The sequence below is a fragment of the Lathyrus oleraceus genome, chromosome 7 (assembly GCF_024323335.1).
Source record: "Lathyrus oleraceus cultivar Zhongwan6 chromosome 7, CAAS_Psat_ZW6_1.0, whole genome shotgun sequence".
NCBI classification, from domain to species: Eukaryota; Viridiplantae; Streptophyta; class Magnoliopsida; order Fabales; family Fabaceae; genus Lathyrus; species Lathyrus oleraceus.
Window position 1 is genome coordinate 269,189,842 of NC_066585.1, and position 144,179 is coordinate 269,334,020.

General features: G+C 38.3%; 9 protein-coding genes across 9 annotated transcripts; 2 read left to right on the forward strand and 7 right to left on the reverse strand.

Moving 5' to 3' along the window:
* Positions 1-2,131: 2,131 nt before the first annotated feature.
* Positions 2,132-3,103, reverse strand: LOC127103373 (uncharacterized). The gene has a single exon (XM_051040639.1). The coding sequence runs from the start codon at positions 3,101-3,103 to the stop codon at positions 2,132-2,134; it is 972 nt and encodes a 323-aa protein (XP_050896596.1).
* Positions 3,104-12,368: 9,265 nt separating this feature from the next.
* Positions 12,369-15,308, forward strand: LOC127100692 (putative disease resistance RPP13-like protein 3). Its single transcript, XM_051037947.1, has one exon. The coding sequence runs from the start codon at positions 12,488-12,490 to the stop codon at positions 15,233-15,235; it is 2,748 nt and encodes a 915-aa protein (XP_050893904.1). The 5' UTR covers positions 12,369-12,487; the 3' UTR covers positions 15,236-15,308.
* Positions 15,309-26,488: 11,180 nt separating this feature from the next.
* LOC127103374 (uncharacterized) lies at positions 26,489-26,863 on the forward strand. Its single transcript, XM_051040640.1, has one exon. It carries the CDS (start codon positions 26,489-26,491, stop codon positions 26,861-26,863), a length of 375 nt encoding a protein of 124 aa, XP_050896597.1.
* A 9,033-nt stretch (positions 26,864-35,896) lies between these two features.
* Positions 35,897-39,029, reverse strand: LOC127100693 (putative disease resistance RPP13-like protein 3). Its single transcript, XM_051037948.1, has one exon. It carries the CDS (start codon positions 38,911-38,913, stop codon positions 36,145-36,147), a length of 2,769 nt encoding a protein of 922 aa, XP_050893905.1. The 5' UTR covers positions 38,914-39,029; the 3' UTR covers positions 35,897-36,144.
* Positions 39,030-39,229: 200 nt separating this feature from the next.
* LOC127103375 (uncharacterized) lies at positions 39,230-40,619 on the reverse strand. The gene is made up of 2 exons (XM_051040641.1): positions 40,496-40,619; positions 39,230-40,034 (listed from the first exon to the last, which is right to left on the reverse strand). Exons 1-2 carry the CDS (start codon positions 40,617-40,619, stop codon positions 39,505-39,507), a joined length of 654 nt encoding a protein of 217 aa, XP_050896598.1. The 3' UTR covers positions 39,230-39,504.
* Positions 40,620-57,011: 16,392 nt separating this feature from the next.
* LOC127100694 (putative disease resistance RPP13-like protein 3) lies at positions 57,012-60,286 on the reverse strand. Its single transcript, XM_051037949.1, has one exon. It carries the CDS (start codon positions 59,879-59,881, stop codon positions 57,080-57,082), a length of 2,802 nt encoding a protein of 933 aa, XP_050893906.1. The 5' UTR covers positions 59,882-60,286; the 3' UTR covers positions 57,012-57,079.
* Positions 60,287-60,353: 67 nt separating this feature from the next.
* On the reverse strand, positions 60,354-61,596 carry LOC127100695 (uncharacterized). The gene has a single exon (XM_051037950.1). The coding sequence runs from the start codon at positions 61,423-61,425 to the stop codon at positions 60,472-60,474; it is 954 nt and encodes a 317-aa protein (XP_050893907.1). The 5' UTR covers positions 61,426-61,596; the 3' UTR covers positions 60,354-60,471.
* Positions 61,597-62,223: 627 nt separating this feature from the next.
* Positions 62,224-65,085, reverse strand: LOC127100696 (pentatricopeptide repeat-containing protein At2g21090). Its single transcript, XM_051037951.1, has one exon. The coding sequence runs from the start codon at positions 64,863-64,865 to the stop codon at positions 63,057-63,059; it is 1,809 nt and encodes a 602-aa protein (XP_050893908.1). The 5' UTR covers positions 64,866-65,085; the 3' UTR covers positions 62,224-63,056.
* Positions 65,086-138,505: 73,420 nt separating this feature from the next.
* On the reverse strand, positions 138,506-139,837 carry LOC127103376 (uncharacterized). Its single transcript, XM_051040642.1, has 2 exons — positions 139,309-139,837; positions 138,506-139,230 (listed from the first exon to the last, which is right to left on the reverse strand). Exons 1-2 carry the CDS (start codon positions 139,835-139,837, stop codon positions 138,506-138,508), a joined length of 1,254 nt encoding a protein of 417 aa, XP_050896599.1.
* Positions 139,838-144,179: the final 4,342 nt, after the last annotated feature.

The window sequence follows — 144,179 nt, forward strand, 5'->3', positions numbered from 1 at the left end:
ATACTATTATATAATTAAATAATTTTATTAAAATTATTATTAAATAGTTTTTTAATTAATTCTATATTTAAATAATAAAATTGATTTTTTTTTAAAATAATAGTAATATTTTTGTAAAATACTAATAATAGTTTTCTAATATTGTTTTTTTTTAAATATTAATAATAAAAATGATTATTTTTTATAATATTAATAATAAAAATGATTTTTTTTAATTATTAATAAAAATGAATTTGTTTTTTAAATATTAATAATAAAAATGATATGTTTTCCCCCAAAATTTCAATAATTTTTTTGGAATGATATGTTTCCTTCCAAAAAATTTCGAATGATATGTTTCCCTCCAAAATTTCAATGACCGAACAATTGCTTTGTGTTTGTACTGTCTCGCCCAATGATTGGCCGAATATTCAAGTATTAATTTTCTATAAATAACAGGACTTGTAGAAAATTAACTCAGAGCATAAAATCCTTTATTTTGGTAAAAATGTCTATTTGGGGTCTTGTATTTTATGGACATGGTGAAAAAATCAGTGTTTGCCTTGATCCGCAATGGAATTTTTAGAACACTGATTTCAGCCATCCACATTGGCTTCCGACAGTTGGGCGGGCGTCGTATGAAGGTGAGGAAAGTAGATTATCGTTGTCCACACATAACGTTGATTGATGCAAGCCCTGATGGTATGTACATGTATTACCTGGATTGTATAGAAAATGATGAAGATGTTCAGTGTATATTTTCGGCACATAGTGGTGAAGTTAATAGAGGCGTTGAAGGTCCACTTGTGTTGGTTGTTGTTGTTGATTAGTTTTTTAATTACCACTTATGTTGGTTGTTGTTGTTGTTTAGTTGATGTGGTCGTACTTTGTAACCAGAAGCCTTTGATTATCAAATGTATTTCATAATTGTTTGTTTCCAAAAGACATTAGAAATACACAATGATTTATATATAGTACGTGCATAGTAGTTAATAATTAAAAAAACATAATCATCTGGACGGATAATTAAAATAACAACATAATCATCTCGATGGTCGCAGGGACGGTCCTGCAACATTAGGACATTTCCTACGCATGTGTCCTATTTCACGGCAAATTTCACACCTTCTCTTTTCCTTCTCAACGACGTCCATCTCGGTTCTAATCTTGGTGTTGTTTAGGCGCCCTTTCTTCCTCCTTCTCATAGAGTCATTGTGGCAAAGAGTAAATCCTTCATATTATGGCCAATTCTCCTTATGGGGAAGTCCTAGGAAACTCTCCTTATAGACCTTGAACACGTTAAAAAATTTGAAGACATTTGGAATGTGAATGGAGTAGTCCTGGCGTATGCTGCGATTACATGGGAGCAAGGTAAGTGAAATGCCTGAAATTTCCCACAATCACAGTGTTGTTTCCTCAGATCAACGTTGAATGTTCTGGTTGGTCGACCGTCGTTATGATTAATCTTCTCTTGGACCATGAAATAGAATCTCTCGCGATCAAACTGCATGAAGTTATGCGTGTTAGTTTTCATGACTTCCTCAGCCATCCCCTTGTTGCAGTTATCAGTGAAAACCTGCCTAAAGGCTAACATTTTTGTCCATTGATGGCCTCTTCTACCAAATAGTGATCCTAATCGATAGTACGTAGATTTGACCAATGCAGTGATTGGAAGGTTTCGGGTTTCTTTTAGCACCGAGTTTATTGCTTCTGCTATGTTAGTTGTCATGTGACCCCAGTGTTGCCCTCCGTCAAATGCCATTGCCCACTTCTCCCGAGGGATGTTGTCTATCCATGATAAAACATCGTTGTTTGTTCTTCGGATTTCCCCCCGATAGTAGTTAAATTTTACCTTTATTAACGCATAACCCATGTTAACAACTATTTTGTGCAGATCCTTGTCTTTAATCTCGCGCATGAAGTTTTGTGCGATGTGTCTAATGCAATAGACGTGTGATGTTGGAGGATACTGCCATCCATTTTCCGGATTGTTATATGCACTCTTTATAGATTCATGCTTGTCTGATATTAGACACAGATTTGCTTGGGGAGTAACGTGTATTCTTAAATTCTTAAGAAAGAAACTCCAAGCTTCCTTTGTCTCACTTTCAACCAATGCGAACGCTATCGGAAAAATGTTCCCGTTCCCATCCTATGCCACAGCCATCAACAGATTCCCTCTGTACTTGCCATACAACCATGTTCCATCAACCTGCACAATAGGTTTACAATACGCGAAACCACGTATACATGGTCGAAACGCCCAAAACAGACGATGAAATGTCCTTTGGTCACCTAAGTGTGAACCATCATTTGAAATCACAAGTAAGGATTGCAATTCTATAATGGTACCTGGTAGATATGTTTTCATTACCAGTATCCACTGCGGCAGATCGTTGTAAGATGTCTCCCAATTTCCATACAGCGACTCAATTGCCTTACACTTTGCAATCCATGCTTTTTTGTAGGATATGATATACCTGTATTTCTCAGCAACATGAGTGATGATAACCTTCACCTTAAGAGAAGCGTCCCGATTTACAAGCTCCATTATGCTCTTACTAATCATTTCTGAACTGAGTTTTGTATGGTCTTGTGACATGGAAGTGGTTGTGCACGTATGAGGCCCACCAGACTTACCAACTCTCCACCTTGAGTTGCCCTTACGCAAAGAGACCCTGCATTTGAAATTGCATGTTGAATTTCTACATTTGATGACATAACATACATTGTCAGATTTAACCATAGAAAAATCTAGACTACGTTTTATATGCCATTGTTGAAACGCCAGAACACACTCTTCCTTATTTTCATACTCGATGCCCTCCTCTATTTCGTCAGCATTGTGAGTTGGTATGAAACTTCCGAAAACGGAGATTGGTTCAGCATCATCCAAACTTATGTTTTGCATGTGCGCAGGTGGGTTGTACAAACTAATTGGTTGTGCTCTTAGTGCAACGGTCGGTGTGTCGAAGATGTCTTCATTACCATCGTCATCGCTAACACCAAATAGATATTCAAATCGAACCTCCTCAATATCATCCTCACTATTCTCGCCTACCTCTTCATTTGGTATGAAAGGTTCATTATTTTGAGTTGGTTCTTCGTCAATGGCTTGACTCATTCCGTACTCGTGTGACTGTATAGATTATGTTGGATAACTGAGATTTTCATTGTGAGTCGGTTGTTCTTCAAGATTTTCATTATGACTCGGTTGATCTTCAAGATTTTCGACTAGACAAACATATAGCTCAATGGTGGGTAATTGAGAAAATGTTATATGACATTGAAACATCGACTTAACATCTTCGTCAGTCTCAATTGGTGTCATTATGTAAAAGACGGTATTATCATCTCCATTAATTAATGGATGGCGATAAATGATGTCTTCAACACAACTTTGTAACTTTTTTTCAATACGGTCTTTTAAATGATGGAAGTCGGAGTTGATGTGGATTTTGAACATATGCAAATTCGTATTGCAAAATGAGAATCCCTCATTTGCATCTGTGAAAAGGGACCCTTTGGAATGGATAGACACAATTAAATTTCTTTGAGCCATGAATGTGGGATATTTGGTTTGATGAAGGAGATATGAATGTAGGATATTTGGTTTGATGAAGGAGATATGATTGTAGAATATTTGATTTGATGAAAATAAGTAAAGATATAAATGTAGTAGATTTGGTTTGATGAGAATGAATAAAGATATGAATAATATTTGGTTTGATGAAGGAGATATGAATGTAGAATATTTGGTTTGATGAAAATAAGTAAAGATATAAATGTAGTAGATTTGGTTTGATGAGAACGAATGAAGATATGAATGCAATTTATAGTAAACAAAACAAAATCCTAGTAAACCAAACCCTGAAGAAATATTACATGCAGCTCGTCCTTCAATTAGAAGAGAGAGAAAACGTGAAAACCCTAGATGAATAAGCTCTCCCATTCATTGGATGAGTCATAACCCTGGAAGAACAAGCTCGCCCATTCATTGGACGAGGCAACATGTCACATGGCTAAGCTCGTCATTCCATTGGACGAAGCAACACAATACAAGGGTTAACTCGGCCATCAAAGGGACGAGTCTGCACACATGCTTTTTTGCAGTGTAATTTCCAATCAGCATGGGAATCGTTCTTGCAGGGATTCCTTGTAAAAAAAAAATCATGCATTCCCTTACTAGTCCAATCAACCTATACAATTCTCACCTATATATTTAATATTTTTTATCACTATAAATAAACCTTTCCTCTACAATTCTTTCTCATCATCTTCCTTCAATTTCTATTTCACAAATATTTAGTCTCTTCAAATATTCACTATCTTCTATTCCAAAATGTCTTTGTTGTGGATGGGCGAATCACACCGTGGGACGGCGACAAACATTGCCGAATACGTAAGTCTCTTTCAAATATATTTCACAAATTCAATATGTAAGTATCACATCAAATATTTATTACCATTTTTATTTGAATTTCAGGAAGACGGTAGGTTCCGGGTCCATTCACATACATACATTCAACCAAGTGCGGTTATAATACCGTATTTGGAACTAGCCGGTTTTGCAAATGTGGCCAAGATTGCAAGTCTAAAAGTAGATTTTAAATTAATTGTTGCATTGTTAGAGAGATGGAGACCCGAGACACATACCTTTCATTTACCAACGGGTGAATGTACTATCACACTAGAGGATGTGAGTATGTTACTCGGTCTCCGAATTAATGGTAAAGTTGTTAATGGCCCAACAAACGTAACCAATGATGTTTACATGGAGAATTTGGGCATCAAACCAACAACTTCAGATAAAAATGGGGCTTCTGTCAAAATTGTTTGGTTAGAAGCCGTATTAACACAACTGAAAAATAACCCTAACCCGACCGAGGCGGAAAATATTCTTCATTCAAAAGTTTATATTTTACTTTTAATTGCTACTTTTTTAATGCTAGATAAGAGTCACAATTTATTGCATTCTTCTTGGTTACCTTTAGTAGGAGACCTAGAAAAATGTAACACATACAATTGGGGTTCTGCTTGTCTGGCGACACTATATAGACATATGTGCAAGGCAGTCCATAAAGGAGTCAAGAGCATAGGAGGTTGTGTTGTATTACTAACTGTATGGGCATTCACACGCATACCCTTGTTAGCCCCGGTTAGTAATGAGTTTCCATCACATCCTTATCCATTAAGGTAACGATTTTCATTTAAATGCAATTTATATTTCTCAAAATTATTTATACGTCGCTTTAAGGTATTTTTTTTTAATCTGCAAGATGGTGCAAACGAGGTATGAATTACGGAAATAATCCTCGTCATCATCTACGAGGGTACCGTGTTGCAATAGAACACATGGAAGAAAACGATGTAAGAATGATTAATTATAATATTCAACTTATTTAAATTTATTTTATACATTCTAATAGTTATATTTCTTTTAACAGTTTATTTGGATGTCGTACATACAATATCCAGTGCCTGATTATAGTGACAACCGAGTTTGGAGTGCAACAACATATATGGTATGTTTCTTTACCATTGAGATGCATCAGACGGATCGGGTCAAACTCCAGTTTGGATTTGAACAACAAATACCGTCTCAGCCAAGATGTCTAAGTGAACACCATAACATGACTATGGTCCAAGCTTGGGACACACATTGGCAAGATTTAAACAAAGAAGAGCTAAAAGAATGGAAAAGAATAAGGCATTTGGTGTTACAGCCGGGTAGAGAATACATGAATTGGTTTTTATCAATTCCTTTTATGCACGTTGCTCCAACACAATTTTTGATTGATCCCTGTCAACGTGTAGCTTTTTCAACCCAACAAACAACATCACCCCCACATCAAGACATTCCCCCCACATACACATACACATTTGGGGTCCAACCATCATCCTCAGCTCAACAAACTTACCAACACACCCATACCACAGAGCAACACACAATTTATTCCACCTCAACCTAACACCATAATCCCCACACTCCATTCCCTCAAACAAACTATTATTACAACCAACAATATCAACAGCAAACCAACCTACGCCCACCCATACAATACACTCCAATTCCTCAACCCAACTTTGAATACTCAAACCCTCATTCTCAACCCCAAACATCTAACACCACATTCGCACAACCCACTCCTACATACAACCCTGATGATGTCTACTATCCTCCTATCCAACACACCTAACCCAACACCTACACACAACTCCCACATTCACTACTCAACTTTGACCTCACTGATGACCATCTAATGAATATCCCTTCTTTTCGCATTCAAGATCTCGACAGTATGGATATGTCTCCAAACACATCACAACAACATCAAAGTCAACAACAACATCAACAACAAGACGCCCATGATTAATTGTCTTCCGACTCATCTCTGTCTCCTCCCGCAAGACAAAGACAAGAAGACTTGGGCAAGGGAAAACGCAAAAAAGTTGACACAAAATGTGGAACAGGCGGTCACTATAAATAAAATGTATTTCTTTCATTAGATCAATAAAATCATTATTAATCATTACAATTCATTATATGCCTCATTATAATTTTATAGTTGTATAATAAGTATTTAAAAAAATAAATCATTTCTATTATTAATATTTAAAAAAATCATTTTATTATTAATATTTTAAAAAAAACAATATTAGAAAACTATTATTAGTATTTTATAAAAATATTATTATTATTTTTAAAAAAATCATTTTTATTATTTAATTGTAGAATTAATTAGAAAACTATTTAATTATAATCTTAATAAGGTTATTTAATTATATAATAGTATTTTTTATAAAAAAAACCTCATTCATTAGCTCGGCCAACCAATGGCCGAGCCTAGTCATCATTGTCAGTGCTTCATGCTCTCGCCCATTCATTGGACGAGGCCCAATGAGAAAGTGGGGCATTCTGGGATTTTTTTTCCAGAAAGGGGCATTGTGGGAAAAAGATTTCAGTTTTGGGGCAATGTGGGAAATTAGTCTTAAAACCCCTGACATGAAAGTATAAGAAGACATCTGTGACATAAATGTATGATATCACACTTGGAACGACGGATACGTTTGGCGAACCCCTACCCCTGATATTGAAGGATAAAAAGTTACGTGTGACATTGATGTCTGATGCTAACTTGGAACAACATGTTAGACAGTTGAAAAAATCCTTAGATCAAACGACAAAGAATAATTATTAAAAATAATCACATTATTCTTTAAGATGAAAATAAAATTATAAAAAAAAAAGAAACAATTGTATATGACAAAGATCTCATTACATATGGCAATTCATTTTTTATGGGTCTACAATTTGAAAATCTTAATAATAATAAAATCTGAAATGTACAATCTACGATCATATAAGAAGAAAATATGTTGGGATATTACTCAATTACCCTTCTGCTTCTTAAGCCCTCCATGTCTTCGTTTTTTAATTCAGAATGTCTCAACTTTCTTTCTATTTCCAATGCTTGCACGACTGCCCATTTTGATTTTCTCTGTCACTTCACATTCTTCTTCAACCAAAATCTCTTTCTCATATCAAACTCTCTCTCTCTCTCTTTCTTTCTTCTTTCTTTTTGTCATCACCGCTTCTTCTCTTTTACCATCCTTTTATCACCCAATGTTTTCTTATTTTTTATGCTCCCTCTTTCTCATCTTCAACTCTTTTTTTTTCTGATTTGTTATATTATATTTTATATTTTTGTAGATCTATTAAAAATGGTTCATCTTCATAAAAATAAACAAAATTAGGTGTATAAAGAATCAAACTCACAAACAAACACTCTCATGTATAACATAAAATACAAAATAGATCTATAAAACCTGTCAAAATAGTTTACCTGAAAATACTAAATTATAAATTATCCCTTCTTTATTTTTTTGCCACATCTTTACAATAAAGTTATTTATTGTCTAAATAATACTTTATTGTAACTAAATTTGTTATCGGGTTGCAACAACTTCTTTTGATTAGTTAAATTTACTTTTTACTATCCATTTTATTCATTAAAAATGGTGTTGTGGTGTTGTTAATTGTAACTAGATTATTTTCTACAATAATAAAGTACAATTAGTTGAATGGCTCAATGTAGACAAATTTGTGAAATTTTTACTCAAATATCCCAATTTTTAAATTTTTTTTCAAAATAATACAGTTTTCAAAATAATTCCCAAACTATTCCAATTTCAAAAATAAAATAAAAATGTAGGGCATAGACGCTAGACCAATTGGCGCCTGCCCTTAAACATTAAGTGGAGGTGCCAATTGGATTGGCTACAACACATGGTGCTGCCAATCCAACTGGCGCCCATGTGTTATTTGGAAGAGGAGACGTCAATTGGTCTGGCGCCTCAGTGTAATGTGAAATTTTTTATGTTATAAATAGTATGTTGTGTGAATCATTTTTTCACATCTAATTTCATCATATTGCAAACATGTTTGGTGTTCGTCGTCGCTATGGAAAAGTGATTTATTCGATAGACAAACCTCTGAGATTGATGCTCTTCTGGAACATTTGTAGTTTTGATCAACTGAAGAGGGAGTTGATTCGTTGGTTAGATGGAAAAATACCAGAAGGGAAAAAATTAGAAGTATTGAGAGACTCGATAGTATATTTGGTTGGGTGCGAGTCAAAACTGATAAGGATGCTAGGGAAATGATGTTTGGACGAGATGACATCAGTTTGATTGTTGTAATCAGTTAGAAATATTGTGTTTTAAGTTTGCTTATGTTGTAGTGATGTTTGTTGTTAACATTGTTGTAACAAAAAGATAATGATATATAAAAATCCAAGGTTACAAAAATTAAAAGGAGATACTATCTTATGATGCAGTTGTTGCTCCTAGGTTGAGACAATTGTTCTTATTGTGTTCTGGTTGACGACATATACTACATAATCTTATCATTTTATCAGTCGTATCCATTTCTGTTCTAATACACGTGTTGTTTGACCGTCATTTTTTCTTTCTTCGCATCTCATCCTTGTGCCAAACTATGTCACCTTCATATGAAGGCCAGTATTCCTCCATTGGTAGCACTGAGAAGCTTTTGTTATACACATTCATGATGGTAATGGTATTGTAAACATCAGATAGATGGTTGTAAGTGTCCTGGCGAGTATATGTGCATGCCGCAATGACATGGGAGCAAGGAATACAGAAGGCCTGAAACTTTCCACAATCGCACCAACTTCTGTGTAGTTTGACAACATAGGATAAATTTGGCCTCCCCTCATTATGACCCATTATTTCCTGTACACTGAAATTTTGCCTATGACTGTCTAAGACTGTAACCGCGTGTGTGCTAGCTTTGATACTTTCCTCTTTCATCACTTTCATACAACATTCACTGAATATTTGACCCGACATTAACACTGTACTCCATCTTTCACCTCTGGTTGCGAAGGTAGAAGCCAACCTATAATAGGTTGTTCTGACCAAAGTGGTTATTGGTAGATTTCTAATGCCTTTGAATACGCCGTTCATGCATTCCATAAGATTTGTTGTCATGTGGCCCCATCGACAGCCTCTGTCAAATGCCCTTGTCCACTGCTCTACTGGTATGCTATCCACCCATCTTCCTGCATCTGCATTAGACAATCTAACTTCATCACGGTAATATTGAAATGACGGTTGAGTTAGAGAATACCCAACATTCACTACTTTTTTGCGAAGGTTCTTATCTTTGATTGCACGCATGAAGTTTTGTGCGATATGTCCAATGCAATAGACATGGGTAGAAGAAGGATCATGTCATCCGTTACCATGGTTATTGTAAGCACTCTCAATGACAGCATGTCTATCTGAAATCAAACAGAGATTGACTTGTGGAGCGACATGTGTTCTGAGATGTCGAAGAAAGAAACCCCAACCACCATCGGTTTCACCTTCAACCAGAGCAAAGGCAATGGGAAAGACATTGTTGTTTCCATCTTGTGCAACAACATAAGCAAAGTACCCTTGTATTTTCCGTATAACCATGTTCCATCCATTTGAATAATAAGTTTGCAGAATGTAAAACCTTTGATGCACGGTCCAAACACCCAAAAGAGGCGGTGAAAGATTTTATTTCTAGCAACACAGGTTCCGTCTGGCGTAAATGATGGCAATGTCTCCATAATTGCAACAGTTCCTGGTACGTATGTTTTTAGGGCCCATTCTTCACACGCTTCGTTTGGAATGTCGATTTTTGGTAATCCTGAAATCATATTTATTCTCTTCAAATCTCTGATGTCTTTGAAATTGAGATGTCCAAGTTTATAATGCCATATCCATTCATCTCTGTTGGCTTCTATTGCAAGGCACTTATGCTTCATCACATTTAGCTCAATCTTGAAGGTTCTGTTCTGAGACATTGGTGCCTTCAAGGTCAACCTTTCATTTGAGTCGAGAAAGCTCATCGTCTTGTCTTCGATCGACACCTTGTAGTTCTTTTCGACTAATTTCCCTATGCTGATCAAATTGCTCTTCATGCCTGGTATGTACAACACATTTGAAATTATTGACCTCTTGTCATCTTTCCTCTTAATCAAAGCATCACCAACACCTTCAGCTGCTAGAGTGTTGTCATTTGCAAATTTCACAATGTTCTTCATTGAGGGCTTTATGTTAACAAACCAATCTTTCCTTCCAGACATGTGTGATGAGCATCCTGAGTCCAAGTACCACTGATCCTCGAATCTCTCTTCATTTCTTGTTGTAACCATCAACAGTGTCTCTTCTTCTTCATCCTTCGCCAGTTTCACATAAGTTTCTTAATTCTTCTGATTTTCTGGACAATCACTAGAATAGTGACACATAATTCTAGCAATTGTAACACTGAATGTGACTCTTGTCTGCCTTTTGACCATTACATTTTCCTCTACCTGCAACACCACCTCTTTAGTTGCCTTGGTTCCAGGATTTTCTCTTATTCGACCAGTTTCCTTCTTGCTGATTTCGACCAGTTGAATTATTGTAACCTCCTCTGCCTTTGTTTCCATTCCAACTTCCTTTGCCTTTTATTTCTTTTGTTGATTGCGCCTGCAAAGTCATATCACTTTTCGATTTTCCTGCAGCTCTTTCACCCATTCTTTTTTCATGAGATTCAAGCGTCCATTGAAGCTCTTTCTTTGTCAGTTTTGACAAATCTTTTGACTCTTCTATGGCTACTACCACGTGGTCGAACTTTGGAGTCAACGACCTCAAGATCTTTCTAACAACAGATCTTGATGTCAACATTTCTCCACATACCTTCATTTGATTCACCAGTTTTGTAACCTTGGTGAAGAAATTAGTTACGCTTTCATTGTCTTCCATCTGAAGCAATTCATACGTTCTTTTGAGAGTTTGTAACCTCACCTTCTCTACGCCTCCATACGATTTCATCAGAATTTCCCATGCTTCTTTCGCTGACTCTACATCACTAACCCTTTCAAAGTTATTTGCATCAACACATTAATGGACTATAAGAAGAGTTTTATAATCTTTCTTCTTCGATTCTTTATGTGCAGTCTTTTCTTGATCTGTCGCGTCTTCTACAAGCGTTGCTACTCTTTTCTTCACAAGATCTTGATAACAGAACACAACATTTATCTGCTTGCACCAATTCTCATAATTGTTGTTCTTGAGAATCGAAAGATTTGCTAGAAAATGCCTGTTTGGATGATTCGTTGTCATGGTGATTTTCTTCCCACAAATCGATTAAATCGGAGCTCTTGATACCAGATGTTGGAAATCTCTCCCACAACCTATGGAGAACTTCAACCAATCTTGATGAACAAGATTGTTATCACCCACACAATAATAATGAAAAGAGAAGAACAATGGAGAAAGAAAGAAAGTAAAGAACGATGAGGGAGAAAAACAATTAAAATTCTGCAGAGTTTCTCTCTGCCAAAAAACTATAGAAACTTCTTATTCACTTTGCAACGGTAAAATATTATGAATACAATGTTATGAATGCTCTATTCACTTCATTACAAGAATAAGGGTTACTCTCTCTATTTATAGATTTAGGTTAACTTGGACCTCAAGTCAAAATCCAAAACTATAAAAACCCAAAATAGTTAAAACTACTAAAATAGGTCTAAGTCGAAATCATGTGTGAAGCAACATGCTTCGACACTTCGACACACTAACACAATTCAACGCATTAGATGGTTTGACACTTCATTATTCCTGTCGAACAACCTACTTCGACATAAAGAATTACAATTCAACAGTCACATGTATCCATCATAAAACAAAGGAAACTCCACTCGCAATTAAAAACTAAAAAGTATCAATGAGGTAAATACATGGATGGTGCATTTCAACTTTATTGTTGTTTCCTAGAAAGCAGAAAACATCATAGGTTATATTATATTAAGACTATGTACCTGTTACTTATAATATTAATACCGCGTGAGAAAGTCTCATAGGTTATATTATATAACAACTCTGTCATCCTTAATCTTTTGATAAAATAGTTGTACCAATCACCCAAAACCATAAGTTTCCTTTTACACACTATACTACATACATGGCAGATAACGTGGTTGCATTCCTTTTGGAACACTTATCCCAATTGCTGCAACGCGAAGCTAATTTGCTGTGTGGAGTGGAAGACAAAATCATATCCCTTCGTAACGAACTTGAAATCATAAACATATATCTCAAAACTTCTTCCGAAGGGAAGATCAACAGCAACAACAGAGAAATAGAACAAAAGGTTCTGAGTCAGATCAGAGATGTCTCCTACTTAGCCGAGGATGTCATCGACACATTCATCACCAATGTCGCCTTCTACAAGAAGAGAAACGTGATGGGAAGAATGCTTCACAGCGTTGATCACGCAAAGTTGCTCCACGACTTAGCAGAGAAAATTGACAAGATCAAAACCGCACTCAGCGAGATACACGAAAACAAGATCAAATACTGTCAAGAAAGCAGTGATCAATCAAGATCAGCAAGAGAAGAGGAGGAGAGAGCGCAATCACTTCACAGATTAAGAAGAAACGTGGAGGAGGAAAATGTAGTGGGCTTTGTCCATGAATCTGAAGTAGTCATCAATAGACTCGTCCTGGATGGTTCGTCACCATTCAATGTCGTTTCAATCATTGGTATGGGTGGATTGGGCAAAACCACCCTGGCACGAAAAGTCTATAACAGTCATAAGGTGAAGAATCACTTCAATTGCCGCGCATGGGTTTGTGTGTCAAACGAATGTAGGGCCAGAGAGCTTTTGCTTGGTCTTTTTCAAAATTTGATGCCAAACAATGATTACGAAGGTAGAAGCTTAAGTGATGCTGAGCTGAAGAAAAGAGTGTGGGAATGCTTAAAGTGGAAAAAGTATCTGTTGGTTCTTGATGACTTGTGGAAAATACGAGATTGGGATGAACTAAAAGATGCTTTTCCCGATGGAAATAGAGGAAGCAGAATATTGATAACAAGTCGTTTGAAAGAAGTTGCCTCGCATACCGGTCGAGATCCTCCTTTCTTTCTTCAATTTCTCAGTGAAGAACAAAGTTGGGAGCTCTTTTCTAAAAAAGTGTTTAGAGGAGAAGAGTACCCTTGTGATCTTGAGTCTCTAGGTAAACAAATAGTTAAAAGTTGCGGCGGTTTGCCACTCTCAATTGTGGTTCTTGCAGGACTTCTGGCAAATAAGGAAAAGTCACACAGAGAATGGTCCAAAGTGTTGGGTCATGTTAACTGGTATCTTACCCGAGACGAGACTCAAGTAAAGGATGTTGTTCTTAAACTCAGTTTCGACAACTTACCTTCAAGATTGAAACCATGTTTTCTGTATTTAGGGATGTTCCCTGAAGATTGCGAAATACATGTAAAGAAGTTGTTGCAACTATGGATGGCTGAAGGATTTATACAAGAAACCGGAAGTAGAGATGCATGTGATGTTGCTGAAGACTACTTGTACGAGCTCATTGATCGTAGTTTGATCCAAGTAGCACGAGTGAAATATAACAGAGGCGTGAGAACATGCCGCATCCATGATCTTCTCAGAGATCTCTGCATATTAGAGAGCAAAGAGGATAATATTTTTCAAGTTTGCACTGACAACAACATTTTAATCCCTACAAAACCTCGTAGATTGTCTGTCCATTCTGTTATGGATGTCTATATTTTTTCAAACACTAATGATCATTCAAGTGTTCGTTCTTTGCTTGGTTCAAACCGGGATTGTGTCCTTTCTCACCGCCAGTGGAAATGGCTTACCAAAGGCTTCAAATTGGTCCGAGTGTTAGATCTTGAGGGGATATGTTGTTTTAAGATTCCGGCTTACTTAGAGAACTTCATTCACTTGAGGTACTTAAGAGTAAAGTCACCATGTATTACAAGTGTTCCAGATTCTATATGTAACCTTCAGAATCTACAAACAGTAGACTTTGGACGTTCATCAGAGAAGAACATGTCAGTTTCTTTCCCCATTGGAATATCACAGCTCAAGCATTTAGGGCACGTGTATACTTATTGTCCTATCATGCTACGTGGTCGTTGTTCAGAATCAAATGGCAATGTTATGTGGAATCTTCATACAATCTCTTCCATAGTACTGAACAAAAAAACAACATATCTGATAGAGAAAAAAAGTTTCCCAAAACTAAGAAAATTAGGATTGTTTATCTCCTCAAAGTTCAATGGTGATGTACCCAAAATGCTGCTGAGCCTACAACAACTGAAACATTTGAATAAGCTAGAAATCAAGTTCGGCCTGAAAGATTATCTAGATCTGCGATGGGATATCAATTGTAAGCCCGCGGAAGTTTTAGAAAGTTTGAAGCAGTTGAGCCATCTGAGTATACTGAAAATTATGAATGCATGTGAGGTTGTAAAATGTGTAACCATGTTTCCTCCCAACATTACCAAGTTAACATTGAGAGGTCTTACTTGTTTGAATGACACTGGAATAAAGACTATTGGAAATCTCACCAAACTCCAAAAGTTGATCTTATCTGGAAAATACAAACGGAGTGTTAACTTTTGGTCTTCAGATTCAGTTTATGATCTTAATTGTGTTGAAGATGGGTTCCCACAGCTGCAGGAGTTTCATATGAAAGATTTACATATCCGAAGCTGGAAATTAGGTAATGGTTCAATGCCACACCTTCAAATCCTTGATATTCAAAGATGTAGTAAGTTGGATAGCCTCCCAAGTGAATTATGGTCTTTGACTACCTTAAAAAAAGTATGTGTTTGGAGACCCTCCAATGCTATGGCTGCAATGCTACACAATTTGGAAGTTAGGAAAGGATGTGAACTTATTGTAGAGTAATTAGAATTAATGCTTGTTTGCTTTGAATTTATAAGTTTTTTTTATGGTATATTTTAAACACCTTATTTATTAATTTTATGTTTCTTTCTTCTTCATTTATCTATTTCTATTTTAGTTAACTATTGTATTTGAGGCTGAGTGATTTACAATCTTATCAATAGGACTGAAAAGAACCAAATCAATTAAAAAACATTTTATTTGATTATTGAATAAGTTGCATTTAAGCTTAAAATTAATTTCCTAAAGTAATTTAATTTATTTGGTTTATGAATCAACTTTTTCTATCAATGGACCCAGTAATAGGACCCTTAGATAAAGTTCGTAATGAATTCGAGTAAAGTTTTAAATTAATTTAATCATTTTCAAATTTAACTGAGTTAAATCAAATTCAATTATTCTAATTTTCAACTATTATTAATCATTGTTATGCATCTACAAATATAATGGAGCAGTGAATTGAAGTGACAAAATAAGACATAGATGTGGGATTAGATTTGAGAATTTTTTTATATATATATATATATATATATATATATATATATATATATATATATATATATATATATATATATATATATATTAGTGTATCACGTAAAAATATTAAAATATTTTTATATTTTAGAGATACATGTATCTTTGGAGGCACCAAACTCAAATAATATATGTCTATTTTGAGTGACGTTTTATGAGTTGGTTTTTTAAACCTGAATATGCATCTTCGAAATCTATCCGTAGATGTATCTCCGTAATATATGTGCAACAATTACATAAGCAAAAAATCAGAAAGTTGTATTTTGATTTAAAAAAATTATCATTCATAACATAAAATCAACATTACATAGGATGTCTCTTGAGAATGTATCAAGTGTGAGTAGTGTGGATAATAGTCTCACATTGGTTGGAAATGAGGAGACTTGAGCATTTATAAGTGAGAGAATTCACCCACCTATCACCTTAAGATTTTGGGTGAATATGTGGTGTGTCTCTCACAAAGGTGTTGCTCTAAAAAGAAGAAGTCTCACAATGTTCAATGCTCCCTAGTAAAAAACTCCCCCAACAATGTCAACATAAAATGAAACATTACATTTCAATATTCAAGTAGATGATTCAGCATCTTTACAATATCTTCAATCGATCTTGAAATCTTCGTTTCCGACTCGAGCGGTGGAAAAATGTATTCCACATAGCCCTTACGTATGCAAACGTCTTGAGCTCATAGTTGTTGAATTTAGTCTTGCCTTCATTGTTAATTGACGGTGAATTATACTCGAATTTCACAATTTTTTGATTATCTCCGTAAGGTAGGAGATTATGCACTTTGTATTGCAGATCTGCAAAAGAGATGTACTCATTGAGCTTAAACTTTCACTCGGATGTCGCTCCCGAGAAGGAGACATTTGCGACATAGCAGGTGATCTTTATTTGTGACATTTTATGTTTGTATGAAATAAAAAACAAGAGCCCCTAATTTATAAAAGTTGTAGACAAATGTGGACCTAAGAAATTCTATCATGTATTAGTGCTGGTTTCAGAGATACATTTCAGGCACCACCCTTATATCTTATTACAAAGATACATCTCTGAAACCTCTGCTGAACTAGGAAGAAAATTGAACATGTGTGTTTTGTTTGACAAATGCATAACTTTTTTTGGCAAACATCAAAATATATGAAAATATATGAAATTGTATATATTACACTTCATTAATATTAATACACAATTACATAAACTTAATTGATGATATAAAAAAATTCGTCGGTTAAATCTATAAGTATGGGTGGTACCCCCTTTGTCTTTTGTGCATTTGATTCTCTTTCAATGTTACTCAATTTATCAAACTCTTGCATCCTTTCCACAAATTAGTCCGCCCAAGTCTAGAATTTTGTTGAATGAGTCATCCACTCCATTGATGTAAAGTGGTATAGGGCATATCGGTTTTAAATAAACTTGAACAAAGTGTCGTGATTTTGAAAGTCATTCATTACACATAACATAATCATTTGGTTTTTGAGGTGGGCGGTGCACAGTGGAAAAAAAGCTTCTGAAAAATCATATCTTGTAAGATCAATACACACTCAATCATATGCACTTGCTATGAGATGACTCACTTCAGGGAAGCGCGTTCATTTTCTCTCCGGTGACGGTCCATTAATGCAAAGAACAAGAGACTCACAAATTGTATCAAAGTTTTCTTCCTTTCCGTAAAGTCGTGTGTATGATTCTTTAGGGGTCATCAACTTATGGATAAGTTGATGGTGGACAAGTGTGTGATTATCTTCTCCTTTACCAAGTAAAGCCAAAATAGCTCGATAACTGCAATTATAATCACTTTCAACATTGACAACCCGCTAGATGTATTTGTGCATAAAAACTGACATCTCGTCAATGAATGAAATTTTTGGTGGAGGTGGTTTGCTAAAGAGAACTCCTTTAAAAATATTTTTTTGAGATTTTGGAGTTGGTGAGTCCGATTTTTTTTTGTCAACATGTTCAAAATAAGAAGGAGATTGCACCGTTGAATTGTCACTCCATGTAGGCTTGAGCTTCTTCGGAGCATATTTTGTTTTTACTAGTTGAAATGGTGGTTTCAAGTCAGTGATTTCCGGATAAGCAATTTTACTCAATTGTTCTTTGATGTGGAGTTTCATACTGTCATCGGTTTTCAAAAATCTCTCTTGTGTCACTTTCTATTCGGTCAAGATAGAGATATTTGATTTACCGTCTTTCATGACACCATCATCATCATCATTATCAATCTATGTCTTTTCCACTGACTGCAAACTTCTTCGATTCTTATCGGGCTACTAAGTTTCTCCTTCTTTGCTATAAGACAAACACATGGTAGACCATAGGTTTTCACAATTGTGCAACCATACTTTGCGTTGTCGGAGTCTACATTATCAGCTTGTTTTGCTTCGTGAAAAATATAATTCAAATCTTCTCGAAATATGTTGTCGACCAACTGAAAATAAAGATTGTTGTCTTTAAATATGTGTTCCAACATTATAATGCTCCGACCAAATAATATTTATAATGCTCTTATAAAATCTCTCGCCAAAAACATGTTTCAAGACTTTAAAGTCAAGTTCAAAATAGAGTATATTATACTTAGTAACCACTTTAAGTAGTTTTGATTATTAGAAGTAGTTAGAAGAGTTAATTAGAATAACTAACTCATAGCTTGTGTAACTAATTATCAAACTTACAGGACTTGTATTACTTTCGGTCCTATTTATAAGAAAAAATTTATTTTTTATATTTATTGAATAATTAATGTATTTGAACTATATCATGGATCAAATGTATGTCCATGTAACTTAAAATATAGTACACATAGAAAAGTATATTTGGAGATAATGTTTTTGACATAACACATAAATAACATACATATACAAATCAAGAATCAAGCATTAGTAAACATAAAACCTCACCTGACATTATTTTTCATGGTCATGTCCTTCCATTAAATTTCCACCTTCCGTCAATAAATAGTTTCTTTTAATTGCACCATTCCATCCAATAAATTGTAGTTTATGAAGTTTGTGGGATTTCTTCCATCACTAAAATTAGTGGTGCATTCGTCCGAGTAGTGAACCTCCTGCTTCACATTAATACCGTAGATGAAGCTCTTGTTGAGATTGATCCTTTAAACCGAAAACTAATTTAAAATCCCGCAAGACGGCCTCGATGCTCTAAAGATTGTCCTAATGGACGTCACAAATGATGATTGTATCATCTATAAACTGAAGCAAATCAAAACTCACATTGTCATTCAACCTAATGTGTCTGAACTCCCCTAAGTTGCTAGCATTCTTCATTAATCATGTTAAACCTTCCACCACCATTAAAAAGAGAAAAGGGGATAAAGGGTTCATTTGCCTCAAACCTCTCTCAACTTTAAAGTCTCTATTTGGGCTACCATTCACAAGGACCAACATAGAACTAGTAAAAATTAAAGCATTCATCTGATTCATCCACGTAGGTCCAAACCTCATTCTTCTCATGACGTATCTAAGGAAATCCCAAGAAACATTATCATAAGCCTTAGCAAAATTCACCTTCACTAACAAACACTCATTCTTAAATCTCTTCGTGAAATCCACTAATTCATTCATCACTAAAATTCCATCAATCATTTTCCTTCCTACTAGAAAAGCAGATTTCTCTTTAGAGATTAAACCACCCAACACCTTTTTAACTCTAGAAGCAAGCAATTTTGCGATAACTCTATAAAGGCTATCAATTAAGCTAATCGGGCGAAACTCATCTAAAGTTTGAGGATTATCTACTTTAGGGATCAAAGTTAAAAAAGTTGCAGTAACAACTTTCAGTAATTTCGCATAAAGATAAAATTCATTACAAACCTAACGAGATCAATCTTTACTACCTCACAACATGTTTTGAAAAATATCAAATTGAATTCGTCTGGACCCAGACTCTTATCACTATCCGCATTGCAAATAACCTCTTTGATTTCTTCTACTTGAAAAGGAGGCTCCAAAAAATCTCTATCAGAGAAACTCAAACTGTTAAAAGCAACCCCTTCAAGCAAAGGTCTGTAGAAATTTGATTCCTTGAATAACTGCTCAAAATATTTTTTACTTCCATCTTGACTTCCTTTACCTCTGAAATTATTCCCCTAGTTGAATCTAAATCAACTAGACAATTTCTTTTATATCTTTGCTTCAAAGCTTTATGATAAAACTTCAAATTTGAATCTCCCTCTTTTAATCAACATATTCTGCATTTCTGTCTTAATATACTTACTTTGAGATTCATCAACTCTCGCACTTTCTTAGAAACCTCCATTCTATTGTTGACCACTTCAATTGGAATATTGATTCAAGGTTCATCAGCAACCAACCAATCCAGATCATTGAGATTCTTAATTGCTTCCTGTAAGACCCCAATTTTTGCCCTAAGATCCCTCATGGCCCATAACATATCATATCATGGCCTCAAGGATCATTGCATACCCTAGCTTCCCTCTTAATGGGTGGGATACCTTGTGAGTGTGGTTATTGATCACCAAGCATGTATTGCATTTGTATATCATTGCTTTTCATATATTTACTAACCAAAAGTACAAAAATATTGTCATCTAACCTTGTTTCTTGCAGCTGAAGCAATCATCAGTCAATCAATCAAAATCAGACCTTGAGCTATATGGTGGCCATTCTTGAAGAATTTGGACACCATAATCATTCATAAAGAGCTCATATAACTTGTGATATCATTTGGAATCAAGATCTCAATTGAAAGAGGCTTGGAATTCATCAGAACATGGCCCAGTCATCCAAAACCCTAGAAAAGTCAACAAAAGTCAATTGTGGTCAACTGTGCATTTAATCAGGGATTGGAGGGTGTGAGATGGTTAGAAAGACCTCATTCATGTCCATACAAGTCTCATTTGGCATTTCAAAGACCAAGGTTGAAGGATTTGAAGTCAGACAAAAAGTTTCCAAAAATGGAAATGACCTGTAATTCTCACCTGCCAAAAATGGAAAGTTTTTCTCTCCAAAATTACTTCATCATACAAGCTTTAAATGAAATTTTGTCCAACATGAAAGTTGAAGATCTTGTTCTCACCATTCCAAAAAGTCCAAGAACACTCAATTCCCATGTATGGTTGACAAGTTATGGTCAGATCAATTTCAGAAAATGCCCGAATTCAAAGTGGCATAACTTGCACATGGAATGTCCAAATTGGATGGTTCTTCTTTGAGAAAACCACATTTGATATGTACTTTCATAATCTATCATCACATTTTGCCAAAAACCTTCACATAAAAAGGTCATTTTTTAAGTGAACCAATTAAAAACCAAGGGCAAAATGGTCCAAAACTCAAAGTACATGGAATTTTGACATGAGACCAATTCCAATAACTTCTAAATGAAAATTATGACTTGTCCAAAGTGAAAAATCACTGTTACATTGCATGGAACTCTCCAAGGGCAAAAATGCCAAATTGCCATAATGTGCTCATTTTGCTAATTCTCAAATTTGACTAATCATGATTAAAGTTTGGATTAGGCAATGATATATAAGGTTAATTATAACAGAAACTCACATCAATAATCACAATTTTCAGATCTAAGATCAAAATCCTCCAATTCTCTCACTTTTTCTCCATTTTCACATAAGCATTTTTTCATCATTTCATCAAAATCCACCATTGTTCTTGCAAGTTTTTGTTTGAATCTTCATGTGTAGGTACTGTTGAAGCTCTGTTTGAAGGAATTGAAGCAAGAAACCGCACCATTTCCAACTGTTGGAAGCTTGAGCTCTCACATGGCAGCTGCGAAAATCCATTGATTCAAGCATTGTTGAGCTAGGAGATCATCACCAATCATCTTCTTGAGCAACATTCTGCATCTGTTTTCAAGAATTAAAGCCAAAAACACACTGAATCTCCAACTGCACTCCAAGAAGGTGAAATTTCGAACTCGTTAATTCACGCAATTGTTATATGTTTTTGGTAGTGCGTTGAACGTAGAGTAGTTTTCCATTCGAATCATGCGATTTCATTGAGTATTCATGGAGATATTCGGATTTAAAGATTGTGCATCAAACCTTTTCTTGCTTGGATCTTTATACATGTTAACCTTTAGCCAAAATCATGGACATATTTGTGATCTACACTGAAAGAGGAAGAGAATGGTATGCGGTTCGTTCAATTTGGTGAAGAAAAGTTCATCGCCGAATCTGAAGGTGATGAAGACGCATGAACGCGGATGAACGCTGGATTTCTGGAAATATTCCCGTGTTCAATCCATCTCCAGACCGGGCCAATCGCGTGCTGCCATGCAGTTTAGTAAAACCGCGCGTTTTTACCCTGGATCCCTCATAATTACGATTGTGCCATCCGCTGTAATTAAATTCAATTAGTCCATTAATTAAATTAAATAATATTTCAATAAACATTACAAATCTTTAAAAATTCATATAAAATCCAATTTTAATCCAAATTAGATGGGAGTTTTTTTGTTGGATCCCAATTTTTCTCTAGAATTTTTCAGGCATAATAGTTCATGTTGTGCTTGGTAGAATTTTAGAATGGCATATTGATTTTTGACATGTGTGCAATAATTGTATGTTTTACCATTTTAATCACCAAATAATCATGCTAGCTCCAAATTTAATGAAATTTCATCTAATGATTCTTGACACATTCCTGGAGATTTTGATATATCATTTGTAATTTTTGGACCTCTGGTTTGTTAGATATGACATATTCTTTTTGAGTGTGACAAAATGTGTCACACTATGCCATGCTGACTTCATGAATTATTTTTCCATGCTTCCCCTAGGCCTATGGCCCTGATTTTTTGCATGAGATACAATGTATATGTTAGGTTTCACCATGTTTTTTTGTGGATTTAATTGATCCATTTTCTAATTGATTTGGATTTTTGATTTCTGTTTAGCAATTTTGGGTTGTTTCTTGAGTAGCAAATTTATATGTCTTGTAAAATGTTCATCCCTTATCCTATGAATATGAAATTTGGTGGAGTGCTTCCTAATATGTATATCTTTAATTTGGCTTTGGTCCCACCCATTTCTAATGTGATATCATTGTTTTACAATTAATTGAAGTTGGTACTCATTTGGTGACTTGATTTGATTGTGTTTTTGCATGCCTCAACATGTTGATTTAATTGACATATTTCCTTTTGTCCAAATGGCATGAAAATTGACATGTAACTCATTGAATGTCTTCTGTTTAGGATATAATTTTTGTGGGATTTATTGAGCTGTTTTGATATTTTTTTGATTGAAATCATTCTGGTTGTTCATATGTGGTTCAACTTTGCTCACTTTGTCTTAATTTGTGCATAAAATGGAATTAGTGCATAGTTTGGATATGAGACCAATTGGGATCTCTTCTTATTTGAATTATCTTGGCTTTGATCATGATTCACTTGCTGTTTTACATTTTTTCCATCCTTTGGACCCTAGGCTTGGCCTAGTGGTCTTGTTACTTATGTTTGAGCTTGACTTTGACTTTTCAGGTTAAAAAGCTAATGTCTTAAGGAAGTTGATTCATATTTGAGTTGAATTCATTTGACTAACTCTTTGTTTTGTAGGATGCTTAGCTCATTTGAGCTTTGAGCCTTGTGCTTTGCACATGTTTGATTGTGATTGACTATTGGTTTATTACCTTGTCTGTTTTGTTTATGTTGGGATGCTGATTATATTTGATTGATTTCAGGTACCCTTAGTTGCTCAGTTCTCTTAAGAACTTGCATTGCTTTGCTTGTATAGCATTTGCATTGAGGTATAGCACCTTCTTCTTCATGTAGTCTGGAAGACCTGGCTTGTTATTTAGCCAGACAACTGTCTGAAGTCCTCCTTAAGAGGCAATGTTTGTGATTGTTTATGTTTGTCCCCAAGCAGGTAAAGTCCTTTTAAAGGCAATTGGTGGATATAAGAGATATGTAGCCTATCTCCCACTATTCTATGAGTCTTCTCCTTGCTCCCATTACATGGTTGTAGCATTGAGATCCAAACCCAAGATCTATCGAGTCAATAAAATGTGGAGAGAGTTCCTACTTTCTGAACTCCCACACCTTCTGATATTCAATACTCTCTCTGACTAGAGATAAGAGTGATGAGGCACACCCCTCATATCCTTTCATCTGCTTCACCTTAGCCCCTCAATGGCAAGGTTAAGAGCAACTTTAACCCTATTCCAGTTGGCTTTAATGCCCCACCCTTTTGCTTGAGCCTCATTGAATGGTTATAGTGTGTGCTACTTGAATTTATGTGATTGATTACTTGATTCATTTATACATGATTACTTGATTTGCCATTGTGCATGTACTATCATTGATTGCCATGGTGCATTTATCATCTTTGTTTGCCATTAGTGCATGATCATTTCATTTGTCCTTGTGACATTGTTGTTTTCCCATTGAGGACAATTGTAAGTCCATATTGATTGGCTTTTGTTCCTATGACATGGAAGGGATAGAGTGTAAGACCACTTCATTGGTCACTCATATCCTCTTTGCTCTTTGATTGAGCTTGTTGTTGTATGTGAGGATTCATTGTAAGTCCATGTAATTTGGCATCTGTTTTCCTATGATCATATGTGGAGGTTAACCTAAGTCCAGATAGATTGGCAGTTGACTTCCATGTTTTGTTTTTGTTTTGCTTTGTGAGATTGGAGTAAGACCATTTATTGGCATCCGGTATCATTATTCATTTTAGGAGATTGGTGTAAATCCATATATTGGTATCCGGTATCCGCTTTTGTGTGAGATTGGAGTAAGACCATTGAGTGGCATCCGGTATCACCTTGTCTTTTTTATTACTAACTTGCCTTGTTCTTCATTCCAAAGGACACACTTGAATCATTTTCTATATGATTTCAAGAGGTGAATCTCTAGGAAGTTTTACACTCCACCTTTCACCCATTTTTGTTTCGAATCCTTTTCACATTGTTGACTTTTCAAACTTGTATATACATGTTGTGCAAACATTCTCACTTCTTTTCAAATTAGAAACTTGGACCTTAAGTCCATGATTTTCCAAACTTCATTTTTGTAAATACTTCATTTTGAATTGACTTTAATCATACTTTGACCTTTTTGTAAATAATCCAAATAACTTCACCCATTCAAATGATTTTGTGGCTTTGTCCATGTTTGTTAAGTTTTCATACATTAGCTATAGGTTTGATTTATCCTAGTTGGTTGATATTAATCTCACCTATTTGTCCTTAGTTGATTGAATTGTAAGTCTTCCTTGCTTATTATAGGGTTAACCCCTCCCTAGCAAGTTGAAGCTTTTCTCACATGGTGGACTTGTTGTTTCTTAAGGTTGAGTTTTCTCCCGTGGGTAACGTAAAACCTTAGAGCTTGTGTTTTAAAATTGAATTCACTAACTTTTGGAAGTTTTTAGCCGAACTACGGCGTTTTGATCCTTACCTTTGATGGAAGGTACGTAGGCAACGGGTTCATCCGTTCGAACACAAAAATAATTAACATGTACATTCTTTTCTCATCATCCCACTCATGTTTGCACAATATGTCAAAAACAGATAAATATTTTCTTATACAACAATTGTGAAAAAGGTTCCCTAGGAGTACCTAGGACGTGATGGGTGCCTAACACCTTCCCATTGCGTAATTTACCCCTTACCCCGATCTCTGATCTTTTCATTGGTTTTCTATGTGTAAAACTTCTTAGGTTTTTTTTCGCTTTTTAACCAGTCCTTAGGATAAATAAAAGTGCGGTGGCGACTCGATTCATTGTATACTTTGCTTATGATTTAATCAATAAATCATATAGTAACGAATACACCGCTACACTTCCTTGATCACTAAATCCATAACGCCAAAGACTTCCTTGTTCCAACTTTAAATATTACCCTTAAAGGACTTTGAGTTTTTCTTTCAAAAAAAATCGGTCTTGTCTTGAATGAGATTCGAATTCCAAATCTTCTCAACAAACGGTAGAAAATTCTCGTGCTTATCCAACAATTAAACATCTTGAAGGGTTTAGGTCCTCAATTCTCCGACCCGCCTTTGATCCATATTGGAGAATGGTCAGAGAGGTCTATGTCACCCACTTGATCTAGATTGGAGAATGGTCATAGAGGTCTATATCACCCATTGTTTGACAAGTGATTTTCCATCTCCTAGTTAACCTTTATGTGCAAAGAAGTTTATCCAATCTCGACATAATGCTACCATCCGCGAGCGTTTATGAAATTTCCAAATTTAAGCAAATCTGCTTTGTTAGGAATCAAAAGCTCCCATTTCCTCTTTATTTTATGATGGGTTTTCCTCTTTATGTGGAGAGAGAAAGAAGGAGAAACATTAACATTTATAGAAAATGTAATTGAAAGTACGTGAGTATTTCTTGGTGAACTTATGAAAGAGAAATTTTCTCTTTACACTATAGCCCCCAATTTGTTACATGGTTTGGCTATATAAGCTTCCGTTGTTTCATTTCTATAGATATCAAAAACAGTGAAATCCTTTTGAGAGACAAATTCAAAAGAGAGGTTATCCACCATATTTATTGGTGAGAGTTATAATAATCAGTTTGTATTATTATTCATTTAAAGAGAAGAAGTTGTTGTTGTTCCAATGTTATTGTTATTATTATTATAGTGGGAAAAGTTTGATCAAGGGATAATTAATAATCCGGTGACCTTGTATTAGGTGTGTTTAATGCTATCTTTCTCAACAAGTGGTATCAGAGCTTCGGCTCACCACACATTTTAACTTCTATTATTAACAATGGACGAGTCAACTTCGACAGGATCATCGACGATGATTAAGTTAACCTCTTCAAATTACTCCATTTGGAAGCCAAGAATGGAAGACATACTTTATTGCAAGGATTTGTATCAACCTTTGCAAGATAAAGGGACGAAGCCAACCGACAAGTCAGATGATGATTGGAATGTGATGAATAGGAAAACAGTTGGACAAATTCGACAATGGATAGATCAAAGTGTCTTCCATCATGTTGCGCAAGAAACGGTTACGTACACATTATGGACGAAACTAGAAACATTGTACGAGAGAAAAACAGCCCAGAATAAAGTTTCTACTATTCGGCGATTGGTGAACCTCAAGTATAGAGAAAACCGGAGTGTTCCGAACACTTGAGTGATTTTCAAAGATTGATAAATCAACTCACCAATATGAAGATGGTGCTTGAAGATGAATTGCAAGCATTATTATTATTAAGTTCCTTGCCAGACAATTGGGGCACACTTGTGGTTTCATTGAGTAACTCGGCACCAAAAGGTGTTCTAACTTTGGACATAGTAAAAGATAGCATGTTCAATGAAAAATCCAGACGGAAGGAACAAGGAATACCGTCAGAGTCTGATGCGCTTGTCACAGAGTATCGTGGAAGAAGTATCCACAAGAAGTTCAATAATAGAGACAAGTCAAGAGGCAAGTCTAGAGACAAGTTCAATGGAAGATCGTGGGCAAGAAAAGATGTTGAATGTTTTTATTGTCACGAGAAAGGTCACATGAAGAGAGAATGTAGAAAACTCAAAAGAGAGCAACAAGAAAATGGTGATGCGAGTAATATAGCCGCTACCATTTTTCAAGGCAGTGAGGTAATATTTGTTTATGATGATGGTCATGTTAATTTGACATCACAAGAAACATGTTGGGTCGTGGATTCCGGTGCATCATTCCATGTAACATCACGAAGGGATTTCTTTTCATCTTATACTAGAGGTGATTTTGGTCATGTGAGGATGGGCAATGATAATACATCCAAAATTATGGGGAAAGAAGATATTTGTCTAGAAACAAACACCGGTTGTTACCTAACATCGAAAGATGTGAGACATGTCCCTGACATGCGTCTCAATCTAATATCCACCGGTCTACTAGACGAAGAAGGCTATACTAGTGTGTTTGGGGACAGAAAGTGGAAGCTAACAAAAAGTTCCTTAGTAATAGCCCGAGGCAAGAAAGTAAGCACTCTTTATGTGATAGAAGCCAAAGTCAATAATGGGTGCGTTAATGCTCTCGGAGAAGACTCCTCAGTCGAGCTATGGCATAAACGGCTCTGACATATGAGTGAGAAAGGACTTCAAATTCTAGCCAGAAGAGGTATTTTGGCAGGTATGAAAGGATTGAAAATATCTCTTAAGCCATGCACGCATTGTTTGGCTGGAAAGCAACATAGAGCTTGGTCCGCTGTCGCGCGCGGATCAAAACGAGTAATTTTGTAAAAACGTAATACAGCGACAATTAAACTCGGATATCGTCTCAAGGATTCTTGTTTGTAATAATTAAACGTAATCGAATGGGGGGTTGATTTGATGTTCAATTACAAAAATGCAGAAAATAAGTGATTATGGAAAGTGATTGTTTGAATAAGCTGAAATGAATCAACCCACTATATCATCTTCCGACTTATCATTGATCCCTATAAAATTCCAATTCCTTAAACGGGTCTGATCCTATTCGATTACAAAAACTACTGACAAGCGCAATAACAATTATACGAAGTCTGTCCCTGAATTCCGAGTAAAGCAAACGGATTAAAACTATTGTGAATTAAGCAAACGCAATATGATCGAACGCGATAATGCAAAAGCTACACTAATCACGAAATTGATTCAAAAGCAGACAACAATCAAATTAAAGAATTCTATCATGTAAAAACAATTAAATTAAGCAAGTAATTGTGATTATAGATATAATTCAAAGGAACAGATTAATGGAAAATTATAAAAGAACCTCAAAGTGGCATCCGATTACAGTGAATTGATTCTTGGGAAATTAGTTCTCCATAGTCATTCTTTGCAAGCTCTCAAATTCGTACATGAACCGTGATTTTCCCGTTCAATTCCCAATGGTGTACGGCTGCTAGACCTAGGGGAAAACAAAGACCCGTTTTACAACTCAACTGGGTCGACCCAGCCCACTACAAATGACCCAACAAAAATAAAAATAAAATTCTGCAACTTCAACAGACTTTCTGGCCTTCTACAGTCCGATTCAGCTCTCGACTTCTGAATAAAAGTTGTAGATCTTTTTCTTAGCTTTCCATCGACTGGTAGCATGTCTCAATCCGATACTCCTAGCTCAAGATATGATTTTTCTCGCGAAAGCTGCTAATGCTGAAAATTAAATACGAAAATTAAATAAGTGCAAAAATAACATAAATTATGAAAACACATTAAAACATAAAAATAATCAAAGCAAACCAAAGAAATGCTTGAGTACAAACATGAAAGAACGTGCATCAAAATGCACTGATCAAATTCTCCCACACTTGAACTTTTGCACTCCGAGCAAAATGAAAAATAAAACAAAACACAGACACATCAACAATTACTCATTCTAGGCTACAAGTCATCTTCGGTTAAGTTTGCTTCGATAGATACTAATCTTGCACACTAAGGACATTGTAAGAACACTAATCCACAGTTATGCAAACATAAACCTCCTGAATACACAAATCAACTCGAATCATGTTATTATATTAAAGCCTAACTTACTCATCCTTCTTTGGCTCTTTTTCATTCAGGCGCAATCACATTAAGCTCGTTATCTCCACACACTCATAGCAAGGCGACCGGTTAGTGACTCTGATCCTTTTCTGCACGGGGTTCTGGTACTTAAGTGGCATAACCCTTTGCTTACTCAATTGTAGTTGCGGGGGATCGGACCGTAATCCGCCCTACCAAGTTCAGCACCAGAACCCGCTGAACCAACTACAAAAAAAATCTTATTTTCATTTTTTTTGAAGGTTCTATATCCGTTGGGTTAAGTGACCGGGTGAAGGTCACCAAACTTAGAAGGTGCGTTCCCTTTTCTTTCTCTTTTTTTTTCTTTTCGGAACACTCACTTATATTCATCGGCTTCCCTGCGTAGAGTGTGTGTGAGATGGTGCTGACTGCTGAAATAAACTATTCAAGAGCTATCAGAGGATGAGAATGTAAGGCTAAAACATAATAAAAATTCAACTCAATTTCCATATGCAGGAGACTTACGGTGTTAAAACAATACCAATCTTGTGAACTTTTCCCAAGTCTCTACAAACCAACCTCAAATTATTCTATAGCCTAAAACTTTCAACAAAAATGCAATTTTTTTAGAAAGAAAACAAAAACAAAACAAAACAAAGAACAAAAACAAAGAAAATAAAGTATTTCTTCCCCCACACTTAAAATATGCATTGTCCTCAATGAAAGAAACAAACATAAAATAAGAGAGAGAAGAGAGAGGAAAGAACACACCCGAGTAGTCAAGGAGGATAGGTGATCACATAAGCAGCCTTTCCCAAAGAGATATATTCTACATTTTTTTCTTCCAAAGTGGGGATGTCATGGAATAGCTTTGGATAATGTCCATTGAACTTGAAATTTTTATTAGTATCTTCGCCTTTTATTTCAGGATCAAAGAATCTTCTAAAAGTAAAAGTGTCAAATGGACACTTGAAGGTGATCTGATCTGGAATGTCAGCCAATGTCCAACCAAATGCCTTTTTATGCTTCCTTAAAACCTGAAAAAGCTTATTTTCTTGATCGAAATCAAGGTTAGAAGAAATTATAGCCGGTAGTTTTTCATTCATCTCTAAATAAGCATATTTTATATTTTCAGGAAGTTGCTTCAGCTCGAGGGAAGGTGGCTGCTCAATAGAAGGAGTGTTTGGGACAGCCGGGATGTCAAGAGCTTTATCTACATGAACAACTTTATTTGCAACCTCATCTGCAGTAAGAATATCAACTTGCAAGGCAACCTCAATTTCAGTACAAACAGAGCAAATTTTAGTTTCAGTACAAATATCACAAGAATAAACATCATCAAAACCAGACAATGATGGAAAATCATATGCAAACAAATCACTACAAGTATCATCAACAATTTCAGAAATCAAATCTATTTGAAAAACAGAATGTTCTTCTAAGGGTTGTTGGTTTGATCCTTGAGCTTGCTGCATGGCATTCACCAAAGTGGCAAGCTGGCCAATCTGTGTTTGCAAAGTCTTTAAAGTAGAATCTACTTGTTGTTGAAACTGGAGATTATTTGCAGCCATTTGTTTGACAATATCTTCTAGTGAAGGTCCAGAAGGTGCAGAGCACACAACCTCAAATTCCTTCAGAGGTGCAGAGCACACAACCTCAAATTCCTTCAGATGTTCATGCGGATCCTCACCTGCAAGACCACTAAACCTTGGAAACAAGTGTATTAAACCAGATTTCAATTCAAAATGAGTGTCAGCTTCAGGATATTCAATACACATGTCATTGTAATTCACATCAAGGACAGCTAACTGCCTTAAAGTTCTTTGGTCAGCCATAGTCAAAAACAAACACAATGAAGGAAAACGATTAAAATAAATTTAGAAAAATAAACTAACACCGAAATTAATCTAATGACGTTAATTAAGAATTTTGAGATTTTTTTCAGATTTTTTTAAAACTATCAAAACAGAAAAAAAATCATAAAAAATAGAAAAATAAGGAATTACGATTTTTTAGGGTGTCATAAATAGTGGCTTTTGATTACTGATTTTTTCCTAATGAATCGACAAAAAATCGGAATAATTTGAGACAATTTGTTTAAAAACAGTTTTTTTTTTATCTCAAACCGCAAAAAGACCAATACGCAAGTTGGACAAAACTGCGAGGAAACTAGGACCTATACGCTTAGACACTAAACCTATGACTCTAAAAACGATTAAAAGAAACAAGAATCCCCGGCAACGGCGCCAATTTGATCCGCTGTCGCGCGCGGATCAAAACGAGTAATTTTGTAAAAACGTAATACAGCGACAATTAAACTCGGATATCGTCTCAAGGATTCTTGTTTGTAATAATTAAACGTAATCGAATGGGGGGTTGATTTGATGTTCAATTACAAAAATGCAGAAAATAAGTGATTATGAAAAGTGATTATTTGAATAAGCTGAAACGAATCAACCCACTATATCATCTTCCGACTTATCATTGATCCCTATAAAATTCCAATTCCCTAAACGGGTCTGATCCTATTCGATTACAAAAACTACTGACAAGCGCAATAACAATTATACGAAGTCTGTCCCTGAATTCCGAGTAAAGCAAACGGATTAAAACTATTGCGAATTAAGCAATAGCAATATGATCGAACGCGATAATGCAAAAGCTACACTAATCACGAAATTGATTCAAAAGCAGACAACAATCAAATTAAAGAATTCTATCATGTAAAAACAATTAAATTAAGCAAGTAATTGTGATTATAGATATAATTCAAAGGAACAGATTAATGGAAAATTATAAAAGAACCTCAAAGTGGCATCCGATTACAGTGAATTGATTCTTGGGAAATTAGTTCTCCATAGTCATTCTTTGCAAGCTCTCAAATTCGTACATGAACCGTGATTTTCCCGTTCAATTCCCAATGGTGTACGGCTGCTAGACCTAGGGGAAAACAAAGACCCGTTTTACAACTCAACTGGGTCGACCCAACCCACTACAAATGACCCAACAAAAATACAAATAAAATTCTGCAACTTCAACAGACTTTCTGGCCCTGCTACAGTCCGATTCAGCTCTCAACTTCTGAACAAAAGTTGTAGATCTTTTTCTTAGCTTTCCATCGACTGGTAGCACGTCTCAATCCGATACTCCTAGCTCAAGATATGATTTTTCTCGCGAAAGCTGCTAATGCTGAAAATTAAATACGAAAATTAAATAAGTGCAAAAATAACATAAATTATGAAAACACATTAATGGGTGCGTTAATACTCTCGGAGAAGACTCCTCAATCGAGCTATGGCATAAACGGCTCGGACATATGAGTGAGAAAGGACTTCAAATTCTAGCCAGAAGAGGTATTTTGGCAGGTATGAAAGGATTGAAAATATCTCTTAAGCCATGCACGCATTGTTTGGCTGGAAAGAAACATAGAGCTTCATTTCAATATAAGGCCCCTCATAGAAGACCACATGTTTTAGATTTGGTACATTCTGATGTTTGTGGTCTAATGACCACTAATACTCTTGGAGGTGCAAGGTATTTTGTTACCTTTATTGATGACCACTCCATAAAGGTTTGGGTGTATGCCCTCAAAACAAAAGACCAGGTGTATGTAGTATTCAAACAGTTTCACGCTAGCGTTGAGCGAGAAACTGGAATGAAGTTAAAATGTGTTCGCACTGACAATGGAGGAGAATTTATTGGAGATTTCAAACGTTACTGTATGAGTAATGGAATCCGACATGAAAGATTTGTTCCGAAGACACCTTAGCACAATGGAGTAGCTGAGAGAATGAACAGAACTATTGTTGAAAGAGTGAGAACAATGTTATCTCATGCTAAGTTACCCAAGAGTTTTTGGGGTGAGGCTCTGATGACTGCAGTTAATTTAATCAACTTATCCCCTTCAGCTCCATTGAATGGTGATGTTCCAAATAGATTTTGGATAGGTAAAGATGTATCCTACAATCATTTGAAGGTGTTTGGTTGTAAAGCGTTTGTTCATGTTCCAAAAGATGAGAGATCAAAACTCGACTCAAAGTCGAAGGAATGCATCTTCTTGGGATATGGAAATGAAGAATTTGGGTACAGGTTATGGGATCATGTAGAGAAGAAGATTATTAGAAGCAGAGATGTTGTCTTCTTTGAAGACCAAAATATTGAAGATGTTCAGAAGGGAGTCAAGACTGTTATTTCTAGAGAACATCCAATCAACTTGGATCCAATTCCTCCTCTAGAGAATTATAGGGAAAATGAAATAGAAGATATTGGAGATGCAGAAAATGAACCTCCAATTATTAATGGTCCAAATGAAGAAGTAACAGATGGTAATAGAAACGATGGTGATAATGAAGATATGGTTGAAGACTATGAGGACGAAGAACAAGTTCCTCAAGTAAGAAGGTCATTTAGGATACCTAAACCACAAACCAAATATCCTGCAACGAAATTTGTGTTACTCACTGACGGGGGAGAACCAGAGTCTTATGAAGAAGCTATGATGGATAACCACAAAGAAGAGTGGTTGAAAGCCATGCAGGAAGAATTGCAATCCTTGCATGAGAACCTGACATATAAGTTAATAGTTTTACCGAAAGGTAAAAGAGCACTCAAAAACAAATGGGTGTACAAGTTAAAGACTGAGGAGAATAACTCACGACCAAGATACAAGGCAAGATTAGTTGTGAAAGGCTTTAGTCAAAAGAAAGGCATTGACTTTGAAGAGATTTTTTCACCCGTGGTCAAGATGTCATCAATCCGGGTAGTGCTTGGTTTGGCTGCAAGTTTGGATCTAGAAGTGGAACAACTAGATGTGAAGACTGCATTTCTTCAAGGTGATTTAGAAGAAGAAATTTACATGGATCAGCCAGAGGGATTCAAAGTCAAAGGCAAAGAAAACTTGGTATGTCAGTTGAAAAAGAGTTTATATGGACTTAAACAGGCACCACGTCAATGGTACAAGAAGTTTGATTCCTTCATGATTGATCATGGATACCAAAGAACTAATTATGATCATTGTGTGTTTGTGAAGAGATTTGGTGATGGTGAGTTCATCATATTACTCTTGTATGTTAATGATATGTTGATTGTAGGACAAAATAGTGAGAAGATCAGCAAGCTGAAGGCTGAAATGAAGAAGTATTTTGCTATGAAAGACTTGGGACCAGCAAAACATATTCTTGGTATGTCCATCCGCCGTGATCGGAAGGAACACAAGTTGTGGTTGTCACAAGAAAAATATATCGAGAAGGTGTTAGAGCGTTTTCACATGGAAAGCGCAAAGCCAGTTGCTACTCCACTTGCTAGTCACTTTTGTCTTAGTTCAAAGCAGAGCCCGACAAGTGAAATAGAAAAGCAGGAGATGAACAAGGTGCCATATTCCTCAGTAGTTGGAAGCTTAATGTATGCGATGGTATGTACACGAGCAGATATAACACACGCGGTTGGTGTTGTTAGTAGATTCTTGGAAAACCCAGGAAAGGAGCATTGGAATGCTGTGAAGTGGATCTTGCGATATCTCAGAGGAACTTCAAAAACGAGTTTGTGCTTTGGAAGTAGAAAACCTGAACTGATTGGCTACACAGATGCAAATATGGCGGGAGATATTGATTCTAGGAAATCAACATCTGGATTCTTGATAACATATTCAGGGGGAGCTGTAACGTGGCAGTCGAAGCTACAAAAGTGTGTTGCTTTGTCTACCACAGAGGCAGAGTTCATTACAACAACAGAAGCTTGCAAGGAAGTGTTATGGATGAAACGGTTCTTGCATGAATTAGGACAAGAACAACAGAAGTATATTGTGCATTGTGATAGTCAGAGCGCTATTCACTTAAGCAAGAATTCGAGCTTTCACTTGAGGTCAAAGCATATTGATGTGAGCTATCACTGGATACGTGATATGTTGGATTCCAAGAAACTGCAGCTTGAGAAAATCCATACTGATGACAACTGCTCAGATATGATGACCAAGTCCTTACCCAAGGACAAATACGAGTTATGCTAGAGAGCTACTGGATTAATGGAGTCTTCCACCTAAATCGGAAGGGGGAGATTGATGAGTTTTCCTCTTTATGTGGAGAGAGAAAGAAGGAGAAACATTAACATTTATAGAAAATGTAATTGAAAGTACGTGAGTATTTCTTGGTGAACTTATGAAAGAGAAATTTTCTTTTTACACTATAGCCCCCAATTTGTTGCATGGTTTGGCTATATAAGCTTCCGTTGTTTCATTTCTATAGATATCAAAAACAGTGAAATCCTTTTGAGAGACAAATTCAAAAGAGAGTTTATCCACCATATTTATTGGTGAGAGTTATAATAATCAGTTTGTATTATTATTCATTTAAAGAGAAGAAGTTGTTGTTGTTCCAATGTTATTGTTATTATTATTATAGTGGGAAAAATTTGATCCAGGGATAATTAATAATCCGGTGACCTTGTATTAGGTGTGTTTAGTGCTATCTTTCTCAACATTTTATCCTTGACTGAATTGAAATCGTCAACCAAACACCGATCACCCAGATGAAATTTAGTTTTGAAATTTAACAATGCTTTCCACATTTTTCTCTTTTTTTCTAGAACACAAGGAGAGTAAATATTCACTAAGTAAATCGATATTTTCTAATTGATTTGGTTATTTTTCAGTCTTATTACTAAGCCTCAAATACATTAGTTAACTAAAATAGAAATAGATAAATGAAGAAGAAAGAAATATGAAATTAATAAATAAGGTGTTTAAAATATACCATAAAAAAACTTATAAATTCAAAGCAAACAAGCATTAATTCTAATTACTCTACAATAAGTTCACATCCTTTCCTAACTTCCAAATGGTGTAGCATTGCAGCCATTTGAGGGGATGGTCTCCGAACACGTACTTTTGTTAAGGTAGTCAAAGACCATAGTTCACTTGGGAGGCTATCCAACTTACTACATCTTTGAATATCAAGGATTTGAAGGTGTGGCATTGAACCATAGCATTGGAAGGTCTACAATGACCTCACATCCATTCTCAACTTCCAAATTCTGTAGGATTGCAGCCATAGCATTGGAAGGTCTCCGAACACGTACTTTTGTTAAGGTAGTCAAAGACCATAGTTCACTTGGGAGGCTATCCAACTTATCACATCGATGAATATCTAGGATTTGAAGGCGTGGCATGGAACCATTAGCTAATTTCCAGTTTTGAATAGGCAAATTTTCCACATGAAACTCCTTTAACTGTGGGAACCCATCTTCAACACAATTAAGATCAAAATATGAATCTGAAGACCAAAACTCGCCAAATCTGTATTGTCCAGATAAGATCAACTTTTGGAGTTTGGTGAGCTTTCCAATAGCTTTCATTCCAGTGTCATTCAAACAAGTAATATCTATCAATGTTAACTTGGTAATGTTGGTAGGAAACATGGCTACACATGTTACAACCTCACATGCATTCCTAATTTTCAGTATACTCAGATGGCTCAAGTGCTTCAAGCTTTCTATAACTTCCGCGGGCTTACAATTCATATCCCATCGCGACTGTGGCCAAATCACATTGAATATGATTTCTAGCTGATTCAAATGTTTCAATTGTTGAAGGCTTAGCAACATTTTGGGCACATCACCCTTGAAGTTTGAGGAGATATACAATCCTAATTTTCTTAGTTTGGGGAAACTTCCTTTCTCTATCAGATATGTTGTTTTTTTATCCAGTACAATGCGAGAGATTGTTTGAAGATTCCACATTACATCAACATTTGATTTTAAACAACGGCCCCGAAGAATGATAGGGCCAGAAGTATTCAAATGCTTTAGATGCTTGAGCTTTGATATTCCCATGGGGAAAGAAATTTTGTCATTCCATAAAGATCCAAAGTCTAATGTTTCTACATTCTGAAGGTTGCATATAGAATCTGGAACACTTATAATATCTTCAATTCTTAAGTACCTCAAGTGAATGAAGTTCCCTAAGTTTGAAGGAATCTTAAAACAATATGTTCCTTCAAGATCTAATACCCGAACCAATTTGAAGTTTTTGGTAAGCCATTTCCACTCATCCGGAGAAATTAAGCAAGTTGGATCAGAGCAAAACATAGAGCGAACACATGAATGATCATCCGTGTTTGAAGAAACATAGTGAGACATGCTAGAATGGACAGACAATCTACGAGGTTTTGTAGGGATTAACATGTTGTTGTCAGTGCAAACTTGAAAAATATTATCCTCTTTGCTCTCTAATATGCAGAGATCTCTGAGAAGATCATGGATGCGGCATGTTCTCACGCCTCTGTTATATTTCACTCGTGCTACTTGGATCAAACTACGATCAATGAGCTCGTACAAGTAGTCTTCAGCAACATCACATGCATCTCTACTTCCGGTTTCTTGTATAAATCCTTCAGCCATCCATAGTTGCAACAACTTCTTTACATGTATTTCGCAATCTTCAGGGAACATCCCTAAATACAGAAAACATGGTTTCAATCTTGAAGGTAAGTTGTCGAAACTGAGTTTAAGAACAACATCCTTTACTTGAGTCTCGTCTCGGGTAAGATACCAGTTAACATGACCCAACACTTTGGACCATTCTCTGTGTGACTTTTCCTTATTTGCCAGAAGTCCTGCAAGAACCACAATTGAGAGTGGCAAACCGCCGCAACTTTTAACTATTTGTTTACCTAGAGACTCAAGATCACAAGGGTACTCTTCTCCTCTAAACACTTTTTTAGAAAAGAGCTCCCAACTTTGTTCTTCACTGAGAAATTGAAGAAAGAAAGGAGGATCTCGACCGGTATGCGAGGCAACTTCTTTCAAACGACTTGTTATCAATATTCTGCTTCCTCTATTTCCATCGGGAAAAGCATCTTTTAGTTCATCCCAATCTCGTATTTTCCACAAGTCATCAAGAACCAACAGATACTTTTTCCACTTTAAGCATTCCCACACTCTTTTCTTCAGCTCATCATCACTTAAGCTTCTACCTTCGTAATCATTGTTTGGCATCAAATTTTGAAGAAGACCAAGCAAAAGCTCTCTGGCCCTACATTCGTTTGACACACAAACCCATGCGCGGCAATTGAAGTGATTCTTCACCTTATGACTGTTATAGACTTTTCGTGCCAGGGTGGTTTTGCCCAATCCACCCATACCAATTATTGAAACGACTTTGAGTGGCGGCGAACCACCCTCTATGAGTCTATTGATGACTACTTCGGATTCATGGACAAAGCCCACTACATTTTCCTCCTCCACGTTTCTTCTTAATCTGTGAAGTGATTGCGCTCTCTCCTCCTCTTCTCTTGCTGATCTTGATTGATCACTGCTTTCTTGACAGTATTTGATCTTGTTTTCGTGTATCTCGCTGAGTGCGGTTTTGATCTTGTCAATTTTCTCTGCTACGTCGTGGAGCAACTTTGCGTGATCAACGCTGTGAAGCATTCTTCCCAGCACGTTTCTCTTCTTGTAGAAGGCGACATTGGTGATGAATGTGTCGATGACATCCTCGGCTAAGTAGGAGACATCTCTGATCTGACTCAGAACCTTTTGTTCTATTTCTCTGTTGTTGCTGTTGATCTTCCCTTCGGAAGAAGTTTTGAGATATATGTTTATGATTTCAAGTTCGTTTCGAAGGGATATGATTTTGTCTTCCACTCCACACAGCAAATTAGCTTCGCGTTGCAGCAATTGGGATAAGTGTTCCAAAAGGAATGCAACCACGTTATCTGCCATGTATGTAGTATAGTGTGTAAAAGGAAACTTATGGTTTTGGGTGATTGGTACAACTATGTTATCAAAAGATTAAGGATGACAGAGTTGTTATATAATATAACCTATGAGAGTTTCTCACGCGGTATTAATATTATAAGTAATAGTTAGGAAAGTGGAAGGAAATTGCTCCTCAATAATTAATAAAGACTAGGAAACAACAATAAAGTTGAATTGCACCATCCACGTATTTACCTTATCGATACTTTTTATCTTTTTAATTGATTTTTCTTATCCATGAAGTTTCCTTTGTTTTATGATGCTTAGATGTGACACTGCATTAGGACACTTATAGTGTAACTCACTTTTGAAGAACTATGAATTAATTTTTATCAGATTATTGAAATCCTCACGGATTGCTTTGCTCCTGCTTAATTGATCCTTTATTCTTGTTAATGCAAAATGTTTAATTGACTAGAAACAGAGTATAGTGGAGCTTGTTAGTAACCTCTATTTCCAATTAATGCATGCATGCAAATATAACACTACATCACAAACTGTTGCTTCTATATACACAACCAAATCCAATGAAGAAGAAATACGGAACTATTTCTTTCATGCTTTACCCTCAATCCTTGCATGAGTGAGTCCAACACATGCATCAACAAAATCCAAGTCTATAAAATCTGTAGAAAATATCTGAAATCTATCACCACACCCTTTAGAAAAGCACCGACTAATAAAGAGTCTTGCATATCCATGAATGCGTTCTGTCACGGGTTTCACGCACACAATCGGGTTATCAGGAACCGGCGTAACAGTATTCTCAACTCGATAGAAGTATTTTCTAGACACGACACGTTCCTGTTCGCTCAAATACTTCATATTACTTTCAAACTTTGTCAACGGCAAATCTGTGTTAATCCAATTATCCCTTAGATAGCCTGCACTCCAAAGACTACTACCCGCCTTTGGTTGTGTCGATTTTCTCGGCTTCCAAACGCATATAACTCTTTTTGGTAGCACCTCGGCAATAGTTTTATCAAAAACAGCATCGTCTTGGTGAATTAAGTACTCGCCTAGGTTTTCATCGAGATACTTGTCGAATTCAGGTGGATCATTATGTCCAAACTCGGTTCTAACCTCTAGGTTTTTCAATTACCGTGAAGGTCAATTAATTGAGAAAGGTTTTTCAATTACCATGAAGGTCAATTAATTGAGAAAGGTTTTTCAGTTACCATGAAGGACAATCTTTTGAAGCTATATGACTGTAATCAGAAACTGATTATGAAGTCAAAATTGGGAGGAATAGAACATTCAGAGTGAATGTTAAAACTGCAAACTCTAAATGCCTTAGTGCAACAAGTGTTGTGAAGGAAAGTGAGTTATGGCACAAAAGATTTGGTCATCTGAACTTCAGAAACTTAGGGCATATGAATTCAAAGAAGTTGGTACAAGGAATTCTTGTAATTAAGAAGCCAGAAAAGTCGTCCAACGTATGCATGAGAGGGAAGCAACCAAGACTGCTATTTGCATTTGAAATGCCTCCAAGAGCAAAACATGGTCTAGGTGTGGTGTATTCTGATGTGTGGATCATTTCCAGTACCTTTACTTGGAGGGAATAAATACTTTATGTTATTTGTTAATGAGTTCACAAGGATGACATGAGAATATTCCAGACTTCGAAGGTGGTCACGCCTCTGAAGGTGATACTTCTGGGGTTCCAACATCTGATACTGTTCCAGCGTCCGAAGAAGATTCTGAACAAGTTCGGAGGCCACAAAGAATCAAAAACATAGGTTTGCAGAGTTTGACATGTTGCAAGATACTTAAGTAGACTCCGAAGGAGAAGTCATTTAGTGTGTCATGTTAGTAGACTCTGAACTAATTAGTGTTGAAGAAATGCTCAAGAAGAAAGTGTGGATGAAGGCCATGAAAGAAGAACTTGGGGATATAGAAAGCTACCAGCATCATATGGGTTTTTAAGATGAAACTGAAGCCAAATGGATCAATTGCCAAACACAAAGCAAGGTTAGTGGCAATAGGTTTTCTACAGAAACCCGGGTTAGACTACCTTGAGGTGTTTGCTCCTGTAGAGATACATGAGACAATCAGACTGGTGATTGTGATAACAGCTAACAGAAACTGGTCTCTGATGCATATGGATGTGAAATCTGCATTTCTGAACGGTCCATTACAAGAAGAGGTATATGTGTCACAACCTCCTGAATTTCTGAAAAAGAATCTAGAAGGGATGGTGTATAGGTTACATAAAGCGTTGTATGGATTGAAACAAGCTCCTAGAGCTTGGAATCTGAAAATTGATTCATTTTTCAAGCTCCAAGGATTCAGAAAGTGTGAGACGGAGTATGCTATTTATGTTCAGCATACTTTTGAAGGAAATATGATTCTGGTATGTCTGTATGTTGATAACATATTGCTAACAGGAAGTTGCGAACATGAGATAGCTAAGTTCAAAAAGGTGTTGACGAATGAGTTTGAGATAACTGATATAGGAAATATGACATATTTTCTAGGGATGAAGACTATGTACTCTGCGAAGTATATCATTTTGCATCAGCTGAAGTATGAACTTAAATTTCTAAAGAGATTTGACTTGCTGAATCATAAGGTTGCGGTCACACTTGCAGAAACAAATCACAAATTGGATTTTGATTTTGAAGGTGATGATGTAGATGATATAACTTTCAAGCAGTTAGTTGGCTCTCTGAGATATTTGTGTAATACCATACCTGATATTTTCTATGCAATTGGGATGGTTAGTAGGCTCGTGAGTAAACTGAAGTGGTCTCATTACCAAGATGTTGTCAGGATTCTGAAGTATATTAAGGGGACTCTGAAGTATGGAGTGTTGTTCCCTTATGGAGAAAATGCTAATTCAGAGCTGATGTGTTACTCTGACTTTGATTGTGTGGAGACATAGTTGATAGAAGAAGTACTTCTGGATATTTGTTTAAGTATCTGGGAGGTCCTATTTCTTAGTGTTCCAATTTGTCAATCTGTGAAGTTGAATATATTGCAGGTGTTGTGGTTGCAGGTCAAGCTCTTTGGCTTCTGAATTTACTATAGAATATGAAGATCAAGGTAAGCAAACCTCTGAAGCTGATGATTGATAACAAGCCTGCAATCAATCTTACTAAGAACCCAGTGTTGGATCGGAGAAGCAAGCATATTGAGACTAATGATCACTTTCTGAGAAGTCAGGTTCATAATGGAGTGCCAGAAGTTATGCACTGTAGCATCCAGAAGCAGCTGGCAGATGTTTTGACGAAAACGATCAAGACTGATCAATTTCTCCATTTGAGGGATGAAATTGGTGTTATTAGTTTTGATTAGTTGAATATGAATTAAGGGATGGTGTTAGAAGTAATTCATATTTAGTAGTAATAATATTAGTTTTTGTTAAGCTTAACCTAGCTAGTGTAGGTTATCATTTTGCCTACGTGGCATTATTGTTTGTGTATATAAATAGTGTAGTTGTCAATAGTAGGTAGTGCAATACAACAATAGTAGCGCAGTACTGAGTGTGTGTACAACCATTTGTTGTAACTATTTTGTAAGAGTGGTGGAAGTTTGTTATTCTTTCTCTTCTTCTCTTATTCCATCTTCATCTTCTTCACCTTGCGCACCAACAAAATTTTCAATAATGGATAATGAATTAACTTTGATGCATGATGAGATAAATAACACAAGATTGTACGTTAGGGATTGCTTGCGATATACTCCCTCTGGTCTAATTTATAAGAGAAAGTTGAATTTTAGATTCATTGAATAATTAATGTATTTAGTCCATGATATAGTTCAGATACATTGATTATTCAATAAACATAAAAAGTAAAATTTCTCTTATAAATAGGATCGGAGATAGTACAAGTCATGCAAGTTTGATAGTTAGTTACACAAGCTATGAGTTAGTTATTCTAACTAACTCTCCTAACTACTTCTAATTACTATAACTACTTAAAATGGTTACTAAGTATAATATACTTTAATACCCATCACCTCGTGGTTGGTGAGAGGAAGCAACTTTGAGCTTGACTCTAAAGTCTTTAAACATGTTATTGATGAAAGATTTTGTAAGAGCGTCAACATAATGAGATACAAATATTATTTGGTCGGAGCATCACAGTGTTGGAACACAGATTTAAAGACAACAATCTTTATTCTCAATTGGTCGATAACATATCTCGAGCAGGTTTGAATTATATTTTTTACGAAGCAAAACGAGTTGATAATGTAGGCTTTGACAGTGCAAAGTGTGGTTGCACAATTGTGAAAACCTATGGTCTACCATGTGCTTGTCTTATAGCAAAGAAGGTGAAACTTGGTAGCCCGATAAGAATGGATGAAGTTTACCGTCATTGAAAAAAAGCATAGATTTGATGATGATGATGTCATGAAAGAAGAAAAATTGAATATCTCTATCTAGACCGAATTGAAAGTGATACAAGAGAGATTTTTTAAAGTCGGTGACAATATAAAATGCCACATCAAAGAACAATTGAGGAAGATTGCTTATCCGTAAATCACTGACTTGAAACCACCCTTTCAAGTGGTAAAAATAAAAGGTGCTTTGAAGAAGCTCAAGCCTACATAGAGTGACAATTCAACGATGTTGTCTCTTTCGTATTTTGAACATGTTAACAAAGTATTTCCAGACTCACCAACTCCAAAATCTCAAAAAAAGATTTTTAAGAGAGCTCACATTAGCAAACCACCTCTTCCACGCCTCCACCGAAAATTTCATTCATTGACGAGATGTCAGTTTTTATGCACAAATACATCGAGCAGATCATCAACTTTGAGATGACAGTAATTGCGGTTATCGAGCTGTTTCGACTTTACTCGATAAAGGAGAAGATAATCACACACTTGTCTGTCATCAAACTTATCCATGAGTTGAGGACCCATAAAGAATCATACACACGACTTTACAGAAAGAAAACTTTAATGCAATTTATGAGTCTCTTGCTCTTTGCATTAGTGGACCAACACTAGAGGAAAAATGGATGCGCTTCCTTGAAGGGAGTCATCTCATAGCAAGTGCGTATGATAGAGTTCGTATTGATCTTACAAGATACGATTTTTCGAAAACCTTTTTTCCACTGCGCACCGTCCCACCTTAAAATTATGTATAATGGATCACTTTCAAAATCACGACACTTTGTTCAAGTTTATTTGAAATTGGGATTCCATATACCACTTACATCAATGGATTGGACAACTCATTCAACAACAAAATCTGAGACTTGGTCGAACCAATTTGTAAAAAGGATGCAAGATTTTTCGAGAAATTTATCAATATTGAAAGAGAATCAAATGCACAAAAGTTAAAGGGGGAACCACCCATACTTATAGATTTAGCCGACGACAAATCTTTCTATTCGTTTTAGTTTTTCGTCATCAATTAAGTTTATGTAATTGTGTATTAATATTAATGAAGTGTAATATATACAATTTCATATATTTTAATGCATTTTGATGTTTGTCAAAAAAAAGTTATCCATTTGCCAAACAAAATACGCATGTTCTGTTTTCTTCTTAGTTCATCAGAGGTTCTAGAGATGTATCTTCGGAATAAAATAATAGGGTGGTACCAGAAATATATATCTGAAATCAGTACTAATACATGATAGAATTTATGAGCTCTATATTTGTCTACAACTTATATAAATTTAGGGGCTCTTGTTTTTTATTTCATATAAACAAAAAATGTCTCAAATGTCATAAATAAAGATCATCTGGTATGTCGCAAATGTCTCCTTCTTGGGCGCGACACCCTAGCAAAAGTTTAAGCTCAATGAGTACATCTTTTTTGCAGATCTTCAATACGAAGTGCATAATCTCCTACTTTACGGAGACAATCCAAAAATTGTGAAGCTCGAGTACAGTTCACCGTCAATTAACAATGAAAACAAAATTGAGTTCAACAACTATGATCTCAAGACGGATGCTTATGTAAGGGCTGCTTGAAATACATTTTTCCGTTCCGGAACAAAATTTTCGCTCGAGTTGGAAACGAATATTTCAAGGTCGCTTGAAGATATTGTGAAGATGTTGAAGCGTCCAGCTGAATATTGAAATGTAATGTTTTGTTTTATGTTGACATCCAATGTAATGCTGATTTTATGTTATGAATGGTAATTTTATTTAATTAAAATACAACTTTCTGGTGTTTTGCTTATGTATTTGTTGCACATATGTTACGGAGATACATCTCCACACAGATTCCGGATATGCATCTCCAGATTAAAAAAACTCAACTTCTTAGATGTCACTCAGAATTGACATATGTTTTGTGTGTTTGGTGTCTCAAAAAATACATCTCTAAAATATAAGAACATTTTAGTTTTTTTATATGAAATTGTGCCTTATAAATTTCTCAAATTTAATCTCTATGATTGAGTGTCTTATTTTTAACAATTTTGTGACTTCCAATTCACTGCTCAATTATATTTGTTGATGTAAAATGATGATTAATAATTGAAAATTCGAATAATTGAATTTAGTCTAACTCAAGTTAAATTTAAAAATGATTAAATTAATTTAAAACTTCACTCGAATTCATTACGAACTTTATCTAAGGGTCCTATTATTGGGTCCAGTTTTAAGCTTAAATGCAACTTATTCAAATCATACATTATGTTTAATGGATTACTTATCAAACCAAATCACAAAATGTTTTTTAATTGATTTGGTTCTTTTCAGTCCTATTGATAACATTGTAATAGTTAACTAAAACCATAAAAAACTTAAAAGTTCAAAGCAAACAAGCATTAATTTTAATTATTCTACGATGATTTCACATCCTTTCCTAACTTCCAAATTGTGTAGCATTTCAGCCATTCGAGGGGAGGGTCTCCAAACACATACTTTTGTTAAGGTAGTCAAAGACCATAGTTCACTTGGGAGGCTATCCAACTTATTGCATTTACGAATATCAAGAATGTGAAGGTGTGACAGAGAACCATTAGCACCGACTAATAAAGCACGGCTAATAAAGAGTTTTGCGTATCCATGAATATGGTATGGCAAAGGTTTCACAAACACACAATCGGGTTATAAGTGAGAGAATAAAATCTATGGAACCAAATCAGTAATATATATATATATATATAGGCGCTCCTGCGCAAGTGTAACATGTGTTGCAGCACAGGCATCAAATATTAGAGGGTCCCAACTTTTGAAATTTTTATTTTTTTTCATAAATATTAATAAAAATAAATAAAATATTATTAAAAAACTCAATAATTGAAAGAAATGTTATGATAAAAATTCAATACATACAAAAAATCAAAATTGGTAAAAACTCAAAATAATTGAAACTAAATTTATTTTTAATTAATACATAATTATATTTTTGATATATATATATATGGTAATACAAAATCCGGGAATAATAATCTTTATCAATAAAATAATGGGTAATATTAACTTATGTCATAGAAATACAAGATAAAAATTAAATAAAGAAATATTGTTTTAGAAATTATGTATTGATTTTAATAAAAATATATAATTAATTTTTTTAAAACTTTTTTCATTAAAAATTTATTATAAATAGGTTTTTTTAACTTGTGCCCCTAGAGTATAAGTTAACATTATCCATAAATAATAAAGGTGAGAAAACTCACTTCAAATAACTTCACAAAATATGAGTATACCAAAACAACTTTAAGAAAAGGTAAAACTAATCAACAAGAATATCAATAAAAATACGTAAGTGTAGAAACAACAAACTGAATTTGTAGCTCAAAAGAATAAGATTTACTATACATTTTTCTATCACTTGTACTTTTTTTTCTTTTCTCTGAGATCCTTGTACACTTCTCTTTTGTAAGTTGTTCATTTGTTGTGTTGCAGGAAATAAAAAATTCATTTAAATAGATGTCAAATGGATTTGGCCCAAATAAAAAAATCTAATAATTTTTTTTTAAATTTTTTTTCTCTTTTTTCTCATTTTCTAAATAAACGGTGGGTCCCATTTTAGGAGTGGACTCACACTACAAATATCTTCCTCATGACTCAAGTGAGAAGGAGTTGTCCCACCATGTCCGCCTTCTTTCTGTTGTTGATCAGTTTTGTCGCAGACAAAGTCTTTGTCATCATATCTGAACCATTCTCGTCAGCATGAATCTTTTCAAGTGAAAACAACTTCGTCTCCAATGCATCTTATATCCAATGATATCGCATCTCAATGTGCTTTGACCTGGAGTGAAATGTCGGGTTCTTACGAAGATGAATTGCACTTGACTATCATAGAACAACACAGACTTCTCTTGCTCAACACTTAACTCTTGAAGCACTACTACGGAAAATCCCTCTCACGGTGGTTTGAAAAGGGATATCATCATTACTGATCAACCGTTGTGAGGTAGAATGTGGCTGTAAGTATGTTATTTTGCATCACGGGCATCTGACCGTTGTGATAAACTAAGTTGCGTGTTACCTATCATAATGGTTATCATTGTGAGTGCACTATTCTCTTATATCAGTTTTGAATGATGTCAAAATTAGGTCACTTAGTGCTTCCAAAACAAGGTGTGCATACCGTTGCCAACTTTTGTACTTAGTGACCTATTAATCCAGTTGTAGTCGAGAAGGATTTTGTGTCCCACTTTTAAGATGTCCCTTCACCAAATAGACATTTTGCATATGCATGAATCTGGTATGTCAAAGGTTTCATAGGGGAGGGGATTGTCTCCTGTGGAAATTTCACAGGATGGAATAAAGTGTATCATCTCACCATTGGACCATTTAAAAATATTATTATTTTATTTAAGAGAGAAAGATGAAGGGTTGGGATTTTACTGGAAAAAGAATTGACGGGAGACAATCTGCTCCCGTTCCACAAACACACAATCGGGTTATAAGTGAGAGAATAAAATCTACGGAACCTAATCAGTAATAATCAGTAATATATATATATATATATATATATATATATATATGGTAATACAAAATCCGGGAATAATAATCTTTACCAATAAATAATGGATAATATTAACGTGTGTCATAGGGGTACAAGTTAAAAATTAAATAAAAAAATATTATTTTAGAAATTGTGTATTGATTTTAATAAAAATGTATAATTAATTTGTTAAAAACTTTTTTTAATAAAAATTTATTATAAGTAGGTTTTTTTAATTTGTGCCCCTAGAGTACAAGTTAGCATTACTCATAAATAATAAAGGTGAGAAAACTCACTTCAAACAACTTCACAAAATATGGGTATACCAAAACAACTTTAAGAGAAGGTAGAACTAATCAACAAGAATATCAATAAAAATAGCTAAGTGTAGAAACAACAAACTGAATTTGTAGCTCAAAGGAATAAGATTTAGTATACATTTTTCTATCACTTGTACTTTTTTTCCTTTTCTCTGAAACCATGAAACCCCTGTACACTTCTCTTTTTAAAGTTGTTCATTTGTTGTGTTGCAGGGAATAAAAAATTCCTTTAAATAGATATCAAATGGATTTGGCCCAAATAAAAAATCTAATAAAATCTTTTTTTTAATTCTTTTTCTTTTTTTTTCTTTTCTAAATAAACGGTGGGTCCCATTTTAGGAGTGGGCTCACACTACAAATCTATTTCTCATAACTCAAGTGAGAAGGAGTTGTTCCATCATGTCCGCCTTCTTTCTGCTGTTAATCAGTTTTGTCGCAGACAAAGTTTTTGTCATCATATTTGAACCATTCTCGTCAGCATGGATCTTTTCAAGTGAAAACAACTTTGTCTCCAATGCATCTTATATCCAATGATACCGCACCTCAATGTGCTTTGACCTTGAGTGAAATGTCGGGTTCTTACGAAGATGAATTGCACTTGACTATCATAGAACAACACGAACTTCTCTTGTTCAACACTCAACTCTTGAAGCACTACTACGGAAAATCCCTCTCACAGTGGTTTGAAAAGGGATATCATCACTACTGATCAATCGTTGTGAGGTAGAATGTGGCTGTAAGTATGTTATTTTCCATCACGGGCATCTGACCGTTGTGATAAACTAAGTTGCGCGCTACCTATCATAATGGTTATCATTGTGAGTGCACTATTCTCTTAGATCAGTTTTGAATGATGTCAAAATTAGGTCACTTAGTGCTTCCAAAACAAGGTGTGCATACCGTTGCCGACTTTTGCACTTAGCGACCTATTAAACCAGTTGTAGTCGAGAAGGATTTTGTGACCCACTTTTAAGATGTCCCTTCACCAAATAGACATTTTTCTCACGACCCTCTAGATAACAGCATCGCAATCATTTTCGATACACAATCATTTCAACCCTTTTCTCGATAGGACATACCATTATCTATTTTCTTCAACAAATACAAAAGAAATGGGTCCTTGGAGTCTTGCATTCCTTGAATCTTTGAATGATTGCTCTCGAGGCACACATATTGGGTTACCTTTTCATTCAATTTTTTGTTTCTAAAATACTTAACAGAATAACTTGGACGAAAATAGGGGTCATTGGATTCTACCATTCCAGTGGAATTTTTGAATAATCTTTTGAATGTTCATCATACATCAAATAATTTCTTAAGTATATTGAATGAAAAAGGTATTCTTGGATAATAGCATTCTGGCAATATCCCGAATAATTGGTTTCGAGGCTTACGTCTTATTCTTACTGAATATTCGTCATTCACCTTAAAAAAACATTCCAACACATCAAACCTACCTTCTCCCCCTCGTGCGATTGAAAGTCTTTCATAAAAGAACATTTGTCTAATCCTTTCTAACGCGTACAAACTTGCGTTTAAGCCTTCACCACGAGTAAGCAAACCATGTTTTACCGTTAGAATGCGATCTAGACATGTGTTCAAATTCAATACATATTTAATCAATCAAACTCCTTTTTACAAACGGACATTGTTTAGTCCTTTCTAACGCATGTATAAATTAATACTTAAGCATCCCATGCACAAGCATACAACTAAATATTTAAACTGCTAGAATGCGATCAAACATAATCCCTTCTACCTCAAAACAAACAAACGCTAAGTCTCCCATCTGCAAGCAAACAAGCCAATGTTAAACTGTTAGAAGGCGACCTAAACATTTATCCCCTAAAATCAATCAACCAACACTCTTGGCTACCAAGAACTATGTAGCTTTGAGTTCTCCATCGCACCTGAAGATACGTAAGAGAGAGATTCATCGTATCGTCAATCACTATAACAAGAAACACCAACAAATATTTTTTTGTCTTGTCTGAACTACGAAGCTTTGAATTCCTCATTGTACCTGAGGATACTTAGGAGCAAGACTCGTAATCTTGTCAAGCACTATAATAAAACACTTTTGCGACCCCTTTTCTATTTTTTTCCACTTTTGATTACTTGAATAAAACAATTAACATATGCTAACATTAAATTGTAAATTTAACTAAAAGGTTCCCGTTCAGTACAACAGACATGAGAGGTACTAATACCATCCCCTTATGTAATCGACTCCTGAACCCTGAATTTGGTTGCAACGACCATTTTCTTTCCTCTTAAATATTGTATCGATATTTTCCTTTCCTTCCTTGAAATAAATAAATTTTGGTGGCGACCCTGTTTGAATCATTTTTCTGCGACCATCGCGAAAGATCGTATTTTTCTAGATGCGACAAAGTCCACACATCATTTATTGAGAACTGATTCAATCTTCTTGCATTTCCAGAATCCATTTAGTGTCACGAAGTGTTACATCAACAAATTTAGGTTCTATGAGCGACACCAAACCCAGAAGTGTCTCTTCAGAAGGTTTGAATGAGGATCGGGTTTTGACTGGTTCAGTCTTATCTCCCATAATAAATTCTTCAAAGTGTGAGGATCTTTGTCTGGACTCCTCAAAGGGGTCTGAACTTCAACAACTTCTAGTTGATCAGTTTCATAGTCTTTTGCCTCAACATATTTTGCTTATGAAGTTTTACCTTCAGATCCTGAGAAAGTGATTTCCAGATTTGCAATTTTCCCAATTAGCTTTGACTTTCATGGTCAAGCTTATCATCAAATCTAACATGAATTGATTCCTCAGCAATTCATGTTTCTATGTTGTCTACTATATAATTATTAGAGTGTTCAAAGTATCCTAACATAATACACTTTTGTGCCTTAGAATTAAACTTGTTCATATTGTTTATAGTGATCAACATCAAACAATCACAACCAAAAGGGTGAAAATATGAAATGTTGGGTTTCTTGTTCTTCCATAATTCATAGGGAGTATTACCCATAATAGGTCTTGTAGATATCATATTCTGAATGTAACACGTTATGTTAATTGTCTCTGCTCAAAAGTGCTTAGCCACATTAGTCCCATTGATCATGGTTCTTGCCATCTCTTACAAAATCCTATTCTTCCTCTCTACAACTCCATTTTGTTGCGGAGTTCTAGGGCAGGAGAAATCATTCATTTTCATCAAAGAATTTTTCAAAATCTTTATTTTCAAATTCTCCACCATGATCACTTCTGACTTTAACAATACTAAAGTCCTTCTCATTTTTCACTTGAGAGCAAAAAGTAAAAAACATAGAATATGACCCATCCTTATGTCGTAAGAATTAAACCCATGTTCATCTATTGTAGTCATCTACAATGACTAAACCATACTTCTTAGCACTGACTGAAGCGGTTTTCATTGGTCCAAAAAGGTCAATGTGCAGAAGTTCCAAAGGCCTAGAGGTAGAAACAACATTCTTTACTTTGAAAGAAGTTTTTGAAAACTTGCCTTTCTAACATGCTTCATAAAGAGCATATGAAGCAAACTTAAGATTAGGAAGGCCCCTGACTAATTTAAGCTTATTTAGCTGAGAATACCTTTTCATGCTAACATGGCCCAATATTCTATGCCATATCCATTACTCGTCATTAATAGACATAAGACATTTTACATTTTGATTTTTAAGGTCAGAAAGTATAATTTTATAAATGTTATTTTTACTCTTGCCATTCAAAAGGATAAAACCATCCTTCTGACTAACAATTTTACAAGACTTTTGATTAAAGATTATATCATAACCATTGTCACTTAATTGACTTATGGATAATAAGTTATGCATCAATCCTTCGACTAATAAAACATAAGTAATATAAGGGAGAAAACCATTACGAATTGTTATGGAGCCAATGATCTTCCCTTTTTGATCACCTTCGAAACCCACGAAGCCACCTGGCATAATTTCCAGGTCTTGGAACATATGCCTTCTTCCCGTCATATTTCGTGAGCATCCAAAGTTCAGGTACCATGATAGGTGTTTCAACTGAGTTACTAAGGGTGTCTGCAACATAGATTTTCTTATCCTTAGGTACCCACATTTTTTTGGGTCCTTTCTTGTTATTTCTCCTAGATTTGTTAGAGAACTTGGGTCTTGGTGCAAAATAATCATTTTGAGTGTAAGCATAGGAGAAATGAGAGTTCAAAGCTTTTGCTTTTGCCTTAGGTTTTGAAATAGGTTTTTATTTAGATACATAAGCAATTCCTCTTCTTCCATTTCTGGTAACTCCATAAATCATTGAATCCATCTTGCTTTTATCTATTTTTCTAGCCATAAATGTCTGAAAAGATTTGTCATATTTATTTAAGACAGTTTCAAAATCCACATAAGCTTCTGAAAGAATTTCTTCCTCAAGTTTGGAACTTTTAATTTGAAGAGAAAAGTTTTCATTTTTTAAAATAAAGTTCTCTTTATTCAAAGTGGAAAATCTTTCTTCAGCTTACTATAGGCTTCAGATTCAGATACATGGACTTGTTTCATATCCTTGTGTTTGTTCTGAAGCTTCTGATACTTTTCCAAAATTCCAAAAAGACAAGATTCTAATTCCGAACGAGATAAGTTAGGGAATGCCTCTTCAGATTTTGACTCAGATTCTGATTCTAATTGAATTTTCTCATCAGGTTCTTCTGTAGTTGCCATCAGCGCCATATTAGCTTGCTCTTCCTCAGAGTCATCTTCTGAGGATTCAGAGTCATCACAGTTTGCCATTATACCTTTCTTCTTCCCTTTGAAGTTTTTCTTCTTTGGTCTTTATTTCTTCAACTTGGGACACTCACTATTGTAGTGACCTGACTCCTTGCACTCAAAGCAGATAACTTCCTTGCCAGCACCTGACTTCTTCAGTCCAGATGTAGACTTAGAGCGTCAATCCATCCTTCTAGAGCCTCTGAACTTGCTTTGTCTTTTCTTCTAGATTTTATTGACACGTCTTGAAAGAAGAGACATTTCATCTTCTTCTTCCGAGTCTTCTTCTTTTTCAGCTTGAAAGACTTTAGTCTTTTCAGACTTTCCCATGGATTTCAGAGCCACAAATTTAACTTTTCTTTGAGGCTTATCCACTTCAAGATTTATCTCATGACTTATAAAAGAACTAACAAGTTCTTCCAGAGTTGTGTTGTTCAGATCCTTAGAAAGTTTCAGCACGGTTACCATAGGCCTCCATCTCTTAGGTAGGCTTCTAATAATTTTCTTCCCATGATTTGTAGTAGAATGACCTTTGTCCAGAATCTTTAGTCCTGCAACAAGACTTTGAAACCTTGAGAACATGTTCTCAATAGTTTTATTGTCTTCCATTTTGAAGGCTTCATATTTTTATATTAATACAAGTGCCTTAGTTTCTTTAACTTGAGTGTTTCCTTCACGAGTCATTCACAGAGAGTCAAATATAGACTTTGTTGTGTCTCTGTTGGTGATATTTTCAACTTAGTGTATGAAATAGCATTTAACATGATGCTCATTGCTTTATGATGATTCTTGTAATCTTTCTTTTGCTGGTCTGTCATCATTCTTCTTTCCACCTTATTACCACTTCAATCAACAGGGTGTATGTAGCCATCAACTATCATATCCCATAGATCTACATCATGACCAAGAAAAAACGTTATATTCTATCTTTCTAATAATCAAATTTATCTCCATCAAAGCCTGGAGGTTTAACACTGTAGTGATCTCTATCAACAATAGGAGCAGCTGGAGGAGGGATAACAAACATTGTCTTTCACAAACTGGATCTTTATCTAACACGGTGAAGTGTTTGATACACAATCGATACCATAACCGGAGTTCTGATACCAATTGAAGGTGACGAGAAACATAAGAAAGGGGGGATTTGAATTGGGTTTCTAAAAGCAAAATATTTTTCAACCCAACATAATAAATAGAAAACAAAGAACAAAAATAATGAAACAATCATTTTTATCCTAGTTCGTTGTTAACAAAGCTACCTCCAATCCACCCGCCAAGGTGATTTTTCCTTATTAATAAGGACTTAATCCACTATAACCAAACTTGATTACAACACAAAGACCAATAGTCAATGTCTTCTTTAGTCTACTTACTAAACCCTAGTTACTCAAGGAAAATACAATCAAACAAATTAAGATGCAAAGTATGTTTACAAAATGCTTCTAAGAAAGTTGAATACACAATTGAATAACAAGTACATCACACAAAATATATTCTATGAAGAGTATGAACAAAATTTCGTTGTGTGTATTTTTCTCTCTCAAAATATTCACAAATATCATTGTTCACGTATATGATGACAATTGTATCGTAGTAATTGTTCAACTGCTTTTCTATACTTCCAAGTCTTCTTTATATAGGAAATAAAGAGAACAGTTGGAGGGTAGAATAGGAATACCAAAATAAAGTTGTATCTTTGTATAACGGTATATGAAAATGGGAGACAAAATGGTACAATAGTATAGTCCTTAGCCCATAAAATCAATGTAATTTAAGGAATATTTGGTTTTCTAATATGTACTATTTTTCTCACGTAAAACCTTTTTATCTTATCTTCAAAACCCAGAGGCTTCTAATAGTTAGGTGGTGAAACATGCATAAGATAAGAGTAAGAAGCTGGTTGAGAGAATTCTCAGAAACTTGGTCTTCTGAGTCTAGATCCAGTTCATCAAAACCCGGTCTTTATAATCTTGATGACACAATTCAGAGTTGTTGAGAGTGCAGGGCTTCAGAGAGAATAAGTCCTTGGAAAAGTAGATGTCATAAGCATTTAGTAAATAATTCAGAGCTTGATCAACTTGTAAACATATAACCCAGAGTTAGAGTTCACTAGTTTCAGAATCTGATGATGTTACACATCATTTAGTCAGATTCAAAACTTGAATATAAAATCTGCATACTGAGCAAAATTATTAGGGTACAAAATTGTTCTTTAAACTACTATGTATTGTTATCATCAAAATATAAGGTCAAATGCATAGCCAAATCTTGTTTTAACACATTATCGTAAGCCTTAGCAAAATCCATCTTCACCAACAAAAACTCCTTCTTAAATCTCTTCGTGAAATTCACCACTAAAATTCCATAAACCATTTGTCTTTCCGCTAGAAAAAAAATTGCTCTTTAGAGATTAAACCACCCAACATCTTTTTAACTCTAGAAGCAACCAATTTTGCAATAATTCTATAAAGGCTACGAATTAAGTTAATCTGGCGAAATTCATCTAAAGTTTGAGGATTATCTACTTTAGGGATCAAAGCCAAAAAAATTATAGTAATAGCTTTCAGTAATTTTGCATAAAGATGAAATTCATTTAAAAACCTAATGAGATCAATCTTTCCCTCCTCCCAACATGTTTTACAAAATTCCAAATTGAATTTGTCTGGAACCGAACTCTTACCATTATCTGCACTCCAAATAGCCTCTTTCATTTTTTTCTACTTGAAAAGGAAGCTCCAAAAAATATCTATCAGAGAAACTCAAACTCTTAAAATCAACCTCTTCAAGCAAAGGTCTGTAGAAATTTGATTCCTTGAATAATTGTCCAAAATGATTTTTTACTTCCATCTTGACTTCCTTTACCTATGAAATTCGGCCCCTAGCTGAATCTAAACCAAATAGAAAATTTCTTCTATATCTTTTATCCAAAGCTTTATGAAAAAACTTTGAATTTGAATCTCCCTCTTTTAACCAACACATTATGGATTTCTGTCTTAGCATACTTTCTTTGAGATTCATCAACTCCCACACTTTCTTAGAAGCCTTCATCCTATTATTGGCCACTCCAATTGAAATATCAATTCAAGGTTCCTCTGCAACCAAAACAATCTAGATCATTGAGATTCTTAACAGCTTCCTCGACCACTAAATTCATAACGCCAAAGACTTCCTTGTTCCAACATTAAATATTACCCTTAAAGGAATTTGATCTTTTCTTTCAAAACAAAACCGGTCTTGCCTTGAATGAGAGTCGAATTCCAAGTCTTCTCAACAAATGGTAGAAAATTCTCGTGCTTCATCCAACAATTAAACATCTTGAAGGGTTTTGGTTCCCAATTCTCCGACTTGCCTTTGATTCGGATTGGAGAATAGTCAGAGAGGTCTATGTCACCCACTATTTGACAAGTGATTTTCTAGCTCCTAATTAGCCCTTATGTGCAAAGAAATCTATCCAATCTCGACATAACGCTATCATCCGCCTTGAACCAAGTAAATTTCTTTCCGAAGACGGGAACATCAATTATCTCAAAAGCGTCTATGAAATTTCCAAATTTGAGCAAATCTGCTCTGCTAGGAACCAAAAGCTTCCATTTCCTCTCTGTTTTATCCTTGATTGAATTGAAATCATCAGCCAAACACCAAACACCTAGACGAAATTTAGCTTTGAAACTTAACAATGCTTTTCACATTTTTCTCTTTTTTTTTTCTAGAACACAAGAAGAGTAAATATTCACTAAGTAAATCGGTCTTCCCTCCCCATTAAAAAAATATTTTCTAATTAATTTGATTATTTTTTAGTCTTATTACTCGGCCTCATATACATTAGTTAACTAAAATAAAAATAGATAAATTAAGAAAGAAATGTGAAATTAATAAATAAGGTGTTTAAAATATACTCCCTCCGTTCCTTTTTAATTGTCTCTTTATAACTTTTTCCGCATATCAATAAAGCTAATAATGTTTACTACTTTTAAAGTAATGATTGTCTTTTTACCTATAATACCTTTAATTATTTGTTAACTCATTTGATTTTTTTTCTCACAATGAATAATTAGGAGTAATTTTGACAAATCAACGATTAATGTTACCTTGAACTTTGAAAATGACACATACAAAGAAATAAAATTTTTGCTTAAAAACAATAGTTAAAAGGAACGGAGGGAGTACCATAAAAAAAACTTATAAATTCAAAGCAAACAAGCATTAATTCTAATTACTTTACAATAAGTTCACATCCTTTCCTAACTTCCAAATGGTGTAGCATTGCAGCCATTTGAGGGGATGGTCTCCGAACACATACTTTTGTTAAGGTAGTCAAAGACCATAGTTCACTTGGGAGGCTATCCAACTTATCACATCGATGAATATCTAGGATTTGAAGGCGTGGCATGGAACCATTAGCTAATTTCCAGTTTTGAATAGGCAAATTTTCCACATGAAACTCCTTTAACTGTGGGAACCCATCTTCAACACAATTAAGATCAAAATATGAATCTGAAGACCAAACCTCGTCAATCCGTATGTATCTGTATTTTCCAGATAAGATCAACTTTTGGAGTTTGGTGAGCTTTCCAATAGCTTTCATTCCAGTGTCATTCAAACAAGTAATATCTATCAATGTTAACTTGGTAATGTTGGTAGGAAACATGGCTACACATGTTACAAGCTCACCTGCATTCCTAATTTTCAGTATATTCAGATGGCTCAACTGCTTCAAACTTTCTAAAACTTCCGCGGGCTTACAATTGATAACCCATCGCGAGTGTGGCCAATCTATCACTTTGAATATGATTTCTAGCTTATTCAAATGTTTCAATTGTTGAAGGCTTAGCAACATTTTGGGCACATCACCCTTGATGTTTGAGGAGATATGCAATCCTAATCTTCTTAGTTTGGGGAAACTTCCTTTCTCTATCAGATATGTTGTTTTTTTATCCAGTACAATGCGAGAGATTGTTTGAAGATTCCACATTACATCAACATTTGATTTTAAACAACGGCCCCGAAGAATGATAGGGCCAGAAGTATTCAAATGCTTTAGATGCTTGAGCTTTGATATTCCCATGGGGAAAGAAATTTTGTCATTCCATAAAGATCCAAAGTCTAATGTTTCTACATTCTGAAGGTTGCATATAGAATCTGGAACACTTATAATATCTTCAATTCTTAAGTACCTCAAGTGAATGAAGTTCCCTAAGTTTGAAGGAATCTTAAAACAATATGTTCCTTCAAGATCTAATACCCGAACCAATTTGAAGCTTTTGGTAAGCCATTTCCACTCATCCGGAGAAATTAAGCAAGTTGGATCAGAGCAAAACATAGAGCGAACACATGAATGATCATCCGTGTTTGAAGAAACATAGTGAGACATGCTAGAATGGACAGACAATCTACGAGGTTTTGTAGGGATTAAAATGTTGTTGTCAGTGCAAACTTGAAAAATATTATCCTCTTTGCTCTCTAATATGCAGAGATCTCTGAGAAGATCATGGATGCGGCATGTTCTCACGCCTCTGTTATATTTCACTCGTGCTACTTGGATCAAACTACGATCAATGAGCTCGTACAAGTAGTCTTCAGCAACGTCACATGCATCTCTACTTCCGGTTTCTTGTATAAATCCTTCAGCTATCCATAGTTGCAACAATTTCCTTATACGTATTTCAGAATCTTCAGGGAATATCCCTAAATACAGAAAACACGGTTTCAGTCTTGAAGGCAAGTTGTCGAAACTGAGTTTAAGTACAACATCCTTTACTTGAGTCTCGTCTCGGGTAAGATACCAGTTAACATGACCCAACACTTTGGACCATTCTCTGTGTGACTTTTCCTTATTTGCCAGAAGTCCTGCAAGAACCACAATTGAGAGTGGCAAACCGCCGCAACTTTTAACTATTTGTTTACCTAGAGACTCAAGATCACAAGGGTACTCTTCTCCTCTAAACACTTTTTTAGAAAAGAGCTCCCAACTTTGTTCTTCATTGAGAAATTGAAGATAGTAAGGAGGATCTCGACCGGTATGCGAGGCAACTTCTTTCAAACGACTTGTTATCAATATTCTGCTTCCTCTATTTCCATCGGGAAAAGCATCTTTTAGTTCATCCCAATCTCGTATTTTCCACAAGTCATCAAGAACCAACAGATACTTTTTCCACTTTAAGCATTCCCACACTCTTTTCTTCAGCTCATCATCACTTAAGCTAGAGATGTCTTGATTCACAGCTTCCTTGTGTTTCTTCTTACCCTTTTCTGTGGTGCTGCTTCTACATTCATAGTCATTTTTTGGCATCAATTTTTGAAGAAGATCAAGCAAAACATCTCTGGCTCTACATTCATTTGACACATAAACCCATGTGCGGCAATTGAAGTGGTTCTTTACCTTATCACTGTTATAGACTTTTCGTGCCAGAGTGGTTTTGCCCAATCCACCCATACCAATGATTGAAACGACATTGAATCGTGACGAACCATCCAGGACGAGTCTATTGATGACTACTTCAGATTCATGGACAAAGCCCACTACATTTTCCTCCTCCACGTTTCTTCTTAATCTGTGAAGTGATTGCGCTCTCTCCTCCTCTTCTCTTGCTGATCTTGATTGATCACTGCTTTCTTGACAGTATTTGATCTTGTTTTCGTGTATCTCGCTGAGTGCGGTTTTGATCTTGTCAATTTTCTCTGCTACGTCGTGGAGCAACTTTGCGTGATCAACGCTGTGAAGCATTCTTCCCAGCACGTTTCTCTTCTTGTAGAAGGCGACATTGGTGATGAATGTGTCGATGACATCCTCGGCTAAGTAGGAGACATCTCTGATCTGACTCAGAACCTTTTGTTCTATTTCTCTGTTGTTGTTCTTCTTCTTCCCTTCAGAAGAAGCTTTGAGATATAAGTTTATGATTTCAAGTTCGTTTCGAAGGGATATGATTTTGTCTTCCACTCCACACAGCAAATTAGCTTCGCGTTGCAGCAATTGGGATAAGTGTTCCAAAAGGAATGCAACCACGTTATCTGCCATGTATGTAGTATAGTGTGTAAAAGGAAACTTATGGTTTTGGGTGATTGGTACAACTATGTTATCAAAAGATTAAGGATGACAGAGTTGTTATATAATATAACCTATGAGAGTTTCTCACGCGGTATTAATATTATAAGTAATAGTTAGGAAAGTGGAAGGAAATTGCTCCTCAAAAATTAATAAAGACTAGGAAACAACAATAAAGTTGAATTGCACCATCCACTTATTTACCTTATCGATACTTTTTATCTTTTTAATTGATTTTTCTTATCCATGAAGTTTCCTTTGTTTTATGATGCTTAGATGTGACACTGCATTAGGACACTTATAGTGTAACTCACTTTTGAAGAACTATGAATTAATTTTTATAGATTATTGAAATCCTCACGGATTGCTTTGCTCCTGCTTAATTGATCCTTTATTCTTGTTAATGCAAGATGTTTAATTGACTAGAAACAGAATATAGTGGAGCTTGTTAGTAACCTCTATTTCCAATTAATGCATGCATGCAAATATAACACTACATCACAAACTGTTGCTTCTATATACACAACCAAATCCAATGAAGAAGAAATACAGAACTATTTCTTTCATGCTTTACCCTCAACCCTTGCATGGGTGAGTCCAACACATGCATCAACAAAATCCAAGTCTATAAAATCTGTAGAAAATATCTGAAATCTATCACCACACCCTTTAGAAAAGCACTGACTAATAAAGAGTCTTGCATATCCATGAATGCGTTCTGTCACGGGTTTCACGCACACAATCGGGTTATCAGGAACCGGTGTAACAGTATTCTCAACTCGATAGAAGTATTTTCTAGACACGACACGTTCCTGTTCGCTCAAATACTTCATATTACTTTCAAACTTTGTCAACGGCAAATCTGTGTTGATCCAATTATCCCTTAGATAGCCTGCACTCCAAAGACTACTACCCGCCTTTGGTTGTGTCGATTTTCTCGGCTTCCAAACGCATATAACTCTTTTTGGTAGCACCTCGGCAATAGTTTTATCAAAAACAGCATCGTCTTGGTGAATTAAGTACTCGCCTAGGTTTTCATCGAGATACTTGTCGAATTCAGGTGGATCATTATGTCCAAACTCGGTTCTAACCTCGAGGATTATGATTTCGGATTCGGTTTCTGATAAGAACTTTTTTACGTCTCTAATGACAATGTCTATGCTGTATGTTACGATAATTCCATGACATACTCTTTGATTCTCTTGCACTCGAATGTCAAACACTCTTGTTCCTCTCACAAGCTGATTGTAGATGGACAAGGTTTGGCATTGCGCGAAAGGCCGAGTAATTCCCGGTATACCGATTTTGTTCGTTGCGGAATCATGTGTTCCTGGCCAAACAATCATGTTGATTTTGAGTTTGTGATGGTTGAGATTTGACATCCAGTTTTTTCTGTCTGAAGGGTAGTAATCAGAACCAGGATAGTTTTCTCCTAAGCTTTTTAGATCAGAAAGAGTTTTCTCTTCTGCATGAATTGCCTGTCGTTTTTCGATTTGTTTAGAGACCTGAGATCCCATTTTCTTCAACGGTTAAAGAAGAAAATATGAACAAGGAGAAGAGGAAGAAAAAGAAGAATTCTTAATTCTTCCTCTTCTTTGGTTCTGTCTTTGGTGTAATGAGTATGTTGATGGGATTTTATATAATAAAGCATGGTATCGTCCAAATGGATTTTTCTTTTTTAATGAATTGGAAAAAGGTTATTTGTGTTTCTTCACTCAATTGTTTTTTGGTTGCGTTGAAGTATTATAGCTTTGGATTAGAACGGACTCATGCACTAACGTATGTTGTCTTTTGTGTGTGGGAACCTTCGCTCAAATTATTGGTTTGGAGTTATAATCGATGTGTCAATGTCATTGATTGGTCCACTTGTATGGCTGTCCAAACTCATCTCACTTGGAATTTTCTTTTTATTTATTCACTTGGCTTTTTCGTTAGTCCTAATCTTGTAGTAATCTTATATTTTAAATGATCACGTATCAAATCAACAAAATATATGCCAAAGTAACAATATTTCTTCAAACTTGTTAGAATATCTTTCGATGATAAATGTATGAACAATTTCATCTTTTGAATTCCATCAACATTTCTCCTAGTTAGACTGACTCATCTCTTATTGCGAGAAGATCTTAAGAAACATCAATCAATTAAAATTATACTAGTAGGGCCTAAAATATCGAGCCAGAACCATAGCTCACTTTGATATTAAATTTTGACCCCTGGTTTTGATAAGAAACCTGGACATGAATCCATTATCACTTGTTGACCTCTTATCCTACACAGATCAATAAATAACAGAAAATAAAAGAATGTGCAAAAAACTTGATGCTTATCCTCTATAATAATATTGCAGAAGAGCGTTATCTTTAGATACATTAACTCGCTAAGAAAAAATTACTAAGTTACTTAATGAAGGAAATTATTTTTCTCAATTAACATGATACATAGATGCATATTCCAATATTTCCTTTAGATAATACAGAGACAAAGATTTGGTGCTAAGCTCCTATTCCAATAAGGGGAAAAGAATTATCCTATAATGAATCAAATTCAATACCTAAACTCTGCATTAAATTCATGGAATTGTCAAAACAAAGCTACGGTTTACTAGCTTGGATTGTTTCAGTGTACCCTACCGGTTCAAGCATGAGCATTGAAGACCTTTGAGTGAGGCCCAAAAAAATGGATGATACTTTGAGAACTCGAACATGAAAACTTCCTCCACCGAATGTCTATGTAGAAGTTTCTGTTGTACTCTGCATCCCAAAATCTTCTGGTATCCACCTATCAGTAATTGCACCCATCGCAAAATCTGTTGTCATTTCACAATTAGCATTCCCATTTTCCATCATCCACCAATGAAGACAATTCAAGTCGTATTAAGGAAAGAGACATTATTCTGAAAAATAGGAAGGGGGATAGTAGATGTAGGAAAAAATTTATTGTATGTTTTTGTTGGTGAAAATACAAACAAATCAATTTGGATATAAAAAAGGAAGGAAGAAATCTTTCATGAAAATCATCTATTTTCGTCAGTTCTTCCCACCAACCTCCCTTCTCATTTGTCCTCAGTTTCTTACTGGACATCAAGAAGGTAAAAAATAGCAATATGCTCTACAAGAAAATAACCAATCCGGAAAAAGAATTTTTTCTATCTTTCAGTTAGGTGTAAGGCATTGTCTTCTATCTGGTTATTTAAGTGCCCCAAAGCTGAGTACAATGTTTCCTTCAAAGGATGCAATCCATTTGTGAAAGCATGGACCTCATTTTCAATTTCAACCCAACTAATGGATAGATCTTTCCTCATGCGTCTCTCATTCATAATATGTCTTACTTCCTCAGCCAATCCCCATTTCAGAAGTGCAACATATATACTAGAAAGTACTGCATAAGCGGCGGAAGATTGAGGCTGCCATTTAATAAGGAATTCAGTTACTTCTCTGCCAAGTCGTATACTTCCATTCAACCTACATACACCAAGCAAAGAATACCAAACATGGTCCCCTGGTTTACAATCCATCATGAATAAATCCTTCATCAACTCATTAAAACACCCAGCTCGACCAAAAAGATCAATTAGGTGTGCATAGTGTTCTAGGTCAGGGTCAACACCATGCTCGTTATTCATGGACTTGAAAATCTGAAGCCCTTCATGAACAAGGCCAGAGTGACTACATGCATTTAGAATTGCAATAAAGGTGGTCCTATTTGGCTTCACTCCTGATTTCAGCATATCATTGAACATCATAACTGCGTCATTACCATATGCATAGTAAGCTAGTGCTGATATCATGGTGTTCCACAACACTACATCTTGCATATTTCCGTTGAAATTAAAGACTCGCCAGGCAGTCTCCATTCTCCCACACTTTGCATACATGTCAACAATAGCACTTACAACAACAGGATTAGGTCGGATGTTATTACGCACTAAAAATGCATGTACTTGTTTACCATACTTCAGTGAAGCAATAGTAGCACAGGCAAACAGGCAATTACTGAAAGTAAATTCATCAGGCCTAACTTTTTGCTCGATCATCTTTCTAAACACTCCAAGAGCTTTATGACCCATACCATTTCTTGCATAACCGCCTATCAAAGACGTCCATGAATATGATTTTTTCTTAGGCATCTGACTGAACATTTCAGCAGCTGATTCCATATCCCCGCATAAAGCATACCCTGAAACTAACGTCGTCCAGGCAGGAATATCCCTCGCGGACATTTCATCAAACAATCTCCTTGCATCTTCCATTTTACCACATTTTGCATAAGCATCTACAATTGAGCTGGAAACAACCACATTGCATAAAAACCCAACAACAAAAACCTGCCCATGAATCTGCCTACAAAGTTCAAATTCTTTCAATTTCACACAAACAATCAATACACTGGCAAACGTAAACTCATTATAACCAATACACAATCTCCTCAACTGTCCATAAAACCTCAAAGCCTCACTAAATCTCCCACAGTGTGCATAACCGACCACCATAGTGTTCCAGGACACATAATCCTTGTCAGACATTTGATAAAACATACTCCTAGCTTGTTTCATCATCCCCAATTTAACATACCCAGAAAGCATATTATTCCAAGAATACAAATTTCTAACCTCCATTTTATCAAACACCTTGCGTGCATGAACATAATCCCCGCAACAGAAGTACATATGAATCAAATGGTTAGCAATAAGAGTGGTGGGGCGTTTAAAACCTGTAAGCTTCAAATGAAGGTGAACAAGCTTACCCTCACGGTAAGACTTGGTGTCGGAGCAACGGCGCAAGAGAGTGACGAGAACGTTGGAGGGTAAGCGAATGCCTTTGGGGTGCAAAAGGTCAAGAGATGAAACGGCTTCGGAGAGATTGGTTCGGGAAGAGAGAATGGGTTTGACGATGCACAGATCGGTGGGTTTGAAGCGCTTAAAGTTGCGAGTTGGGAATGATGATGGCATTGGCATTGCAGAGAAAGAACTTCAAGTTGAACTTCATCATCTATGTCTGTGATGATGAGTTGGAAGTGAAATGACGGGTTCGTTAAACCAGTTCCGGTGACAGTGGACAGCGGGTACTGGCGTTCAATGCCGGCGTCTGCACCATGGCTCAAGAGAATCGGAAGCTGTAGCGTCAAAATTTTAATATTAATCTTAAACCCATGGGCCATTTCTCAATTGTTTTCCCTTTGCACTAACCAATAGACAAAAGTTTTTTATTATTATTATTATTATTTTTTATTTTTATTATTTTTTATGAGATGATCTATCTTTTTGGAGGTTGAAAATGAGATTACCCTAATAGTTTCTAACTAACTAATAATAAACCTAACAAACCCTAATAAAATACTATTAAATTTATCTTTAATATTTATCTTTAATACTCCCTCTCAAGTTGGAGTATAAGGATTATGAACGCCCAACTCAAACATAAAGTCTTGAAAAAATTTCATGCCCAAGGACTTGGTAAAAATGTCAAGCATTTTGTTGTTTGGTGGGTAGGTAAGTTGTGCTTATGGCACGTGACTGTATGTGTTCCCTAATAAAATGAGAGTCAATTTTAATGTGTTTTATTCTTTCATGGAAGTTCGGGTTTGCAGCTAAATGAAGAGATGTTTGATTGTCATAATTATTTAAGTGGGGAGAGTTGTAATACCCTTTTTCTAAATTATTTATTTAATTGAAATTGTGTTTATTTAATTATTTAAATCGATTTTTATGTGCATTAGGTGGTGTTTGGATGATTAATATTAGTAATTGATTTTTTGGGTTGGTAGTGCATAGTTCTAATTATTTTAATAAATAATAGAATTAATAATATTAGAATAATTATATTTTTAGTAAAATAACTACAAGATAGTTATTTTATTTAAATTATTGGAATAAAATAAAAGAAGTAGAAAATAGTGAAGAATAAGAAAGAATATTAGTAGTATTTTTATTAAAATAAAATTAGAGATGAGATGGGCATTTTGGTGTATAAAGGAATAAGTGAGGAAAATGTTGAAAGTCACTAATTGAGGGAGATTAGGTTACTAATAAAAAAGTTAGTAAAGGGATTTTCAGAGTTTTTCTACGTGAAACAAATTTTTTGTGAAAAAAGGAAGAGACAAAGGATAGGGTATAGAAGTGACCTCCATTGGAAAAGCTTTAAGGAGTTTTGTTGGAAAATCTAAGATAAAGGGGGATTACTTCTAATATGGTGTATATTGCATGACGGGGTAGAGAGAAATCCTTAATCCCATTAGATTTTCCTTATTTTTTTCCTTTTGGTGAATCTTGGATGGATATGTGATTGAGTTCTATAATTGTATGATATGTGTGATGCAATATGTGAAATTTGTGCACTGTTATGCCTTGAAAATTATGGGTTCCTATTGATGAAATTGCTATGATAGTGTGTTCATATGTTGATGATGAACAAACCATGTAAAATCTATTATTAGATGAGTGAAATTGCATGTTAATTGATGGATAATTGATGCTTTGATGTTACATATTATATCCCATGATGTTGTTGTTCGATTTGGGGTCAAATGAGTGAAAATCAGAGTTCTAAGTTGAACTCCCATGGCAAAAAGCAATTCTACCTTCTAGTTCAGGGTGACATGTGTCGCATCCGCGAAAAAACAACCGGCGGGACTCAAATAAAAACACAACACAGAGCCGCCACTGCGCGTTATTTATCCCAAAATAGGGAAAGGAAACGCTCAGAGAAACCTGGAAAGGAAATGGTCTTGCGACCAAAGAGAAAGGGTAAGGGAGTCGGTTACGCAAGGGGAAGGTATTAGCACCCCTCACGTCCGTCGTACTCGACGGGATCCATGTTCTAGAATAAAGAATAGGTTGCTAAAACATCACACACACACACACGGGGAACGCAGGTGGGGTTAAGAGAAGGGAGCTCGATAGGACATCGCATCCTATGCCTACATATCTCGTCTGGAACGAGAATCAGAGCCACTGTAGTTCGGCTTACGCACGCCAAACAACACAAAACACACAAACAAATGGCAAACATGGGACCCGACAACCACTCAATGGCATTACGTCAGCGCCCGAACCAAACAAGCACAAAAGGGCAAACGTGGAGCCCGACTGCCAATCAATAGACTTACGTCAGCATCCGAGCCAAACACACAATCAGATAACAAGCAAACACACACAAAAAAGAAAAAAAGTGTCCGGAGAGGTCTCGCACGACCCCCTACCTACATACCTCGTCTGGAACGAGGATCAGGGCGATGTAGTTCCCCCTCAAGGGAAAGAAAATCTAGCCAGAAACCAAGGGAAGACACACTACCAGGGAGCTGGACTCGAGCCTAGTGTTGTCATGCATCATTACCCTACGTTCAGGTTTCTACCTACTTGCACAACTGCAAGCTAATCCTATCCAGGAAGAAAGCAAGCATACAAGCATACAGGAAATTCAAGCATTTCAAGTAAACATGTCAAATATTCACATAGCGCACACTATAGCCAATCAAGAGGGCTCAAACAATGGGTTTGACTGCCTAGGCAAGTCATCTGTACATGGGTAGATTCGCTCTTAACCTTGCCATTACGAGGCTAAGGTGAAGCAGATGAAAGGTGAAGTGAGGATGAGACCTCACAGCTCTTATCCCTGACCAGGGAGAGCTTCAGACAAAGGAGCGTGGGTCCAGAATGGAGGGACCCTTCTACGCTCAAAGACTCTGACTCGATTGTGCAACAGCACAGGATCTTGGGTTTGTGTCCCAATGCATCAACACACAGCCGTGTGAGCAGAGGGACGACTCACAGAATAGTGGGGGATATATTGCATATCCCTTTGATCCACCAATTGCCTCATAGAGGTCTTTACCTGCTTGGCACAAATGTAAACATCCACAAACATCGCCTCTTAAGGAGGACTTCAGACAGTTGTCTGGCCAAGTAACAGGCCAGGTCTTCCAGACTACATGAAGAATAGAAGTCCTACCTCAAGTGGTTTAAAAACCAAGCAACAGCAAGCAAGTTCTTAAAGAACTGTAAGCAACTAAATGTACCTGAAAACAATCAAGTATCATCAGTACTCAGACAGACAACAATAAACAGCAAATGTTAATCAGTCAGACTATACAAACAACACAAGCACATAAATGCAAGCTACAAGCTCAAGCTCAAGCTTCACAACCTACAAAACAAAGTTATGTTAGTTCTCCACATCAAACAAATTCAATTTTATTGACTTGAGTCATTCTCCTTAAGCTTTGTGCATTTCATCCTGAAAAGTCAAACCAAATGTGAGAAACTGGACCACTAGGCCAAGCCTAGGGTCCAAAAGGGAGAAAAAATTCTAAACAGCAAGCAATTCTCAACCAAAATCAAATTAATGCAAATAGAAAGCAAATGCAATTGATCCCATATCCATATCATTCATCATTTTCATTTCATGCACAGTTTGGTACAAACTAAGTCAAATGCAACACCAAATGTCCAAACAGAATAACTTCAATCAAAAGCATATCAAAACAATTCCAAAAATCCTCAAATAATTCACACCTAAACAGGACATATTCAAGGTGTAGCATGTCAATTTTCAGCTCAATTGGACAAAAGGAACTAGGCCAATGAAAATCAAGAAATCCAGACACAATTATTCAAGCCAATTCATAGCATCAACCCAAGCATTCACTTCAAAAATTCATAAATCAGTGAAATCAATTAAGAAATGAATGGGACCAAAACAGTGATGTTCTACAATGTGTCTATAATCAGCATACCAAATTTCACTTTCATTCAAAACCATATGAGAATTTCACACAAGATATACAAACATGTGTCATACAAGCTTGCACAATGAGCATACAGTGAAGAAAATTATCAATCAATTGGAAAATGCCATAGAAAAATTCAGAACAATTCACATGTTATCTTGACATATCAATGATCATCCATGCAAAATTTCAATCCAATCCAACAATCCTAGGCCAGGCAAAAGAATTCATGAAGTTGACCTAGCTAGGTGTGACACAAATTGTCACACCTAGATTCAAAAAATCATAACTCAATCATCAGGTATCCAAAAATCACAAACTTTACATGGAAATCACCATCAACATGTCCAGAATAAGCACAAAAAATTTCAATCATTTCCTTTAATGTATGAGCATTTCACATTGAAAATGGAAAAACATGTAAAAAATACACACAAGTCAAAGATCTATAGTCCAAGTCAACATTTCACCATGCACAACTTATGAAACCATGCCTATAAAAAACTAGAGAGAATTTGGGAGCTATCAAAAAAATCCTCATAATTTTCTGATCAACCAATAATTTTTTATGATTTTTACAAGTTTTAAATGATTTTTAAAATAATTATTCAATTGTTATTATTAAATTAATTGAATTAATGGCAAAACGGTAATTAAGCCAATCCAGGCGCGAGAAACACTGAGTTTGAAACGAAACCGAGCCAAGCGAATCAAACGTAACAAATTTCCAGAATTGCTATCATCGTCATCACGCTTTCTCCAGAAATCATATGAACACAAGAACAACAAATCTCAATGAAAATTTACAAACTCATATCCGTTGGAAAGGTCTCAATGCGTAGATCTCAAATATGTACATGAATCATCCTAATTGTTCCTAAATTTCCTGAATCGAACACATTAGGTTTTGGCATCAATTCTTCTAATCGCGATATCTCTCTCTACAATCATCCATTTCAAAAACCAAAGGTATCATGATCATCTACGTTGCACACACTACAAGAAGCATATAGCAATTCAAGAAATCATGATGTTCGAATTTTAAGTACCTTGAGATGGCAGTAGCGATTCGTGTGGTGTTTGCGCTTCTTGATCCAAAACAGATGGAGTATAAGCTTCAAGACGTTGACTGGAGTGCTTTGCTTGGCTCGAATTTGCCTCTAATGGAAGAAATCCTCAAACACCATAGTTGAACCTCACTTGGACAGTGGAGATTGGTGAAGCCTTTGATGTTGATCTTCAAAAACAGTTGAAGAAGATGATAATTGGAAGAAGCAGCAAGAAAAACCACACGATTTGATGGAGAATTGGAAGAGTTATGCTTCAATTTGCTTGATGTGTTCTTGAGAGGTTTTAGAGAATTTGGAGGGAAAAGAGGTTGAGATCTTGTGATTTGTGATTCTGTTCAGAAGTTAGTTAGGATTAGTGATTTATACTTCCACTTAAACAGCTCTTAATCACCAAATTAGCAAAATGCAATGATAATTAGCATATGTCATTTTCAAAGCAAGGGCAAAAATGCCATTTCACCACAGGCCAATGACAGCTCATTTGACAGCTCACACATGCTCTAAATATCTGTTATGATGTGTTGCAACTTGTCCCACATTGATTGGCCATGTAATTTTGATTTTCACCATGTCATGCTAAATGGTACAATTTCAAAGTGCATTTCAAAAGTGAATTGTTCAAATATGAGACCTTGATATGTTATGACCATTCCAACCATTTTCAAATATCATTTGTGAGGTGTTGCAAAAATCCCCATTCCAAAATTCTCATTATTTCTCAAGTTGGACCATTTTGCCCATGGATCTTTTAACTGTACACTTGAAATTTGACTTTTTTCATTGACCATTTTTGATGAATTCCAATTATGCACCATGAAAGTACATGTCAAATGGAGTTTGCACATAAAAAGATCACTCAATTTGGACACTCCATGTGGAAGTTATGCCACTTTGATTATGGGTCATTTTTGAAATTGAATGGACCATAACTTGCCAACCATACATGGGATTTTCAAGTTCTTGGACTTTTTGGAAAGGTGAGAACAAGATCTACAACTTTCATGTTGAACAAATTTTCATTTGAAGCTTCCTTGGACATGTAATTTTGAGGTCAAAAACTTTCCATTTTTGGAAACTTCTATTACAAGTCACTTTCTATTTTTGGCAATCTCTGTTCTGACTTGATTTTCTCCATTCTTGAGCTTTGACATGTCAAATAACACTTGTTCCAACATGAATGAAGTGTATCCAACTCATTTCCACCCCCAAATCCCTAAAATCAATCACAGTTGACCACAGTTGACTTTTTCAACTGATAGATGAATTTGGCAATGCATTGATCAATCTGAGCTCCAAACTTCTGATGAAATGGCTCAAGGGTGAAACCCTAGCCTCAATAAGCTTAATAAAATCATGTGATGATCCTCATGTCCAATATAGACCCCATATCCTGATCATGCCCTGATTGGCCCAATGCAACTGATTAGGGTTGACCAGTGGTCAAAACCCTAATCCCAAGGTAGCTGATCAAACCCTTGAATCTTCTGGATGACAACAAGACCATGATGATGATGATGTATCATTTCAATCAAGATGTAGCTCAATCTCCTTGAGAATCACAAAACCCTAATTTGGACCTCCACATCCTCAGATGATTAATGACCAGTCCACTGAAACCCTAGCTTGCACACAACCTCTTATCTTCTGACCAAGACTTGGGAGGATGATTTACACAATGTAACCACATGATATGCAATATGCAATGCCTAAATACCTACAAATGATATGCAATATGTTATGCTAGTCCCAAGAGAGGAGGGCAAATTTTGAGGTGTTACAGCTGCCCCTATTCAATCCACTGTGAACCTGTCGATATGAATAGCCTCGGCTTTCAAATGATCAGGATGAAGAGTGATTGAATACCAAGAACAGACGAACAATTTGCACTCTGATCGGGAAAATAATTAACAACGCCCGTCAGCATCGGCGAAGAAACAGTCTTGAAAGAACAAATCCGTCTGGTACGGAGAAAGTCGGCCTAATCACCGAAACAGAAACGTCGACCTGGATACCAAAATAAATGGTAACGCAGGGATAACTATGGCCTGAACACCACATCCGCTCGGGATTATTATTCTCTCTTCTCTTTTATGCTTTTATTGAACCCCGAAATTTTTTCTATAATCTCTCTTTTTTTTTTGCTTTTCTTGAACCCCGAAGTTTTCTCTATTTTTTCCATTTTCTTAAACCCCAAAATTTTCTTCTGTGCAAATGATCCTCAAATTACTGCATTTGAACCCCGCTCTCCTATTTGCCAAATAATGAACCCCGTTCTCCAGTTTGAACCCCAGTCGCCTGACGATAACTCGCGATCGCCAATATGAACCCCGTTCTCCAGAAAATGCCGCAACATCTCCTTTTCTCCATTTGAACCCCGTCTCCAGAAAATGTCTCAACATTTCCTTTTCTCCATTTGAACCCCGATCTCCAATCTCTCGTGATAATTCCGCTGGCAACGTCGAAAATAACACCAAACACCACTCTGAGGGCGACATGTCAGAGGGTATACCTTCACAAAGGAAGGTAGCATGTGTATCTCTTCCTCAGAAGACACCTTATAACGACCTCCATCGGCCTCAGCCAGAGTCTAAGGTGACACATGAACAGAAGATAATCCTAAGGACCTCATCCCGGATACAATCTTCAACTCCAATCTCTATATGAACCCCAGAAAATGCCTCAGCATATACTCTTCTCTGATTGAACCCCGATCTCCAGAAAATGTCGCAACATCTCCTTTTCTCCATTTGAACCCCGGAATCGCGCTGATCGCGTAACGTCTTCTGATATTATTTCCATCTCTGTCCGACGGAAACATTTCCTCCAATATCGCACTACTGGGGAACATTGTTGATCTGACGTCGTGATACCGAACTCCTCAGAGTAACACTCTCAACCAGACACTGACTGATGACTGGGAGAAAACTCGACGTTTACTGGACATCAAACAATGATATTGACAAGACATCAAACAATGATGTTGACAGGACATCAAACAAGGATGTTGACAGGACATCGAACAATGATGTTGACAGGACATCGAACAAGGATGTTGACAGGACATCAAACAAGGATGTTGACAGGACATCAAACAATGATGTTGACAGGACATCACACAACGATGTTTACAGGCATCAAACAATGATGTTTACAGGCATCAAACAATGATGTTTACAGGCATCAAACAATGATGTTTACAGGCATCAAACAATGATGTTGACAGGACATCGAACAAAGATCGACCAGACATTAAACAATGACTGGGAAATAACTCGACGTTTACTGGACATCGAATGATGATGTTTACTGACACCAAACAAAGCTCGACCAGACACTTACTGATGACTGGGAAATACTGTCGCTCCAGACTCACAATGCTGAGCTCCTCGGAGTATCATCTTCACTGTCCGGCAAAACCAATCCTCAAGCGGTAACCACGGCATGAATCGCGCTGATCGCGTAACGTCCTCTGATTTTCATTTCCATCTCTGCCCGACGGAAAAGCTTCCTCCAGTATCGCACTACTGGGGAAATACCTTTGACCAAATCATGAGGCCAAACTCCTCGGAGTAACACCTCTACTTCTGGTAAAACCACCTCCCAAACGGTAACCACGGCTTGAGACTAGCTCTATGCTTGCAACAATGATGCATGATCTTTTTCTGCGTAATGCTCCATAATTATGGAAATGCTACGCGATTTATTATTTTTTCTATGCAACATGCTATGCTATTTTTCATGATGAATGTATAAAAAATGTCCCCCTCAAGGGACTCTCCTGAGGAGCACGAGACACTCTGTTGAGGAACTCGTCAATACTCCGATCTCCACCCTGCTGGGGAATATCACTGCTGCTGGGATAAGGTAACCCTTGCTGGGGAAGAACCTCCTTTGCACCCAAACCGCTCGAGAATTGCCGGGGATAAGAACCACCAACACTCTGTGGGGATACAACAGTCTTTGATTTGCTGGGGATATCAATCCCAACTCTGCTTCGGGAAACCCTCACAGATACCTGACGACTTTATTGGGGAAATGCTCACAGATACTCCGCTGGGGAAATAGCAACCTCCAGGACTGTCGACTGGGGAAGCATCAATCTATCACCTGCCGGGGATAACCATCCTGACCCTGCTAGGGAAACGAATGCTACTCCGCTGGGGGACAACCCATGCAATCCATAGATAGAATCAACTCAGCTGGGGATGCAAAAATCCGTTTGCTACGGAAACTCGTCCAATCCACTGGTAGGATGAACACTGTTGGAGATATATTTTATTGAAACCCGCTCCACTCGGGGATAGCAACCTTCAGGCCTGGCTGCTGAGGAAACACCGTTTTAAACCTGCCGGGGACAATCATCTCGACTCGGCTAAGGGATCCATAGACCTTGGATCTGCTGGGGAGTTGGTCCTCTAATTCTGCTTGGGGACCTCGCTGGGGAAATGAGAAAAGTTGGTACAGAACACCCGCCGACTCGTCGAACCACGGTATCCACCTCCCAATCTCGCATCAGTTTTCCACTTTTGAGAACTCCCAGACTCGTCTGGACCTTTTCTGCTCCATCATCTTGTATTCCAAGGTCGTGCCGCGCTTGACGAAGAGCGTACTCCTGGGATTTATACAGAAATTTCAATTTTCTGACTTTGAAGAGTCTTCTTGATTAATTTCAAGGGTCGTCGTACGCCTCGACGTCCTTTCTCCGTTCTCCATTCGTCTCTGGTCAGACTCTGCGGGGAATTTTACAGACTTTCCAATCTTCCGATTTTGAAGAGTCTTCTTGATTATCATTCAAGGATCGTCGCACGTCTCAACGTCTTCTCGTCATCCCTTCATATTCTTTCGTCCGTCCCTCGTCCCTGATTGGACTCCACAGGGATTTGCTTCGCCAACAACTTCCTCATCACAACCTGCATGTGAGTGAAAAATATCTAACAGTTCCTGCAAAACAGATCGTTAGATAAAACCGTGCCCCAGGCGTGTCAAGATTTCAACACTTGGGTCACCCAACCTTCCGAATAAGATTTCAAGCTTTCAATCTTATAAACATGCATTGGAAGGAACCTGTATGTCTTAAAATGCAAGATTCTTTATCAAAAATATCTGGATGTTTTTGCAATCAAAGCGGTAATGAAAAACAAAAACAAAATTATTTGACTGAATATGCATTTTATTGATTGGAAAAGTGTGGCTCAAACTGAGCAGCACAAAGGAAGCAATTCCTGAAAAGAGGTAATTGCGCACAAAAGGAAAAATCTATCCTAATGGCAATGTGAAACCCGTAATCTCATCGAGTTCCAACTCGGTTACACCCCATATGTCCTCAGACTTTCCATGCTTTTCTGCCTTCTGAACAAGACGATTCTGATTGATCCCCACCGGGTATTATCCATGATGCCTTAACCAAGGCGCAAATGATCATGCTAGACGCAGTTGTTCGTTTCAATCCCTCTTTTGCCTGGACTGTAACACCCAGAATATTGTTAGATTAATTTAAATATTATTTTAATATGATTATTTGAAGGTAAAATGAATTATTAAATAATATTGGGAATTATTATTATTATTATAGATGTTATTTATTTTAATAATAATTAAATAAATAAAATAAATGGAATATGAAGAGTGGAAGGGTAAAAGTGGAAATGGATAAAAGAGGCCAAGGTGAGAACTCAGAGTGTTTTCACGTATTTTTGCCTCAGAGTTAGAGAAAGGGAGAAACGCTGAAGAGAAAGAGAAGGAAGAGGAAAAGGCCAAAGATTGCTCAGAACTTCCTTCAATCCAAAGAGGTAAGGGGTCTGAACCTTATTAAACGATAATATGCGAGCAAATTCATGATATATGTTGGATTGTTGATGGATTTTGGGGATTTTAGGGAGATTGGGAAAGTTTGGGGTTTTGATGGAAATTCTCCGATCTGTGAGTTTTGTTGAGTTATATGCTTAGAAGCCCGTGCGTCCACTGTTTCCGCACTTAAAATCTTATTTATGCACATAACAGCCAAATGACGTTCGCCATTATGCCTTTGGCGTTCGCCATTTGGGCTTTTTTTCCAGAATAAGAGCGTTTAACGCTAATGGCGTTCGCCATTAGCCTAATGGCGTTCGCCATATCAGTTTGACGGACAGTTTTTCCATAAATAAGAGCGTTTAACGCTAATGGCGTTCGCCATTAGCCTAATGGCGTTCGCCATATCAGTTTGACGGACAGCCTTCGCGTTTTAAACTCCCAGATGTGATATCGTTGTAATGTTGTTGTTGTTTTGTTGAGTTGTATGTCATGCTATTAATGATGATGATAACATGACTATATGATGCTGTTGTTGCTATGTTGATTATGATGCATGTTTGGTGTGCATGCATTCATGAAAGGCCGATGCCTAGTGATGAACGGACTGAGTTCCAATGATGTTGTTGACTCCGGGCTTGTGGAGAGGCTTGGTTCCTTGCGGGGAACTCGGATTCTATGGTGATGAATCTGGGAGTGGTGATCCTGTAGTTGGTCACAAAATGGGTATACCGAGTCGTGTTGAGTCATGCATGGGTGTGTGCATTGCATTTGATATGTTGTTTTGTTGATGTTCATGAGTATGTTGATTATGATGATTATGATGAGCTGTGTTGGCATATGTGAAATATATTTATGTTTATATTTCTGTCGTTATATTATTATTTAATAATGTAATTCTCACCCCTTCTGCATGTGTTTATGTTCATCTATGATGAGCAATGTGCAGATAAAGAGGAGTAGCTATTGTTGAGGTTTGAAGAATAAGTGTAGAGTTATTCTACGGAGTCGAGTCAAATGCTCTGGTCATGTGACACCGGGGTTATGGGATTCGATAGATAATTGGTTATTATTTACGTTGTTTATGATGACTAATATGTTGAGATGCTTTGTTGAGATAATGTTGAAACATTATTATGAATTGTTATATGATGAATGATAATATTTGTGTTGTTGTCCGCTGCGAAGTTTTAATAAAATAAATAATATGTTTTATGTTGTGATGCGATAAGTGTTATGTTGTAAGAAATGTAAACTCTTCTACATGTTGTACTCTGATAATTTATTTAAATATGTCGTTTGGGTAGAAGGGTGTTACATGGACCGCCCTCTCGGGTTTTCAGTCCACCGGGATACCCCTTTTTGCCCAAGTCGCCTTTTCAGGTTTTCGACTTGCCGGGTGTACATTTTTCTTCTTTATCCCTAATTTTTGCCCGAACCTTTCTTTCTGTTTTTTGGTTCGCCGGGATGCCCATTTTTGCCTGGACTATTTTGTTCTTTTCGTCCAGCGGGTCCTTTTATACGAAGTATTTTTTAACTGCGTCCGTATTCACAGGGGATGGAAAATCTTCGCCATCCATGCTCGTTAGCAACAAGGCTCCGCCAGAGAAAACCTTCTTGACCACGAATGAACCTTCATAATCGTTTATCCAGTTGCCCCTTCGATCGTTTTGAGGAGGAAGGATCCTTTTCAGCACCATATCACCTACGTGATATACCCGAGGTCGCACCTTTCTGTCAAAAGCACGCTTCATCCTTTGCTGGTATAACTGCCCATGACAGATGGCTGCCAGCCTCTTTTCTTCTATCAGGCTTAACTCTTCATACCGGGTCTTTACCCATTCAGCCTCTTGCAACTTTACGTCCATCAGGACTCTCAAAGAGGGAATCTGAACCTCAACCGGTAATACAGCCTCCATTCCATATACCAATGAGAAAGGAGTTGCCCCAGTAGATGTACGCACCGAAGTTCGATACCCAGGATACAAACTTCGTACTCAACCACCATCGTTGGTGCATTCAACTGTCATCCTGGCCACAAAAGGAATGTGAGATCCTGTTGGCGTAACCAAAGCAGCACTAACTCCTTCACATTAACCCCATCAGACATCAGAATCCGTTCGGATTCAGGGTCAGGCCCCTCCTCCGGGATCGGTTACTCTTAATCTTTCGATCAGAGCACCTCGAGATGTCCTCATCAGGGAACTCAAACTTCATCGGTTGATAATCCTCAATGGGTTGCGAGGCAATGTAATCAGGCAATACACCCCTTGATCGCTTTCTGAGAGTATCACAAATCAGTCAATATTCTTTTGCACTCTCGCAACCTGTCCGGCCGATGCTGGATTCCCAAACCCATACTTGATCGGATCCATCTTGGAAACCCACAAAGTGGTATGAACCAGCATATATACTGTCTCGGTCGGCGAGCAGCCTATGCCAAAGTACATCAAGTTTCCCGAGCAGTGAATGTATTGTTTCACAGTCGGTAAACTTTTTGCTAAGGTAAATTGCATGCTCTTTTCGACAAGACTCGTCATGCTGATCCAATGCACCTCGTAGACCCCTCGAAGGCCGTCAAGCACAGATTAACAATCGCTCCTTCCACGGAAGGTATCAGAATCAGAGGTTCCTGCAACTTATTCTTTATTCTTTCAATACCCTTTTGGCAATCATTATTTCACCTGACCGTTTGATCTTTCTTTTCAACATCCTGAATATGGGTTCACACGTGGCTGTTAGATGAGATGTGAACCATGACAGGTAGTTCAATCTTTCTAAGAAACCACGAACCTCTCTTTTTCTTTCTCGGTTCAGGCGTTTCTCTTATTGTTCTTTTTTTTCTTGTTGTTTTTATTTTTTTATTTTATTTTTTTTTTATTTTTTTTTTGCAGGATGAACCTCGATTCCTCCCTTACAATGAACCCCAACAGCTTACCGGCCCGCATTCCGATAGTGTACTTACTCGAATTCAACCTCAGTTTGAATTGTCTCAACTGGTCAAACGACCTGCCACGGTCTGCCAGATGCCCCTCTTTTGTTTGGGACTTTGCTATCATGTCACAGCATTTGATTTCATGACGAATCATATCATGAAACAAAGTCACCATAGCTCTCTGATAAGTAGCACCGGCGTTCCGCTTCTTTAGAGGACAATCTTCTCTCCATGGCAGCTTGTGCACAACGACACCGGTATCCGACCCTGGCATATCCTGACATGACCAGGCGAAGGTATCCACATGCTCTTCCAACAAGGCTACCATTCTACTCTTGACTTGCCTCTGAAGCGACCCTAATTTCACCTCCTTCCTGACCTCGGCGGTGCTTGGAATAACAATCTCAATCCGCTCCGCATGCGGCTGAATCACCTTCTCTTCTTGTTTAAACAACCTGGCTAACTCCAGCAGATCACAATCTTCTTCGCCTTTTTCTTCAGCATGATAGCTCGGTTTGTCGAAGTCATATGAGGTGTAACCAAATTGTTATCAACGAGATCCGGAGAATTATTTTTCGACTTTGGGACGAGACAAATCAAAAAAGAAAGATGAAAACAAACATTGCCATTTTTATTTGTTTTTAAACTGCAAAAATAAATGAAAAACAGGGAATACCGCTTTTTGACTGGAAAAACATCCATTTATTAATGATGCAGAAAATGCAAATTTAAACATGAGGTGGCCCTTACAATGAACCATTACGTGTCGGGCAACACGTATGGCTTTCATGCAAACAAAATTGAGAAACAAGAAACATTACTCTTCCGGACGAGTGACAGTGTTGATCCTTTTAGGCCTTCCAGCTTCCTGGTACGCACGACTTTATCCAACTATCAAACTTGCAGTCACTGTCGTTCTCTCCACCCATTGCACAGACGTGATCTGAATCTTCAGTAATTGCACTCACCATCGCCTGACCATGCGCCGGCATGGGATTAGCATTAACATTCGGTGACGGTGCAAAATTAATAGCCTTGGAGTCTACCAGATCCTGGACAACATTCTTGAATGCTCTACAGCCCTCAATGTTATGCCCCGGTGTTCCAGAATGAAATTCACACTGGGCGTTCTCATCATAGTTAGGTGGCCTCTGATCTGATCTCATCGGAACCATCGCCCTTGGCTGAACCAACCCAAGATCCATCAGCTTTTTGAACAGAACAGCGTATGTCACGGGCGGCTTGTCAAAATGGCGATCAACCCCTTTTCCCCTCACCTGGTACCCAACTCTCTGTTGAGGTGGCTGACGTTGCTGTCGTACCGACTGATTACCAGCAGGGATGGTTACAGCAGTAGTGTGCTGGTAGTAACGATCTCTACCGTGTCCTCCCTGGGCATACACAGCACTCGATTCACCCTCATTCTTGCGCTGACCATTCCCAAATGGCTTCTTCGATGCTGATGACGAAGCATTACCTTGAATTTTCCCCATTTTCAGCCAACTTTCAATTCTCTCTCCGGCCACCACAATGTCTGCAAAGTTGGTTACCGGACATCCAACCATCCTTTCAGCAAAAACCCCTTGCAGGGTACCCATGAAGAGATCAGACATCTCTCTGTCAACCAGCGGAGGTTGAACTCTGGCAGCCAACTCCCTCCACCTCTGAGCGTACTCTTTAAACCCTTCGTTATTTTTCTGAGACATACCCTGCAGCTGGGTACGACTCGGAGCCATGTCAGCATTGAATTGGTACTGTTTAAAGAATGCATCTCCTAGATCCTGCCAGCTTTTGATGTTAGCAGATTTCAGCTTGGTATACCATTCCAAGGATCCTCCGGACAGACTGTCCTGGAAGAAATACATCCAGAGCTTCTGATCTGTTGTGTATGCAGAGATCTTGCGGACAAAGGCCTGCAGGTGCGTCTCCGAGCAAGAACTCCCATTATATCTGTCGAATGTGGGCGCCTTGAACTTCTGCGGGATCACAATCCCCTCCATAAGCCCCATGTTTGACATGTTCACCACCCCAAGAGTGGCATAGCTTTCCAACACTTTGATCTTCTCAGCCAGCAGCTGAATCTCCTTGCTTTGAGGCTGAACATTGTACTGACCCAAAGGCTCGTTGTGCATCGAGAACTGATCAGCCTCTCTGTCTTCCTCCCTATCCTCATCGAAGCCATAGAATGGAGGCACAAAATTATCCTTCAGATTCTGCCCCGGTTGGCCACCAGCACCAGTATTATTCACCACACCAATAGTCGTCCTCTTTCCACCATCTCGAGACCCCAGCCCCTGGTTGGAGACTCCATCCAGGTTAACCCTGCTGTTTGCTGCAGAAGCCCGCTCGAGCTTCTCAACCTTGTCTGGTAAAGCTTTCTGACCAACTGCAAAGCCTTGCATGATGTTGATCAGCTCGCTCATTTTATCTTTCAGCTCGATGATATCTGTGTTTGGGAAATCCATTAGTCTGGGAGTATTGCGTCGGGTGAAATATCTGTGAGGACGGGTTGAGTGCAAAGGTACAGTTCTACGAGCACGAGCAATGATTCCTGCAAAACAGCAAACAGGTTAATATGCATGAATGCAACGTCTATTCATATGAGGAAGCTTCTGTCCTTTGATTCTGGTTTCATCGAGACAGATAACATTTTGACATCCACATTCTGAAATTCAAGATGTCTCTCAACCAGATTCTCAATCAATAATGCTCCCCATATGGCCAGACATAGGTTTGATGCAGATGAATGCAAAATGAGAATGATGTATGAATGCAATGCACTGTGCCATCCTCCAAGTCATCTGATCATCTGTTGCTCTGAATCACAGCCCTGATCTCTGAACAGATCATAACCATCTGAGGGAGAATGTAACCACAAATCTGACCCACGGGTTCCCAAATAAACGGAAGAAAGATACATCATCATCATCATCAAACCATCTCTGAACAGATACCCAAAATCAACTGAATCGGCCCGAGGAATCCTGAAATAAACGGATCCCCACTGATAAATACCACGGACAGCATTTCGGCGTCTCGACAATAAATGGCCATAAATCCGACTTATAAATAGGACTCTGATCCACGGAACAAAAAGTTACCATCAAAGTCACCATCTGAACATGCATCTGAAAGAATCACCCTCCCCTCACAGGTAAATTCTAAACAGGTTATCCTAAGGCGGATAATAGTCTCGACAATCGGGCAGAGATACTCAATGGGTTTGCCCTTTCGGGTGTGCCATTGTAGCTCTCCTGAGATCGTCTAAACCAAAGATCCGGGAAACGATCGGTCACCAGAGTCAACAGTTCAGATGAAGTAACTCAACCAAAGTGGAGTACCCCACAGAGGAAAGCACTATCAAATGAACCTCGTCTGGCTTGTGGTATGTCACGTTGCAACAATATGCTGATAAATCAAATGAGGAACGCGAGACCACACTAATCCTAGGTGTATACTCGGGCCTGGGTTTTAGCCCCACTCAGAACACCCACCCCAAAACAGAGGAACCACCTGCACAGAGGACGGCAACAACATGATAGTATGATGCATGCAAATATTTATGCAAATATATACACAGGTTAGAATAACAAATGCAATAAATAAAGCAAATCAAGCAACCTAAACTATCCTAGAACGCTAGGAAGGACTCGCTTAGGGAAGATGGACCAGCACAGGTCTACATCCGAGACTCCCCAGCAGAGTCGCCAGCTGTCGCATCCGCGAAAAAACAACCGGCGGGACTCAAATAAAAACACAACACAGAGCCGCCACTGCGCGTTATTTATCCCAAAATAGGGAATGGAAACGCTCAGAGAAACCTGGAAAGGAAATGGTCTTGCGACCAAAGAGAAAGGGTAAGGGAGTCGGTTACGCAAGGGGAAGGTGTAGCACCTCAAATTTGCACCTACCATTGTACATACATTTCCATATTAGGTCATAGCATATCATGGTCCATTGCATAGCATTGCATTGTCCTCAGTTGCCTCAAGAGCAAGCAGGTCAAGAATTAGGTCAAACGGATCAGGAGATCAGTCAACCAAGCAAGCAAGGTTGTTTCTCAAGGAGCCAAGGCCCTAGGGTTTGTCCAACAAGTTCACATGACTTGGAGGTCCATTTGAAGTGTTTAAGCCAAAGATTGGAGGCTCAGAGGTCATCAGTCCATGCACAGTCAGTCAGAAACCCTAGAAAGTCAAACTTGGTCAACTGTGGATTTAATCAGTGATTTGATGGATGGAATTGATTTGAAGGAGCTCATTCATGTCCATACAAGTCTCATGTATCATGTCAAACCTCATCATGGAAGAATTTAAAGCAAAATCAGAAATTTCCCAAAATAGAAAGTGGACTTGTAATTTCAACTGCCAAAAATGGAAACTTCTTGATCTTAAACTTACATCATGATACAAGCTCCAAATGAATTTTTTCCCAACATGAAAGTTGAAGATCTTGTTCTCCCATTTTCAAAAAGTCCAAGAACTCTCAATTCCCATGCATGGTTGTCAAGATATGATCAAATCATTTTCACAAAATCTTGAACTTCAAAAGGCCATATCTCTCAAACCATTTGGCCAATTTTGGTGGGGTTTTTTCCTACAAACCACATTTCATCTCCTCTTTCCAAAAATATAAATTTCATACACCAAAACCTTGCCAATCAAAATGGCATTTTTGGACTTGTTTCATTTAAATTCAAGTTTGACCAAAAGTTGACTTTTTGAATTATTGATTTTTACTCACTTTGGCCATTTGGAATTTGTTTGAGATGTTATTTGCAGCATGTTTGAGGCCCAATTCGTGCAGTACCATACCTCCTTGTTGCAATTGGTCCAAAATTAGCAAAATGCAAAGTTGGTTCATTTAAGTTAAGCAAGCTTAGCATATCCATTAGCAAAGTTAAAACAGACCATATAAGACTCATTTTCTGCAAATCTAAACCTAGCAGCAGCTGCCAAAACAACAGATTTCTCTCATTCTCTCAAATCACCATTTTCACCAAATTGCAATTTCTGCTCAAAACCTTCAAACCACTCGAGCTAGCTTTCATTGCTTCATCACCTAACCAACATTTGAGAGCCATTTGGAGCATCAAACCCCAACTGCACAGTCTTTATCGTGTTCTGTTTTCAAAGAAACCCTTCAATGGCAGTTTGGAGCTAGAGTGGAATCGAGCAAGTTTGAGCTTAAATAACTTCATCATCCATCATTGGGAGCTTGGACCTTCGACTGTTTGAGCTGACAACATCCAAACAACAACTGTTTCCTCCATTTCTTCATAACCAAGTAAGATTTCGACTCTCCTTTTTCTTTAATCCATGCCATGCTTCTAGTAGATCTTGATTTGCTGTTTGTAATGCAACTTGAATCGCTTAAAATGGTTGAGAAATGCATGAGATATCTGGGTTTGAAATTTGTTGTTCATGTTGATTTCTGCTCGATTCATGTTACTTAGATGGTTTCAATGCAAATGAGGTTTAGAATATACATGCTGGATGTTTGTTGTGTTGATTGCCGTGCTTAAATTCATGTTCTGGGCATTTTGATTTTCATGATTAATTGTTGATGATGAAGCTATGCTGTTGAAACCCTAGAACCAGTTTCCAGAAATTCACATGAGCTCGTGATGATGTTTGTTTGTTGTCTGAACTATGATGCTGCATGAATATCAATGCCATGCTGGTTGTGTGATTCTTTTTGAAATTCGAGCATGAAGATGAAGTTACCCTGTTGTTCATGAACCCTATGAATCTGCCCAGAAATTTGCTTGATTAGTGTTTGGTTTATTGTTGTTTGGATGCTGTATGAACATCACTATCTCATTGCCATGCTGTTTGAATATTCCTGTTTGAAATTCGATTTATGGTGATAACATGAAGTTGCCCTGTTGCTGCTAGAACCCTAAGTTGCATAAACCCTAATGGCCATTTCCAGAAATCGTGAATGCTATTGGCTGTTGTTGTTGGATCTGCTGCATGAGTACTGTTCCATTAAGCCATCAACCAATGAGAACATTTGGTTTCCCTCCCCTGTACGCTGCGTTTGGTTTAATGAATGTGGTATTTACTGAATTGCCACCGGTCAACCATGGTTGACTTATCATTCCATGCTATTTTGTCCATGTTCTCCCAATTCATTCCTCATCTTACAAAATTCATTTCTCACTCGTTTCAACTCCAAAATTCATGAAATTTTTTCCATCATGATCACATGAATGTCTACTATTTTATCATGATTTTTGCTGAATTTTTGGTTGGCTGGATTTTAAATGGTATTAGGTTTCTTGACATGTATGCACATTTTACACCTTTTGCCAAAACCATTGTGAAATTGTGATGATGTATCCAATGCCCCTGAAATTTTTTGTGGTTAATCTACACTCATTCATGTTTGTTTTGATGTAGAGTTCTTGAATTTATCATATGTGGTTGTTAAGATATGAATTTTTGAAGTAGGGTGTGACAATTTGTGTCACACCAATGTTATGCAATTTAATGATTTTTGTTGACATGCTTCCTGGCCTCCAATTAATGTGAAATTTTGCATGAACCATCTCTCCTATGTCTAGTTCACTTGTGATTTTTCCTGGAATTAATTATGGCATTTCCATTTGTTTGAGATTTTTCCTCCCTGCCTAGTCAAATGTTGACTTTGTGTGACACACCTTGCCATTTCATTTGGGAAATTCTCATACCTTATTGTATGATCATGAAATTTTGCATGTGCATACTAGACATCTTGAGCTTTGCATTGGTGTTGATCCCATTCATTTCTCATCTGTTTTCATTTGGTTATGATTTTTTGAAGTTGACCCATGTTTGTTTAACTTCTTTGTGCTTGCTTGAATTGATTGTGACTTTCTGATTTTAACTGACTGCCTTCCACTTGTCCAAATGCAATGAAATTTGACATGCTTACCATGCTAGGTGTTAGGATTGACCTTGAATTATTTGATGATTTTTGAAAATGTTTGAGTTGACTTTTGATGCAAGTCATTCTGTTGACTTCTTTGAGCTTCTGTTTGCATTGTTTTGACTTCAACTGTTCATGAAATGATGATAGTGGTTGATATGCATGTGAACCCAATTGGGATTGCTTCTTGATTGATTGAATTTGATTTTGATTGAATATAGTTTGCTGTTTTGACTTTTTCATTCTCTTTTGACCCTAGGCTTGCCCTAGTGGTCCAGTTACTTACTGTTGAGCTTATGTTTTCAGGTTGAACACCAAATGACCAATGAGATCGATTTCTTTCTGATTAAGCTTGATTGTTTATCATGAGCTAACCTTTGTTTTGTAGGTGGCTTGACTCATGTGTTTGAGTCTTGTGCTTGGCACAGTTGATTATCTGTTTTGACTGTTGTTTCCCAATTCCTTTTGCTTTGATTTGTGAACTGTGCACTGATTGATTTGACTATTTCAGGTACCCTTAGTTGCTTAAGTTCTTTGAACTTGCTTTGCTTTGCTATTTAGCAACTTGCTTAAGGTATAATTCCTTTTTCTTCATGTAGTCTGGAGACCCGGCCTGTTACTTGGCCGGGCAAACTGTCTGAAGTCCTCCTTAAGAGGCAATGCTTGTGTGTGTTTACTTTTGTCCCAAGCAGGAAAAGTCCTTCAAGTAAGGCAATTGGTAGATCAAAGGGATAAGCAACCTATCCCCTACTATTCAGTGAGTCTTCTCCTTGCTCCCATTACATGGTTGTAGCATTGAGATAAAAACCCAAGATCTATCGAGTCAATAATGTCGAAAGAGCTCCATCTTTCTGAGCTCCCACACTTTCTGATATGCTCTCCCTGATCAGGGATAGAAGCAATGAGGCACACCCCTCATATCCTTTTCATCTGCTTCACCTTAGCCCCTCAATGGCAAGGTTAAGAGCACCCTTTACCCAGTTCCAGAGGTTTGTTTGTTGAGGTTGATATGACCCCTCGACTAAAACCTAACCCTTGTGTGAGCCTCTTGTGTGTATATAGTGTGTGCTACATGTGCTTGTATGTTTGTTTGACTTGCTTCCTGTGCAAGTTAGGTTTAGTTTAGACTAATCCTTGTTTGCTTTCGCCCTCGTTGCGATCCTTTCTCTCGCCCTCGTTGCGATCGAGCCTTTTCCTTTCTCTCGCCCTCGTTGCGATCGAGCCTTTTCCTTTCTCTCGCCCTCGTTGCGATCGAGCCTTTTCCTTTCTCTCGCCCTCGTTGCGATCGAGACTTTCCCTTTCTCTTGCCCTAGTTGCAATCGAGTCCTTTTTCCCTCCGTAGCCGAACTACGGCAACTCTGATTCTCATGTCCAGATGAGATACGTAGGCACGAGACGCGATGTCTTGCCGAGTTTGACTAACCACTAACACTAATTCTTTTCTCTCGCCCTCGTTGCGATTGAGACCTCCCCTTTCTCTTGCCCTAGTTGCAATCGAGACCCTCCTTGCTTCCTGTGCAAGTTGGTGTGTGTGTGGCTTGTTTCCGGTGCAAGTCATGTTTAGGATAGGTTGGCCCTTGTGCCATTTAGCTAGAAACCTTAACTTAGGGTTGACTTTGCATGACAACATCTAGGCTCGAGTCGTAGTCTCCCTAGAGTTGTGTCTCCCTCTGTTATCTGGTTAGGCTAGATCCTTGTCCCTGCGTAGGGGAACTACATCGCCCTGATCTTCACACCAGATGAAGTATGTAGGCAGGAGATTGAGCTGATCTCTCCGGGCGCCTTTTCTTTTCTTTTGTGTGTGTTTGGCAATTATAGGCTCGAGTCCCCGACTCCCTATTAACTTGTTGTGTTGTTGTGTGCTTGGAAACTGATGTAAGTCCATCGAGTGGCATTCGGGTTCCAGTGTTTGTGTGTGTGTTTAGGTTCGGATGCTGACATAAGTCCAGTGATTGGCAGTCGGGCTCCACGTTTGCCTTTGTCTGTTTGTTTGTGTGCGTGTCAGCCGAGCTACGAATGCTCTGATTCTTCTCTCGTCCGAGAAGATACGTATGCATAGGATGCGATATCCTAGTGAGCATGTGTCGTTTCCCCAGTCCGAACTACTTCGACTCTGATGTCTATGCCTGATAGACTAAGTAGGCCCAGGATACGATATCCTGCCGAGTCAGTTTCAGTCAGTTTCTTTTGTCTCTTTTCAGCCAGTGTGTGTGTGTTTGAGCAGTGTTTTAGCAACCATTCTCCCTTCCTTTTGTGCGTGGATCCCGTAGAGTACTACGGATGCGTAGGGGTGCTAATACCTTCCCTTCGCATAACCGACTCCCGAACCCATTCTCTTTGGTCGCGAGACCATGTTCTTTCCTAGGTTTACTTCGAGCGTTTCCTTTCCCTCTTTTGGGATAAATAACGCACGGTGGCGGCTCTGTTGTTTCTTTCTTTTCCCGCCGGTTTTTCGCGTGATGCGACAGAAGGTATTAGCACCCCTCACGTCCGTCGTACTCGACGGGATCCACGTTCTAGAATAAAGAATAGGTTGCTAAAACATCACACACACACACACACGGGGAACGCAGGTGGGGTTAAGAGAAGGGAGCTCGATAGGACATCGCATCCTATGCCTACATATCTCGTCTAGAACGAGAATCAGAGCCACTGTAGTTCGGCTTACGCACGCCAAACAACAAAAAACACATAAACAAATGGCAAACATGGGACCCGACAACCACTCAATGGCATTACGTCAGCGCCCGAACCAAACAAGCACAAAAGGGCAAACGTGGAGCCCGACTGCCAATCAATGGACTTACGTCAGCATCCGAGCCAAACACACAATCAGATAACAAGCAAACACACACAAAAAAGAAAAAAAGTGCCCGGAGAGGTCTCGCACGACCCCCTGCCTACATACCTCGTCTGGAACGAGGATCAGGGCGATGTAGTTCCCCCTCAAGGGAAAGAAAATCTAGCCAGAAACCAAGGGAAGACACACTACCAGGGAGCTGGACTCGAGCCTAGTGTTGTCATGCATCATTACCCTACGTTCAGGTTTCTACCTACTTGCACAACTGCAAGCTAATCCTATCCAGGAAGAAAGCAAGCATACAAGCATACAGGAAATTCAAGCATTTCAAGTAAACATGTCAAATATTCACATAGCGCACACTATAGCCAATCAAGAGGGCTCAAACAATGGGTTTGACTGCCTAGGCAAGTCATCTGTACATGGGTAGATTCGCTCTTAACCTTGCCATTACGAGGCTAAGGTGAAGCAGATGAAAGGTGAAGTGAGGATGAGACCTCACAGCTCTTATCCCTGACCAGGGAGAGCTTCAGACAAAGGAGCGTGGGTCCAGAATGGAGGGACCCTTCTACGCTCAAAGACTCTGACTCGATTGTGCAACAGCACAGGATCTTGGGTTTGTGTCCCAATGCATCAACACACAGCCGTGTGAGCAGAGGGACGACTCACAGAATAGTGGGGGATATATTGCATATCCCTTTGATCCACCAATTGCCTCATAGAGGTCTTTACCTGCTTGGCACAAATGTAAACATCCACAAACATCGCCTCTTAAGGAGGACTTCAGACAGTTGTCTGGCCAAGTAACAGGCCAGGTCTTCCAGACTACATGAAGAATAGAAGTCCTACCTCAAGTGGTTTAAAAACCAAGCAACAGCAAGCAAGTTCTTAAAGAACTGTAAGCAACTAAATGTACCTGAAAACAATCAAGTATCATCAGTACTCAGACAGACAACAATAAACAGCAAATGTTAATCAGTCAGACTATACAAACAACACAAGCACATAAATGCAAGCTACAAGCTCAAGCTCAAGCTTCACAACCTACAAAACAAAGTTATGTTAGTTCTCCACATCAAACAAATTCAATTTTATTGACTTGAGTCATTCTCCTTAAGCTTTGTGCATTTCATCCTGAAAAGTCAAACCAAATGTGAGAAACTGGACCACTAGGCCAAGCCTAGGGTCCAAAAGGGAGAAAAAATTCTAAACAGCAAGCAATTCTCAACCAAAATCAAATTAATGCAAATAGAAAGCAAATGCAATTGATCCCATATCCATATCATTCATCATTTTCATTTCATGCACAGTTTGGTACAAACTAAGTCAAATGCAACACCAAATGTCCAAACAGAATAACTTCAATCAAAAGCATATCAAAACAATTCCAAAAATCCTCAAATAATTCACACCTAAACAGGACATATTCAAGGTGTAGCATGTCAATTTTCAGCTCAATTGGACAAAAGGAACTAGGCCAATGAAAATCAAGAAATCCAGACACAATTATTCAAGCCAATTCATAGCATCAACCCAAGCATTCACTTCAAAAATTCATAAATCAGTGAAATCAATTAAGAAATGAATGGGACCAAAACAGTGATGTTCTACAATGTGTCTATAATCAGCATACCAAATTTCACTTTCATCCAAAACCATATGAGAATTTCACACAAGATATACAAACATGTGTCATACAAGCTTGCACAATGAGCATACAGTGAAGAAAATTATCAATCAATTGGAAAATGCCATAGAAAAATTCAGAACAATTCACATGTTATCTTGACATATCAATGATCATCCATGCAAAATTTCAATCCAATCCAACAATCCTAGGCCAGGCAAAAGAATTCATGAAGTTGACCTAGCTAGGTGTGACACAAATTGTCACACCTAGATTCAAAAAATCATAACTCAATCATCAGGTATCCAAAAATCACAAACTTTACATGGAAATCACCATCAACATGTCCAGAATAAGCACAAAAAATTTCAATCATTTCCTTTAATGTATGAGCATTTCACATTGAAAATGGAAAAACATGTAAAAAATACACACAAGTCAAAGATCTATAGTCCAAGTCAACATTTCACCATGCACAACTTATGAAACCATGCCTATAAAAAACTAGAGAGAATTTGGGAGCTATCAAAAAAATCCTCATAATTTTCTGATCAACCAATAATTTTTTATGATTTTTACAAGTTTTAAATGATTTTTAAAATAATTATTCAATTGTTATTATTAAATTAATTGAATTAATGGCAAAACGGTAATTAAGCCAATCCAGGCGCGAGAAACACTGAGTTTGAAACGAAACCGAGCCAAGCGAATCAAACGTAACAAATTTCCAGAATTGCTATCATCGTCATCACGCTTTCTCCAGAAATCATATGAACACAAGAACAACAAATCTCAATGAAAATTTACAAACTCATATCCGTTGGAAAGGTCTCAATGCGTAGATCTCAAATATGTACATGAATCATCCTAATTGTTCCTAAATTTCCTGAATCGAACACATTAGGTTTTGGCATCAATTCTTCTAATCGCGATATCTCTCTCTACAATCATCCATTTCAAAAACCAAAGGTATCATGATCATCTACGTTGCACACACTACAAGAAGCATATAGCAATTCAAGAAATCATGATGTTCGAATTTTAAGTACCTTGAGATGGCAGTAGCGATTCGTGTGGTGTTTGCGCTTCTTGATCCAAAACAGATGGAGTATAAGCTTCAAGACGTTGACTGGAGTGCTTTGCTTGGCTCGAATTTGCCTCTAATGGAAGAAATCCTCAAACACCATAGTTGAACCTCACTTGGACAGTGGAGATTGGTGAAGCCTTTGATGTTGATCTTCAAAAACAGTTGAAGAAGATGATAATTGGAAGAAGCAGCAAGAAAAACCACACGATTTGATGGAGAATTGGAAGAGTTATGCTTCAATTTGCTTGATGTGTTCTTGAGAGGTTTTAGAGAATTTGGAGGGAAAAGAGGTTGAGATCTTGTGATTTGTGATTCTGTTCAGAAGTTAGTTAGGATTAGTGATTTATACTTCCACTTAAACAGCTCTTAATCACCAAATTAGCAAAATGCAATGATAATTAGCATATGTCATTTTCAAAGCAAGGGCAAAAATGCCATTTCACCACAGGCCAATGACAGCTCATTTGACAGCTCACACATGCTCTAAATATCTGTTATGATGTGTTGCAACTTGTCCCACATTGATTGGCCATGTAATTTTGATTTTCACCATGTCATGCTAAATGGTACAATTTCAAAGTGCATTTCAAAAGTGAATTGTTCAAATATGAGACCTTGATATGTTATGACCATTCCAACCATTTTCAAATATCATTTGTGAGGTGTTGCAAAAATCCCCATTCCAAAATTCTCATTATTTCTCAAGTTGGACCATTTTGCCCCTGGATCTTTTAACTGTACACTTGAAATTTGACTTTTTGCATTGACCATTTTTGATGAATTCCAATTATGCACCATGAAAGTACATGTCAAATGGAGTTTGCACATAAAAAGATCACTCAATTTGGACACTCCATGTGGAAGTTATGCCACTTTGATTATGGGTCATTTTTGAAATTGAATGGACCATAACTTGCCAACCATACATGGGATTTTCAAGTTCTTGGACTTTTTGGAAAGGTGAGAACAAGATCTACAACTTTCATGTTGAACAAATTTTCATTTGAAGCTTCCTTGGACATGTAATTTTGAGGTCAAAAACTTTCCATTTTTGGAAACTTCTATTACAAGTCACTTTCTATTTTTGGCAATCTCTGTTCTGACTTGATTTTCTCCATTCTTGAGCTTTGACATGTCAAATAACACTTGTTCCAACATGAATGAAGTGTATCCAACTCATTTCCACCCCCAAATCCCTAAAATCAATCACAGTTGACCACAGTTGACTTTTTCAACTGATAGATGAATTTGGCAATGCATTGATCAATCTGAGCTCCAAACTTCTGATGAAATGGCTCAAGGGTGAAACCCTAGCCTCAATAAGCTTAATAAAATCATGTGATGATCCTCATGTCCAATATAGACCCCATATCCTGATCATGCCCTGATTGGCCCAATGCAACTGATTAGGGTTGACCAGTGGTCAAAACCCTAATCCCAAGGTAGCTGATCAAACCCTTGAATCTTCTGGATGACAACAAGACCATGATGATGATGATGTATCATTTCAATCAAGATGTAGCTCAATCTCCTTGAGAATCACAAAACCCTAATTTGGACCTCCACATCCTCAGATGATTAATGACCAGTCCACTGAAACCCTAGCTTGCACACAACCTCTTATCTTCTGACCAAGACTTGGGAGGATGATTTACACAATGTAACCACATGATATGCAATATGCAATGCCTAAATACCTACAAATGATATGCAATATGTTATGCTAGTCCCAAGAGAGGAGGGCAAATTTTGAGGTGTTACAGCTGCCCCTATTCAATCCACTGTGAACCTGTCGATATGAATAGCCTCGGCTTTCAAATGATCAGGATGAAGAGTGATTGAATACCAAGAACAGACGAACAATTTGCACTCTGATCGGGAAAATAATTAACAACGCCCGTCAGCATCGGCGAAGAAACAGTCTTGAAAGAACAAATCCGTCTGGTACGGAGAAAGTCGGCCTAATCACCGAAACAGAAACGTCGACCTGGATACCAAAATAAATGGTAACGCAGGGATAACTATGGCCTGGACACCACATCCGCTCGGGATTATTATTCTCTCTTCTCTTTTATGCTTTTATTGAACCCCGAAATTTTTTCTATAATCTCTCTTTTTTTTTTGCTTTTCTTGAACCCCGAAGTTTTCTCTATTTTTTCCATTTTCTTGAACCCCAAAATTTTCTTCTGTGCAAATGATCCTCAAATTACTGCATTTGAACCCCGCTCTCCTATTTGCCAAATAATGAACCCCGTTCTCCAGTTTGAACCCCAGTCGCCTGACGATAACTCGCGATCGCCAATATGAACCCCGTTCTCCAGAAAATGCCGCAACATCTCCTTTTCTCCATTTGAACCCCGTCTCCAGAAAATGTCTCAACATTTCCTTTTCTCCATTTGAACCCCGATCTCCAATCTCTCGTGATAATTCCGCTGGCAACGTCGAAAATAACACCAAACACCACTCTGAGGGCGACATGTCAGAGGGTATACCTTCACAAAGGAAGGTAGCATGTGTATCTCTTCCTCAGAAGACACCTTATAACGACCTCCATCGGCCTCAGCCAGAGTCTAAGGTGACACATGAACAGAAGATATTGGAATAATAATTATTGGAAAGTATATAAGTGGGAAATAAGAAAAGAGTTTCATTTTGGTAAAGAGGGTTTTACGTGAAAAACAGAGAAGCGGCTGAAAAGGGAGAAAGGGCAAAGAGGAAGAGCAAGAGAGCAAGGGTTGAAGAACGGAAAAGATTGGAGCTTAAAGATTCGCCAGAGTAACTCAGGTAAAGGGGGTTTATCGTCGTTTAATGGGTATTATGGGTTAACATGTAATGGGTAGTGATAAGCCATTGATTTGACCCTAATTGAGATGTTGAATGATGAAAAATTGAGATGAATAAGTTATGTTAAAGCTGTAATTGAATCTATAATTGGATGAGTCTTGATTTTCCGGAAGTGTAGCTTTTTACGGAATTGGAATCGGAGGTCCGGAAGTCCTCCAACGGCGGAAAATGCGGAGAATTCTGCATTCTGCTTCGTGTTAGCGCAGGAACAGCTTTCTGTCTTGCGTTAACCGGTTAACCCAGGGTGTTAACCGGTTAACACTGTTAGGAATTGTGAGGTATTGCTGTTTTGCTTGCGTTAACCGGTTAACCCAGGGCGTTAACGGGTTAACACTGTTGTGAGTTGTGAAAATATTGTTGTTCTGTCTGCGTTAACCGGTTAACCCAGGGCGTTAACCGGTTAACACTGTTGAGTTTTGCCAGAAAGCGTGTTCTGTGTTGCGTTAACCGGTTAACCCAGGGCGTTAACCGGTTAACACTGTTGGAAAAGTGAAAAAATTAATATTTGAATAATGTGTGCATAATTGGTGTTTGGCCTATATTGACGTATGATGTAATAGGGATTAATTCCCGCTGTTTTGAGCAGTATAGGTATTAGTGGAGTGTGCTAATACTGTGATTAATTATTTGACATGATATGATGTTTTGATACATGTGTTGATGATGTATGATGGTATGCATAATGCTGTGAAGGTATATGTTATGTATGCAATTGTGAATGGACTGTTTATGGCTTAGAGTGTGAGCATATGTCCATTGTGGAGTATTGTTGATGATTTTGCATTGCTAGGTGATTTAGCATGCATATTGTGGCCTTTATGGTGGTAGTTAATTCCCATGGTGAGGAATTAGTGAGTTAGTCATTATGGACTGTTGTTGATGTTTGCATGCTAGGTGAATTAGCGTGCATAGCATGGCCCTTGGGGTGGTAGCTAATTCCCATGGTGAGGAATTAGTGAGTGAGTTACTAGGTCTCAAATGAGTGGGACTAGTGGGCTTGGTAGCCGTATCTGGATTTGATCGGTGAGATTGAACTATATGTTCACGAATAGTCGGTACCGCATGCATGGAGTCTCATTGCATAATGTATGTATGGCGTATAATATGAATGGATGTATTCCAATATTATACGTGTGTTTGTATTGGCATTGGGTATGAGTATGAATTGTGTTGGTATTGAGTATGATATTTGAGTTGATGTGCCGTTATCGAATGTGTGATATGATTAGGGTGATTAATGTGTTATTTACTTAGCATTACATGATATTTTATAATGCTTTTTATATCGATTGAGGAACTCACCCTTACAACTATTTTTCAGGTAACGAGCAGTGATTGAGTAGAAGCTAGTGCTTGGAGTCTAGTGTAGTCTCCTTAGTGGGTCATGCTCTGATAGATGTAACATCGGGACGGGATGTTTTACCTTGTTGAATAATTTTACATGTAATGTGTTACATGTTTTGCATGATTGATTTGATTTCTATCCGCTGCGTATTGTGCAAATGCTTTATGTTTTGAATTAATAAAAGAGCATGACAGTTATTATGGTGAATGGTGTGAAATGATTGTGTGACACCCTTAATTGCATATTTACTCTGATTGATATATTGTTATTTTAATTAAATATTTGGGGTATTTTAGAAGGGTGTTACATTAGTGGTATCAGAGCATAGTCGGTCGAGTCGAGTCGTAATTATTCTGTTTTCCCTGTACGGGATAGGTGTTGTGTAACCCTATCAGTACTTATTGTTTTATCTTGTTGGATTAACTCAGAATAGAGATGGCTGGAAGAGGAAGAGACGATGCTGCGATTGCTGAGGCTCTGGGTATGCTAGCTGGAGTACTTGGGGGAAATCCGAATGTTGTGGGAATGGGAGCTGCTCGTCAACTGAGTGAGTTCCAGAAGAACAATCCTCCAATGTTCAAGGGAGCATACGATCCAGATGGTGCTCAGAAGTGGTTGAAGGAGATCGAGAGGATCTTCCGAGTGACTGAGTGTGCCGATAACCAGAAGGTCAGGTTCGGTACGCATATGCTGTCAGAGGAAGCAGATGATTGGTGGGTTGCTACCCGCACTGAGTTGGAAGCTGCTGGGAGTGCTGAGATCACTTGGGCGGTGTTCAGAGAGAGATTCCTGAGGAAGTACTTTCCAGAGGATGTCAGAGGAAAGAAAGAGATAGAGTTTTTAGAATTGAAGCAGGGCAACCGGTCTGTTACTGAGTATGCTGCTAAGTTCACAGAGCTGTCGAAGTATTACACTCCCTATGATGAGGCTACTGGGGAATTTTCAAAATGTGTGAAGTTTGAGAACGGGTTACGTCCCGAGATCAAGCAGGCTATTGGGTATCAGCGGATTAGAGTGTTTTCCGACTTGGTTGACTGTTGCAGGATTTTTGAACAGGATACCAAGGCCAGAGCAGAGAGCTATCAGCAAAGGGTTGATAGGAAAGGCAAGAATCAGAATGATCGTGGGAAGCCGTATGCAGCTGGCAAAGGTTTCCAGAGACAAAGTGGGATGAAGAGGCCTAGTGGGGGAGACTCCAGTGCCCCTGCTAAGTGTTTCAGATGTGGTCAGGCTGGACATCGTGTCCATGAGTGTACCAGTGTTGAGAGGAAGTGTTTCAAGTGTGGAAAAGGTGGTCATTTGGCTGCAGAGTGCCGGTCGAAGACTGTGACTTATTTCAACTGTGGAGAGGTGGGTCATATCAGTCCACAGTGTCCTAAGCCGAAGAAAGAGAACCAGTCGGGAGGCAAGGTCTTTGCTTTATCGGGCTCTGAGACTTTTGCAGATGATCGTTTGATCCGAGGTACGTGTTATATTAATAGCTTTCCTCTTGTAGCTATTATTGACACAGGTGCGACTCATTCCTTTATATCTTTGGATTGTGCTGTGAAACTTAAGTTAGAGATATCTGAGATGCATGGAAGTATGGTGATTGATACTCCTGCGAAGGGTTCAGTGACTACTACTTCAGTTTGTTTAAATTGTCCTTTGAGTATTTTTGGTAGAGACTTTGGGATGGACCTAGTGTGTCTTCCACTAGTGCAGATTGATGTTATTCTGGGTATGAACTGGTTGGTGTTTAACCAAGTTTATATCAACTGTTTTGATAAGACTGTGATCTTTCCTGAGATTGAGGAAGGAAAGGATTTGTTTCTATCAGCGAGGCAGGCGAATGAGGCAGTAGCAGATGGGGCAGAGTTGTTTATGCTGTTAGCGACTTTGGAGGCTAAAGATAAACTGGTGATTTGCGATCTAGTTGTGGTGTGTGATTTTCCTGATGTGTTTCCCGAAGAAGTGAATGAATTACCTCCAGAGCGTGAAGTTGAGTTCTCGATTGATTTGGTACCTGATACTAGGCCGATATCGATGGCTCCGTACCGTATGTCTACTGTTGAGTTAACTGAATTGAAGAGTCAGTTGGAAGATCTGTTGGATAAGAAATTTATTCGTCCGAGTGTGTCACCGTGGGGTGCACCAGTGTTATTGGTTAAGAAGAAAGAAGGTACTATGAGGTTGTGTGTGGACTACAGGCAACTGAATAAAGTGACGATCAAGAATCGGTATCCTTTGCCGAGGATTGATGATTTGATGGATCAGTTGGTTGGTGCGAGTGTGTTCAGCAAAATAGATTTGAGATCTGGGTATCATCAGATACGTGTGAAGACTGAGGATATTCAGAAGACTGCTTTCAGAACAAGGTATGGACATTATGAGTATTCTGTAATGCCTTTTGGTGTGACTAATGCGCCTGGAGTATTTATGGAGTATATGAATAGGATTTTCCATCCGTATCTAGACAAGTTTGTTGTGGTGTTTATTGACGATATTTTGGTGTATTCAAAATCGGAAGAAGAGCATGCTGAGCATTTGAGAATGGTTTTAGGAGTTCTACGAGAAAAGAAGTTATTTGCTAAACTGTCAAAGTGTGAATTTTGGTTAGAAGAGGTTAGTTTTCTTGGTCATGTGATTTCAAGAGGTGGTATTGCTGTTGATCCTTCTAAGATTGAAGCGGTATCTAGGTGGGAAGCTCCGAAGTCAGTTTCTGAGATAAGGAGTTTTCTTGGTTTGGCTGGTTATTAAAGGAAGTTCATCGAGGGATTTTCTAAGTTGGCGTTACCGTTGACGATGTTGACTAGAAAGGGGCAAGCGTTTGTTTGGGACTCAAAATGTGAAGAAGGTTTCCAAGAGTTAAAGAGAAGGTTGACTACTGCTCCTATTCTGATATTACCGAGTTCGTCGGAATCATTTGAGGTTTACTGTGATGCTTCATTATTGGGTTTGGGTGGTGTGTTGATGCAGAATAAGCAGGTTATAGCTTATGCTTCGAGACAACTGAGGGTTCATGAGAGGAACTATCCGACCCACGATTTAGAGTTGGCAGCCGTGGTATTTGTTCTGAAGTTATGGAGGCATTACTTGTACGGGTCAAGATTTGAGGTTTTCAGTGACCATAAAAGTTTAAAGTATTTGTTTGATCAGAAAGAGCTGAATATGAGACAGAGGAGATGGTTAGAGTTTCTGAAGGATTATGACTTTGGTTTGAATTACCATCCGGGTAAAGCAAACGTAGTGGCTGATGCATTGAGTCGGAAATCATTGCATATGTCTATGTTAATGGTTAAGGAATTGGATTTAATTGAGCAGTTTAGAGACTTGAGTTTGGTCTGTGAGAATACTCACAATAGTGTTAAATTGGGAATGTTGAAGTTAACGAGTGGTATTCTGGATGAGATTAGAGAGGGTCAGAAATCCGATGTGCTTTTGGTTGATAAGTTGACTCTAGTGAATCAAGGTCAAGGTGGTGAATTCAGAGTTGATGAGAATGGTGTTTTGAAATTTGGTAATCGGGTGTGTATTCCGGATGTTATCGAACTTAAGAAGAGTATTCTTGAGGAAGGACATCGTAGTGGCCTGAGTATTCATCCTGGAGCTACGAAGATGTATCATGATTTGAAAAAGCTATTCTGGTGGCCGGGAATGAAAAGAGAAATTGCGAGTTTTGTTTATTCTTGTTTGACTTGTCAGAAGTCAAAGATTGAGCATCAGAAGCCGTCTGGGCTAATGCAACCGTTGGCTATTCCAGAGTGGAAGTGGGATAGTATCAGTATGGATTTTGTTTTTGGTTTACCGAGAACGATTAAGAATTTTGAAGCTATTTGGGTGATTGTTGACAGATTGACAAAATCGGCTCATTTCATTCCGATCAGAATGGATTATCCGTTAGAGAGATTAGCTGAGTTGTATATTGAGAAAATTGTAAGTTTGCATGGTATTCCGTCGAGTATTGTTTCGGACAGAGATCCTAGATTTACATCGAAGTTTTGGGAAGGTTTGTAGAGGGCTTTGGGAACTAAGCTGAGATTGAGTTCTGCATATCATCCGCAGATTGATGGTCAGACTGAGAGGACGATTCAGTCACTAGAGGATCTTTTGAGGGCTTGTGTTTTGGAAAAGGGAGGTGCTTGGGATAGTTATTTACCTTTGATTGAGTTTACCTACAACAATAGTTTTCATTCGAGCATTGGTATGGCACCGTTTGAAGCTTTGTATGGTAGGAGATGTCGGACACCTTTATGTTGGTATGAGTCCGGTGAGAGTGCTGTGGTTGGACCGGAGATTGTTCAACAAACTACGGAAAAGATTAAGATGATTCAGGAGAAGATGAGAATTGCTCAGAGTCGTCAGAAGAGTTATCACGACAAGAGGAGGAAGTCACTTGAGTTTCAAGAGGGAGATCATGTGTTTCTTCGTGTCACTCCGATAACTGGGGTTGGTCGAGCTTTGAAGTCGAAGAAGTTGACACCTCGATTTATTGGTCCTTATCAGATTTTGGAGAGGATAGGGGAGGTAGCCTATCGTATCGCTTTACCGCCGTCACTTGCGAATTTGCATGAGGTTTTCCATGTGTCTCAGTTGAGGAGGTACATTCCTGATCCGTCGCATGTGGTCCAAGTGGATGATGTACAGGTGAGAGATAACCTGACTGTTGAAACATCACCTATGAGGATCGAGGATCGAGAGTTGAAGCAGTTGCGGGGTAAAGAGATTGCCTTGGTGAAGGTATCTTGGGGAGGACCAGCAGGTGGCAATGTGACTTGGGAACTTGAGAGTCAGATGAAGGAGTCCTATCCAGAGTTATTCGCTTGAGGTATGTTTTCGAGGACGAAAACTCTTTTAGTGGGTGAGAGTTGTAACACCCCGATAAAAATAAGATAATTATTTAATTTAAGTTAATATTATATTTATTAATTTAATTAAATAATTGGAATTATTGGATTATTATTATTATTATTATTGGAATAATAATTATTGGAAAGTATATAAGTGGGAAATAAGAAAAGTGTTTCATTTTGGTAAAGAGGGTTTTACGTGAAAAACAGAGAAGCGGCTGAAAAGGGAGAAAGGGCAAAGAGGAAGAGCAAGAGAGCAAGGGTTGAAGAACGGAAAAGATTGGAGCTTAAAGATTCGCCGGATTAACTCAGGTAAAGGGGGTTTATCGTCGTTTAATGGGTATTATGGGTTAACATGTAATGGGTAGTGATAAGCCATTGATTTGACCCTAATTGAGATGTTGAATGATGAAAAATTGAGATGAATAAGTTATGTTAAAGCTGTAATTGAATCTGTAATTGGATGAGTCTTGATTTTCCGGAAGTGTAGCTTTTTACGGAATTGGAATCGGAGGTCCGGCAGTCCTCCAACGGCGGAAAATGCGGAGAATTCTGCATTCTGCTTCGTGTTAGCGCAGGAACAGCTTTCTGTCTTGCGTTAACCGGTTAACCCAGGGTGTTAACCGGTTAACACTGTTAGGAATTGTGAGGTATTGCTGTTTTGCTTGCGTTAACCGGTTAACTCAGGGCGTTAACAGGTTAACACTGTTGTGAGTTGTGAAAATATTGCTGTTCTGTCTGCGTTAACCGGTTAACCCAGGGCGTTAACCGGTTAACACTGTTGAGTTTTGCCAGAAAGCGTGTTCTGTGTTGCGTTAACCGGTTAACCCAGGGCGTTAACCGGTTAACACTGTTGGAAAAGTGAAAAAATTAATATTTGAATAATGTGTGCATAATTGGTGTTTGGCCTATATTGGCGTATGATGTAATAGGGATTAATTCCCGCTGTTTTGAGCAGTATAGGTATTAGTGGAGTGTGCTAATACTGTGATTAATTATTTGACATGATATGATGTTTTGATACATGTGTTGATGATGTATGATGGTATGCATAATGCTGTGAAGGTATATGTTATGTATGCAATTGTGAATGGACTGTTTATGGCTTAGAGTGTGAGCATATGTCCATTGTGGAGTATTGTTGATGATTTTGCATTGCTAGGTGATTTAGCATGCATATTGTGGCCTTTATGGTGGTAGCTAATTCCCATGGTGAGGAATTAGTGAGTTAGTCATTATGGACTGTTGTTGATGTTTGCATGCTAGGTGAATTAGCGTGCATAGCATGGCCCTTGGGGTGGTAGCTAATTCCCATGGTGAGGAATTAGTGAGTGAGTTACTAGGTCTCAAATGAGTGGGACTAGTGGGCTTGGTAGCCGTATCTGGATTTGATCGGTGAGATTGAACTATATGTTCACGAATAGTCGGTACCGCATGCATGGAGTCTCATTGCATAATGTATGTATGGCGTATAATATGAATGGATGTATTCCAATATTATACGCGTGTTTGTATTGGCATTGGGTATGAGTATGAATTGTGTTGGTATTGAGTATGATATTTGAGTTGATGTGCCGTTACCGAATGTGTGATATGATTAGGGTGATTAATGTGTTATTTACTTAGCATTACATGATATTTTATAATGCTTTTTATATCGATTGAGGAACTCACCCTTACAACTATTTTTCAGGTAACGAGCAGTGATTGAGTAGAAGCTAGTGCTTGGAGTCTAGTGTAGTCTCCTTAGTGGGTCATGCTCTGATAGATGTAACATCGGGACGGGATGTTTTACCTTGTTGAATAATTTTACATGTAATGTGTTACATGTTTTGCATGATTGATTTGATTTCTATCCGCTGCGTATTGTGCAAATGCTTTATGTTTTGAATTAATAAAAGAGCATGACAGTTATTATGGTGAATGGTGTGAAATGATCGTGTGACACCCTTAATTGCATATTTACTCTGATTGATATATTGTTATTTTAATTAAATATTTGGGGTATTTTAGAAGGGTGTTACAGGCGTCACCTTAGTGACGGGTAACCCGTGACGTTGCTAGAATGAGTGTCATTCACTCAATTATGTGGAATCATGCATTGTTCCGATTTTTGATGTGTTGCCGTGAATTGGCTATTGTTTGGTCATTGTTTGGAAATGCATAATGTTGTCTATGATGTTATTAGTGATTTGATTCACTCATGTTGTATGGAGGATGTTGTGTGCATATTGGTGATAAATTCATTGTGATCATATTTGGTGTGATTGTATGTTATGGTGAATTATGCATCATGGTGTATAGACTTCGGTCGAGTTTTGGTGTGCTCTGGTTCAATGGTGTAAATTCAGGAGCGAATAGCTACTTTAAATGAGGAATTAGTGAAGTGTTTCTTATGATGATAACAAAAAAATTTGGTATGCTCTGGCCCGATGGTTTAGATTCATGATCGAGTAGCCAATGGGAACTGGTGAAGCCTTAACAATGGTGATGGTGTGCTTTGGTCATATGGCGTGGATTCAGGAGCGAGATGGACATGTGTTGTCCATAATGGTATCGCGTGCATTTTTGAGTCGTGGTGTTGAGTACATTTGCATTAGTTATTTGCATATGTATTTCGATGATGATGTTTATGTTGGTGAATGAGAATACTTTGGTGATGTATGTGAATGACTTGTGATGAATGATTGTCGATGTTTAGTTAGGCTACCCTTGAATACTTTTGCACCATTATATATTATGAGTGTATTCTCACCCCTTTGTTGTTTGTGTGGTTTTGTGCTCCTTCTTGGGGTACAAACAAATAGGTAAATAAGTAGCTTCTTAGAGACTGAAGGAAGGCGTAAAGGTTGTTCTTCTTTTTCTCGCTTTATGTAAATTATTTAGTATTTCGTTGCTCAAATTTGTAATATTTGGTGGGTGAACGATTTGTTTCATTATTGTCTTTATTTATGATGTTGTTGATGTTGAAGGCATTTTTTTATAACCATGTTTTATGTCATAAGACTTATTTAGTGGTTGAATTACTTCAATTAATTTACTTCTACTGTGATGAGCCTATGTAAAAGTAAACTAGTGATGACAAATGCTTAATTTAATGCATGTTTTATATGACTCGTGTTATGGAGCAAGTTTATGTTCTGTTTGAGTGACGCCATATATGTGTAATTTGTTTTATATTCACTTTATTTCATGTTTTGGGGTTTATGGTGTTACATAGTCGTATCAGAGCAGGTCGGTCCATCCGGCCAGGTTTTGACATGTTATTTGTTTCCTTGTATGCGGCGAGTGTATGTATACTATCGATGGTGTGTAGAATAATGGCTGGAAAAAACGATTGCGTGATTGCTTATGCTTTGGAGTCAGTGGCTCGGAAGCTGTAGGGGTAGTAGAATCATCAAGGTGTTGATGATGAGTTATGTGTGCTGGATAAGTTTCAGAGAAACAAGTTGCCGACTTTCAAGGGCGAATATGATTTGGAGGATGCGCATGCATGGCTCCGTGAGATTGAGAAGATTTTCTGATTGATAGCTTGCATGGAAGTTCAGAAGGTGCAATTTAGTACTCACATGTTGTATGACGAGGTTGAATACTAGTGGGATAATGCACGCCAAAGACGGGAAGTTTTGGGTACTGAGATTACTTGGGTTGTTTTCCGAGTTCATTTTTTGGGGAAAAAAATTACTTTCCTAAGGATGTGCGAAGTAAGAAGGAGATTGAGTTCCTATAACTCAAGCATGGTAATATGATTGTTGTTGAATATGCTGCTAGGTTCAAAGAGCTTGTGAAGTTTTGTCCTCAGTATAATGATTTGACTGTTGAGGGTTCTAAGTGCATCAAGTTTGAGAGCGGAATGCGTCCTGAAAACAAGCAGGGAATCAGGTACCAAGAGATTCGCCGATTTCTTATGCTAGTGAATAAATGTAGGATATATAATGAGGATAGCACGGCTCGTTCGACTCACTACAATAGCATTAATGAGAAGAAGGGGAAGAATCAGTATCGATGGAAGCCGTATAGTGTCCCAACTAACAGAGGAAACATAAAGCTTCAGATGAAAGAAAGTCAAGTGAGGGAGAGAATCCCACTTCTGAAAAGTGTTTCAAGTGTGGTTAGTTGGGCCACCGTCCTAATGAGTGCATAAATAATGTTTCGAGATGCTTCAAGTGTGGGAAGACAGGTCATCATGTTGTAGATTGCAAGAGTGTTGGGCCGGTGAACGATTTGTTTCGTTATTGTCTTTATTTGCGATGTTTCTAATGTTGAAGGCATTTTGCCATAACTATGTTTTATGTTATGAGACTTATTTGGTGGGTTGAGCTACTTCAATTAATTTATTTCCCCTACAATGAGCCTATGTAAAGGCAAGCATGTGATGACATGTGTTTAATTTTATGCATGTTTTATATCACCTGTGTTACAAAGCAAGTTTATGTTGTGTTTGAGTGACACATTATGAAGGATAAGAGCGGTCCAAAATGTAGCGGAATTTAAAAATTTCTCCTTTAGTGATCCTTACGAATGGTCATGATCAGTGATAGAATTGTTACCTCTTGTGGCGATTGTAACCTTTGATGCAGATCTACGGAGCGATCACGAACGTTGAACGATGACAACGCCTCTACTCAGTCCACACGAACAGATTCCTTCAATCTCAGTGCTAGTTGCTACGAATGAAGGCTTTGAGAGAGAGAGAGAGAGAGAGAAACGAAATTGCAATTGCACAAATGCTTCTGCACAAGGGTTCTATTTATAGAACCACTTGTGTGGGTTGCAAGATAAAAAGCCCACTTAAGTGTATGTGACACATATCTTATAATATGCCAAAATCACTTAAGCGTGTGGTACCTTACCATATTTCGTATTCTACTTAAGTACACCGTACCTTACGATGTTCTATAATTCACTTAAGTGCATTGTGTAACACCTCAAAATTTGCCCTCCTCTCTTGGGACTAGCTTAACATATTGCATAACATTTTTAGGTCATTAGGCATTGCATCTTGCATATCATGTGGTTACATTGTGCGAGTCATCCTCATAGGTCTTGGTCAGAAGATAAGAGGTGGAGATGCAAGCCTAGGGTTTCATTGGATTGATCATTAGCCATCTGAGGATTGGGCTACAAATTAGGGTTTTATGATTCTCAAGGAGATTGGTCTTTATCTTGGTTAGAGTGATACATCATCATCATCATGGTTTTGTTATCATCCAGAAGATTCAAGAGATTGATCAGGTACCTTGAGATTAGGGTTTTGACCACTGGTCAACCCTAATCAGTTGCATTGGGCCAATCAGGGCATGGCAAGGAGATGGGGTCTACAATGGATATGGGGATCATCATGTGATTATATTGAGCTTATGGAAGCTAGGGGCTCATCCTTGAGCCATTTCATCAGAGAATTGGGGCTCAATTTGATCAGTGCATTGCCAAATTCATCTATCAGTTGAAAAAGTCAACTGTGGTCAACTGTGCCAGAATTGATGGATTTGGAGGTGGGAGAGAGTTGGATACACTTCATTCATGTTGAAACAAGTTTCATTTGACATTTCAATCATCAAGAATGAAGAAAATAAAATCAGGAGAAAAGTTGCCAAAAGTAGAAAGTGACTTGTAATGAAAGTTTCCAAAAATGGAAAGTTTTTCACCACAAAATTACATGTCCAAAAATGCTTCAAATGGAATTTTGTTCAACATGAAAGTTGTAGATCTTGCTCTCACCTTTCCAAAAAGTCCAAGAACTTGAATTTCTCAGGTATGGTTGACAAGTTATGGTCCATTCATTTTCCAAAAATGCCTAAAATCAAAGTGGCATAACTTTCACATGGAATGTCCAATTTGAGTGATCTTTCTTTGAGCAAACCACATTTCACATGTACTTTCATGTTGCATAATCAAAATTCATCAAAAATGCTCAAGGCAAAAAGTCATTTTTGAAGTGGATTCTTTTGAATTTTTGGTGTGAGATAGTGAATTTGAGAATTACTTGGAATTTGCACATGAGACCACTTCTAACACTTCACAAATACCATTTAGAAGTTGTGTGAGCTGTCATTTGCTGTCATAGTGCTTGATTTGGAAAAGTCATTTTTGCCCTTGCACTTAAAGTGGCATTTTCACTAATCAAGCCAATTTTTGCTAATGATGATTAAGAGGTGGATTAAGGAGATGGTATATAATGTTAATCATAACAGAAATTGCAAATCACATTCCATTTCTCAAGAACCTAACTGTTTTTCCCTCCAATTCTCTCAAATTCTCCAAAACTTCATCACATTTTTTTTCATCAATTCTTGTTGATTTCTTCATCAAACTTGCTCGTGTTCATTGGATCTACACTCCATAAGCAATTGTGAGTAACTGTTTTGCTGAATTCGTGCCAAAATCTTCAAGAAATTGGACTGTCCAAAGCTTGCACAACAATGGCAAATTGATGAATCTCATAACTGGAGCATCATTGAGCTGAGGATCCTTCTCCATTCAACTCCCACATCAAGGAACTCCATCTGTTTTGGCAATGGCACGTGGAAACAAGCTGATTCTCATCTGCAATCTCCACAAGGTGATTTTTCGAATTTCACCATTGCATGAATCATGATATGCGTTTTGTAGTTCATTCATTGTAGATCAGCATGATACTTTTAGTTTTTAATTTAGTTAGGTATTGGAAGAGAAATCGTGATTTGAAGTTTGATGTGCATTTCATTTTTTGCTCGATCCCGTTAGCATGTTGAGAATTAGGTTAAGCCAATTACATATTCATGATGTACATGTTGATACGGTTCTAGTGATATATGGTTTATCAATTTTGGTTGAGATTTGATGTTCTTGATTTTCTGGAATTTCTGGAATTGTTCATAGTGAAGAACACGTTTGAATGTGTGTTTGATCTTTGTTTCGCATGGCCTGATTCAAATATGTGTTTCCCGCTAGCATTATCCAATAGGAGCGCGCCACTGCATCTAATTGATACTACGTCGTTTTGGCCACACGCTTAAATATTACAGAAATGCCATTTCCTCATTAATTCGTTTTATTATTTCATTTCTTTTTCATTTGTTATTTCATTTGATTACATGATCTTGTAAAAATCATAGAGGACTCATTTCTTGTCCAAATTGAGTGAGATTTTTTCCATGATGCTCCTTATAATGTGTAGAATTTAATCATGATTTTTGTGATCTTTGTGCACGTGTGGAAAATTAAAATGCCTAGGGTTTGTTTGATGGTGTCACATTGGTACATGCTTTGCCATATCTTTCATAAAATGATGATGCTTTCAAAGAAATGGATGAAATTTTTTGTGCATATTATGGACACTTTGATGGTGATTTTGATGTAGAGTTTGTGGTTTTTGGGTACCTGGTTGTTGAGATATGAATTTTTGAATAGAGGTGTGACAATTTGTGTCACACCAAGCATTGTGAACATCATGATTTTATTTGCCTTGCTTAGGGACATTGAATTGAGCCAATTTTTTTGCATGATTGAGCATATGTATGTTGAGATGACATGTGAATTTTTCTGGATTTATTGATGGCATTTCCTAATTGATTGGAATTTTTCCCTCTGTTTGGTCATTTTGGTGATTTTTTGTGACACATGTTACCATTTGATTTGTGAAATTCTGATCATTGATTGTATGAGTGTGAAATTTGGTGTAGTGATTGTAAACACATTGAGGCACATCATGCTTTTGATCCCATTCATTTATCATGTATTGTCACTGATTTATGATTTTTGGAAGTTGATGTTTGTTTGGATACCATGTGTTGGCTTGCTTGAACTTGTCTGAACTTTATGATTTTCATTGCCCTACTTCCATTGATCCAAATGAGCTGAAAATTGATATGCTATTCATTGGATATGTTCTGTTTAGACTTGAATTTTCGTGGAATTAATTGAATTGTTTTGATAGGGATTTGATTGAGATCTTTCTGTTTGGTCTTTTGATGTTGCAAATAGCATGCTTTGTGATATTTTGTGCATAAAATGATAATGGTGATTGATATGAGCATGGGACCAATTGGTTTTGCTTTTAAATTGTTTGATTGTGATTTTGGATAATTTTCACTTGCTGTTTTGAATTTTTCATCTCCTTTGGACCCTAGGCTTGGCCTAGTGGTCTTGTTTCTCATGGTTGGTTTGGATTTTCAGGTTGAAATGCAAAAGGCTTAAGGAGAAAATTGCAAGTTGATTAAATTGAGTTTGTTTGATGTTGTAAACTAACATTGGTTTTGTGTTGTAGGGTTTGATGCTTGAGTTTGAGCTCATGGCTTGCACTTGTGTGCATTAATTTGTGTTTGACTGTACAGGTTGACTTATGCTGTTTACTGTTGGTTTGTCTGAGTACTGATGATACTTGATTGATTTCAGGTACATTAAGTCGCTTTAGCTCTTTAAGAACTTGCTGTGCTGCTGCTTGGTTGTATAAACCAGTTGAGGTAGACTCTCTTGTCTCCATGTAGTCTGGAAGACCTGGCTTGTGATTTAGCCAGGCAACTGTCTGAAGTCCTCCTTAAGAGGCGATGTTTGTGATTGTTTACTTTTGTCCCCAAGCAGGTAAATACCTCTATGAGGCAATTGGCGGATAAGAGAGATATGCAATCTATCTCCCGCTATTCTGTTGAGTCGTCCCTCTGCTCACACCACTGTGTTGATGCATTGGGACATTAACCCAAGATCTTGTACAATTGTATAGTCGAGTCAGAGTCATGAGTGTAGAAGGGTTCCCCCATTCTGAACCCACACTCCTTTGTCTGAAGCTCTCCCTGGCCAGGGATAAGAGTTGTGAAGTCCCATCTTCACTCACCTTTCATCTGGCTTCACCCTGACTCTCAATGTCAGGGTTAAGAGCTAAACACCACCCTTGTACAGATGACTTGCCTTGGCAGTCTGACCCTTTATTTGAGCCCACTTTTTGACTGGATATAGTGTGTGCTAAATGCGAAATGTTTGCTTTATTTTGCTTATGCTTGCATGCTTGTTTTTCCTGGTTAGGGTTAGCTTGCTGTTGTGCAAGTAGATAGAAACCATAACATAGGGCGATGATGCATGATAACACCTAGGCTCGAGTCCAGCTCCCTAGTAGTGTGTCTCCCTTTGTATCTGGTTAGAATTTCTTTCCCGTTCAGGGGAACTACGTCGCCCTGATCCTCATACCAGATGAGGTACGTAGGCAGGAGACCGTGCGAGGTCTCTCCGGGCACTTTTTTTTCTTTTTGTGTGTGTTTGCTTGTTTCTTCTTGTGTGTCAGGATATGGATGTAAGCCCAGCGATTGGCTGTCCGTATCCTGATTGTGTTTGTTCGGTTCGGAAGCCGATGTAAGTCCAGCGATTGGCATTCGGGTTCTAAGTTTGCCTGAGTTTGTGTGTGTCTTGTTTGGCGTGCGTGAGCCGAACTACGGCAGCTCTGATTCTCGTTCCAGACGAGATACGTAGGCATAGGATGCGACGTCCTATCGAGCCCTCTTCCTCTTAACCCCACCTGTGTTGTCTTCGGTGTGTGTGTGTGATATTTGTTTAGCAACCTTTTCTTTCTTTTAGAGCGTGGATCCCGTCGAGTACGACGGACGTGAGGGGTGCTAATACCTTCCCCTCGCGTAACCGACTCCCTTACCCTTTCTCTTTGGTCGCGAGACCTTGCTTTTCCCAGGTTTACTCTGAGCGTTTCCTTTCCCTTTTTTGGGATAAATAACGCACGGTGGCGGCTCTGTGTTGTTTTTGTTTTAGCCCGCCGGTTGTTTTTCGCGGATGCGACAGCTGGCGACTCTGCTGGGGACCAACAAGATGTTGACCTGTGCTGGTCCATCTTCCCTAAGCGAGTCTCTCCTAGCGCTCTAGGATAGTTTAGGTTGCTTGTACTTTATTTATTGCATTTATTATTCTGATTGTGTATATATTTGCATAAATGTCTGCATGCATCATACTATCATGTTGTCGTCCTCTGTGCAAGTGGTTCCTCTGTGGGGGTGGGTGTTCTGAGTGGGGCTAAAACCCAGGCCCGAGTATACACCTAGGATTAGTGTGGTCTCATGTTGCCTCCTTCATGTTAGGTCAACATGTGCCTGGCAACATGATGTACCACAAGCCGGACGAGGTTCATTTGATAGTGCTTTCCTCTGTGGGGTACTCCACTTTGGTTGAGTTACTTCATTTGAGCTGTTGACTCTGGTGACCGATCATTTCCCGGATCTTTGGTTTAGACGATCTTAAGAGAGCTACAATGGCACACCCGAAAGGGCAAACCCATTGAGTATCTTTGCCCGATTGTCGAGACTATTATCCGCCTTAGGGTGACCTGATTAGAATTTACCTGTGAGGGGAGGGTGATTCTTTCGGATGTTCTGTTGGTGACTCAGATGGTGACTTTTGGTTCCGTTGATCAGGGTCCTATTTATGAGTCGGATTTATGGTCATTTATTGCCGAGACGCCGGAGTGCTGTCCGTGTTATTTATTAGTGGGGATCCGTTTATTTCAGGATTCCCCGGGCCGATTCAAAGATTATTGGGTATCTGCTCAGAGATTGTTTGGTGATGATGATGGTGTATCAGTCAGTTCCGTTTATTTCGGAACCTTTGAGTTGGATTTGTGGTTACATGTTCCCTCAGATGGTTGTGATCGGTTCAGAAATCAGGGCTGTAACTCAGAGTGCAGATGATCAGATGGCTTGGAGGATGGCAATGCATTGCATTCACTCATCAGCATCATTACATCTTGCATTTACCTGCATCTAACACATGTTTATCCATATGCAGGGACATTTTTGATCAAGATCCTGGTTGAGAGACTTTTTGTTCAAATATGAGGACCGGTTTGAAGCATGATGTTGCCTACAGTTTCTTCGACCCAGAGATTGGTGTGCTGAAGGAGATGATAGCATTGATTACACCCGACCATGTGGGGATGTTCAGGGAGGCATACGGTAGTATTCTGAAGATGGTTTTCAGACTCACTGATAGTGACAGGAGCGCCATTCATACACTTCTCCAGTTCTACGACCCAGGGCTGAGATGTTTCGTGTTTCCAGATTATTTGTTGGGGCCTCTGATGGAGGATTATGCCAGCATCCTGGGTATGCAGATCCGTGATCAGATTCCTTTCCATGTTACTAGGGTGGAGCCCGATGTCCTTGGGATTTCCCGTGCTCTTTATTTGAGTCCGGAAATGATCAAGGAGGGTTTGAAGGAAAAGGGGAAATTACCTGGATTTCATTTGAGTTTCTTGGAAGCTAATGCCAAGGAACATGCTGCAGTGGGTAATTGGAAGACGGTTTGTGCTTTGGTTGCTGTGAGCATTTATGGGATTATTTTGTTTCCTAATCAGAAGAGCTTTGTGGACCATAATGCTATCAGATTGTTCATGCAGAGAAACCCTATTCCTACTCTGATCGGAGATGTTTACTACTCGGTTCATAACAGGAACGAGAAGAGACGTGGTGGTTTGATCAGATGTTGTGCTCAGTTGCTATTCAGGTGGTTTATGGGGTATTTGCCTTCCCGAGGTGCTTTTGCTCATCTTGATCCGACTGTCAAGTGGTCATTCAGATTGATGGGTTTGCGGGCTGCTGACATCGCTTGGACTCATAATGGCTGGACGGGATTTTATATACAGTTGTGGGAGTCTTCCCAATGTGCCTCTTGTGGGAGTTCAGGGTTGCATCAATTACAACCCGGTGCTTCTCAGGAGACAGATGGGGTTTGCTGTAGAGGGTCCTCCTCTCGGGCGGGAGATCCAGGAGTCTTTTTACTTCCCGATTGATGGCAATCAGGCCAAGCTAAGGCAAGTATTGGATGAGTGGCGTGATATCCAGAGAAAGGGTAAAGTCCCTTATGGCAAGGTCAACAGTCGGTATTTTCCTCTATTTGATGATTGGTTGCGGAAGAGAATTGAGATTACACATCTACCATTTCCGGGAGGTGATCCTTGGTGTCCTATGATTGAGGGTCCGGCTTCCACTGTTAGTATGGAAGAGTTCCTTGAGATGAAGAGAGCCAGAGATCAGTTGCTTACAGAGAAAGCGGAATTGGAGATGAGTGTTGCTCGGATTCAGATGGCTAACCAGGAGATCAGAGTGAAGATGGAAGATCAGGACAAGCGACATGCCCTAGAAGCGAAGCGCTTTGAGATGGATACTGCCTACTATGGGAAGGTCAGTCAGGCTTTGGCATCTTCAACAAAGGAGCACGACATTACCAAAGAGAGATTGGCTAGAGCTTCAAGAGTCATCGAAGATCAGAAGAGGAGGCAGATTCTCGTGAAGGATCAGAGAGACGACAGAGTCCGAGTTCTCATTGCCGAGTGGGAGGCCAAGCTGAAGGTTAAGGAAACGGAGAATGTGAAGATCATCGCCGAGAGAGATCATTGTATAGCTGAGAGAGATCATTGTATAGCTGAGAGAGATCATTACATTGATGAGAGAGATCATTACTTCAGGCAGATGAAGATTCACCAGAAGGAAGTCGGGAGATTACGGTAGGAGAACGCCGAGCTCAGGTTCGCCGTAGAGTTCGCGAAGATGGAAGCTGAGATAGGGCCATCTGTGGGACCCTCATCAGGCTAGATCTTTCATTTGTGTTGGATTACCGTCAGGCTTGTTGACGGAATTCATTTGCTTGTATTTCTTTCCCGATTCTGGAGATTTGTATCAGTTGTGATGTATGAATATGGCACTTATGGTGCATTTTGCTATGTGATGGTTATTTTCATTCAGTGATTGATCTTCAAGCTTTATTTGCTTTCCCGTATGCACTCACACAGCACACACACATGGTTGGGGGTATTTTGCTAAATCATATATCTCTGATCTGTATGATGAAATTGAATGCTGAATGCCGAAATATTGCTACCAGGTTATTATTTTGTCTCAATGAAGCCAGGATCAAGAGACAAAGTGTTCCTCATATGGATAAACACTGCATTCATGCATGATCATAATAACGTGTTTTTATTTTGCAGGTATCGGTTCTAACGTGCTTGATTGTTTCAGGAATCATTGCTCGTGCTCGCAGAATTGTACCTTTGCACTCAACTCGTCCTCACAGATACTTCACAAGGCGTAATACTCCCAGACTGATGGATCTCCCGAATACAGATATCCTTGAGCTGAAGGACAAGATGACTGAGCTGATCAACATTATGCAAGGTTTTGCAGTTGGTCAGAAGGCTCTAGCTGATAAAGTTGAGAAGCTCGAGCGGGCTTCAGCGGCAAACAATGGTGTGAACCTGGATGGTGTCTCCAACCAGGGGCTGGGTGATTCTCGGGATGGTGGCAAGAGGACAACTGTGGGAATAGTGAACAATGCCGCTGGTTTCGGTGCTGCGGGTGGTCAGCCGGGTTAGAATCTGAAGGATGGTCTTTTCGCTCCTTTCTTCGGTGTTGATGACGACAGAGAGGCTGATCAGTTTTCCATGCACAATGAACCGTTTGGTCAGTATGGTGCCCCACCGCAGAATAAAGAGATTCAGCTGCTGGCTGAGAAGATCAGAGCTTTAGAGAGTTATGCCACTCCTGGGGTGGTTAATATGTCAAACATGGGGTTGGTAGAGGGGATTGTGATCCCGCAGAAATTCAAAGCGCCCGCGTTTGATCGGTACAATGGGAGTTCCTGCCCCGAGACTCATCTTCAGGCATTTGTCCGTAAGATCTCAGCTTACACTATGGACCAAAAGCTGTGGATGTACTTCTTCCAGGACAGTCTGTCCGGAGGCTCACTGGAGTGGTACACCAAGCTCAAGTCCTCAGATATTAAGAATTGGCAAGATCTTGGGGACGCATTCTTTAAACAGTATCAGTTCAATGCTGATATGGCCCCGAGTCGTACCCAGCTGCAGGGTATGTCTCAGAAAAACAATGAGGGGTTTAAAGAATATGCCCAAAGATGGAGGGAATTGGCTGCCAGAGTACAACCTCCTCTAGTTGACAGGGAGATGTCTGATCTCTTTATGGGGACTTTGCAAGGGGCTTATGCTGAGAGGATGGTTGGTTGTCCGGTGACCAACTTTTCAGACATAGTAGTGGCTGGGGAAAGGATAGAGAGCTGGTTGAAGCTCGGAAAGATACAGGGTAGCGCCTCTTCTTCAGGGTCGAAGAAGCCTTTCAGCAGCGGTCAGAGGAAGAAGGAGGGTGATACCAGTGCTGTCTATGCGTAAAGGGGACCCAGTAGGGATCGTTACTTCCAGCACACTATTGCGGTAACTATTCCTGCTGAGCATCAGCCTGCACAGCAACAACAACAACAACCTCAACAGCAACAAAGACAACCGTTTCAGCAGAGGCCACAGAGGGCTGGTTACCAAGTCAGGGGAAGGATGAATGACAAGCAGTTTGATAGGCCTCCTGTGACTTATTCTTTTCTATTGAAGAAGTTGATAGATTTGGGGTTAGTACAGTTGAGGACTCTGGCACCTTTGAGACCTGATCAAAGGCCAGCTAATTATGATGAAAATGCCAAATGCGAATTCCATTCGGGTGCTCCCGGACACAATGTAGAGAACTGCAAAGCTTTTAAGCACGTAGTTCAAGACCTGGTGGATTCGAAAGCTATCAACTTCGCACCATCTCCCAACGTCAATGTTAATCCCATGCCTGCGCATGGTCAAAGGGGGGTGAATGCCATTTCTGAAGAGAATAGAGTTGGGCTATCAAGTGTGGATCAGTTGAAGACTCCTCTGGCTGAGGTTAAGAGGCAGTTGATGTTGAATGGGGTCAATCCGGGCTGTAATGATGATTGTGCTGAGTGCACTGTTTCTGTCAATGGGTGTGAATGGTTGAGGAAGACTGTCCAGGGTCTGATGAACGAGGGGAGTATCTTGATAGAGAAGGCTGATAAGGGGAAAGATGAGATCTCCACCATAACAATTTACTTTGATCCGGTGGATTTGTCTACTCTTGCTGAAGCGGCTCCAGTTACCATCACGGTACCTGGACCAATTCCATATGACAAAGATGATGCCGTGCCGTGGCATTATGGTGGAGAGATGTATTGCAACGGTGAAAGGGTAGAAGACCAGACTGCTAGTGAAACCACCGTGTCAAAGGTGGATAATGTCGGTCCCAGCGGTTTCACTCGCAGTGGCAGACTGTTTGCACCAGATGCCTTGAGGGGAGGAGAAGGAGAAAAAGAGAAAAAAGAAAAGGCCGAGGCTTTAGCCAGGGCAAAAAGGAAAGCAGTGGTGAATGATGGTACTCCAGTAGTGACACCGACGCCGGTTGGGTCGGAAGGGAAACTTGATGATGATGCAGAGGAATTCTTAAGGATCATCAAGAAGTCTGAGTACAAACTGGTTGACCATCTGCAGCAAACTCCCTCCAAGATATCAATTATATCTTTGCTGTTAAGCTCTGAGGGGCATAGAGAGGCTTTATTGAAAATTTTGAAGAAGGCCTATGTTCCTCAAGAGATTACCATTAACCAGTTGGAGACAGTAGTGTCTAATGTGCATGCCAGCCATGGGTTGGGCTTTACTGACATGGACCTGACTGTAGATGGGAGGAATCATAACCGGGCTCTACACATTGCAATGGAATGTAAAGGGGCCGTGCTTTCGCATGTGCTGGTTGATACCGGCTCCTCATTGAATGTGTTGCCGAAGAAGGCTCTGGCTAAGCTAAATTGTGACGGGCTGATTCTGACTCCGACTGATCTGATAGTGCGGGCATTTGATGGGTCAAAGCGGGCCGTATTTGGAGAAGTTGAGCTTCCGGTGAAGATAGGCCCAGAGGTGTTCAAGTCGACTTTCTATGTCATGGATATCCAGCCGGCATACAGTTGCTTGTTGGGTAGGCCATGGATCCATGCTGCTGGGCCAGTGACCTCGACTTTACACCAGAAGCTAAAATATATTTGGGAAGGACAGGTTGTCACCGTCTGCGGAGAAGAGGACATCTTTGTCAGCCACTTGTCCTCATTCAAGTACGTTGAAATGGACGGCGAAATCTGGGAGACACCAAGTCAAGCGTTTGAAACCGTTAAGGTGGAGAATGCTCTTTTTGCGAAAGAGGAGGAGAAACCGTCCATTGCTTCGTATAAACAGGCCGCTGAGGTGGTGAAGAATGGAGAGGCTCCCGGTTGGGGCAGGATGATGGATGTCTCTGCAAAGAAAGACCGCTTTGGAGTGGGGTATCAGCCGGGCCGAGGCTCAGGACAAGGAAGAGGACGTCGTCCGTCGGTCACATTCACAAGTGCCGGAATGCTGGATCCGGATCACATCTGCATGATGAGTGACGACGCTGATAGTGACTGTGACATGGACCGGTGGATAAAGCCGTGCGCGCCAGGGATGGGAATCCAGAACTGGAAGGCTGAAAAGATCATCCGGGTCACTCTGCTGGAAGAGTAATATTTTTCTTGTTTTCAGTTTATATGCATGAAAGCCATACGTGTTGCCCGACGCGTAATGGTTCATTGTAAGGGCCACCTCATGTCTAAATTTGCAAATTCGCATCATTAATAAAAGGATGTTTTTTACAGTTAAAAGCAGTGTTCCCTGTTTTTCATTTATTTTTGTAGTTTAAAAATAAAAACAAAATAAAAATGGCAATGTTTTCATTTTTCTTTTTCAATATTGTCTCACACCGGTTCTAAGCAATGCATGAATCAACATTCATGCAGATGCGATCATTCTCCGGATCTCATTGATAACAATCCTGTTACACCCTCATATGACTTCGACAATCCAATCTATCTTGCTGAAGAAGAAGACGAAGAAGATTGTGAACTGCCAGGGGAATTAGCCAGGTTGTTGAAACAAGAGGAGAAGGTGATTCAGCCGCATGAAGAGCAGATTGAGGTTGTGAATTTGGGTACCGACGAGGTCAAGAAAGAGGTGAAAATCGGGGCTGCTTTGGAGGAAAGTGTCAAGAGCAGAATGGTGGCATTGTTGAAAGAGTATGTCGACATCTTTGCCTGGTCTTATCAAGATATGCCAGGTTTAGATACCGATATCGTTGTGCACAAGCTACCGTTGAGAGCAGAATGTCCTCCAGTGAAGCAGAAGTTGCGCAGAACTCGGCCTGATATGGCGATGAAAATCAAAGAGGAAGTGCAGAAGCAGTGGGATGCTGGTTTCCTTGCTGTCACTAATTATCCGCCATGGGTTGCGAACATTGTGCCAGTCCCGAAGAAAGATGGTAAAGTGAGAATGTGTGTGGACTACCGAGATCTGAACAGAGCTAGTCCGAAGGACGATTTTCCACTACCTCACATTGACGTGTTGGTAGATAATATAGCTCAATTCTCGGTGTTTTCCTTCATGGACGGCTTTTCTGGCTATAACCAAATCAAAATGTCGCCAGATGATATGGAGAAAACAACGTTCATCACACCGTGGGGCACCTTTTGTTACAAGGTGATGCCATTCGGTCTCAAGAACGCCGGTGCTACTTATCAGAGAGCCATGGTGACTTTGTTTCATGATATGATTCATCATGAAATTGAATACTATGTTGATGACATGATAGCAAAGTCCCAGACAGAAGAGGGGCATTTGGTAGATCTGGCCAAGTTGTTCGACCGGCTGAGAGAGTTCAGACTGAGGTTGAATCCGAATAAGTGCACTTTCGGAGTGCGGTCCGGTAAATTGCTGGGGTTTATTGTAAGTGAGAAAGGAATCGAGGTTGATCCTGCGAAAGTAAAAGCAATAAGAGAAATGCCTGAACCGAGAACAGAGAAGGAGGTTCGTGGTTTCTTAGGTAGATTGAACTACATTTCACGGTTCATATCTCACCTAACAGCCACGTGTGAACCAATTTTCAAGTTGTTAAGAAAAGATCAAACGGTCAGGTGGAATAATGATTGCCAAGCGGCATTTGAAAAAATAAAAGAGTATTTGCAGGAGCCTCCGATTCTGATGCCTCCTGTGGAGGGAAGACCGTTAATTCTGTACCTGACGGTCCTCGAGGGGTCTATGGGGTGTGTATTGGGGCAGCATGACGAGTCTGGTCGAAAAGAGCATGCCATATACTACCTTAGCAAAAAGTTTACCGACTGTGAAACAAGATATTCACTGCTCGAGAAAACTTGCTGTGCTTTGGTCTGGGCTGCTCGCCGACTAAGGCAGTATATGCTGGTTCATACCACTTTGTTGATTTCCAAGATGGATCCAATCAAGTACATTTTTGAGAAGCCAGCATTGACCGGACGGGTTGCGAGGTGGCAAATGATTTTGACAGAATATGATATACAGTATACCTCTCAGAAGGCAATCAAGGGGAGTGTATTGTCTGATTACCTCGCACAGCAACCCATTGATGATTATCAACCGATGAAGTTTGAATTCCCTGATGAGGACATCATGTTTCTCAAATCGAAAGATTGCGAGGAACCAATCCCGGAGGAGGGGCCTGACCCTGAATCCGAATGGATTCTGATGTTTGATGGGGCCGTTAACGTGAATGGAAGCGGTGTTGGTGCTGTTTTGGTTACGCCGAAAGGATCCCACATTCCTTTTGCTTCCCGGCTAACATTTGAGTGCACCAACAACGTGGCTGAATATGAAGCTTGTATATTGGGGATTGAAGAGGCGATTGATTTGAGGATCAAGAACCTTGTCATATATGGAGATTCAGCTCTGGTGATAAATCAAGTTAACGAAAAATGGTATACGCATCAGTCTCATTTAGTGCCGTACCGGGATTATACGAGGAGATTGTTGACGTTTTTCACCAAGGTGAAGATGCATCATGTGCCTAGAGAGGAGAATCCTTTGGCAGATGCTTTGGCTACTCTGGATGCCTTGATTAAGGTACAATGGTGGAATCAGTTCCCCAGTGTTGAGGTAGGTCGTCTGGATAGACCGGCTTATGTGTTTGCTGTTGATACAGCGCCTGATGATGAGAAGCCGTGGTATTATGATATCAAGCGCTATCTGGAGACTCAAGAATATCCTGAGGGAGCATCTAAGAAGGACCGCAAGACTCTGCGGAGGTTGGCTATGGTGTTCTACTTAAATAAAGATGGGGTTTTGTATAAGAGAAATTTCGATTGGGTCTTGCTCAGGTGTGTTGATGATAGAGAAGCAAGCCAGTTGATGAAAGAGGTTCACGAAGGATCGTTCGGTACCCATGCCAATGGGAATGCGATGGTAAAGAAGCTGCTGAGGGCAGGCTATTATTGGATGACAATGGAGGCCCAATGTTTCAATTTCGTGCGGAAGTGTCATAAATGCCTGATTTATGCTGACAAGGTGCACGTGCCTCCAAATCCGTTGAGTTTGATGTCGTCTCCATGGCCGTTTGCTATGTGGGGCATTGATATGATCGGAAAGATTGAGCCTACGGCTTCGAATGGGCACAGGTTCATATTAGTGGCTATTGATTACTTCACCAAGTGGGTCGAAGCAGCCTCTTATACGAACGTGACGAAGCAGGTCGTTGCCAGGTTTCTCAAGAGAGACATCATTTGCATATATGGGGTTCCCGAGAGAATCATTACTGATAATGGTTCTAATTTGAACAATAAGATGATGGCAGAGCTGTACCGGGAATTCAAGATTGAGCATCACAATTCTTCTCCCTATCGTCCGAAGATGAATGGGGCGGTTGAGGCAGCCAACAAGAATATAAAGAAGATTGTGCAGAAAATGGTGGTAACCTATAAAGACTGGCATGAGATATTGCCGTTTGCATTGCATGGGTATCGAACGTCGGTGCGCACATCTACTGGGGCAACTCCTTTCTCATTAGTATATGGAATGGAAGTCGTGCTACCGGTTGAGGTTCAAATTCCCTCTTTGAGAGTCCTGATGGACGTGAAGTTGCAAGAGGCTGAATGGGTAAGGACTCGGTATGAGGAGTTGAGCCTGATTGAGGAAAAGAGGCTGGCAGCCATCTGTCATGGGCAGTTATACCAGCAAAGGATGAAGCGTGCTTTTGACAGAAAGGTACGACCTCGGGTATATCACGTAGGTGATATGGTGCTGAAAAGGATCCTTCCTCCTCAAAACGATCGTAGGGGCAAATGGACACCCAATTATGAAGGTCCATTCGTGGTCAAGAAGGTCTTCTCTGGCGGAGCCTTGTTGTTAACGACCATGGATGGCGAAGATTTTCCATCCCCTGTGAATGCAGACGCAGTTAAAAAATACTTCGTATAAAGAGACCCGCTGGACGAAAAGAACAAAATAGTCCAGGCAAAAATGGGCATCCCGGCGAACCAAAAAAAACAGAAAGAAAGGTTCGGGCAAAAATTAGGGATAAAAAGGAAAAATGTACACCCGGCAAGTCGAAAACCTGAAAAGGCGACTTGGGCAAAAAAGGGTATCCCGGTGGACTAAAAACCCGAAAGGGCGGTCCAGGCGAAAGAGGGATTGAAACGAACAACTGCGTCCGGCATGATCGTTTGCGCTTTGGTTAAGGCATCTTGGATAATACCCGGTAGGGATCAGTCGGAATCGTCTTGTTCAGAAGGCAGAAAGCACGGAGAGTCTGAGGACATATGGGGTATAACCGAGTTGGAACTCGATGAGATTACGGGTTTCACATTGCCATTAGGATAGATTTTTCCTTTTGTGCGCAATTACCTCTTTTCAGGAATTGCTTCCTTGGTATTGCTCAATTTGAGCCACACCTTTTCAATCAATAAAATGCATATTCAGTCAAATAATTTTTGTTTTTGTTTTTCATTACCGCTTTGATTGCAAAAACACCTGATTATTTTGATGAAGAATCTTGCATTTTAAGACATACAGGTCCCTTCCAATGCATGTTTATAAGATTGAAAGCTTGAAATCTTATTCGGAAGGTTGAGTGACCCAAGTGTTGAAATCTTGACACGCCTGGGGCATGGTTTTATCTAACGATCTCTTTTGCAGGAACTGTTAGATATTTTCACTCACTTGCAGGTTGTGATGTGGAAGCTGTTGACGAAACAAATTCCCATGGAGTTCAATCAGGGACGAATGAGCAGAGGAATGACGAGAAGACGACGAAGGACGTACGGCGATCCTTGGAATTAATCAAGAAGACTCTTCAAAGTCGGAAAATTGAAAAGTCTGTATAGTCCCCAGAATTTCGCTCTCCGTCGAGCGCGGAGCGATTGGGAATGCAAGATGATGGAGCAGAAAAGGTCCAGACGAGTCGGGATGTATATCCCCAAGCAGAGTCATGAGGACCAAATCCCCAGCAGATCCAAGGTCTGTGGTTCCCCTAGCAGGGTCGGGATCGTTATCCCCAACAGGTGTCAGATCGATGCTTTCCCAGTCGCCAGGCCTGGAGGTTGCTGTTTCCCCAGCAGAGCTATCTATGAGCATTTCCCCAGTGAAGTCGCCAGGTATCTGTGAGGGTTCCCCAAAGCAGAGTCGGGATTGATATCCCTAGCAAGTCGAAAACTGTTGTATCCCCACAGAGTGTTGGTGGTTCTTATCCCCAGCAGTTTCCCGAGCGGATTGGGTGCAAAGGAGGTTCTTCCCCAGCAAGGGTTACCTTTTCCCAGCAGCAGCAGTGCTAGGAGATCGGAGAATTGACGAGTTCCTCAACGGAGTGTCTCGAGCTCCCTAGAAGAGTCCCTGAGAGGGATACTTTTTATGCATTCATCATGTAGAATAAGCATAGCATGTTGCATAGAAAAATAAATCGCGTAGCATTTCCATAATTGTGGAGCATTACGCAGAAAAAGTCATGCATCATATTGCAAGCATAAGCTAGTCTCAGGCCGTGGTTACTGTTTGAGAGGTGGTTTTGCCCAAAGGTGAAGATGTTATTCCGAGGAGTTTAGCATCATGATGTTAGATCAGCAATGTTCCCCAGTAGTGCGATACTGGAGGAGGTTTCTGTCGTGCGAGACAACAGTTGGTAGGTGTTACTCCGAGGAGTTTAGCCTCATGATTTAATTAAAGGTATTTCCCAGTAGTGCGATACTGGAGGAATTTGTTTCTGTCGGACAGAGATGGAAATATTAGGCGATCAGCGCAATTCAAGCCGTGGTTACCGCTTGAAGTTTTTGTTTCGCCGGATGGTGAGGGGGTTATTCTGAGGAGTTTAGCATCTGGATGTCAGATTAGCAATGTTCTCCAGTAGTGCGATACTGGATGAAACTTTTTTCCGTCGGACGGAGATGGAAATGAAATCAAAGGACGTTACGCGATCAGCGCGACTATCGGGGTTCAAACGGAGAAAGGGAAATGTTGAGACATTTTCTGGAGATCAGGGTTCAAACGGAGAAAGGGAAATGTTGAGACATTTTCTGGAGATCGGGGTTCAATCGGAGAAAAGGAAGTGTTGCGACATTTTCTGGAGATCGGGTTCCAAATGGAGATTAGAGTTGAAGATTATATCCAGGATGAGGTCCTCAGGATTATCTTTTGTTCATGTGTCACCTAAGACTTTGGCTGAGTCCAACAGAGGTCGTTATAGGTGTCTTCTGAAGAAGAGATGCACATGTTACCTTCCTTTTGTGAAGGTGTACCCTCTGATATGTCGCCATCAGAGTGGTGTTTGGTGTTATTTCCGACGTTGCCAGCGGGATTATCACGAGATATGGGAGAGCGGGGTTCAAATGGAGAAAAGGAAATGTTGAGACATTTTCTGGAGAACGGGGTTCAAATGGAGAAAGGGAAATGTTGCGACATTTTCTGGAGATCGGGGTTCACAATGGCGATCGCAAGTTATCGTCAGGCGATCGGGGTTCAAATGGAGAAAAGGAGACACGAGGTGTTTTCTAGAGAATGGGGTTCATTATTTTGGCAAACAAGATGTTGGGGTTCAAATGCGATGATCCAGGATCATTGGCGCTAAGAAAATTTCGGGGTTCAAGAAAAAGAAAAAGATTATCAGTTCGAAAAGAAATTTCGGGGTTCAAGAAGATCAAAAAGAGATAATAATCCCCAGCGGATGTGTGGTGTTCAGGCCATGGTTATCCCTGTGTTACCATTTATTTTGGTATCCAGGTCGACATGTTGTTTTGGTGATCAGGCCGACTTTCTCCGTTCCAGACGGGTTTTTCTTCGAGATTGCTTCTTCGCCGATTCTGACAGGCGTTGTTAATTATTTTCCCATCAGAGTGCAAATTGTTCGTCTGTTCCTGGTATTCAATCACTCTTCATCCTGATCATCTGAAAGCCGAGGCTATTCATATCGACAGGTTCACAGTGGATTGAATAGGGGCAGCTGTAACACCTCAAAATTTGCCCTCCTCTCTTGGGACTAGCTTAACATATTGCATAACATTTTTAGGTCATTAGGCATTGCATCTTGCATATCATGTGGTTACATTGTGCGAGTCATCCTCATAGGTCTTGGTCAGAAGATAAGAGGTGGAGATGCAAGCATAGGGTTTCATTGGATTGATCATTAGCCATCTGAGGATTGGGCTACAAATTAGGGTTTTATGATTCTCAAGGAGATTGGTCTTTATCTTGGTTAGAGTGATACATCATCATCATCATGGTTTTGTTATCATCCAGAAGATTCAAGAGATTGATCAGGTACCTTGAGATTAGGGTTTTGACCACTGGTCAACCCTAATCAGTTGCATTGGGCCAATCAGGGCATGGCAAGGAGATGGGGTCTACAATGGATATGGGGATCATCATGTGATTATATTGAGCTTATGGAAGCTAGGGGCTCATCCTTGAGCCATTTCATCAGAGAATTGGGGCTCAATTTGATCAGTGCATTGCCAAATTCATCTATCAGTTGAAAAAGTCAACTGTGGTCAACTGTGCCAGAATTGATGGATTTGGAGGTGGGAGAGAGTTGGATACACTTCATTCATGTTGAAACAAGTTTCATTTGACATTTCAATCATCAAGAATGAAGAAAATAAAATCAGGAGAAAAGTTGCCAAAAGTAGAAAGTGGCTTGTAATGAAAGTTTCCAAAAATGGAAAGTTTTTCACCACAAAATTACATGTCCAAAAATGCTTCAAATGGAATTTTGTTCAACATGAAAGTTGTAGATCTTGCTCTCACCTTTCCAAAAAGTCCAAGAACTTGAATTTCTCATGTATGGTTGACAAGTTATGGTCCATTCATTTTCCAAAAATGCCTAAAATCAAAGTGGCATAACTTTCACATGGAATGTCCAATTTGAGTGATCTTTCTTTGAGCAAACCACATTTCACATGTACTTTCATGTTGCATAATCAAAATTCATCAAAAATGCTCAAGGCAAAAAGTCATTTTTCAAGTGGATTCTTTTGAATTTTTGGTATGAGATAGTGAATTTGAGAATTACTTGGAATTTGCACATGAGACCACTTCTAACACTTCACAAATACCATTTAGAAGTTGTGTGAGCTGTCATTTGCTGTCATAGTGCTTGATTTGGAAAAGTCATTTTTGCCCTTGCACTTAAAGTGGCATTTTCACTAATCAAGCCAATTTTTGCTAATGATGATTAAGAGGTGGATTAAGGAGATGGTATATAATGTTAATCATAACAGAAATTGCAAATCACATTCCATTTCTCAAGAACCTAACTGTTTTTCCCTCCAATTCTCTCAAATTCTCCAAAACTTCATCACATTTTTTTTCATCAATTCTTGTTGATTTCTTCATCAAACTTGCTCGTGTTCATTGGATCTACACTCCATAAGCAATTATGAGTAACTGTTTTGCTGAATTCGTGCCAAAATCTTCAAGAAATTGGACTGTCCAAAGCTTGCACAACAATGGCAAATTGATGAATCTCATAACTGGAGCATCATTGAGCTGAGGATCCTTCTCCATTCAACTCCCACATCAAGGAACTCCATCTGTTTTGGCAATTGGCACGTGGAAACAAGCTGATTCTCATCTGCAATCTCCACAAGGTGATTTTTCGAATTTCACCATTGCATGAATCATGATATGCGTTTTGTAGTTCATTCATTGTAGATCAGCATGATACTTTTAGTTTTTAATTTAGTTAGGTATTGGAAGAGGAATCGTGATTTGAAGTTTGATGTGCATTTCATTTTTTGCTCGATCCCGTTAGCATGTTGAGAATTAGGTTAAGCCAATTACATATTCATGATGTACATGTTGATACGGTTCTAGTGATATATGGTTTATCAATTTTGGTTGAGATTTGATGTTCTTGATTTTCTGGAATTTCTGGAATTGTTCATAGTGAAGAACACGTTTGAATGTGTGTTTGATCTTTGTTTCGCATGGCCTGATTCAAATATGTGTTTCCCGCTAGCATTATCCAATAGGAGCGCGCCACTGCATCTAATTGATACTACGTCGTTTTGGCCACACGCTTAAATATTACAGAAATGCCATTTCCTCATTAATTCGTTTTATTATTTCATTTCTTTTTCATTTGTTATTTCATTTGATTACATGATCTTGTAAAAATCATAGAGGACTCATTTCTTGTCCAAATTGAGTGAGATTTTTTCCATGATGCTCCTTATAATGTGTAGAATTTAATCATGATTTTTGTGATCTTTGTGCACGTGTGGAAAATTAAAATGCCTAGGGTTTGTTTGATGGTGTCACATTGGTACATGCTTTGCCATATCTTTCATAAAATGATGATGCTTTCAAAGAAATGGATGAAATTTTTTGTGCATATTATGGACACTTTGATGGTGATTTTGATGTAGAGTTTGTGGTTTTTGGGTACCTGGTTGTTGAGATATGAATTTTTGAATAGAGGTGTGACAATTTGTGTCACACCAAGCATTGTGAACATCATGATTTTATTTGCCTTGCTTAGGGACATTGAATTGAGCCAATTTTTTTGCATGATTGAGCATATGTATGTTGAGATGACATGTGAATTTTTCTGGATTTATTGATGGCATTTCCTAATTGATTGGAATTTTTCCCTCTGTTTGGTCATTTTGGTGATTTTTTGTGACACATGTTACCATTTGATTTGTGAAATTCTGATCATTGATTGTATGAGTGTGAAATTTGGTGTAGTGATTGTAAACACATTGAGGCACATCATGCTTTTGATCCCATTCATTTATCATGTATTGTCACTGATTTATGATTTTTGGAAGTTGATGTTTGTTTGGATACCATGTGTTGGCTTGCTTGAACTTATCTGAACTTTATGATTTTCATTGCCCTACTTCCATTGATCCAAATGAGCTGAAAATTGATATTCTATTCATTGGGTATGTTCTGTTTAGACTTGAATTTTCGTGGAATTAATTGAATTGTTTTGATAGGGATTTGATTGAGATCTTTCTGTTTGGTCTTTTGATGTTGCAAATAGCATGCTTTGTGATATTTTGTGCATAAAATGATAATGGTGATTGATATGAGCATGGGACCAATTGGTTTTGCTTTTAAATTGTTTGATTGTGATTTTGGATAATTTTCACTTGCTGTTTTGAATTTTTCATCTCCTTTGGACCCTAGGCTTGGCCTAGTGGTCTTGTTTCTCATGGTTGGTTTGGATTTTCAGGTTGAAATGCAAAAGGCTTAAGGAGAAAATTGCAAGTTGATTAAATTGAGTTTGTTTGAAGTTGTAAACTAACATTGGTTTTGTGTTGTAGGGTTTGATGCTTGAGTTTGAGCTCATGGCTTGCATTTGTGTGCATTAATTTGTGTTTGACTGTACAGGTTGACTTATGCTGTTTACTGTTGGTTTGTCTGAGTACTGATGATACTTGATTGATTTCAGGTACATTAAGTCGCTTTAGCTCTTTAAGAACTTGCTGTGCTGCTGCTTGGTTGTATAAACCAGTTGAGGTAGACTCTCTTGTCTCCATGTAGTCTGGAAGACCTGGCTTGTTATTTAGCCAGGCAACTGTCTGAAGTCCTCCTTAAGAGGCGATGTTTGTGATTGTTTACTTTTGTCCCCAAGCAGGTAAAGACCTCTATGAGGCAATTGGCGGATAAGAGAGATATGCAATCTATCTCCCGCTATTATGTTGAGTCGTCCCTCTGCTCACACCACTGTGTTGATGCATTGGGACATTAACCCAAGATCTTGTACAATTGTACAGTCGAGTCAGAGTCATGAGTGTAGAAGGGTTCCCCCATTCTGAACCCACACTCCTTTGTCTGAAGCTCTCCCTGGCCAGGGATAAGAGTTGTGAAGTCCCATCTTCACTCACCTTTCATCTGGCTTCACCCTGACTCTCAATGTCAGGGTTAAGAGCTAAACACCACCCTTGTACAGATGACTTGCCTTGGCAGTCTGACCCTTTGTTTGAGCCCACTTTTTGACTGGATATAGTGTGTGCTAAATGCAAAATGTTTGCTTTATTTTGCTTATGCTTGCATGCTTGTTTTTCCTGGTTAGGGTTAGCTTGCTGTTGTGCAAGTAGATAGAAACCATAACATAGGGCGATGATGCATGATAACACCTAGGCTCGAGTCCAGCTCCCTAGTAGTGTGTCTCCCTTTGTATCTGGTTAGAATTTCTTTCCTGTTCAGGGGAACTACGTCGCCCTGATCCTCATACCAGATGAGGTACGTAGGCAGGAGACCGTGCGAGGTCTCTCCGGGCACTTTTTTTTCTTTTTGTGTGTGTTTGCTTGTTTCTTCTTGTGTGTCAGGATATGGATGTAAGCCCAGCGATTGGCTGTCCGTATCCTGATTGTGTTTGTTCGATTCGGAAGCCGATGTAAGTCCAGCGATTGGCATTCGGGTTCTAAGTTTGCCTGAGTTTGTGTGTGTCTTGTTTGGCGTGCGTGAGCCGAACTACGGCAGCTCTGATTCTCGTTCCAGACGAGATACGTAGGCATAGGATGCGACGTCCTATCGAGCCCTCTTCCTCTTAACCCCACCTGTGTTGTCTTCGGTGTGTGTGTGTGATGTTTGTTTAGCAACCTTTTCTTTCTTTTAGAGCGTGGATCCCGTCGAGTACGACGGACGTGAGGGGTGCTAATACCTTCACCTCGCGTAACCGACTCCCTTACCCTTTCTCTTTGGTCGCGAGACCTTGCTTTTCCCAGGTTTACTCTGAGCATTTCCTTTCCCTTTTTGGGATAAATAACGCACGGTGGCGGCTCTGTGTTGTTTTTGTTTTAGCCCGCCGGTTGTTTTTCGCGGATGCGACACATTGTATCTTACGGTGTTCCTTAGTTACTCTATCTCTCATCAATCCGTCCTTTTGTGTGTGACCCTGTAGGTTTTCGCGGCATTGGTAATTATATTAAATCACGTATTTAACATAATAAACAGTGAGCGGTGTCTAGCAACACATCACTGCTATCCAAGACACGAAAATGTCATGTGATCTGACAAATCCTTTTGTGATAATACTTATGTGTACAATTACCCTTTTGCCCTTATGTCTATATTGAACACAAGGCATAGACCGTGGCATCCTTGTCCAGTTCAATATTGGGCCCATGGACATTTATCCTGTTACGCAGGTGTTTACCAGTAATTTTTGACAAACAACCGCTAGTCCTCCAATATTATTAATCTTGGTAACTTACAGGATCGACTAGATTGATCCTAGGACATGTGTCTCAAGAACTAGTGTTATGGTGATTTGATTCATGATTAAGTTTGTTTCTGGTTTATGAATGGTAATTAAGGTTCTTTATCTAGCGTTAATAGTACAAAGTAAAATGTGTTTCGACAACAAAACTCTAAACGAAATCTAAAGGCTTATGACTTTAAAGATAAAGGATAAATGACAATAATTCTGTAAAAAAGGCTTTTTTAAAGATAACAAAGGTAATTGGCAAAAGTAAAGATAAATAACTTGAAGTAAAAGGTTTTAAGTTTGAAAAAGTGCTGGAAATAAAGGTTTGACGAAATGTAAATGTAAATGTAAAAGCAATGATGAAAGACTTTGAAGATAAAGGCAATTCGACAGAAGGCTTAAATAGAAATAAAGACAGTAAGTGGTTTAATTTAAATAACTTGCATTAAAAAGATAACATGAAATGTAATCATGGTGTTCTTCATACATACATTTTCAGCAAAGACTCGTTTCTCTCGCTCCGGTACTTTGAGTATTTTTAGTGAATTTTGTATATCAGTTTGAACACACGAAATCTAAAAACTAAGACTCCTATTTATAACAATTCGACCCTAACGGTCTCTACACAGATGATTTCCACGTTCGACGTTTTCAAGCGCCGCGTGTCTCTGATGCTTCCACGCGTTCGCCTGACGAAACTACTTCGTTTGAATTTCAAATCTTTCCCGCTCGAAGCTTCGAATTTGCCAAACGCCGATGTCGAAGAGAACTTGTGGAGATCCTAAAATATTCTAAGTCTTAAGCTTCGACAAAAAGGTCCTTTCTCCCAAGAAAAGGACTTAATAAATAGCTTCACAAAGCCATTTTTATATTATTCTCCAAAACATAATATTTTCAAAGAACTTCAACCTAATGGTCGAAATCTCCAGCTAACGAATTGCCCCCAATAAATGTCTATTTCGAATCAATGCAGAAATGGGCATTTCTTGTAATCACCAGATTTCGACCAGAGACCTTTCATAGACCTAAAAGTCCATAACTGTCAGTCAATCATGACTTACTTTTTCAAAAACGTCTCATCAAGACGTGCGTGCAGTTATTAACATCATGAATTTCAACTTCCAAGAATAATGAACAGTAATCCCTGCATCTTCTTCACAGAAAAGCCACCACGTGACCCACTACCTTTGTAGGGTGTAACCAACCAGCTCGTAGGTTAACACTATAAAAGCCCATTGTCACTTCCTTTATCCTTTTTACAAAAATCTTCATCTTCAACCTGAGTTCATCTCCAAACTTCTCTGAAACGTTTCTTCTTCTTCAAAACCCTAATATTTCAAAACCTCAAAAAACCCATAACAATGTCTTCTGATAAACAACAAAAGAAATCAAAGAACATTAAAGGCGTTGGATCTTCAAAGAGTTATGCTTCTCAAAACATTCCAACAAGCAGAATCATAACTGTTGGGAATCGAGAGTACATTACTCCTCCAAAACTCATCAAAGAACAGAAAGCAATATATGTTTCCCAGGTAATGATTCCCTCTTTACTTTCTGGAAATACTTTAGGATTTTTAGGCCCATTAGCTCCTCTTCAACTCCTAGTGTAGAAAGAGAGGCTTTTCAACTAGATTATATTACTGATAGTTTCAGACCCTTTCGTTCTTGTCCATCTTTAGACAAATCTTATTTAGCTTGGTTGACGAAAGTTGAGAAAAAAAGCTCAATTTTGGAAAGAATTGGGCATTTTCGACCTGATTCAAATGTCGAAACTAGGGTTTAGCTACTGCTAACCTTTGTTACTATCTAGTTTGTATTTCTGGGATAGTACGTATAATACTTTTCATCTCCCATGTGGAATGATAACTCCTACGCTCTTCGACGTAGCTGCTATTTCTGGACTCCCTCCGACAGGAGAAACTTTCAACCCCTATCAAGACTGCGAAAACTTAATTGGCTTTAACGTCAAGAATGCTTCGTTCAGCACTTATATTAGTCTATATCATGCTGATGGGGAAGAAGTTTCCGACGTAGAACATATAGCGTTCTTGGGTCTGTGGTTATCCAAGTTTTTCTTCTGCTGTAAATCTCTGCAAGTTGCAAAGAGATTTCTAACACTTGCTAATCAATTGCACGCTGGTCGAAAGGTGTGTTTAAGTGAACTTCTATCGGCTAGTTTATATGAGAGTCTAGGCTCTGCTAGTGCCAAGTTAAAGGAGTATAAAGCTGGTACAAACTTATTATTATCTGGGCCTTATTGGCTTCTTCAATTGTGGCTCAATGCCACCTTCGAACTCTCTTTGCCAACACATGGAAATGTTGATGAAAATGCCCCAGAGATAGTAAATCGAAGCATTGAAGGCACCAGACTCCTTCAGTTGACTCCAGTTGATAATGTTGACAATCTGCAAACTTCCCTCACTAAATATACCCTGATTTTCTCGAAGCGTCACAATTTCTCTCCTTCGATGGCTCCATTTGCCAGTCGAACCCATGGTCCTTCTTGGTTCACTGCTTCGCTTGAAGATGTTATTAAGGACGCCAATACAGAGATCGAAGATATATGGCGTGCATTTCTTTTCCCAAGGCTACTTGTTTCAAGGATCTTGCCAGTAAAGAGCCATGTTTGCTTGTTGGCTTACCAACCTAATTTTGTCTCTCAATAATTTGGGTTGTGTCAACTCATTCTTGTCTCTCTATTCAACCGAAAGTGCGAGATATGTTGTGCAGGGACTGATTGGAGCGCTCGAGACATTGCAACACACAAGGAATTCCATGCAAACTTTGTTGAATTTCAATTAATAGCATACCAACCATCATTCCACTCTACCAATGGGTTCACCACTTGGTGGACAAATTTCTATTCCAAGAACATGTTTACTACTGCTGAAATCAAGGAACGTCTAACGAAGGCCTTTTCATCTTTGCAGGAAAATGTCTACAAGGGTAAGCTTACACATTCTGAAGAAATCCAAGCATTCCAAAAGTACTTTGAAACTGTCTATAACCCAATGGAACTTGTTCGAATCGTCTGTTCCGCAGCGCCAGTTTTAAAAAAGAAATTTGAAAAACGAATTGCCAAAAAGAAATTTCACAAAGCTGTGCATCCTGAATTCAAATATGATTTGGCCTTTGAGTTCGAACCACCCAAATTTCCAAATTTACCCAGTGCAGACTTTGCTTTGTCATTTTTTCCCCCTTACCCAGATTGGTTCACATGTGGGAACATTTTTAATGAACTGAAAAATGACCAACAAAGACCTACTAAAAGAGTAGTTGCAACTAAACATACCTTAGACAGTTTCAAAGGCTTTCTTCACTTTGACTTGGATGCAGTGAGAATTACCTCTCTGATATGTGAAGGTTGGAATGCTTGGATTTCTTGGTTTTATAACTCCTTTTCATCTTTTGCTAATCTTTTAAACATTGCATGTTTCGACTAACTCACATTTTTCTTTAGCTGTTGAAAGGAAGGTGGTGAAGAAAGAGAAGCTTGTGGCGAAAGCTAGTTCGAATACTGCTTCTAAGCCAACTACCTCTTCGAGCCAGGGAGCTCCTTCTGCCAAGGATGTTGCTCCAGAAAAAACAAAGAAAAGTTCAAAGGTATTACATCAAATAACTTCTTTGTCTCTTTCGTATTTTTCTAACTGTTATAATTCTCCTTCTTTCAGGGTAGTGGCAAGCCTCCTTTAACGCCAAAGAAAAGAAAAGTCACAACTGATAGTGCAACCCTTGTCGAAGAAGATGAAGAAGAAACTCCTTCAACTCCACTTGAGAAGAAACAGAAAAAGAATAAGGCAACAATTGCCTCTTACCAAACAAACAATCAACAAGGTGTCGAAATCAAGATTCTCCCTCCTCCTTCAAAGGAAACTCAATCTCAGCCTTCTGGTGGCGCGGTGTTGGAGCACATTGGGAGTAATGCTTTCGGCCCTGAGGCTTAACAGGTGAACTTCTATCTTGAATCTTTCATCTTTCGATAAACTTCTTTTTTATTCTAACACTTTGTTTTCAGGAAAAACCTACTACTCCCCTCATCTCTACTGCCAATCAGAGTGATCCTTCGAGCGATATGAATCCATCTCCTCCTCCGACAATCAGCGGTGTTGTTCAAAACAAAGGACCTTCGACTGGAGCACAAAATCTCGAAGCAGATAATGTCCAAAATGAACAAGAAACCTCTTCTCCTTGCGAAGATGGTAAAAAAGATTTGAAGTAAGCTGAAAAGAAGGATTCAGAAGAAAAAGAAGATTTTGAGGATACTCCCAGTAACTCTCCTCCAAGAGTTACGTTCCCTTCAGATTACGCTGACGAAGATGATCAGGATTTTGATGAGATTGAGGGGTACTTTCACCAAGATGAAGATACGAGTGAGGGAGAAGCCGATCCTGAAGGAAATCAGACTGTAACTGATGATGCTACTGTCGAAACAGTCCCAGAGCCAACTAATGTTCGATCATCCACAATCCAGACTTCGCCTATATCACTTACTGAGGAGGAGAAAAATGCTTTGAAACAAAATGATCCCCTCAAGTATGTAAGGTTGATGATGGCTCAAAGAGAATCTTCTTCAGAAAAAAGCATTTCTGGAGCTTCGACCCATTCTGGTGCTAGCGCAAACGAAGCATCATATGACGAACTCCTTAACCAGGTGAAGAAGGTTGTTTTTGATGTAGATCTCTTTGAAGAATTGAAGAAGGATGTGGGAGCAAGCTTTGGCATAAAGAAGCTGATAAGCAAGATCAACATCACTGCTTGCCCCACTGATATAGGTGGAGCCCTTATCGACATCCAGAACCTCATTGACCAAGTTTGTGCTGAATACCATAGGGAGGTGGATGCCAAAGCAAAACTTCAATCAACTGAACAAGCTCAAGCTAATGAGTTTGAAAACGCCCTTCGAACTTCAAAAGCCTCTGAGGAGTTAGCCGCTTCCATAAAATCAGCCCAAGCAGAATTCGACACCTATACTGCTTCGATACAACTCTGGGAATCTGACATTGCAGAATTGCAGAAGAATATTTCTAATGCTAAGGCGAAGCAGGCTGCTATCCAAGGCTTGGATAGTACAGAAGCTGATAATCTAGCGAAGCAGAGCGTAGATCACGTCGAAAAGGCTACTGCTATGAATGAAGATATTGCACGCCTCAAAGGGGTTCAAGCTGATGTTCAGTACAAGATAAGCTTGGCGAAGATAAAGTATGATCGGATGAAGGCCACTATCCCTTTCTAATTTTCACTTGTATTCGTTCTATTCGACTTTTATTTGTTTGTAATTCGATTAAGACAAAGCCATCTTGGCAAAATTTGAAGTTTAAAATATATTCACCATCTTGGCTATGATAGTTCTTTGCTTACTACGTTGTTATGATTTTAACTTCATGCACAAATGGTTTATACTTCTTTAAGTATTTCCCATTTACTTTTAGGATTCTTCGATCCTCTGCTAGTTCTTCTATTTCGTATGCATTATTTGAAAATGCTTTTAAAATTCGAAAAGGTCCTTCCCAATGTGGAGACCATTTTCCTAATGTTTTATTCTTTCGATCCATAAGTAATATAACTTTCCAAACTAAATCATAATGAAAGTTTTACCTTTGACCCTTTTATTGTATGCTCTTGCTACCCTCTCCTTCTGTCTTCTTAATAGTTCTAATGCATGCAACCTTTCTTCGTCCAAATCAACCAGTTCATTCATCATCATTTCCCAATATAGGTCAGATGGAATTTCTCCTTGTCTTTGGATTCTCATTGATTGCAAGTAGATTTTGACAGGTAATACTGCATCATGTCCAAATGTAAGTTGGAAATGTGTAGTCTTAGTAGCTTCTTTAGGGGAGGTTCGACAAGCCCAAAGTGCTTGATCTAAAGTCCTGTGCCAATTTTTTGGCTTCTTCCCTACATGCTTTTTTATTAAACCAATTATTACTTTATTGGCTACTTCGACTTGCCCATTGGCTTGAGCATAATAGGGTGTAGATGTTAATAATTTGAAACCCATTTCCTTTGCAAATTCTTGCATCCTTCGACCAGTAAAAACTGATCCTTGATCTGTTGTTATACTTTCTGGGATCCCAAATCTATATAATATTTGCCTTTGAATGAATTCAATGACAGTTTCTTGATCCATATTTACTAAAGGTACTGCTTCGACTCATTTAGTGAAATAGTCAATTCCTACAAGGATGTACTTTTGACCTTTGGATGAAGTAGGTTGAATTTCCCCAATTAGATCTAATGCCCAACCTCTGAAAGGCCAAGGCTTGATAATTGCATGAAGCTCACTTGCAGGAGTATGTTGAATTCTTGCATGTACTTGACATTCTTGGCAACCCTTAGCAAACTCTATACAATCTTTTAACATGGTGGGCCAATACATTCCATATCTGAAAAGCAACCATTTCATCTTATGGCCTGCCTGGTGTGCTCCAGAGGCTCCACTATGTACACTAGATAATGCTAAGTACGCCTCATTTTCTCCTAAACATTTCAACAGGATCCCTTCAGAGGTTTTCTTGAATAATTCATTCCCTATCAAAACATAAGATAAAGCCTTGTACTTGGTTTTTCTTTCTGTATCTATCAAATAGTCCTTGAGATAATTAATAATTGGATTCCTCCAATCTGTATCCATTAAGGTGTCAATAGCCAGTACTTCAAACTCTTCTTGGTTAGCATATCCTAACTGAGTGCTTTCCAAATCTGTCGGAGACAATCTGGCAGTCATTGCTTTTCCTCTTACTTCGACAAGTTCCTCTAGCTTATCTTTTGAAATTCTATACCCTGAAGCTATTTGTGCTAAGTCATTAGCTTATTGGTTTTTTATTCTAGGAACATGTTTTATGTCTATATATTCAAAAAAATTGAGCAACCTATTTGCAATGACGAAGTACATAATCAAATTTTCTTTTATACATTTGTACTCTTTCGTTAGTTGCTTAATTACTAATTCTGAGTCTCCTTTAATTTCGACCCTAGTTGCCCCCAATTCCAACAAAGCCTCAAGTCCTGCCATAAGGGCTTCATATTCTGCTTCGTTGTTAGAACAAAGGGGACCTTCGATTCTATATTTGAGTTTTGTTGGAATTCCATCAGGAGAAATTATCATGATCCCAACTCCACTTCCATCCTTATGAGTGGAACCGTCGAAGAATAATCTCCAAGGTTTTAACTCAACTTGAAGTTGAGGACTTTCGACCACTGCATGGTCTACAATAAAGTCTGATACTATTTGTCCCTTCATTGCCCTTAAAGGCATAAAGGCTAAAGAGTATTCAGTGAGGGCTAATGCCCATTTGCCAATTCGACTGTGCATTATTGACTTCGATAACATATACTTAATGACATCAAAGTGTGAAGAGACGTATAAATCAATAGGTTTAATATAATACTTGAGTTTAGTACAAGATAAATGCAAACAAAGACATAACTTTTCTATTGAAGTGTATCTAGTTTCTGCATCATTTAAAACCCTACTAAGATAATAAATGGCTCTTTCAACGCCATCTTCATTCTCTTGTGCTAACATGCTACCTATAGTAGTGTCAGAAGCTGATATATACAATCTCATTGGCTTCTTTCCACATGGTGGTGACAAGATAAGAGGATTCGTCAGATAATGCTTGATCTTGTCGAATGCATTTTGATGTTCATCATTCCATTCGAACTTCCCTTGTTTCAGGCGTAGGAGGGGAGAGAAGGCTTGAGTTCGACCACTTAAGTTTGAGATGAATCTTCTCAGGAAGTTTATCTTTCCTAATAATGATTGCAATTATTTCTTAGTTGATGGTGTTTTGGTCTCCATAATAGCCTTTGTCTTATTCTGATTGATCTCTATCCCCTTTTTATGGACCACGAAGCCCAGAAAATCTCTAGCCTTGTGGTCCTGATGAAATTGCATCGAAGAAGTCTTTCGACCTCTTTTTTGATCTTTGAGATGATCTATGGGGCGAATCTCCTTGGAGTCTTCTTGATGGGCTTCTTGCCATCCTTGATAGGCAGCTTCAATTCAACCAGTTCCTTCCTCAAACCAGGCATCTCGTCATAGTCCCAAGCAAAGCAGTCTTTGTTTTCTCTTAGCAGTTCAATTACTCTTACTTTCAACTTGGGGTCCAGTTTAGTGCTGATGTAGGTGATTCTTTTTGTGCTCCTATCTCCAAGATCAATTTCTTCAAGGGGATCTTGCGCTAACATCTCCACACTCGACGTCATTGGATATTTTTTGAATCCCAGAGGCTCTTCGTCATAGATGACATCTAACCTCTGGTCTCTTAATTTCACAGGCACCTGTTCGTCAGGGGTTTTGGTTTAAAGTACTCCCCAGGTCCTGCATTATAAATTTCACCATATGTGGCTTCGTCAGCCACGTTAGTTATCTCGGCTTCGAGAGTCGCTTTTCTTTTATTCTCAGCCATGTAGGCCGAAATCTTTTCAAAAAAAGAAGACTCAGGCATAATCTAGGTCTTCATCCCAGCCTGTTGGCCGTACTTCAGATGATTCCCCTTCTTCTAGGTCCCCCATAATTTCCCTATCCCACTAAAAGCCATTGGGATGTAGAGTCAAGAAATACAAAGCATTTTTATTTGGGGAGTAGATGTCTTCAGCTGGATGGCATGGTCCTATATGAGCCAAGTTCCTGTCGAAGTTCTTCTTAACTACATGGTTCACTTCCGCCATGAAGTAACTTTGGTCAGCTTCAACATTTTCTATTACACCATCTTATCTCCATATGGAAACCCTATGACGCATGGTCGAAGGAACTTCCCCTATTCCATGGATCCATTCCCTTCCTAGCAGCAAGTTGTAATTCGCCTTCGCAGGTATCACCATGAACATTGTTGGTCTTGTGATTGATCCAACAGTCAGATCTACTTGCATGACACCCAGAGTCTGCCTTATCTTACCCTCATAGTTCGATAATACCATATTGTGAGGTTTAACATCAGTATCGAACATACCTATCTTTTTTAACATGAACTGAGGCATCAGATTAACTGCTGCTCCTCCGTCCACCAGAACTTTGTTCACCCCCACATGTTCAACTTTAGCTCTAATATGTAGGGGCTTGAGATGGTTTTGCATCCCTTGGTGAGGCCTTTCAAAAAGAGCATTCTGCTCTTCGACAGCGCCATTGTTGAGAACATAGAAACACACAGGTTTATGCTTCGCCATCTCCACAACATCTGCTTCCTCATTGTCTTCAATCTCCATCTCCTGATTATATTCGTATGGCAAAACTGATACCACATTGTAATTTATATTAATAGATGACACTTTGTCGGACTCAAAGTCGTCAGTGAGCATTTCTTCCTCCCTTATTTTTTCCTCCTGAACTTTCTGATTTGTGTTTTTGTTTTCAAATGAAAACAACTTCCTTCCTACAGGGGGTTTGGTCGAATTTGTAACATTTGAGGGGACATTGTTGTTGCTGGATTCTCCAATCTCCCTCGAAGTCATCTCTCTTTCAGCCTTCCTCAACCTATGATGTCTTCTCCACTAGGACCTTGACATGAGATTCTTTCCTTTGTAGTTCTCCAGTCTGATAGCCTCTCTCTTAGATGCCTGGAACTGTTTTCTATAAGCCCAAGAGGTTCTTCCTCTATTCTCAAAACTTTTCCACTTTCCCTTCTTCGACCCCACCTGAGTCCATTTGTCCTCAGGGACTTCTGCCGGAAGCTTAAACATAACTCTTTTCACCCTTGGGTAAGGGCTGTCTTGCCTCCTAGGAACTCCCCTCTTGTCGAATATGTACATATCCGGGTTACCTCTGTGTCCATCCCAACCTTGGTTAGATGGAATTCTCTCGAACGCTTCAGCCAATTCCCTGTTGTAAACTGCCCCACATCTGGGACACATCAAGCATTTTGTTTCATACTTGTAGCAACATACAATAAAACCAAGAAGGCTTTCTCCAGGATTGGGATACGCCTTTAGTAGTTGGCTTTCCTTTCTCCAATTTCTCTCAGTCTTAGTTCGTTTCCATCTTTCATAATCCTCAGCCACCCTTCGACACATCATGATGTTACACCTTGGGCACAACAACATGTCAGAATTTCTTTTGTGACACCTCCAAAGGTATTCACGTAGGCTCTCATTGGCTTTGGGATAGCCAAACTACATTCTCTCTTGCTCTATCTTCAGACACCTTTCCAATTCCTCCATCTCTGGGGGGGGGGGGGGGGTGGTTCAGATCCACCATGTTGACACCTAGATTGGCGCCATCAGTGATTGAAATTTCCTCAAATTTCTTCCTTAGGCCCTCAGTTGCCTTCCCATTAAGACCTTCAGTGGCCTTTGGTTCGACATCAACAACCTATTCACCTTCGACAGAAATTCCAAAGGGAACATCATTATTTAGGCCATCAGTAGCCTGATTTCCAACTAGCACATATCCTTCAGTTCTTGTTTCCTTCACAACCTCCACTTCCATCATGTCAATCATGTTGATTTCGACAGGTTCAACATAATTTGTGTCAGCAATGTTGAGGGGGTCAGCGTCAACCTTCATCTGGTTTCTCCCCCTGTCAGCGAACTTGAGGTGACCATCCTTAATTGCATTCTGAATAAGATCCCTAAAAAGAAAGCATTGTGAGGTTTTATGGCCTAAAAAATTGTGATATTTACAAAAGCCTCTTTTCTTCCGTTGTTCTAACGGAGGAATTTTGGTATTAGGAGGCACTATCATTTGGCCATCTTTTACTAATAAATCGAAGATTTCATCACATTTGGTAACATCAAATGTGTAAGTCTTTTTAGGAAATCTATCATTCTTTTCAGTTTCGACAGGGTTCCTGCCATTCGGAGGTGTAAGTAATTTACAAGCATAAGGTGGTGCTTCTTTTAATTCAGCAAAATATACTTCGAATTCCTCGAGACCATAAGGGTCATTAGAGATTTCAGACTCCTCATCTTCGACTTCAACATAAGCAACCCTTTCTTTCTTATAATTCTTATTCACTCTGGTCTTTTCAGCTTTTAAACGTTCGACCTGTCGAACCCTATCTGCTAATTGGGCCATATCTCTTAGATACTGGGTATCTAACTTTTTCCTAATGGAATAGTCTAACCCTCCAACATCCATTTCGACCAATTCATGTTCAGGTACTACTGTAAAACATCTAGATTTCAACAAACGGAACCTATTCAGATAATCATCTATAGATTCAGTGAATTTTCTTTTAATACTAGCTAATTCCTTAAGACTTATCTTAGTTTGGCCCATGTAGAATTGTTCATGAAATAATCTCTCCAAATGAGGCCAAGTATCTATGGAATTTGGTGGCAAAGTTGTAAACCATGTGAAGGCATTCTTCGTTAAAGAACTGGGGAAATATTTCATTCTTAGGTTCTCACTGTTCGCCAAATCCCCTGCCTCAGTCATGTATCTGGCTATGTGTTCTATAGTGGATTCACTAGTGTCCCCTGAGAATTTGGTGAACTTAGGGATTTTACAACCCCTTAGTAATTCAGTTTGTAGGACGTATTCTGATAAAGGAGAGGTATAATTTGGTCGTCGAAGTCTTGTATTCAGACCATTGTGGGCTATGATTCTCTCTATCATAGTAGTTAAGTCATTTTCCATCATGTTTTCTTGCCTAACCCTATGAATTACTTCGTCTGCATCCTGGTCTCTATTAACCATCATTACTCTCCTAGGTTGTTCTTCAGGGACTTCCTGTCGAACTGGATGTTATTCTAATCTTGCCCCCATGGCCCTTTCGTCAGGCGCTTGTCTAGGTGGTCGAACCTGATTTATAGTTGGTTCTTCTTCCTGGATTATAACTTGGTTTGGTCTGCGTCGAACAAAGGACTGAGGGGCGCATAGGAAATCTGCTATGCGTCTCATCTGCGTTGACGGTTGTTGGTATGTTTGGGCATTATCATTGTTAGTCCTATTTACATTCTGTATTAGGGGAGAAAAAATGGTATTCATTTCTCTGGCAAGAACTCCTACCATATCATGGTTACTAGCATCCATTTGTTGTCTAAAGGTTGCCTGGTTATTCGTTGTAAGGGTAGGTAATAGGGTAGATAATCCTTGTGATTGGGTATTTCGACCTACATGGTTCATGCCAGAACCAGAATTTTGAATTGGTGAAACAACCGTATTATGGGGTTGAGTATATGTGGAAGTATTATTTTGAAGTCCTGCCATGGAAGTAAATGGCATTCCATATGGGTATTCTCTCCCAGGCCTAAAATTCTCAAATCCCGGTGGCCTAGGGGTAGTAGGTGTGGGTTGGGTTTCGACAATTGTCGAAAACGGGCGAGGGATCGAACTTGCAGAAACGTCTGCTACGCTTGACATAATAGGCATTGTTGTCGAATTATTTAAGGCCATGGATCCAGATGTTGGTATGGCATGTGTACTAGGGATCTCAGTGGATGCATCAATCGAACTTGTTCTGACTGTGCCTGTTCCCTGGGGAGGAAATTGTTCCCCTTGACTGGTTGTATTAACCATCTTTTTTGTGTATTTTCTTTTGGTTATAGGTTGCGAATTGTTGGCTATCTTACCACTTCTAAGGTTCATGCAACACTATGATTTTTTAACTCAAAATAATAACAACAATTTTGTATTGTAAAAGTAAAGCAAACTATTATAATTAACAGTTCTTTTGACACCGTCACACTGGGCGTGCCAATTTGTTTACCAGTAATTTATGACAAACAACTGCTAGTCCTCCAATATTATTAATCTTGGTAACTTACAGGATCGACTAGATTGATCCTAGGACATGTGTCTCAAGAACTAGTGTTATGGTGATTTGATTCATGATTAAGTTTGTTTCTGGTTTATGAATGGTAATTAAGGTTCTTTATCTAGCGTTAATAGTACAAAGTAAAAGGTGTTTCGACAACAAAACTCTAAACAAAATCTAAAGGCTTATGACTTTAAAGATAAAGGATAAATGACAGTAATTCTGTAAAAAAGGCTTTTTTAAAGATAACAAATGTAATTGGCAAAAGTAAAGATAAATAACTTGAAGTAAAAGGTTTTAAGTTTGAAAAAGTGCTGGAAATAAAGGTTTGACGAAATGTAAATGTAAAGGTAAAAGCAATGATGAAAGACTTTGAAGATAAAGGCAATTCGACAGAAGGCTTAAATAGAAATAAAGACAGTAAGTGGTTTAATTTAAATAACTTGCATTAAAAAGATAACATGAAATGTAATCATGGTGTTCTTCATACATACATTTTCAGCAAAGACTCGTTTCTCTCGCTCCGGTACTTTGAGTATTTTTAGTGAATTTTGTATATCAGTTTGAACACACGAAATCTAAAAACTAAGACTCCTATTTATAACAATTCGACCCTAACGGTCTCTACACAAATGATTTCCACGTTCGACGTTTTCAAGCGCCGTGTGTCTTAGATGCTTCCACGCGTTCGCCTGACGAAACTACTTCGTTTGAATTTCAAATCTTTCCCGCTCGAAGCTTCGAAATTGCCAAACGCCGATGTCGAAGAGAACTTATGGAGATCCTAAAATCTTCTAAGTCTTAAGCTTCGACAAAAAGGTCCTTTCTCCCAAGAAAATGACTTAATAAATAGCTTCACAAAGCCATTTTTATATTATTCTCCAAAACATAATATTTTCAAAGAACTTCAACCTAATGGTCGAAATCTCCAGCTAACAGCAGGATGGGCAAATTCCATCTAGGTCACTCATGTCCCTTAGCATGCTTCGTGGAGTACCCATCAACTGTCTTTATGGTCATCCAGTTACGGACAATGTTTGATCAGCAATAAGACACTCGACTCTACATCTAGGGTCCATAGTGGTTTCAGGTCGAAGGATGGTATACACCATTATCACCATGAGAATAATTTATGACACTTTGCATAATATTCTATATAGTATTCTCATAGTGGGTCAATCCAGTATAAATATTACTCTTAATATTCATACCTATGTTTAAGGCTTGATAACTTCTTATCCATGATCCATGAGATGTGATCATCAGTCTATATACATAATAATCTTAATGTTTTAATGTTATCCCACTTCACAATAAAGCTCGACTACAGATACTTTAAGAATAGTGTCCTTATGTTTAATGTGATCTCATTATTAAGTCACACTTGATACATTAAACAGACTAACTATTCTCGGGACTTTATTAAACAAACATAATAAAAAAAGTCTTTTATTATTAATAAATAATTCGATACAAGTATCAAAAGTATTGGCCTCTAGGGCTTACACCAACACATTATGTGTGTAATTGTTTTATATTCACTTTATTTTGTGTTTTGGGGTTTATGGTGTTACATCAATTGTGTCAGAAGCAGGTCTAACATGAGTATGTGTTGGAAGAACAAGTGGACGTGCCCGAGGTCTACCATGAGGTTGTGATCCATGACCATGTGACAACGGGGAATGAGCATTTTCATATGATTAACATACTTCCCATTGTGTACTTTTGACCCTCAAATATTTTGCTTTCTCTCTGTGTACTGAAGCATGTTGTGATAATCAACCATGTTTGTACCTCGGTTGTTCGTCATCCATTTTTCTTTAATCATACAAGACAAGAGAAAACTTCAATAAACATAACAAAATTACTAAAGCCTAACACAAAGACATTATATAATCTCAAAAGGTTAAGATATATGGATATATCTTGTGTCTAGATAATACTATTTAGATAGTGTTATCCTGATGGTTTCAAACTAGACTTGGCAGCTGACAAATACCTAATCCCAAAATCTAACAAGATTAAAAATTCAACAACTAAAATTAGATAGATTGAATGCAATATATGAGATATAATGTACATTAATTCAAAACTATAAAGAAAATGTGTATCCTACTCACTAGATAGGAAAAATGTGAAGCGGTTAAACTTATCAAATGTTCTTAAAATGTCGCAACTTGATGGGAAAAATGTTTAAAATTGACCTACGAAGTTAGTTTCAATGAATAAAAGTATGAATTGAAAAGTTTTGGCAAAATGATGATAATGTTCACGCAAAGATTGATACTTTGTATATTTGCTAATTTTTTTTGGTAAAGTTGTTGAATGGAAAGGGAAAGTGGGGGGTTCATGTTATATTAAGGATGTGTCTAGATAACACTATTTAATAGTGTGTCCGGAAAAGACAATCTAGATCCATTCATTTAAACTATTGATTTGTTTTGATGAATATCTTATGCGTGTTATATTAAGAATGTGTCTAATTGTATTATCTAAATGAGACGAAATGAATAATTTTAAAAGATTATAGAATTTGAGAGGCATCTAATTGTATTATCTAAATGAGACGAAATGAATAACTTTAAAAGATTATAGAATTTGAGAGACATCGAGTAACTCTTATATATACATATATTAGCTCACCGTACCGAACGGTCAACCCATTTGAGTACTCTAGTTGTAATGATAATTATGAGTTTTTTTATATTGGACATGACAAAAGACATTAAAAAACAGCAAACTACCGTGTTAAACTATTGTTTCATTTTGTAGTATGTAAAGTATATTAGATCTAATTCTATTTATAAGAAATAAATTATTTTTTAATTCATACAATAACTAATGTGATGGTCTATATTTTCTTCAAATACATTTTTTATTCAAAAAAATTTAAAAATATATATTTCTTATAAATTTAAAAAAAAAAATATTTTTTATAAATAAGAAAAGAGCGGTGATATAACAAATATAGTTTTGGTTGTGTTTATAAATTTTGATTTTGTCACTAATTGCATCAAACCTATTTATAGATATGCACAAATTAATAAGAAAAATTTAGCTTGTTAATTTTAAAATTATCCATAGACAAAGTTGGATCAAAAAGTGTGAACTAAATTTTTGATCGTTTATTATTAATTTTCGATATCAAACTAAATTTTTGATAATTTATTTTAAAATTGTCGATACTAAATTATATTGATTTTTTTTAAAGTTCATAATCTTTGAATTAATACCGATATTTTTGAAAAAAACACAAGAGTTTTTTCAAAAATTTTAAAATTTTCG

Coding starts and splice junctions, on each gene's coding strand:
- LOC127100694 (XM_051037949.1), bottom strand. CDS start 59,881: ATGGCAGATAACGTGGTTGCATTCCTTTTGGAACACTTATCCCAATTG.
- LOC127103374 (XM_051040640.1), top strand. CDS start 26,489: ATGGACGAGTCAACTTCGACAGGATCATCGACGATGATTAAGTTAACC.
- LOC127100695 (XM_051037950.1), bottom strand. CDS start 61,425: ATGGGATCTCAGGTCTCTAAACAAATCGAAAAACGACAGGCAATTCAT.
- LOC127103373 (XM_051040639.1), bottom strand. CDS start 3,103: ATGAGTCAAGCCATTGACGAAGAACCAACTCAAAATAATGAACCTTTC.
- LOC127103376 (XM_051040642.1), bottom strand. CDS start 139,837: ATGATGGTTAATAGAGACCAGGATGCAGACGAAGTAATTCATAGGGTT. Junction 139,231..139,308: donor CCGTTTGTTGAAATCTAGAT/GTTTTACAGTAG, acceptor GGAAAAAGTTAG/ATACCCAGTATCTAAGAGAT.
- LOC127100692 (XM_051037947.1), top strand. CDS start 12,488: ATGGCAGATAACGTGGTTGCATTCCTTTTGGAACACTTATCCCAATTG.
- LOC127100696 (XM_051037951.1), bottom strand. CDS start 64,865: ATGCCAATGCCATCATCATTCCCAACTCGCAACTTTAAGCGCTTCAAA.
- LOC127103375 (XM_051040641.1), bottom strand. CDS start 40,619: ATGTTGGAACCCCAGAAGTATCACCTTCAGAGGCGTGACCACCTTCGA. Junction 40,035..40,495: donor TTTATTCCCTCCAAGTAAAG/GTACTGGAAATG, acceptor TGAAAAACCTAG/AGGTTAGAACCGAGTTTGGA.
- LOC127100693 (XM_051037948.1), bottom strand. CDS start 38,913: ATGGCAGATAACGTGGTTGCATTCCTTTTGGAACACTTATCCCAATTG.